The 138,849-nt window shown below is 45.5% G+C and overlaps 3 protein-coding genes across 10 annotated transcripts in view; 1 reads left to right on the plus strand and 2 right to left on the minus strand.

Annotated features, from left to right (window-relative positions):
• LOC111144427 (primase and DNA directed polymerase) overlaps window positions 1-6,276 on the plus strand; it is a 67,198-nt gene extending 60,922 nt beyond the window's left edge. For 5 of the 6 annotated variants that reach the window (XR_002640394.1, XR_002640398.1, XR_002640399.1 and 2 more), the window contains one exon: window positions 5,337-6,276. The gene's annotated coding sequence lies outside the window, so the exon portion shown is untranslated. The remainder of the gene's footprint in view (window positions 1-5,336) is intronic. The other variant, XR_002640397.1, reaches the window with a different exon arrangement.
• LOC111144429 (centromere protein U) lies at window positions 430-35,969 on the minus strand. Of its 2 annotated transcripts, XM_022498726.1 has the most exons (14): window positions 35,929-35,969; window positions 34,756-34,839; window positions 33,032-33,080; window positions 31,208-31,325; window positions 27,439-27,544; window positions 25,262-25,322; window positions 24,566-24,793; window positions 18,349-18,412; window positions 17,153-17,261; window positions 7,664-7,742; window positions 7,394-7,441; window positions 6,294-6,355; window positions 4,029-4,185; window positions 430-2,411 (listed from the first exon to the last, which is right to left on the minus strand). In XM_022498726.1, the coding sequence occupies exons 1-14, from the start codon at window positions 35,967-35,969 to the stop codon at window positions 2,277-2,279; spliced, it is 1,341 nt and encodes a 446-aa protein (XP_022354434.1). In that variant the 3' UTR covers window positions 430-2,276. The 2 variants fall into 2 exon arrangements, with proteins under 2 accessions (XP_022354434.1, XP_022354435.1); XM_022498727.1 differs by lacking the exon at window positions 34,756-34,839.
• Window positions 35,970-50,765: 14,796 nt separating this feature from the next.
• On the minus strand, window positions 50,766-115,907 carry LOC111144564 (acyl-CoA synthetase long chain family member 1). 2 transcript variants are annotated; one of them, XM_022498902.1, is made up of 21 exons: window positions 115,804-115,907; window positions 93,971-94,197; window positions 80,906-81,020; window positions 76,499-76,563; window positions 73,782-73,883; window positions 71,097-71,196; window positions 70,473-70,651; window positions 67,357-67,389; window positions 67,125-67,176; window positions 66,539-66,612; window positions 63,874-63,951; window positions 62,047-62,181; window positions 60,578-60,712; window positions 59,516-59,611; window positions 58,779-58,851; window positions 57,018-57,106; window positions 55,906-56,022; window positions 54,627-54,770; window positions 53,210-53,311; window positions 53,031-53,102; window positions 50,766-52,448 (listed from the first exon to the last, which is right to left on the minus strand). In XM_022498902.1, exons 2-21 carry the CDS (start codon window positions 94,163-94,165, stop codon window positions 52,308-52,310), a joined length of 2,097 nt encoding a protein of 698 aa, XP_022354610.1. In that variant the 5' UTR covers window positions 94,166-94,197; window positions 115,804-115,907; the 3' UTR covers window positions 50,766-52,307. The 2 variants fall into 2 exon arrangements, with proteins under 2 accessions (XP_022354610.1, XP_022354611.1); XM_022498903.1 differs by lacking the exon at window positions 115,804-115,907 and adding an exon at window positions 103,411-103,439.
• Window positions 115,908-138,849: the final 22,942 nt, after the last annotated feature.

Consider the following 138,849-nt stretch of genomic DNA (forward strand, 5'->3'; position numbering starts at 1 on the left):
CTGATTCCATTTCATTACTCATAGTCTATTCAGATTTTCTATTAGTGATTCAGTCTTAGGCTGTATATTTGTATTTATTATCCATATCTATGTATAATGTATCCATTTCTTCTAGGTTGACCATTTTGATAATGTATAACTGTTCACAGTAATCTCATGGTTGTTTGAATTTCTGTGGTGTCAGCCATTTCTGACTTTATTGGTGCCCTTCTTTTTCTTAATGAATCTGGCTAGAGATTTACCAATTTTATCTTTTCAAAGAACCAGCTTTTAGTTTCATGATATTTTCTTTTTTTTTTTTTATTCTCCACTTAATTAATTCCTTCCTTCTGCTAACTTTGGGCTTTGTTCGATCTTCTTTTCCTAGCTCCTTTAGGCATAAAGATTTTTTTATTTGGGACTTTTCTTGCTTCTTGAGGTAAGCCTATGTCACTATGAACTTCCCTCTGAGAACTGTTGTTGCGGTGTCCCCTAGAGTCTGGAAAGTTGTTTCCATTTTCTCTCTCAGTATTTTTCAGTTTCATCTTTGGTTTCTTCATTGACCCATTGGTTGTTCAATAGTGTGCTGCTGCTTTTCCATGTTTGTATTTTTTCCAGTTTGCCTGAATTTGAGACATGTGCTCTTTCTTGGAGAATACTCCATGTGCCCTTGAAATGAATGTATATTCTATAGTTTGGGGATGGAATGGTCTGTATATGTTAAGTCCCTCTGGTTTAATGTGTTGTTTAAGGTCAAGTTTCCCTTATTGATTTTCTGTCTGGATGACGCTGATTTAGTGGGGATATTAAAGTCCCATATTATTATTATATTGTTAATTTCTCCCCTTATGTCTGTTAGTATCTGCTTTGTGTGTAGGTGTTCCTGTGTTGGGTACATAGATACTTACTAATGTTCTATCCTCTTCTTGTATTGACCCCTGACCATAATGTAATGCTCTTCTCTGTCCTTTGTTAGTCTTTGTTTTAAAGTCTAAGCATGGCTACTCCAGCTTTTTTTTCCATCCCATTTGCATGGAGTATCTTTCCCCTTTCTTCACGGTGTCTAGTCTGAAGTCTATCTATGTTGTAGGCAGCATATAGATGCGTCAGTTTTTTAAATCCATTTAGCTACTCTGTCATATGATTGGAGCATATCAAAATGCCATTTTGTTAACCATTTTCTGGTTGCTTTTGTTGTTCTCTGTACCTTTCTTCTCTTGGTCTCTTCCCTTGTGGTTTGATGGGTTTTCTTTAGTGTTTGGGTTCCTTTACTTTGTCTATTTTAGGGTTTTGGTTATCACGAGGTTCATATGTACTGACCTATGTAACAGTCTATTTTAAAATGATAGTCCCTTCTAGTCCTTGGTGGGCTAGCCTGGGCCCCGGCAGTCCCAGAGTCCTCTCTGCTGGAGATGGGGTGCCGGGGCCTGACGGCTGCAGTGAGCCCAGGCCAGAGGGTCCTGGTGTGCTCGGCACCAACACCGCTCTGTGGCATGGCTGGAGCTGGGGTGCACACGGGTTGGGGAGTGGTCAGTGCTGGGGGGACAGCTGGGCCTCTCTCGCCCTGCAGCTGCCATGGCCTAGAGGCCCGGGACTCAAGGGGCCAGGCCTAGAGGAGTGGTTAGGGGGCCCAGACCCTGCTCCAGCCAGGCTCTCAGGCGGAGGGGTAAATGAACAACAGTGCTCCTCAGCCTCTTGAGCCCCAGAGGGTTCCAGCAGTTCCCTACAGCGTGGTGGATGTTCTAAGGTTAGTGCACAGGTTTCCTTCACTTACAAGTCTCTCTGTCCTTCAAACTGATGTTTTGTTTTGGGGGCGGGGGGCTGGCGACTCATGGGCCAGCGCTTCAGGGCTGGGGTTCCCACTGTCACCCCGTGTCCGCCTCTTACCTTTCTCTCTCCACGGGGCCGGGTCGGGCTCCAGGCGTCAGTGAGCAGCGGTTCGTCAGGCCTCGGTGTTGTTCAGGAGGAACTGCTCCGTGGGTGTCTGGACATGCGGTGAGTTCGGGGTCCTTCCATCCAGTCTTGGAACTCCTCCCTCTGCCACTTCCGGCTAGAGCTCTTCTAGGTCAGAGTCTGATTGGCTGGTGTCTGGAATCTGGCCTCTAAAAGCACTTATACACTCAAACTTGCCACTTCACATGGTCATTCAAACCAAATGACTATGGACAAAGTAATCCTAAATTTTGGTGACAAGTCAGCCCGAACAAGTAGACATTTCACTTCTCAAAGAATTTTTATTTACAAAAGTATAGTATCAGAAAGGAACAGGCAAGCGCAGGGGACTAGTCTTTACAGAGTCACATTTCAGTAGATTGGTCACCTTTCTGGTCAAGGAGCTTCTCTAATTGATGGTTGATATTTTGTAGGTGGTTTTCAGCTCCCAGAAGGGTTCTCGCTTTGACTAACAGAGCTGGAAGGCTGGACGAATCATACTGTTGAAGGAAAATTGTATTTTGATTAACATGCCTAAAAAATTTCTTTAACCCTATCTGTTATATAGCTCAATGCTAAATGGAGCTTTTCATAAACTTTCATTTTTTAAATTAGGATCATTTTTAAAAATTGGTTTAATCGTTTTCCTTAGGGCACAATTAAAAAGGTGACAAAGAAACTGCTCTAGAAAGCTTAGGCTTATCTCCTCCCAGATGACCAGTTGGTTCCAAGAACTGTGGCATTTAAATTATTTAAAACAAAATCATTCCTCATACAGATCGAGACTTGGTTTGGGCAAGTCTGCCGACTTCATGCCTATTTTAAACCCAGAAAGCTGTAAGGCAGATTAACTTTTACTGGAAGAACTAATGGAAGGTGAAAACCAGGCCCATCTAAGTTCACGAGGAAAAATGTATGGGGAGGACTAAAGACAAAATTAGAATACAAACCCAACATAAAATAGAAATCAAAACCCAACTCATGACTTTGAAATAACAAAGCCAAGCTTCATGTCATAAACTAGATCCAGGGATGACGGGCTATCTTCCCCCTACAGAATTTGCTCATACTTAGGATAACTGTTTAATTTCATTTTTTCAAGGTGTTTTCTTTAGTAATGAAAAGAACAGCTTTGCGTGGAAAAGGTGTGCAACTGTGACTTCCCATCCACATAATTCTTTCTAGACTATACCCTACCCTAGTACTATGAACTTCAAAGAGATATTTGAGAGCCTACTGTATTCAAGCTGCCATGGGACATGCGCTCTCAGGGAGGCGTGAGGGGTAGGACTAACATTTGGGGTTAGAGTTCTGGTTTAGGAAAGAAGACAGATTCCCAAATGCCTACTTTCCACAAAGGAAGAGAGATACTACAAGAGAGCACAGAAGGCCTGCGGGCATGCGAAGGACACGTTAGAAAGACTAGTGTATTCTGAGCAAAGTCAAGTCCTCAAGTCTCTGTTTCCACCAAAGTTATGTTCAAATTTAAGCAGCGCTATGATCATCTCCAAGTGAGTAACCAAATCCCCAACTCAAGCAAACTGTAGACTAGTGGGTACTGTCACAGAGAACATTAAAAGCATTCTACTTTCAGATCTAATATACAAACTGAAGCCTTTTAAATCAGTGTAAAAACTTAAAATTGAACTTAGAAGTGAAGAATACAAGTATGATCATAAGATATATATTTACATTTTATATAAAATTATATTTGGATTTTTTTCCCTGTAATTTAAATTTCTATTGATCTGAGCTGGTTCTTGTAACAGCAGCAACATCTGCAGCAAAAATCCAGAAGCAACAAGTTTTATAAAAATAACATACGCCTTTCCCTACTCTAGGTCCCTTTCATGTTTCCCGACTTCTAAAATTAGACCTACCATGCATGGGGGATGATGGCTTATGTTCAGCCATTTCTCTTTAATAAAATCAGCATTTCTAGATTGTTCTCTATTCCTCTAGCCTGAAGTAGCCAAAGAGGTGATGATCACAGTGATGCTGTTTGGGTGACTGTAATGCACCCCCATTTCCCTCTCCCCCAAGCTCCTGTAGACGTACTCCACTGTGCAGGTGCCCTGATCTTCTGAATCACAGTGAAAAATAAAAATTGAAGTTACCGTTTCTTTTCCATGAGGTTCTTTTTCTTGAATATCTGAGTAATCTTGATGAAGCTGTCTTAGGTTAGATAAGAAACATGCTGCATTCCTTAGGGAAGATTTTCTCTCCTTGAGTTCGTCATATTTGACTTGTAGTTGTTTCAGCTGTGGTTCTAACCTGCAACGACGACGAAACCGTTTCCCCCAAATGAATGCCTACGGTCAAGTGGAATAGCCAAGGGGGTAGGAGGCTGAGTGCCAGGTCACTGAGGCAGGACCACGCAGGGGAGGGGGGGGAACTAGGTCTTTAAAGAACCTTCAGTTCTGAAATTATGTGTGACAGGGTCTAGGTTTCAATTTAAAATATAGACAAAACCCTGAAATACGATACACAGTGAGTAATTGGAAATGAAAACCACAGAAGAAGATGCCTTGTACATCCCACAACCCATCCGGTCACTTTGAGGGAGCTGTGGTTTACTCCTCCTGGCCTCAGCTAGGGGCTCGGTGCTACAGGGCAACAGCGAAAGCGCAGACCAAAGGCCTTCCCTCTGCCCGTCTGCCAAGGTCCAGTACAACCCGTGGAAAAATTATCCGAGTGCCTGGATGAAAAATGCAAGGGTAAACTACTTTTAACTACTTTCTTTCTGTGTCTTAGTTTCTTACCTGTAAAATAAAAAGGGATGGCTTGAATTTAATGACAAAAAAAGGTATAGGCTACCAATTTTTTATTCTCTTAAAGACAAAAAGCAGCTGTCCTCTAATACAATTTTTAGAAGAGTCCTTTTAACAGTTGTGTCTGTTGAACAAATGCAGCATTATGGAAAGACAAGGGCTGTGGTCACGGGCACAGGGCTGGCATTCAGTCTGCGACAGGAGATCCTGGCCCCCCCACTTCCTCGGGCGGGACTGTGGGTAGGTACTTTTCCCCCAGGCCAGAGCCTTTCCACCTGTCAAGTCAGAATAACCAGACACTGCATTTTTCTTTCTAGGCCTTTTCAAGATATACTTTTCAATGTCTAGAATTATATCTAAAAAAGGAACCAAGAGGCTGGTCTTTAACTAAAATGTCTTTTTCGGGTGCCTGGGTGGCTCAGTGGGTTAAGCCTCTGCCTTCAGCTCAGGTCATGATCTCAGGGTCCTGGGATCGAGTCCCACATCGGGCTCTCTGCTCAGCGGAGAGCCTGCTTCCTCCTCTATCTCTCTCTCTGCCTGCCTCTCTGCCTACTTGTGATCTCTCTCTGTGAAATAAATAAATAAAATCTTTAAAAAAAAATAATAATAAAATAAATAAATAAATAAATAAAATGTCTTTTTCTTATTAAACAGACATCATAACCCATCTCCCAGGATTATGGGGATAACAAGCAAATATCTGAAGCCTTCAGGCCAGTGCCCAGCGCACCCAGGAAGTTTGTTCAAATGTGGTTTTCTTTAGGCCTGAGCCCCTGGAAACTTTTCCCCAGTCTGGCACCAGGCCCAGGCGGGACAGGGGAGCCAATGCGCTGGACCCTCTCCCAAACCTCTCTGGCATTCCTGTCTCAAACTCGGCACTGGAATTACAGGTGTTCTTTTCTGATCATGCCACTCTCTCACCCTGTTTTGCAACACTCTTCGGAGCACAGAGCAGACATGACTGCTGCTGCTGCTTCTGCTCTCGGACCCCTTCAGCCAGTCGTCCTGGCCGCACGGAAGGCCGCCTCAGCCCTGCGTGCAGGCGACCCCACCGCGGGGTCCCAGGGTCCTAGACCCCGCACACGGGGGCATGTTCACATCACACGAGCACCACGCCAACGATCACATTAACGAGAACCGGTAACACACACGGCACCGGCTGAACGGCAGTCACCGCGAAGCACTCTGCATGTTTAGTCATTTAACCCTCCCAGCGCCCTGGGAGGGGTGGGTATCGTGCTCCTTTACTGAAGAGGAACTGAGGCCCTGGGAAGGTCAGCAGCCTGACCCAAGGGGGCACAGCCGGTAAGTAGCTGAGCCTGGGTTTGAACCGGGTATCCAGTCTCAGAGTCTGCACACTAAATCTCTACTTGGGCTGCCTCGTGGGCCGGGGTCAGATCTGACCGCGGAGAGATCCGTGCCGAACTCTCTTTTGCCAAAAGCTCCAGCTCTGCAGCACGACCGCCTTCACTGAGCTTCCAGACACCAAGAACACCTGGGATCGCAGGACAATACAGACCTCAGCGGTGGGGCCCCCCCCACCCCCACTGTACTGTAATCACATCCCTTCAGGTAAGTTCTTCGAGGAGCTTAGATAAGACATTATCTTACCGAAGCAGTTCGTCCTGGAGTTCAAGCAAACGCTGCCTTTTCTTTTCAATATCTGAAATAATCTAAAGCAAGACAATAATTTGTTAAAATAACTCCCTAAATGTTCCAGCACTGCTAGCGACCCCGTACCAGGTGTTGGAGATGGAGTGGGAAAGAGACCACAGGGGCATTTACTCCAGGACAACGCTAAAGGGGAAGCAGGGGCCAGACCTTTCAGACCCCACGAGCCATCCAGTAAGGAGTTGGGATTTTATGTAGATACACCAGGAAAATGCTGATGCAGGAGACTGCCCTAATCCAATCTGTGTTTTAAAGAGATTATTTATATATTACAGATTATTATTTCAGCCGTCCCTTTTAGGGACTGTTCCACGGCTGGACACTCGGACTGTTCCCTTGCAAGCAATGCAGAGCTGAGCAGCAGGACAATGAAACTGAAGGAGAAAAACCCAGCAAAGGTCTAAATCGTGGAAACAAAAATATATGCGTTTCAACTCCATTTCTATTATAAATGTGAAGGGGGAGCCACTCTTCCAATCCTGGATTCATGTAAGCGCAGAGCTCAGAGGTCATCTGGTCCACACATACACCAATGGGCAAGTAAGGCCCGGGGTTCCTTGACTTGTTTCCCCTCACATATCCTCGTGGTACAGAGTTTCTAAGAAGGTGGGACAACACTGAAGTAGAAGAACCAGGACAAGAAATGAGGTCGCTGAACCTTTAACACAGTATTCTTCCCAGGCTGTCCCTTGACTTGAGACTGGAACAGTTCTTTATGCTAAAAGGTTTTATTCTTTGACAGCCACAAAAGCAATAAATATATATTACTTAATAATTAGTTACAGTTAATACCGTGGAAGTCGTTATTTGGGCCTTGATAGCTGCCTTAGGCTGGTTGGGATCCCCATCCCTTTGCATGCATTAATAGTACACAACCACAAGACCAACCAGACAAAAGCCTGACTTAAAAAAAAAAAAAAAAAAAAAAAAACTTCGACAAAGCAAAGGTCCTGAAAGCCAGAGTCAAGGGCTTTACTTAGCTCTGCATGGCTCAGTGGCCCATGTGACTGTCTGCATCTAATCATACACACGTGACTTACCTTCGTGTTCTTCCTTTTCAGAGTTTTTGACATCTGGACTTCTTTAAGCTGCACAAAAGAAAAAAATATTTGTGTGCATTTTCCAAAATTAAAATGTTTATTAACTTACGATCTATTGCATTTAGTTTAAAAACAACCTGTGAAACAGGAACAGTTCTAATGAGCTCTTTACCACGTCACCAGCACATGAGATCTTTTCTAGGATAACCGTCCGCTGCCGCAGGAGGAGCGTACAAATGGAGACTGACAAATTTATGTCAACAAACTTACCGTTTTGATGAGTTCTTCTTTCATATTAGAATGAAATTTTTTGATGGCTTCCTTAAAAATTTTAGATTCTACTTTTTGTCTATAGCAGGGAAAAAAAAAGATCAGACTAGGTATTATATAAAGGACTTTGAAAGGTGTGTTTCATTTTCTTAGCACATCAACAAACCACAATTAGACATACACCATTTTGAAGATCTAAAACGGGATGGCTAGAGATATTTCTCAGGCTTAAAAAAAAAAAACTAAAGGTGTGCCTGGGTGGCTAAGTCGGTTAAGTGTCTGCCTTAGGCTCAGGTCATGATCCTGAGGTCTTTGGATCAAGCCCAGTGGTGGGTTCCCTGCTCAGCATGGAGTATACCACTCCCTCTCCCTCTGCCCCTTCTACACCCCCACCTTCCCAGCTCATGCTGTCTCTCTCAAATAAATAAAATCTTTAAAAAAAAAAAAAAAAAAAAAACCAAAACACTACAAACAGCCTCAACAAAAGAGAAGGAACAGGAAATATTTTTCCCTAAGCCTTCGAGTATGTGGTTAGCTTCACTCCCTGATAACTGGCTATGTCCACAGGTGAAGGCAAGTGACGTAGAAAGGTGTACAGCCAGTCCCCGTCCTTTCCTGGCACTGGATCTAATGAGCGGCAGACTTCAGCCCCTCCCTGCCTGCCAACAACTAGAGGAATAATTGTGTGACACATCTGGACTGCCCAAAAAGTAAGTAGGGAGAAGCCAGCTGTGTCAGGACTGACACAGCTGAACGTCCAGTTCTTCAAAACCATGCAGAGCTAACCCTAACAAACTGGTTCTGGTCCCCGTCGTCAGAGGAGGGCCCAAGGCTCCCAGTCTGGCATGCTCACGGCTGCATGACAGATCCCCACCGTGCAGCAGTGGCAGCCATCTTCCAGGACAGCCGCGAACCCCCTACTCTGCCTCAGCCCTGTAGGGTACAAGAAAGGGTCCTTTGAATCGAAAGTAATAAATATTCTGTATAAATGACAGGTAATTAGAAAATGGTTTCTCTCTTGGGGGAGATCCATGAGAAAGAAAAGATACTCAGGAGAAGGGGGCTAAGCGAAGCATGACACAAGAGAAGGCCTGTACTTACGAATACAGATCTTTGTAAAAGGTCTCATTAAAAAAGAGTGTTAGAAGTGTGTGTCTAGTGACATCAGCAAGATAGTAGAATAGAAAGCCCCAGGCCAGATTCCCCACATAGGGATACCAATTTAACAACTATACACAGCCCAAAAGGCCTTGTGAGAATCCCAGAAACCAATCAAGTTGCAGGCAAGTTCAAAGTCAGGAACAATCCTACTGAAACAGGTAAGAAAAGTGGCTTCATATCAACTTGGACAGCCCACCTCCCAAGCCAGCACAACTTGGTTCGATTGAGAAGCTCCGTGCGTGGTAAAGAAAAGAATGGAATGTAGGTCCAAGGTTCTGGCTTTTCAGGGGGCTGCCCAAGGGCCTCCCTTCCATCATTTCCAATCCAGAATGCTAACGGAAGCAGCATACTTGGGAATGCCTGGCTGCCATGGAGAAGAGAGCTCAGCGGCTGCTGTAGTAAGAGAAGCAGCAATGCCACTCACTGGATAGCAGGACAAAGGGCCCAGCTCACACCTTCTCCCTTGGCAGGGAAAGAGAAGAGAAGAAGGTTATCCAACATTTGGAATGGTTTCTGTGTCACCTGAAGTAGAGCAGCGGTGGGAACTGAAATAGTTTGGATGCCTCTGGTGGGAGAAACCACAAAGGAGCTCAGCACCTTGTTGCAGCATGACAGAACCTACAGTACCACAGAGAGACACCAGAGGGAGCTCTAGTCTTCAGAGATTACAAATCCCTAAAAAAGAAGCAAACCTCTCTAGTTGGAAAATTGCATGCACAAGCCCAAAGAAGACACATCCCCAGAAAGGATTAAGGGACCACCCAGGCTGACTGGCAAAGGCCTTCCCCTGTGCAAATCCAGTATGTAAAGACTGGGAGGGGTGGCTGCTTTTTATATGTACAAAACACTGCAAAAAATAACAAGGCACTAGAAGAAACAAAACATAACCCAATCAAGTGGGGGGAAAATCCTGAGAAATGGACTTTAAATAAAGAAATGGAAACCTATGAATTAGCAAATTCATAACAAATACATAACATTCATAAGCAAATTCATAACTCAAAAATCGTAATCTTAATGAAGCTCAATGTGCTATAAGAAAACATGAATAAAATACATCAGGAAAATGATGCATAAACAAAATGAGAATATCAACAAAGAAAACTTATAAAAAGAATCAAATTCTGGAGCTGAATAATACAATGACAATTGAAAAAGTCACTAGATGGGTTCACAGTAGATTTGATCAAGCAGAGGAAAGAAATGGCATTTGAAAACTATCAAGTCATTTGAAACTATCAAGGCGGAAGAACAAAAAGAAGGATGAAGTGGAGAATTTTTGAGATTTATGGGAACCATTCAATACACCATTATGTGTGTTACAAGTAACCCCGAAAAGGAGGAACAGAAAGGAGCAGAGAACATGTTTGAAGAAATGCTCCAAAATTCCCAAATCTGAGGATGGAAATGGACACCCAAATTCAGAAAGCTCAAAAGACCTCAGCTAAGAGGAACCCAAAGAGGCCCACACTGACACACATGATATGCAAATTGTCAAAATTCAAAGGCAAAAATAGAATCCTGAAGGTAGCAAGAGAAAAGCAAATTGTCATGTACAAAGGAACTCCCATAACATTGTCAGTGGATTTCTCAGCAGAGACATTATAGGACAGAGGATGGGATGATGTGTACAAAGCACTGAAAGAAAAAAGTGCCAACCAAGAATACTATACCTGGCAGAATTATCCTACAGAAATCAAGGAGAAATAAAGACTTTCCCAGATAAGCAAAGGCTGGGTTCATGATCACTAGACCTGCCTTATAAGAATTACTAAAGGGAGTCCTTCAAGTTGAAAAAAAAAAAAGGACAAGAGACAATAACACAAAAGTATATGAAAATATAAAGGTCTCTGGTAAAGGTAAATATACAGATGGATATAGACCCCATAAAACTGTGATAGTGATGCACAGATCACTTTTAATACTGATAGAGAATTTAAAAGATAAAAGCATAAAAAACTATGAAACTGTGTCTAATGGTAAAACAACAAAAAGGTGAAATCTGTGCTATCAATAACAAAGTGTTATTTATCCCCATATAGCGAGGGAGGGAGACATAAAGAGCTTTTGTAGGTGACTGAGGTTATCATTTTGAAGCAGACTGCTATTAAAATCATTTATGTCACCCCCAATGTAAGCACACACATTTATACACAAAATCTACAGAAGCACAAAAGAACAATGAATCAAGACATGTCACTACCAAAAAAAAAAAACCCCCACAAAGGAAGGTGAGGAGGAAAAGAAGAACCAAACAACTATAAGACTTAGAGAAAATAGAATTCAGTAGTAAGTCTGTCATTATCAGGAATTCCCCAAAAGAAATCAAGTGGCTGACTAGATTTTAAAAAGGAAAAAAAAAAAAAGATCCAACTGCATGCTGTCTACAAGAGACTCACTTTTTAGTTAGGTAAGGAAATACACAGGCTAAAGGCAAAAAAGATACTCCATCAAATGGTAACCAAAAGACAGCAGTGGTGACCATACTTACATTGGACAAAATAGACAAAGTCAAAAATAGTCACAAAAGAAGAATATTATGTAATGAAAAAAGGGTCAGTTCACCAGGAAAATATAAAAGTTATATGTGTACCCAACACTGGAACAATTCAACAATTCTGAATTAACAGAACTGAAGGGGGAAATAGGCAGTAACACAGGAATAGTACGTGATTTCAATACTTCACTTTCAACAATACATCAAGCAGATGGAAGATCAATAAACAGGAGATTTGAACAAAACTATAAACCAAATGGATCTAAATCACCTACATAGAACATTCCATCCAATAACAGAATCCACATTCTTCTGACATGCACACAGAACATTCTCCAAGACAGATCATATGTTAGGTGTCAAAATAAGTCTTAACCAATTTAATTCACCTGAAATCATAGTGTCTTATGGGACCACAGTGGAACAAAACCAGAAATCAACAGCAAAAGGAAACCCAGAAAACTCACAAATAGGTGGAAATTAAACAATACATTCTTGAACTACCAATTGTTCAAACAGTAACAAGGTAAATTAGAAAATATCTTGGAACAAATGAGAACAAAAACAATGCACCAACACTTATGGGATGCAGCAAAAGCAGTATGAAGAAGCTGATACCAATAAACACCTACATTAAAAAGAAGAAATACTTCAAATCAACAACCTAACTTTACACCTCAAGGAACTAGAAAAAGATCAAAGTTAGCACTAGCATAATGAAGAACAGTAAAAATTAGAGCAGAAATAAATAAAATGTAAAACAGGAAAAAGAATTAACCTAATAGTTTTTTGAAGAGATCAACAGAACGGACCAATCCTTAGATAGACTAAGAAAAAAAAGACTCAGAAAATGAAAGAGCAGGCATTACAACTGATGCCACAGAAGTAAAAAGCCTCATAAGAGACTGCTGTGAACAATTACAAGCCCACAAACTGGGTAACCTTGAAGAAATGCAGAAATTCTAAGAACATAAAACCTGCTAAGATTGAATCAGGAAGAAATAAAAAATATGTTCAAACATGGCTGGTAAAGGAGACTGGATCACTAATCAAAAACCTCCTATCTAAGACCCCCAAACCAGGTGGCTTCACTAGAGAATTAATTCTACCAAATATCTGAAGAAGAATTAACAATCCCTCTCAAACTCTTACAAGAAATTTAAGTCGGGGAAGGAAACACTTCCAAACTTATTTTATGAGCCTGGCATTACCCTGATACCAAAATCAGACAAAGATACTAAAAGAAAAAATGAAAAACCAATATCCTTATTAATGCAAAACTCCCCAACAAAATACTTGTAAAGGGAATTCAACAACACATTTAAATGATTATACATCATGAAGTGGATTTCTGGAATGCAAGGATAGTTCAACATAATACAATCCAACATACAATAACAGAACAGAAGGACAAAAGCCATATGAGCATCTCAATTGATAGAGAAAAAACACCTGACAAAATCCAACACCCTTTCATAATAAAAACTCTCAACAAACTATGAATAGAAGGAAATTACATCAATATGAAGGCCATACATGAAAAGGCTATAGCTAACATCATACTCAGTGGTGAAAGTTAAAAGCTATTGCCCTCAGACCAGGAACAAAGTGGGGATGCCTCACTTCCCATTACTATTCAACACAGTACTGGGAATATTAGCCAAAGCAATTAGGTAAGAAAAAGAACTAAATGGTATCCAATTGGAAAAGAAGTAAAATTACCTCTGTCACAGAGGACATGATTTTATATGTAGAAAATCCTGAAGATCACATACACACACAAAAACTGTTAGAATAAACAAATTCAGCAAGATTGCAGGATACAAAAATGAACATACAGAAAACAGTTGCATTTCTATATACTAACAATGAACAATCCAAAAAGGTAATTAGGAAAACAATCCCATTTACAATAGCATCAAAAAGAACAAAATACTTAGAAATAAATTTAACCAAGGAGGTAAAATATTTATACACTGAAAACTATAAAAACATTGTTGAAAGAAATTGGGGATACAAATAAAAGGAAAAACATCCCATGTTCATGGACTGGAAGCCTTAATACTATTAAAATGTTCATACTACCCAAAGCAATCTATAGATTCAATATAGTAACTACTAAATTTTCAATGGCTTTTTTGCAGAAACAGAAAATAAAAATTCTAAACTTCATATGGAATCTGAAAGGACACCAAATAGTCAAAACAATCTTGAGAAAGCAAACCAAGTACTTAACACTACTGAATTGTATACTTAAAAATGGTTAAGATGGTAAATTTTATGGTACATAAATGCACATTTAAATAAAAATAAATTTAAAAGTAAAAATTCACAATTAAAAAGTTCATCAGCTCTACCTTTAAAAAAGGTATTTCTAATATAAATATGAAATCATGACTTTAAGATGGTAAAAACATATAAAAAATTAGGAAAACTGGTTAGATCTTTCTGCATATGGCTTACAATGATGATAAATTTAGTAGACTATACCAACTGAAATGGTGGTGGTCTACATATGATAGTCAGACACAACTTTTTCAAATTCTAGTACCTTAAAAATCTGGTCACTTCCCTACAAATAACTAATTGAATCAGTTACAAAATAGCCTATGTTTGTACTGTCTGCATTTCATGGCCTATTTCCCTAATTATATATATACACTGATAAATTGCTTACAATCTGTAAACTTAGCAAATTATTCAGGTGTGAGTTCCAGATATAGGGTATTAAAAACAGTACACCCTCAAATATTTAACTTGATTTTGAATAAAACTTTTCATGTGGTTGAGAATACTTTAGGTTAAGAAAATAAAACAACACCAGTGATTCTACCAGAATCATGCACTATGACAAAAACACAAAGGTATGTGTATAAGACTGATGAATCACGGACCTGTACCCCTGAAACAAATAATACATTATATTTACTCAAGGAAAAAAAAAAAAAAAGTCCATGAAGTGCCTGGCTGGCTCAGTCACTAGTGTATGCAACTCTTGATCTCAGGGTCATGAGTTCAAGTCCCACACTGGGCATGGAGCCTATTTTTTTAAAAAAAGGCTAACAAAAATACTATAGCTCTTCTAAATCACTTCGCACATCAAGAACACTATGCTAAAGGGCAAGATATTGCCATTTTGCTAAAATATCAGAAATCTATAAGTCTTTTCTTCCTTTGAAGAGATTTATGAGTGGGAAAAGAGTGACACAGTCAAGAGATGGTCTTTAGTAAGAGACCTTTACCAATTTTAACCGGACACTGGCTTTAGAGCATACAGTACCAAAGAGAACATACACTACGGAAGAATAAAACAGACAATTCCCACAAAGACGCTAAGTTAGCGTGACAGGCTAGCTCCTTTCCCCAAGACCAACCCCAGAAGAACCAAAGAGGGAAAACTCCCTCAAAATGGGGAAAGCTGTGAAAAACCCTGAGGTGAGAGGAAGAGGTATTTAGAATGGGTGAACCGGTGAGAGGGACAGGGGCTGTGGCCCAGGACCAGAAGGGAGATGTCGAGGTTGGCCTCTGCTTCTTCCCCAGCATGATTCGCACAAGCTGTGCCGAAGAGCCGCAGCCAACGTCTGTCTCTGTCCCTGTGCCTTTGAGAGTAAAACCCGGGCTGCGCCTACGGGGCCTGGAAAGCAACGTGGAGACTACCTGAGAGCGGTTATCTCCTCCCCCTTCCCCTGCCAAACCCCCAGGGCTGTAGAGTGATAATCTAAGGATTATAGCAGCTTCTAATACTACTTATAGCTGGAGGGCCAAGCTTAAGCCTGGACCTGACAGGTTACCAGGTGGGGTAAGTGAGGCTTTCCTCCCTAGGCCTTAGCCAGCCCCCTCCCTGGCACTCCTGGGAATGGACAGGAATCACGGCTTGATCTTCCCTTATATACACTGTCTGTGTGACAGAAAAGCTGACAGACGGAGGTACATAAGCTCACCGGCTAGAGTAACAGAGGAACACAGCTATATTAAAGAGAAAACAAATTATTAGATCAGAAATTCTAAGAGCAGCAGGTATTTCAAAGTAGATGACCCAGTATTTTGAAATTAGCCTAATAAATATTCTACAGATGATAGTAGCAACCTATAACATGACATAAAGGGAACCAAATAGAAATGTTAGACGGAAAGTCATATGGCTACATTACAGGACTGGGTAGATGGGATATATGGCATTTTGGAAATACCAGAGAAATAGCAAGTTAGCAAAGTTCTTGTTTCTAGACTGAGGAAATCTCGAAAAACAAAGCAGAGGACAAGGATATAGCATTAGAGAGAACAAAAATTATTTTTAATTTTGGAGTAAAAAAGAACTACCTTAGACTGGAAAAGTGAGACACAACAGAGTGAAATTAAAGAATATCATACACAAAATATTCTAAAAGCTTAGAGAGAAATAGCAGATCACATATAAACAAGACTGACAGACACCAAATTTTCCAAATCAACACTAGATGCAAAAGAAGACAAAGGAATAGTGACTTGAAAGTATTTAAGGAAATGATTTGGAACCTAGAATACTATATTCAGCTAAACTGTCTTTCAAATTCAATGTCATGACCAAAATAATCTAAAGGGTTTAGAAATTTTACAGCACAAAGAGCCATACTCAAAAGTGTTGGGATAAACACTTAAATAAGAAAAGAGACATTACCAAAGGTTGTCATAAGAAATGTATGAAATAAAGGTGAGCAAATAAATACCTTAATAAGGTTTGCTGCTGTCTTAAAAAAAGAGAAGAGAAAACAATGTATCTTACCCCAGAATTTAAAATCTCTGGGGTAGGGGAATGGGAGAGGTGACCAAGAGTTAAGAGAGCTTGCCAGAGTTCTAATCTTACTAGTGGAGAGTTACAAATTCTATTTTTTTAAAAAAAGTTATAACTAAAAACATCAAAGGAGAACCAAAAAAACTAAAAACAATATATCAACACATTCTTCCAAATATATTGATAATTATATGTAAATGGATTGAAGTCAAGAAAGATGGACACATTGGATTTAAACTTTACAAATTTTTTTTAAGATTCATTTGAGAGAGAGTGCACGCAAGTGCACGTGTGAAAGAGAGAAGGAGCAGTGGGGAAGGGGCAGAGGGAGAGAAGAAGCAGGTTCCCCACTGAGCAGGTAGCCCAATGACCCTGAGATCATGACCTGAGCCAAAAGCAGACGCTTAACTGACTGAGCCACCCAGATACCCCTAAACTTTACTCTTATTAAAAGAAGTTTTAAAGTCAGAAAAAGGCTGGAAATAAAAGGAAGTAAAAAGAATGTAAGTTCTAGAAATCTTAGCAAAAGAAATCTAGTGACACAATACTGGTATCAGATAAAACAGATTTTAAGACCAAAAAAAGCATTTTTAGGAATGGAGAGGGTACTACCGAAGGATAAAATGTTCAGACTACAAGACAGAGCAATTTTAAACGTGATGTCCTAACAGAATAGTCTCTAAATATATTCAGCATAAACTGATAAAAGAATCAGGAAAAACAATACCGATTCGACATAGATCCAATAATTAGATTCCCCACAGATTATGTGCTAGGCCATAAAGCAAGCCTCAAAATTACAAAAAAATATCACCAGTCTCTCAAATTTGATCACATGTTTTAAGACACAAGGTTAATATAAAAATATAAATTAAGAAGTCACATATTTGGACATACCAAAACATACTACTAAATAATTCACAGGAGTAAAGAAAAAATTATAATGGAAATGTAAAAATTCATCAACTAGGTGATGAAAACACATCAGAAGCCATGGGATGAGCTAAGTGATGCTTCAAGGAACGTTCACTGGGCTCGTATATCACATCAGAAGACTTACTCATACTCCAGGATGGTCTTCTCAAAGGCAGACAAAACGACATCAAACTCCGAGATGTCACTGGCTTTCTTTCCTTTCAGACACCAAATAGGTTCAGAGTCGGAACGATCTGGAATATTAAGAGAAGTCCATTTAACATACTGAACATACTGTGGCTCTAGGCCCAGGGTTCTGAAAGCCTACAACAAGAGCTGTCCCACCAAATTGCCAAAAAGAGCTATGGTTGGAGAGGCACGTGGGAAGAGCCGGCTCACTTCCTAAGCCAGTGCAAGCTCAAATACCGCCCCTCCAAGGTCACTCACTGCCCTCTCCTTGGTCCTCCCATTTCTACCAAAAAAGCCTAACGCACTGCTGACTCAGAACTCCCTGCTCTACCTTTACTTGGTCCGCTGCCACCCAACACCACTGGTCACAGAGCTCTTCTTTGTTAATTACAGTTTCGTAATTTTAATCTATAAATAGATCACTTCTGGAACACACAGAGATTCCTCACTGCGCTGATCTGGTTTTAGTAATGTGGGCGAAAGGTCAAGCACCCAGTAAAATTGGGTTGTACGATACTTAATGATAAGATATGATCCCATCTGGGATAAGAATAAGATCCCATCTGGGGTGGGCAGTTGAGGTAAAAGGATTGAAGAGTATACACCAAAAAGCAGGGGGGCTCTTTTTGGATGATGGGATTGTAGGTGATTTTATCTTCCTTTCTACACTTTCCAAATTTTCTAAACATATATGACTTATCTTTTAAAAGAAATGAAGGAGAGAAAATGCTTTATTTTCCTCCCATTTTTCAATAAATTTTTACTTGTATCAATAAAAATGCAGAACAATGCAGATGAATCTCAAAGAAGTTACGCCAAGTGAAAAAAAAAAAAAAGAACCTTATTCAGAAGGGCGAAACCACGTTATGTGTTCAGCATGGTTTCAACACTGTGATGAAAAATTGAGGTGATAAAGCAGGTGTAACAGTAAAATCTAACACTATAAATACATATTGTAAGAGTCCTTCAACTTTGGTGTAGGTTGAAAATTTTCATGACAGATGTTGGAAAAAAATCAGTTACTACAAATACACATGTTTTTAGCTTTTTAAAGTGCAATTTTATATACTTACAATTTACTACTTTAACAAACAAAGTTTTTAAAATAAAATTCTTGCATGCTTGATAAAGGTATAAAACACTACTCTGTACCTGAGTCTCTGGCTTCACTGCTTGATTTCTTCCTTCTGCCACAAAACACCTTTTTCTGAGTTTTCTACAAAAAAAAAAAAAAAAATTGCAAAGATGTTTATTTAAGAAAAGTTTTCCTTCTCTTAAAACGTTAAGTATTCTGAGCACGGTATTATCAAACACTTAATTCTGGCTGTTACTCTCATTTAGTTCTAAATTATTTTTTTATTAACATATAATGTATTATTTGCCCCACGTACAGGTCTGTGAATCGTTAGGCTCACACATTTCACAGCACTTACCGTAGCACATACCCTCCCCAATGTCCATCACCCAGCCACCCAGCCCTCCCATGCAACCCCCCAGCAACCCTCCTCATTTAGTTCTAAATTATTATGTATACAATCTAATACAGAGAGACACTGAAAAATTAAATGGTCTCAAAAAGTAAATAAAGCTTCCAGTTGGCTTTTAACTATGGTTGCCTTGCAGACGCCTGGGTGGCTCAGTTGGTTAGGCGTCTGCCTTGGGCTCAGGTCATGATCCTGGGGTCCTGGGATCCAGTCCTGCATCAGGCTCCCTGCTCAGCAAGGAGTCTGCTTCTCCCTCTGCCTCCCCCCATCCTCTGGTTTGTACTCTCTCAAATAAATAAAAATTTAAAAAAACAAAACAAAACAAAACAAAAAAACTAAAAAGGCTTTTTAGGCAGCACTATAATTCAACAGGATTGAGAAACACTACCCTGAGGGGTGCCTGGGTGGCTCAGTGGGTTAAAGCCTCTGCCTTCGGCTCAGGTCATGATCTCAGGGTCCTGGGATCGAGCCCCGCATCAGGCTCTCTGCTCAACAGGGAGCCTGCTTCCTCCCCTCTCTCTCTGCCTGCCTCTCTGCCTACTTGTGATCTCTCTCTGTCAATTAAATAAATAAAATCTTTAAAAAAAAAAAAAAAGAAAGAAAGAAACACTACCCTGAGTAAGGCCTACCCTAGACCCACCCTAACAAACCCTAAAACCAATCTCAGACCAGATTCACTAGAAAGACAGAGCCTGGAGGTTGTAAACAGAATTCAACAATGACCCCCCCCCAGGGATTTGTAGAACTCCCTCCCCTTATGTGTGGGTGGCTGCTGTGAATAAGATGGGACGCTCGTTCTTTCTCTTAGGTCACCGTATAGAAGACCCCGCTGTAGCTGACTCGAGAGATTCTTTGGCTTTGAAGATGTTAGCTGCCATGTTAGGGCCACGAGACCAAGACCTAACAGTGACCCCCCAGCTTCAACCAGAGAGAACACAAGGACCTCAGGTCTGCAAAGGCAACCAACTAAATTCTACCAACAATCTGAATGATCTGATGTGAGGACCAGGAGTCTCACATGAGATTTCTGTCCTACCCAGCACCTTGATTTCAGACTCATAGAACCCTGAGTGGAGAATCTGGCTAAGGTGGCCTGGACCTGTGACCTACAGAAATTGTGAGTCATAACTGTGTGTTGTTTTAAGTCACAAAGTTTGTGGTAATTTATCATGCAACAATTTATCAAGCAGAGGTTGAGTCGCAGAGAGTTTGAGCTGCTTGGAAAATATGTTAGGCGTTCCACAAATTGACCCTAACAAAAGATAAAACCAAGCTTGTAGAAGTTAAAGATGATCAGCCAATAAACAGGCTACCAATTAGAATAAAAAGTCAACATTCCTAAGACGACAGAATTCAGAGTCTCAACAACCTGTCAACAATATCCAATACACAATCCGAAAGTACTAAATTAAAAATGTTATACAAAAAATGTGACCCACAGTCAAAACAAAACAAAAATACTCAAGAGAAATGAACACCAAGTCAGCCCAGAGCAAAGACATTAAAGCAGATGTCACAGATATGTCCCAAAGAAGTAAAAGGAAATGGTGGTCTAAATGACTACAAAAACCCAGGATACCTTAGCAGAGAAACTATATTTAGAAAACAAAACTAAATGGAAATTCTAGAACCAAAGAGCACAGAACTGAGGAGTCACTGGGTCGTGTTTCAGTTTCCCGTGGCTGCTATAGTTACAACTTGATGGCTTCAAACAGAAACAGAAATTCTCCAACAGTTCTGGGGGGAAGAAGTCTGAAATCAGTTTCAATGGGCCAAAATACAGGTGTTGGCAAGACATGGTTCCCTCCAGGGACTTAGGTCCCTGGGCATATGGTGTGGGATCCCACAGCTCCCACACAGACACCGTTCTCTGTGGCTGGATGCCCCACTGTCGTTGCTGTGGTGGGCAGGGGGACGACACTAAGGCCGTCTCACTCAGCCATTACGCTCTTGCTTCGGTCTTTAAAGCATGTTTCTTGCAGAGCAGCCTATAGTTAGCCAGTCTCTGCCCTGTAGTTGGAATGTTTAGTTCACTTCCTTTTGATGTAACTGTTACTGTGGCTGGGTTTAAGTCGGCCATATTGATCTTTGTCTTCCATTCACCTATTTCATCCCACTCTTGCACACTCTCCAGAAGCCCATTTGCTTTTGATGTAATTTTAAGTATCATTAGGTTCAAGTCTACCATCCTCCTTACTGTTTTCCACTGGCCTTTTGTTTTTTTCCTTCTGTTGCTAATTTTGGATTAACTGAACATATTTTGGTTTTCCATTTTCCTTGCTCAATTGGCTTCTCAACTACGCCTCTGAATTTTTAAAGAATGGTTGCTTCTGGGTGAAAAATGTGCATCCTTCAGTTAACAAAGGCTACTTAGAATCAGTATGTGAGCACATCATGCATTCTGCTTCCTGAGAGTCAACTACTTCCCACCGCATGAATCTCATGACATGACCACATTCTTCCCTTTATCCATCACCCTCTGTGCTGCTCTGGTCACAGGTTTTACTTCTACATTCGTTGTAACCCAACCTTACAGTGTTGACATTTTTGCTTGAAACAACTGTTTCTTAAGGAAATTACGAGAAGAAAAAAAATACGTAGTTTTTCTTACCCACCCACTTTTTTAGAATTTATCTTCAAGTAGGCTCCGAGCCCAACATGGGCTTGAACTCACAATCCTGAGGTCAAGTCTCCTGCTCTGCCCACTGAGCCAGCAGGCACCCCCTCCAAACACTCCACTTTGTAATCCTTTGATTGATTTTTCTTTTCCAGTTGTGTTTTTCTCCTTCCTATAGATCTGCATTTCCTTCTGATACCTTTTTTCTTAGCCTAAAGAACATCCTGTAGCATCCTTTTAACAAAGATCGGCTGGCAACAAATTCTCTAAAATTTTCTTTATCTGAAAGTGTGTTTATTCACCCTTTTTAAAAGGATGTATTCACTGATGTAGAATTCTGGGGTGACTTTTTTTCCCCCTCAGCTCTTTAAGTGGGTCCTTCTGTTGTTTTCTGGCTCTCTTGTTTCTGCGAGCTGGCTGTGAGACTTGTCATTGCTCCCTCTGTATTTATTCTGTCCCTTTTCTCCGGCTGCTGTCAAGGTTTTCTGCCTATCTTTGTTTTTTTGGCATTTTAACTCTGATATGCTTATGTATGGCTTTATCTTGCTTAAGGGTTTACTGAGCTTCTTGGATCTGTAAGTTGGAAAATTCCAGTCATATTTTTAATTTTGCTACCCCATTCTGACTCTTCTTTAGGTACTCTTATTATATATATATTTTAGATCCTTTGGTATTGTCACACAGTTTCCTGTGACTCTGATTTTTCCCCCCAAACTTTTTCTGATTTGCAAATTGGATAAACTTTTATTGCTTTGTTTTCAGTTTCACTGACCAATTTGCCATTTCAAATGTGCAGAGAAGGGGGGGTGTTGCCTGGTGGCTCCACTGGTTAATTCTTGATTTTGGCTCAGGTCACAGTATCAGGGCTGTGAGATGCAGCCCCATATCAGGCTCCATGCTGGGCGTGGACCATGCTTGGGATTCTCTCTCTCCCTCTGCACCAGCCTCCATAAAAAAAGAGAGAGGGAAGGAGGGGGAAAAGGGAAGGAAAGAGGGAGGAAGAAAGGGAGGGGAGAAGGAAGGAAGGAAAGAAGGAAGGAAGGAAGGAAGGAAAAGGATGGGAAAGTGGGGGAGGGAGGGAAGAAGGAAGGAAGAAAGTGAGGGCCGGTCATTTAGTGAAGCCCATATGCAGTGAATGGTGCCCCTTATGTCCATGCCCATGAGAGTCACCACAAGGCCCCTTGGAGAGGCAGAGGGAGACGAGAAACAAAGGAGAAGATGACGTGAAGATGGAAGGCAGATACTGTGTTGATGTGACCACAAGCTGACGAATGCCAGAGCCACCAAAACCGTAAGAAAGAGAAAACAGAGCACGATGAACTGACTGAGCCACCCAGGTGCCCTAAAGTCCTGGTTTTACTCACTGTGCTTTGACGATGTAAAAAGTCGGAATCAGGGGCACCTGGGTGGCTCAGTGGGTTAAAGCCTCTGCCTTCGGCTCAGGTCATGATCCCAGGGTCCTGGGATCGAGCCCCACATCGGGCTCTCTGCTCAGCAGGGAGCCTGCTTCCTCCTCTCTCTCTGCCTGCCTCTCTGCCTACTTGTGATCTCTGTCAAATAAATAAATAAAATCTTTAAAAAAAAAAAAAAAGTCGGAATCAGGGCGCCTGGGGGCTCAGTCGTTAAGCCTCTGCCTTCGGCTCAGGTCATGATCCCGGGGTCCTGGGATCCAGCTGTGCACTGGGCTCCCTGCTCAAGTAGGGAATCTGCTTCTCTCTCTCTCTCTCTCCCTCTTCCCCTCCCCACTGCTCATTCTCTGTCTCTCACATAAATAAGTAAATAAAATCTTTTTAAAAATTATTTTTTTAAAAAAGTAAGAATTAGATGAATTTGGGTAAAAAACACGTGGGAAATTCCTGCACTATTTCTATAACTTTTAAGTCTAAAATTAAGAAAACAACAAAGCTACAAAATTCATGATGCAAAACTCTGGAGAACTAAAGCGAATCCACAAAATTGGGGTATTAAAAACCACCTAGGTGGCTCAGGTGGTTAAGCGTCTGCCTTCAGCTCAGGTCATGATCGCAGGGTCCGGCTCAGTGGCGAGCTTGCTCCCCCTCTTCCTCCATCCCTCCCCTGCTCATTCTCTCTCAAAATCTTAAAAACAAACACCCTGCTTTGTAAAAAGGAGACTATTCCCCCACCATTAAAGGCCTATAAGGGGACATAATATCTGAACGTAGGTCAGTCACCCTGACCTGAGAGCACATTCCCAGAGTACCTTAAACAACTGCAAATTCAAGTTTATATGGGATGTTGACCAAGATAGACCAATCAGAGGCAGAACAACATGTATAATATGCTTCTATTTGTGTAGAAAGAGGAAACTGAAAGAAAATACATCCATATTTGTTTATACGGGCAGAAGGAAACTCTGGAAGAACACATAAGAACCTATATAGAATGTCACCTGCATCTATATTTCCTGGGTGAGGAAGACGGTAAGCGGACCATGATGCAGCAGGAACACATTAAACTTAACATTTTTTTTGAGGGGCGCCTGGGTGGCTCAGTGGGTTAAGCCTCTGCCTTCGGCTCAGGTCATGATCTCAGAGTCCTGGGATGGAGCCCCGCATCGGGCTCTCTGCTCAGCGGGGAGCCTGCTTCCCATCCCCTCTCTCTGCCTGCCTCTCTGCCTACTTGTGATCTCTGTCAAATAAATAAAATCTTTAAAAAAAAAAATTTTTTTTTGAACAGGAGGATGAATTATTCAAAACATTAAAGCAAATGAATAAAAGGACATATTGAGAACTTGACCAAAAGATACTAAATGTCAAGAATTTAAAACAGAGTGATTATGACCCAGACATCTTATCTTAGCCACTTTTTCCTAAGGAAATGATGGAGGGCGTATACTAAGATTTAGCTAGAAAGAAATTCATGAAAGCGCTTAAAATTTTTTTTGAATTGCAACCATTCATTAGTAAGAGATTAACTACGGCACACTCGTGAACGAAACGGCGCGCGCTAAGACCACAGCCTAGAACACAGGTGCCCGGGCTGGTCACCGGGGGTGAGGAAAGTGCAGGAAAGGCGCTAAGGAGCCTGGACCAAGGAGCAGGGTGGCTCCTTTCAGGAGAAGGGATTGTAGCTGATTTTATCTTCCTTTCCACACCTTCTGAATGTTCTCAAATATGTTTTACAACAAAAACACAGAACTTATCTTTTTAAAAAAACAAAGGAAAAGAGAGGAAGTGCTGTTTTCCTCCTAAACATTTTTCCATCAACCCTCCTCTTCCCTCTAGGGCGATGGCAGACAGGCTCTTACCGAATGACGTGGTTCTGTCTCGGGCTCTTTTCCAACAGCGGACTTGGCGCTAAGGGGTCTGATGTTTTTAGGAGTGACCGACTCAGCCGGTTTCTCTGGAAGCTCCGAGGATATATGGGGTGTATCTGGTTGTGTCCTTATTTTCTCTGCTGGTTGAACTTTCCTTCTTATATCCTCTTCTTCAGTGCTTTCAGAGTCATCGCTAATGGGCCTGACTCTCCTTCCTGGCTATGGCGAGAAAGCATTACTGTCTTAGAAAATACAAATGCTTTATCCTCCTTACTGCAATAGTGGACAGCCCTGGTCAAGTCCACATTGCTCATTCACCACCTTCCAGCTCGAACATAATAGGAAGGTGGCAACGGGATTACCGGGTAGTTTGCTGGGGGCAGGGAGGGGTGTGGACAACCCAGACCCAAGAGTCCAAATAAACACTCCCCACAATTCACACGGCCTTTGTGGATCGTGATCTAAACAGATGACATGAACACTATGAAAATCAACTAGGGACAGAGACATTCGAGCCCTCTATAAATAAAACCACCTAAGATATGAAAATATATTCCCTTTTTACAGTAAAAGTATCTTCTGAAATGTAACATTCTGTATGTAAAATGTGGTTATAGCACATTTTCTCTGTTGGCGTCCCATCGAAATAGGAAATCTGCTGCAAAATAAGAGAACACTCCTACATACCTTTTTTGCCCTCATCTCTGTAGACATGTTTTCACCTGCTTCAATTTCGTAAGTGTCTGACCTGTACCAAAGAACAAAACGTTAGTAGTATCTTATACTTTTTTTTTTTTCACATGTCTTGTAGAAGGTGCTCGTCCAATATTAAAACAAGCTCAGTTCCGTGAGGAGATTTCCGCTTGTCCTGGGCGGGTCTGCCACCTTCGGGATTTATGGGTCATCTCCCACACCATCCCACGCCCAGGCCCCGTAAGTTTATTCTTGGTGCGCAAGAAAGCGCCATTACTGCACCACCTTGCGGTCATGCCCCAGAACTGCACTTTCTCCGTGTTCCCACTCCCGGGTAACTGTATGGGCCATCATCTGATGAACTGAAAGCTAAGTCCACAGACACCAGGCCCATCATAGGGGATATAAAAAGGAAGACCTTCTTTTTCCCTTTGAAAAGGAAAACAAAACAAAACAAAACCCTAAATTTCCAAAGAGAGATAAGAGTTCATTTTGTCACTCAACTCAACATTCATTTAATGCCAACTTCCACGCCATGCAGACAGAACATGGGGGCCCCCTGGAGCCAGCAGGCAAACCAGGGAGAGAAGACTGGCAGTTCAGAAAGATGGCACTGGAAGCTGTGGGGCGGGTGGGCTGGAGGGGAGAGAGCAGTTCTGGAGACAAGGGACAGCAGGCAGGGGACGCTGGTGAGAGGAGCCAAGTGCCTAGGCCATGGCTGGGGTATGGAGAGAACAAATAAGACTGGTCAGAGAACAGAGGCTGTCGGGAATGACTCTCAGGTGACAGCAGGACCATTAATCTAGAGAATATCAAAGGATCTTGCTGACACTGGGTGAGAGAGGAAAGGACTGAGCTTGGCTTTGCCTTTGTTGAATCCGAGGTGCCCGTGGGCATCTAGGGACATATGGCCAATCTGCAGGACATGGCAGGCCCCAGAGAAAGGCTGGGCAAGACAGACAGACAGACAAGGAGCGCAGTGGCATCTGGGTAGCTAAAACCAGGAGAGTAACACTGCGGGCGGTGGAGAGGAGAGAGCAGAGAGCAGCCTCACCTGTGCACACGAAGAGGTGAGGGAGAAGGAGATCAAGGAACAAAGACCCAAACGTCCCTGGTGAGGATCTGGGGCCTAGAGGTTGATGCCTCCATGAGTCCTGCTAAACTCTACTCTCTCCCCAGTGCATCTCTGATGGCCTGACTCCCCTTCGTGTCCACATAAATGAATGAAAGACCTAATTGTGAGACCTGAAACCATAGAAAGCCTAGAGGAGAACACAGGTGGTAACCTCTTCGACATCGGCAGTAGCAACTTCTTACTAGCTACTTCTCCTGAGGCGAGGGAAACAAAAGCAAAAATAAACTACTGGCACTTCACCAAGACAAAAAGCTCCTGCACAGCGAAGGAAATAATCAACCAAACTAAAAGACAACCTACTGAATGGGAGAAGATATTTGCAAATGATAAAGGGTTAGTATCCTAAGTACGTAAGGAACCTGCAAGGGGCGCCTGGGTGGCTCAGTGGGTTAAGCGTCTGCCTTTGGCTCAGGTCATGATCCCAGGGTCCTGGGACCGAGCCCCGTATTGGGCTCTCTGCTCAGCAGGGGGCCTGCTTCCTTCTCTCTCTGCCTGCCTCTCTGCCTACTTGTGATCTTTCCCTCTGTCGAATAAATAAATAAAATCTTTAGAAAAAAATTAAAAAAATAAAAATAAATTTGACTTTTAAAATTGAGGTATCGTTGACATATTAGCTTCATGTGTACAACACGATACTTTGCTACTTGTACACACAGCAAAATGTTCTCCTCGGTTAACTCTAGTTAACATCTGTCACCACAGAGAGCTACAAAATTTGTTTTTCTTGTGACGAGAACTGCTAAGATCTACTCTCCCGGCAACTTTCCAATGTACAAGGTATTAGCTGTAGTCCCCCTGCTGTAACTACATCCCCAGGCCTGTTTCCTGTGACCGGAAATACGTGCCTACAGTTAGTTACTACAAGTCATGTTAATTTCTGAGAACAAGTTTTTGTGCACCGGTTCTCTGGAGGAAAAACCCAAGTTGGCTCCAGAGATCTTCGAAAAGCTGTAGTCATGTAAGCGCCTGTCTCAGAGAGCTTCTCGGGGAGATCCCACTGACCACGGCTCCACGAGCACTCGAAACAGAATCGTACCTTTTCTCTGCCTCTTTTCCTTGAGGAGTCGAGGGCACGGAGGACCCGCAGTGCTTGGAGAATTCGTCTTCATCAGCATATATCGCGGTGCTGTGTAGAGGAGGGTCTACAAGAGATTTTTTTTTTTTAAAGCACAACTTTAAAAGTCTGGCAGCTTGAGCAGCGCTTCTCATTGTTCCAAACCTCAGTGTGAGCCGTTCCCACCGCACAAGCGACTGACTCCCCAAAGGTCTTTGAGCTCGCACCTCAACGCGAAGCAATTTAAACCGTTTCATTAGTAAACACGTGGACGTTTATCAGTGTTCACCTGTGTTACTGTATTGACACGCTCTGTGGGAGTTTCTCAATGAGCTGAAAGAAATGTGAGTGGGAAGCCCGGTGTCCTCTGTCCTCACTGGGAGGAGCGTCAGGGCTCTACGTGAGACCCCACGCTGGAAAGGCACAGAAAATGGCTCAGAGTAAAGGAGGACACTCTTCCCTCCTCAGGCAGGGGGAGCTTGGGGGAGGGAGGGAGGCGGCCAGGGGTAGCTACAGGGTGCCCGGTAAGAGCCAAGCGACCACTGCTTCATGCTCAAATCTTAGCTCTTGGTGTAGACTTTAGACAGGTGTCCCACCAAACAGCTGCTTAATCGAGGAACACTATCAATGCATGATTTTAAAGGTAGGGATAGGCTCTGTGCTGCCCTCAGCCAGACAAAGGGATTTGCTGATGCTGCAAATAACAAAGAATAAAAAAGAAATAAACCAATCCTGAATCTCCATATGCAGCCAGTCATCCATGCTGGACTCTCACATACAGAGAAAGAGAACCCAATTTTTTTTTTTTTAAAGATTTTATTTATTTATTTGACAGAGAGAGATCACAAGCAGGCAGAGAGGCAGGCAGAGAGAGAGGAGGAAGCAGGCTCCCCGCCGAGCAGAGAGCCCGATGCGGGGCTCGATCCCAGGACCCTGAGATCATGACCTGAGCCGAAGGCAGCGGCTTAACCCACTGAGCCACCCAGGCGCCCCGAGAACCCAATTTTAATAAGATAAATAATCCAGCTTAAAAATGGATAAATGGGGGCGCCTGGGTGGCTCAGTGGGTTAAGCCTCTGCCTTCCGCTCAGGTCGTGATCCTAGCGTCCCAGGATCGAGCCCCACATCAGGCTCCCTGCTCAGTGGGGAGCCTGCTTCCTCCCCCCACCACCTACTTGTGATCTCTCTGTCAAATAAATAAATAAAATCTTTAAAAACAAAAATAAAAATGGATAAATGATCTGAAGAGACAGCTCTTAAAAGAGACACACCAATGGCCAACAAGCACGTAAAAGGGTGTTCAAGATCATTAGCCACTGGGGAGACACAATTCAAAACCACTGCGAGGGGACCCTTTCATGCCCACCGTCAAAACGAAACCCAAGTGAGGCCGCGGGGAACCGGGACCCTGGCGGACCGCTGCGTTAGTGTGATGTGGATGCTGCAGCCTCCGTGAGGAGGGCAGAGCGAGGCCTCAAAAAAAGTGACCACAGGATCCGGCAACCCTACTTCTGCGTCTACACTCCAAAGAAGTGAAAGCAGGGACTCGAACAGAGGTTTGATTCACAGTCACCACAACATAAAAGCGACCCCAGTGTCCACAGACAGCCGAATGGCGGTACACAGAGGATGGAACAGGATTCGGTTTTCAAAAGGAAATTCAAGGGGCGCCTGGGTGGCTCAGTGGGTTAAGCCTCTGCCTTCAGCTCAGGTCATGATCCCAGGGTCCTGGGATCGAGCCCCACATAGGGCTCTCTGCTCAGCGGGGAGCCTGCTTCCCCTCTCTCTCTGCCTGCCTCTCTGCCTACTTGTGATCTCTGTCAAATAAATAAGTAAAATCTTTAAAAAATATATTTAAAAAAAAAAAAAAAGAAATTCAGACTCATGCTACAACACAGGTGGGCCTTGAAGACACACTGTTAAATGGAGGGATAAAAAAAAAGGAATGAAAGGGAAAATACTGTAGAAATCCTCTCATAGGAAGTATCTAGAGTAGTCAAATTTCTAGAAACGACAAGCTGGGCTGGGAGGTATCGACAGTCAGGAGCTGCTGGTCCAGCGGGCACAGACCCTCAGGGGGAAGTGGGAAGGTTCTGGAGGTGGACGGTGAGGACAGCACTGATGCCACAGAACCATACTCTTAAAAATGGTGAAAACCATCAGTTTTATGGTCTGTATAGGTTACCACAAAAACACAGTGAGACAGCACTGGACAGTCCTGGCCAGAATCGGAAAGTCGGGAGAAAGGGAAACACAGGCCCATGCACAAGCTTGCGCATGAATGTTCACGGCAGGATAACTCGTGGCCCCACAGGGGAAACAAGCCAGGTGTACAGTGACGAACGGAGAACAAAGTGAGGAGTATTGAAGCAATGGATTATTGAACGAAAATGTTTTTAAAAGGAACAAAGTATTGATTCTTACTACAGGACATATGGACCCTGAAAATACTAGGCAGAATGAAGGAAGCCAGTCACAAATGAAGAGAGTATAACCCTGTTTACAGGAGGAGGCACACCCACAGCCAGGAAGGAGGTGGAGGGTTGCCAGGGGCTGGGGGAAGGAGGGGTGGGGAGGGACTGCGAATGGGTACAGTTTCCTGCTGGGGTGATTAAAGGTTCTGGAATACACAGGGGCAACGGTTGTACAATTCTGTAACTACACCAAGAATCCCACTGAATTGTACTTGAAAATGGGGAATTTGGGTAAGTGAATTACATCTCAATTTTAAAAATTCTGTGAGGGTGCCCCAGGGGGCTTAGTCAGTTAAGCATCTGGCTTGTGATTTTTGCTCAGGTCAAAATCTCAGGGTGGTGAGATCAAGCTCCGTGCTGGGCTGGAGCCTGCTTAAGATTCTCTCTCTCCTTCTCCCTCTGCCCTTTCCCCACGTCCCCCTCTCTAAAAAATAATAAAAATGAAAAATAAAAAAATTATGTGGTTTCTTTTGGATTCAGATATTTTACATTTCAATTTCCTTAATTAAAACACTTCAAGCCATAACAAAAGATGTATTCTGACAATGCTTATAAAACGTACACTATTCTTTTATTAACAAAAAAACAGACTAGAAGATATGAGAGACCAACTGAAAAATATGTCAGAGTACAGGTTTTCAAAATGCCCTTAAGATTTTTTCCAGCAACAATGTCTGATCACTGCTGATCTCAGTGTGGGGGCACCTGGCACTTTCTGCCATGTTTTGGCCTGTGGAGCGGCCACAGAGGGTACAGCCAGAAGCAGTCCCAGCTGGACAACTCACGTACTCCTGGTCAACCCAGTACAGCCCTGTTTTCCTCACACTCCAGGGAACACAGGCAAAGTTCTCCCCTCGCTCTCCTGAAGGAAACTTCTGCCTCGGTGTATCAAGGAAAAGGGAAAATTACCCCTCTTCTCCTCCCTAAATTTAGGCCCCTTACTGAATGACTCTGTTGGTGGTATGGAGTAAGAAGCACAGTTCACATTCTCCTCGTTACAGAATGCTATGATGGGTGTCCCGATAGAACTGGCTTGACGAATGCTACCAGAAGAGTTCCATTCTGATAAATGTTTAACAGAGTTCGTAGTCCCAACGTACCTAGAAGTGAGGAAAACTAACTCAAATTATCAAGTACTCCCCTCAACACTACAGTCATAGGCAGACAGCTGATTTTTATATCTGAAGATATTCCCATGTTTTTACCAGTAACTGGCCTAAAGGTTTGAGGATAAACTACTTCATAAAACTTTAGGATAAAAGACTTAAAATACTGACCAAAGATTTCGTAAGGTTCTTCATCTTTCTCATTTTCACCCAGCCTGTCAATGCTGGAAATAACAGAATTATCGGGGAAATCAAACACATCAATGGGCTTCTGCGTTGGGCCGGCTTTCTAAAAGTAGACAAAGCAAAGTCATTGAATGGGCTCTAACAGGACCATTTCGAGCTGATTTATCTAGCGAGGATAATTCTGAATTATCCGAATGAAGAGATCCTTAACACCTGTTGCAGGGAGACACACCAGACCCCTTTGACAAACCGGGGCAAGGGCTGGCAAACTTTTCTGTAAGGGACCAGACGGTAAATATATTAGGCTCTGCACCTGTTGCAACGACTCAGCCCTGCTGCTGTGGTCTGAAAGCAGACAGCAACGACACAGAGAGAATAAACAGGGCTGTGTTGCAGTAACTTTATTTATGAATATGGAAATTTGAATTTCACGTCATTTTCCCCTATCATGAGATGTTCTTCTTCTGATTTTATTTCAACCATTTAAAAATATAAAGATCATTCTCAGCTCACAGAGCTGTCCAAAAAACAGGGAGCAGGCAAGATTTGGCCCATGGGCCACAGTTTGCCGACTCTGGATCTCGGTAGAGCTCCGGGCCCCCGCTCCAGAAATATGCCCATATACCTGAGAGTTCACAAGGACCCACAGGGCTGGAAACTGCCAACCAAAGGAGAGAGACAAGGGTTTATGGTTCAATATACTAACAAGCCCCACAAAATTTGCTATCCCAAATCCTCATGAATGGATCAAAACATACAGAAAATGAGAAAAACTTCCATTTCAACTCTGGAAAATGTGGAAGGTGCCATTAACAGATGAGAAAGCATAAGAAAATTCTGGAAGATAGAAAGAAGATGGAATAAACTGACCAAACAACAACAACAACAACAACAAACACAACGTTCCCACTTACAGACCTTCCCTCCTCCCTGCAGCAAATTGGCCTCCGGCACATAGCTGTCTTCAGGGAAGACAGAGGTCAGACAAGAGCCACCCCCTGAAGGCTGGGGCGAGGGCAGCAGGTGGAGAGAGAGCTAAAAAGACAGGGGCACCTGGATGGCTCAGTGGGTTAAAGCCTCTGCCTTCGGCTCAGGTCATGATCTCAGGGTCCTGGGATCGAGCCCCGCATGGGGCTCTCCGCTTAGCGGGGAGCCTGCTTCCCCCCCTCTCTCTGACTACTTGTGATCTCTCTCTCTCTGTGTCAAATAAATAAATAAAATCTTAAAAAAAAAAAAAAAAAAAAAGACAGGAGAGCAGGACAGAGAGCAGACAGCCCCCAACTCCCTACACCCTGAAAGCAGCCACTCTCAATGTCGTTGATGTGGGTTTCCACTGCCAAGTAGATGAGCCATTGGAAAATAATATAAAATGAGCTTTGCAGAGTGCTGAAGAAACGTACCCGCTTTTAACATAGATTTATTTTAAGACCCTAAAGAGAAACTATAATATGAACTAAATCAACAGCATGAAATCACAAACAATTGTGGGAAACAAATGCAGAAGTGATTGAGTGAAAAAAGCAAAATACAGACAGTTGAACACATTTTTGTAGGATATTAATTAACCAAATTGGAAAAAAAAAAAACAAAAACAAAAAAAACAAGGCTCAGAAAAAAAGATTCAAAATGTTAACAGTGGTTATTTCTTCCAGTATACTGGTAAAGGTGGGAGGAAAAGGAATATGCTTTTTATCACAATAAAAATGAGTTTACCCAGTGAAATCTAGAAGATTCAAAGCTTCCCTCGAAACACGTTATTTCGTATCATCGATTACAAGAGAATCACATTAAAATACGAAGATAACTTACATCTTTTGCAGAATGCGTTCTTCCTACAGTGTTCTTTGAAGATCTCACACTATTAAACAGCAAAAACACAAATAGGAAATAGTTAAAATAACTGGGAAGCACACTAACTTGCAATCCTCTCTAAGCATTTTTTCTCCCCAAATTACATTTCTCGCTAGTTGCGCAAATAGTGCATACCCAGTGAAAGTCAGGTTATGGCCAAATCCTTCCAGAAAACAGAACCCGTATCTCACAGGTACTTTTTTACAGGTCAAATCCTATCACTGGTATAGAAAGTCGCACACCTGTCTGCCTCAGGGACACAGACATTCTCCATCCTGCGGCTATCCTTGCCCCTGAGGACAAGTCAATAGCAGGGACTGACCGTTTCTGGAGAACTAAAAAGGGAGGTCCAGCGGCATTTATGAAGCACCTGACACCCGTTCCACCCCTCATCTGGCTCTTGGGTGTATATTTTCTCATTTGGCTCTAACAGTCCTATAAAGCAGAAGTGAATCCTATATTGCAGATGTAGATTCGCCCAAAGCAGCACAGGACCAAGGAGGAGAAGCCGGCATTAAAACGTGCATCGGTTCAAATTCAGCTTCCCTCTTCCCACTGCCTCAGGCCCCTCCACTGGGCCTTAGCATAAAAGGATAAAGCTGTAGATCTTCAAGCTTAAACAAGATGGAAAAACAGGCACTAAAATACGAACTGGAAATAAGAGCCATGGGAAATACCGCCGCCAGTGAATGGGTATCGAGTATCCTTTGCACACCAAGCACTGTAGTAGGGCACCGGGGATGCTCTGGAAAATTCCGTACCCAGTCTCTTACTTTACAACATGCCACGCAGACACCCGTCTGTGGGTCACAAAATCAGTTTAGTGTGTCTGAATCCGTATTTGAGTACTGTTGTATGTGATATAATTTCGAACTTACAGAAAAATCTCAAGTATAAGAACATTCCTGTCCTTCACCCAGGTTCACCAATGGTTTACATTCTGTCTCCTATGCTTTCTGTGTGTGTATATGTCAACTAGAGACACCATGCACCTTTACCCCCAAATAATTCAGTGTGTCTCTAAGAAAGTGTTCTATTGCATCCCCACAGTACAATTTCCAAATTTAGAAAAGAAACACTGATATGATTATATAATCTACAGTCTATCCAAATTTCATCCATTGCCCCATCATGTCCTTCAAAATTTTTTTCTGCGTTTTCAAAAAGGAAATAAAAAAATATAAAATATAAGATTACATTGGGGATTGTATTTTCATAAACTCTGTTGTTCTGCATGTGTGGAGAGCACATTTATGTACAGTGATGTAAAATATCATGACTGAATCACAAACGAAAGGGCTGAACTCCTTAGAGCCGTGGTTCTCAAACTTCCCAGCATCAGAATCACCTGGAGGGCTTCGAACAGACTGCTTGGCCCCAGCCCCAGAGTTTCCGATTCCGCAAGCCCGGGATGGGATCTGAGAGTCTGCACTTCTAACAAATGCAAGGAACCACACTTTAAGAACCTCTACTTTATTGGATTTTCAGCTCCCAAGAAGAAGGTAGAACAGGTATTCATTTTATGGCATCAATGATTCTAGGATTCAGAAAAGTGACTTATCAATGCTCATACAACCAAGTAACAGAAATAGGACTAAAACCCAGATCGCCTAACTTCTTACCTCCTCTCCGCTGGCTCCTGCCTCCTCGGTGCTTCAGAAAAAGTCAGGTTTCCTCCTTACCTTAGGGTAGGAGCAAGGTGAGGTTTCCCAAAGACGGAAACGTCTGTGATACCATATGTAAGATTTTTGGTGGATTTCAGGAGTCTCTCTCTCTCTCTCTCTCTCTCTCACACACACACATACACACACACAGAGAGAGAGAGAGAGAGAGAGAGAGAGAGAGAGAGAGAGAGGAAGGGTGGGGGAGAAAAACAAAAACTACCTGGCCTATCAGAATGAGTTTAACTTTCCTCAGGTGATGTTAAGGCCCATATTCTTTCCCGATCCTCCCCTCTACTGGGAGAGTCTTCTGTTCTTCCCCAGCTGCAGGAATTTAATCCCAGTTTATGCCACCTGCCTGCTGTCCAGCTCCAGCCTTTCCCCCTATGCTCTGCTCTGCTCACCTTAAACAGTCGGCTGGCGTCTACAAACGCCACCTTCTCCAGGCAGTCCTCCCACCACCCAGGACCTCCTGCCCGTATGTAGGACCTTGTGTACCCACTGCAGCAAGCCGAGACCCCTTTAGCCAGGGACACTCCGGGCCTTTGGATGCTCTCAAGACACAGCCAGCCAGACAGTTGTCAAAGCATCCACTAAAAAATAATATTTTGGAGAGTGGTTTGGCAGCCTGTATTTAAATGCACGCCCTTTTTGAGAAACAAACAAAAACCAACTGCTTGACCCATTTTGCAGTGCCCTTTTTAAAATAACAAGCAGCAGCTTGGTCCCCCAGCTGGAGATGATGTTCAGCTTTTAAGGTCTCTTATAAAACCACCAGGGTCTTGAAAATAAGATACTGACTTACTGACCAGCCACAGTGCAAACGTTTCTAGAATGTAAATTCTGGCAAGCAGTTGGCACTCGGCGAGCTGTTGTTGTTATCTTGTTTCAAAATATTTTGAGTCTACTTTAGACTACACCCACCCACGCAAAGATAACATTAGCAAACGTCCTTTTGCACCCTCCAGGCACAGTGTTCAGCGGTTAACTCCTCTGTCTTGCGGCAACCCAGCGTAGTCGGGATTATCATTCCCATTTTACAGGTGGAAACCGAGGCCTGAGGGAGTGCCGCGGCGGCAGAGCCAGGGAGCCTCGCAAAGCAGCACGAACAGCTCCGAGAGGCACAAACGCCGCCGCAGAGGAAAGAGATAAAGCCTGTCCCGGGTCCGGGTCTTCACGGGCCGCACAACTCACCCGCCCCGCCCGGGGTACCGCATCCGCCGCGACGGGGCCATCCTAGTCTACCGAGCTCCCGGCAGACGCGGCCCGTAAAGCTCCCGCCAAACCCCGCGCCGCTCCGAGCAGCCAATCGCAGCCGAGCACACTCGCCCGCCCCACGCCCCTCCCCGAGCCGGGTACGAGAGCGGGCTCCGGCGGGGGCTCCTCCCCGTCCTGGAGCGCGAGGGAAAACCCGGTATGGAATTCTGGGAAAGCTGGAGTCTGCGCCTTACAACCCTTTGCTGATGGTCTCTAAGACGACACCAATTTGCCGGGCTTTTCCTCCCACCCGTGCGCCGCGCCAGTTTTCCAAAGCCCCGCATTTCCTGAGCCTCGTGGGCCCTCCCCTGGGGCGGGGAAGGGGAGGAGCCAGGGCGGAAAAGAGGTGGTGCGCGCGCCCTGGGTACCAGATCCAAATTCCGGAAGGAGCTCCTGGTTCGGGCTCCTGGGAATTTAGAGCGCTGCATTGCCTGAAAGGCAGGATTTGACCCCGTTGCTGCCCTCAACCAGCTGTATGAATCCGCGTATTATTTTACTTCTTTTTCAGTTTCCTCAGTGCAAATGGGAAGGGCCCTTCTGGAGCTAATATTCTCTCTTCTTTTCTTCGTTTAAAAATGTATTATCCTGCAAACGAACGTTGGGCCCTTACCACACCGTAAATAAAAATGAACTTAAAATGGATCAAAGACCTAAACTTGAAAACTATACACCTCTTAGAAGAAAGCACAGCAAAAACTTCATGACATAGAATTGGGCACTGATTTCTCGGATACGTGCCAGAAACACAGTTGGGATGATGAACAAATTCTGCAGACGGAGAGTGGTCGTTGGTTGCCTAACCTGAATGTACTTAACTGGGGCTAAAGTGTGGAGTTAAAAATGATTAAAATGCTGAGTTTCATGTTATGTATATTTTATCACAATAAAAAGTTATAACATATTTCATGCACACAAAAGAATAAATATACGTAATGTAAGGCTAAAAAAGAACACCCATAGGGCGCCTGGGTGGCTTAGTTTGGTTCAACATCCCACTGGTGATTTCAGGCTCTGGTCATGATCTCAGGTCATAAGATCCTATCCTTCCCCGCCCCCCCCCCCCCCCCACTAACATGGGCTCTGTGCTGGGCGTGCTCTTAAGGTTCTCTCTCTCCTGGATGCCTGGATGGCTCAGTTGGTTGGGTGTCTGCCTTTGACTGGGGTCGTGATTCCAGAGTCTTGGGATAGAGTCCCACATGGAGCTCCCTGCTTGGTGTGGGGCTTAGCAAGGAGGCTGCTTCTCTCTCTGCCCTTCCCCCTGCTCATGCCATCTTACTCTTTCTCGCAAATAAACAAATAAATAAATAATCTTAAAAAAAAAAAATTCTTTCTGTCCCTCCCTCCTCACTCTCTCTCAAAAACAAAAACAAAAACAAACCACTCATGTACTCACCGCTGGATTAGAAAATAAACCATTATCTCCCCCACCCCAACAATAAACACTCATCAGACTTGTGTCAGGCCCACAAGCACAAGACTTATAATGCTTTTCCCAGAAAATGAAGCAACCTTGATAAATCCCTAGATAATGTATGAATTACTGTATGGTTCTAAACTTTCTGTAAATGATATTTGGTATGTATTCTGCAAGTGCTCTTAACCAAAGCTGTGATTTTTAGATTTAACCACATCAATGCATGCAGCTGTAATTCATTCTTTTTAATTGTCTTTGTAATGCTTTAAGTAAATATTCCACATCTTATTTCTCCACTCCCCAGGTGTATGGATACATCAGTTGTTTTCAGTCTTTTTGCTCTTACCAACAATGCAGTGCTAAATATTCTTGTGTCTCACACGACATCTGTCTGAGAGTCTAATGATAGACTCAGTAGTAATATTCTCATCTCACAGGATAAGGACGTTTTCAGCTCTACATGATAATGTCCATTTTTATACCTTTGTTTGGTAGACTACAATTTAAAACCCCATATCAGCAGTATGTAAAAGTCCCCTTGGCTCCATATATTTTTCAGCGCTTAGAGCTTTTGAGACTTTTACATTTTTACCTAACTAGTGAGCTGAAATGCTATCCTATTATGTTTTTGATTTGCATTTTCCTTAAGTCCTTCATCTTTCCATCGTTGATAGGCCCTTCCTGACTCCTCCTTAGTGAAATCACCCCACCTAGGAATTATTTGTGCAATTGCCATTGGAGAGTAAATCACCTCTGAGGAATTGAAGGTACCTCCCTGCTGATGGGTAGAAACAGGGTTCCTGGAGCCACAGAAATCTCAGGATTTCCTATCACCCTAACGAGAATAGATAGGTAGCTCCATTTTCTGGGAAAAGGGTGGGTCTCATGCTTATGGGTCTGAAACAAAACAAAACAAAACTGCCCAACTGACAGGACAGGAAATTGTTGAGCACTCTGGATGAAATAAAAACTCAACCCAAGTAAAAATACAAGGAATTTATGAGCTTGTGTCCAGAGGTAGGTTGCCTGTCAAGCTCAGTTTGACCTGGAGATCTGACAAGCCATCAGGGCTCTGAATCCATTTTCTCGCTCTCTTGATGTATCAGTTTTTTCCTTGGGCTGGGTATATCATCATCACCATCACCACCATCATCATCGCTTGGATTTATTGAGCATTTACTATGACCCAGGCATTGTTCTAAGTGTTTAGTACTTATTAAAACCTCACAATAACCCTATGTGGTAAATACTATAATCCCACCTTACATATAAGGAAAGGAAGGAGCAGCCCCACAGGTGGTAACTGGTGGTGCCTGCATTAGGTCTTGGGATTTGGGTCCAGAGCCGGCACATGGCAGCTGTTCCAAGTCCACCATTCAAAGAAAGAGAGTGGCTATACCCAGCATTCCCAGAAAAAGGCCTCAGTTTTACTCTAATTGGTCCAGCTTTGGTGACATACCTACCTGGGTGAGTCAGAGTTCTCCAGGGAAACAGAACCAATAGGAAGTACACACACACACACACACACACACACACACACACACATCTCCTATAAATGTGTGTATGTATATTTATACAGATAAAATAAATCTCTCTTTCATGTGTATGTATATAAAAAAAGAAAATACCCAAATGTTAAGACAGAAAGAAGTTCAGCACTCTGGATGGTATATTTATACACATCTACACAACAGAGAGATTTATTTTAAGGAATTATCTCACATATTCAATTGTGGAGGCTGGCGAGTCGGCAATGAGAAGGTAGGCCAGAGGCCTAAAAATTCAGGTTAAGAGTTGAGGTTGCAGCCTTAAGTCTGAATTCTGCAGGGCAGCAGGCCGGAAACTCAGGCAGAATTTCTAGGCCACAATCTTGCGGCAGAATATTTTTTTATCATGGGCAAAATCCCAGTCTTTGCTCTTAAGGACTTCAACTGATTGGGCAAGGCCCACCCCCGCTCTGCTCTGCTCAAAGCGGAACGGCGAGTAATTTGCCCTACTCAAAGTCTACTAATTTAAAGACCAATTACATCTAAAAGACGCCTTCACAGCAACATCTAGACTGCTGTTTGGCCAAACACATGACCCCTGAACCAATTCCTGCAGGCAAAGAACTGGAATCCACTCACTAGCGTCCAGGAAGCTCATGGATTCCTGCTAGAACAGCGGTGGTTGACAGGGGTTGGAAATTGAGAACGTGGAAAATGGATGGTGTGGACACAGACAACTGAAATCCTCTGCAGAAACCTGCCCAGAACAGCAGAGCCAGTCATAGGGAAGGCAGGCTTCCAACCTGGTTGTTCTGAAGCCAAACGCACATGCTGCCTTCCCAGTTACTGTTAGCTTAGAGCAGTGATTCTCAAAGTGCGTGAGGGAAGGAGAGAGGAAAGGGGGCAGTTCCCGGATCTCCCAGGTGTGCGTAGCATGATAAGGCAGTAACACCATAACATGAAGAAGACTCTCAGTTGTTCTGGTCAAAGGGTGGGTGGGAGGGACGGCAGGGTGGCTCAGCCGGTGAAGCATGTGCCTTGCGCTCAGGTCACGATCTCAGGGTCCTGGAATCGAATCTTCTTCGAGCTCCCTGCTCAGGGGGGAGCCTGCTTCTCCCTCTGCCTGCCACTCTCCCTGCTTGTGTGCATACTCTATCTGACAAATAAATAAATAAAATCTCAAAAAAAAAAAAAAAAAGAGGGTGGGTGGGAGCCGTGCCTAAGACTTTAGTGTCCAATGACAATTTCAAAGCCTCCATGGTTATTTGTGCTGCTGGGGCAAAGATCAGAACTTGCAGGAGTGTCTGAACAGAGAAAGCCAAGTGCGGAGCCCAGTCTGGGGGCAGGAGGCAAACACCGAGGCTCATAAGAAAGTAAGTGAAACATGGGGGCGGGGGACTGGAGGTTGGCCGCTGGAGTAGGGAGAAGGGTCTGTCAAGGGAAGAGGAGAAGCCCAGCACATCAGAGAAGCTGAGCCAAGGACAGATCGGGATCCTGGGAAACGCTTTGTGAAGACAATGGCTGATTACTTTTCAAGGAAGCCACAGCCCATATTTTCTGTTTTCAGATGGTCCCTGATGGATGCTCTCCCCCAACACCGTTAACCTTTTGTGCATGTTTGTTAAACGCAACAACCTTGTCTCCGTGTACCTATGGAGGTTGTGAAGGATTAGGGCCAGGGGCCAAGATGGGGTGAGTTGGAAGGGGGCCGAACAAGCAGGAGTGGAGAGAGCAGGGCCCTCACCCCTGCAGGTAGCCTGGGGCAGTGTGAGCAACCAGAGGAGGAAAAGTGATGGTGGAGAAGCCGGAGGACATCCTCATGGGTGGGTGGGCAGGTGGGTGGGGGCCCTTGGTTATAGAACATAGTTGCATGTTTGGAAAATGAAAAAAAAACACACAAAAACCTGCAAGTATTGCTTTTATAATATACATGCAGAACATGAAGACGTATAAAACATCTTGGACCCTGGGATGAATGGAGTGGCTGGGCTTGAACACTCCCCTGTGGAAGTCAATATATCTTCCCTGTGGATGTGGTGATACATATTAGCTTTATGTTTTGGGATATATTAGTTTAATGTTTTAGAATTATTAGTTTGATTTCTAAATAAGAATATAAATGGGAATATTATTATTTATCTTACAGGTTTGTCATAAAGATAACAAGTAAAGAATAAAGTCTGTATATATACATACATATACATATATATGTGTATATATATATACACACATATATATATATAAAATAGCCATGTGTAATGGATTTTGTAATTTGTTTTGAAGAATACAAATTTTCACCAGGAGTTTAAGGAATTGTTCCAACATTGCTTTGGTTCTTTGTTTTTCTTTTTTAATTTAAATTCAAGTTAGTTAATATATAGCGATTGCATTACTAGGTATTTACCCAAAGGATACAAAGATACTGATTTGAAGGGGTCCATGCACCCCAATGTTCATAACAGCAATATCCACGATATGAAAAGAGCCTGGATGTCCATCAACAGATGAATGGATAAAGATGATGTAGTATATAGAACAATGGAATATTACTTGTCCATCTAAAGGAATGAAATCTTGCCATTTGCAATGATGTGGGTGGAACTAGAGTGTATTATACTAAGTGAAATAAGTCAGAGAAAGACAGATACCATATGATTTCACTCACATGTGGAATTTAAGAAACAAAACAGATGAACATAGAGGAAGGGAAGAAAAAATAAAACAAGACAAATTCAGAGAGGGAGACAAACGATAAGAGACTCTTAATCTCAGGAAACAAACTGAGGGCTGCTGGAGGGGAGGGGGTTCGGGGATGGGGGATGGAGTAACTGGGTGATCGGCACTGAGGAGGGCACTTGATGGAATGAGCACTGGGTGTTTTATGCAACTGACAAATCATCGAAATCTACCAGGAACCTAATAATGTTCCAGGTAGATTTCCAGGAATGCTTCCAGGTATGGTAACTAAGCTGAATTTAAATTAAAAATACAAAAACCAAAGCAATGTTGGAGCAATTCCTAAAACTTCTGGCAAAAATCTGGATTCTTACAAAACAAATTACAAATGGATATTCCACTTCTGGAATAAAAAACAAAAACAAAAAAACCCCAACTTACCCTTTCTTATAGGGCCTCTGCTCTTTTTTCAAGTTAGCTTTTCTGTCAAACTTCGCGTACAGAGATGTGGCCACAGGAGGGCAGACAAAAACTGGGCCGGGAGGTTTGAAAATGTGATTAGAGACCGGAGCTCGCGCGTATTCAGATGTTGTAAGAAACAAAATAGATAAACACAGGGGACGGAAGGAAAAATAGAATAAGATAAAAACAGAGAGGGAGACAAACTATAAGAGACTCTTCTTCTTCTTCTTCTTTTTTTTTTTTTAAGATTTTATTTATTTATCTGACACAGAGAGAGAGAGAGCAAGAGAGGGAACACAAGCAGGGGGAGTGGGAGAGGCAGAAGCAGGCTTCCGGCAGAGCAAGGAGCCTGATACTGGGCTCGATCCCAGGACCCCAGGATCATGCAGGATCATGTAGGATCATGACCTAAGCCAAAGGCAGGCGCTTAACAACTGAGCCACCCAGGCGCCCCACTGAAAGAGACTCTTAAGTTTAGGGAACAAACTGAGGGTTGCTGGAGGGGAGGTGGGGGATGGGGTAACTGGGGGATGGGCATTAAGGAGGGCACATGATGGAATGAGCATATAACACCCAATTGGGTGTTAGATGCCCGATGCTCATTCCATCACATGCTTATATGCAACTGATGAATCACTAAATTCTACCCCTGAAACTAATAATACACTGTATTTTAACTAGATTGAATTTAAATTTTAAAAATTTTAAAAATTAAAAATAAGTCTGTTCAAGATTAGTGAGAAGACTACATACCTTTTTTCTTCTTTTTCTTTCTTTCTTTCTTTTTTTTTTTTTTTTTTTGAGACAGACAGAGAAAGTGAGCAAGCACGAGTCTGGGAGAGGGGAAGAAGGATTCGATCCCAGGACCCTGGGATCATGACCTGAACCAATGACAGATGCTCAACCAGCTGAGCCACCCAGGCACCCCAAGACCACACATCTTTACTACTTGTTGCTCAACTCATTTTTTCCTTGCCCCACTGTCACTCCCGTAAGTTTCCCTAGAGGCAAAGGGTGTGATTTTCTATTATGGAAAAGGAAACACAGAAAATAATTTCTTTCTCAAATTTTCCTTCTGTGCTTTTTAACTTCCTATGAATTACTGGGTGCACAGATTAACCCACTACACTTGGCCATTTTCTTCAGGAAGAAACTCAAGTCGTTATCTGTTTTAAACAGACCAACTGCTCCACATCTGTGACTAGGATGCTGGGAACTAACCGAAAACGTCCCAGGAGGGCAAGGCTGGGGCAAGGATGGGGGGACCTCTGCTTAGATATTCCCTTTCAGAAAAAGAGGAAATAAAACTCAGAGAGGAAGTTTTATTCAGTGTATTTTAAAGTTGGAAGGCAGAAAGATTTTCCGTTGTGGCAAACTGCAATGACGTTAGATCCCTCTGTACAATGACATTGTACATTTCAAAATGTACGATGTCACAAGCTCTCTGGCATTTCCCTGGCTCTGATCCCACTGCTGAACTTACTTGCTCTGCCACCAACGTCCTACTTTTTCCAGACCTAACTGGCACCACTCCTAGCCCAGCTGAGATCACATGGCTAGTAGGTCTGACCCCTGCATCAGGACCTGCCACGTCACATGTTTCGGATTCCATTCCCGGCTCCCTGCAGGCTTGGGTCTGGAGCAGGAGCATTCTGGCAAAATCCAGGGTTTCTCCAGCCCAGCGATCACTGATTCCGACCTGCAGAGGAATTCATTTTATAACTCAGACTTGTAAGAGGCACCCATGAGCACCTAAGCAGAGAAAGAGAAAAAAAGAACACCTGCCAGGAAGAGATTTTTGTAAGAAAATAAGAGACATAAAATTTCTACAGTAGAAATTTGTCTCCATGATTCGCTTTCAAGCTGTGGTCCAAAAAAAAAAAAAAAAAGTTTCTAAAAACAGTTTTCATCCTTGTAATGACCTTGCTCACTCTGCCACGACTTTTGAGCGGCCTGACAGCACTCAGAGTTGTGTAGCTGACTTTGTCCCCGGAGGTCAAGGAGGCAGCTGGTGCCCTTACCTTGGGGATCCTTTTCTGCTCAGCTGAGAACAAAATAGCAAAAGAATCAAGGTGCCATCAGCCAGACCACCTCCGGTCAGGCCGACAGGCTTCCCTCTCAAGCCCCCAGGTGACACAAAAACCTTCTTTTTGGAACCTTTTGTAGGAGTAAACAGCTCCCCCCCAGCACACTCCCTCTGGCTGCTGCCCTATGTCTCACAAGCCAGCTTATTCACCTCTTTATTTAACCTTGTCATTTAGCATAAAGAAAATCATTACCAGCTACCCTACCCCTCCACCTCACACCACTGCCAGGACACAGACATGCCTGACTCTTTATTTCCTGGGCTTGGAGAATAGGAGAAGACTTCCTAGAGGAAGCGGCACTGACATTCTAATTGGAATAAAGGTATAGGAGTCTATGAGGCCAGGATAAGAGAGTGCTCTAGGGAGAGGGCATGTGCAAAGGCCCAGTGGTGAGCAAGAGTGGGATGCATTCTGGGAGTTAGAATACATTCAGTGTGGCTGGCACAGAGTTGGGGAGGTGGCAAAAGATGAAGCTAGAGATCCAAGCAGGCGTCCCCCAGTTCTTTGCTCTTCAAGGTGTCGTGCACAGATCAACAGCATTGGCATCCCCCAAGAAACCTATTCAAAATGTACAATTTCAGGTCCAATGCCAGATGTATTGAATCCAAATCCAGATCAACATTTTAAGCTCCCCAGGGGGATCTGATGCACAACTGAGAAGCGCTCCTCTAAGCGTAGGAAGCTGTGCAGACTTGGGAGCAAGTGGAGCTTTTGGAAGGTGAACACAGGGGAACCACGTGATGGGCTGGGGGTTTAGAAACGTCATCCTGGCTGCAAAGTGGAGGAACAGAGGGTGAGTCAGTAGAGACCCACAGAGAGATAGGGAGGCCAGTTCAGAGGCTGGTGCCAGTTGTCCCAGCAGGAGACGGCTGCCACCCTGACCAGGCAGGAGGGACAGGGGATGGGGGCGTGGACGCCGCTGAGAGGCAGTGGAAGAACACAACCAAAGACGGCGTGGTGGGCGGAATTCCCGCCGGGTGCAGGGCCCACTGCCCGCCAGCCCGGCTGGGTGTGGCGGGGGAGCTGGCCCGAGCTCAGCAGGGTGGGGCCCATATCAGTGGGTGTGGGAAAGCACAGGGCTCTTAAGGGAGAGTCCCTCTGCATCTGCCCTGTTGCTTAATGCAGAATGTGAGCAAACCGGTTTCACGCATGCTTCACACGTGTCCCATGCAGTGCCTGGTGCTTAGGTCCCCCTGTGGCAGCCCTCCCACCCCACTGCCCCACACCCCTGCCAACTGTCACTCTCATGACTCACCCTCCCATTTTAACATGCAAAGCAGGAAGTCTGCCTAGAGTTCCTGGTGGGGCTGGGGGGTGCCGGTGGTGGGAATCCAGTAGCCTCAGTATTTAGCAAGGACAATTTCTATAAGGGAAATCTGACAGTCAAAACCATTCTCCATCCCCTCATTAAAAATCTCAGCAAAAGTGAGTGGCTAAGAACTTACATTCAGTGCGTGTTTTTGAAAAACCCCTGCTTCGGGCTAAGATCGGTCCATTTCTGTGCCTTTGGAAACAAGTAGAATTCATCCAGCAAGACTTCTACCATTTGAGCAAGTCAACAGGGCAAAGGAATTAAAAGTCAAAAAGGGAAAATGTGGCTTTCCTTTTGGGCCAAAAATATGGCTAAAAATTCCGGAGTCCACGGCATTTACCCACCTCCACCTTGTGACATGACATCGCTGCAAACGGGTGCATTTACAGTGGAGAGATTGGGGGCACCTGGGGACTGGCTAATGAAGGAAACTTGTCCGACACGGTGATGGACATCACACTGTGGAGGGGAAGGGACAACGAAAAAGGTGACCCAGGCACCAGAAGTCATGCAGCGGCAAAATTCAGGACTAGTTCGCTCATCTTCCTGACTTTCCAGGAGCCCATGCCCACACTCGCTCCCAACAGGCTTCTGTCCTCGCTGCTCTGCTGGAACACTTCTGTCCAGGGTTGTCACCATGGCAGAATCCAGTGGATGGTCCTCTGTCCCCACCATACTGTACCTTTCAACAGCATGTGACGTAACTGATCCCCTCCTTCCCCGGAACTTTTCTCTCTTGGCTTCCGGGACACCACGTGCTTGGTTTCCCACCTTCCTCCGTGGCAGGTAATTCTCAGTCCCCGTGGCTGGCTCCTTAATGCCCTTTCAGATATGCAAGGCTGGTTCTGTCTTGGGAACTCCTCTATTTCCCATCCAGATTTTCTGGTTCCCCCAGGGTTACCTGGCGAAGTCTCTGACACCTTCTTTTTGCTGCTGACTTGCCAGTATGTTATCTCCACCCCGCTGGTCTTCTGAGTCCACGAGACCCATCCGTCTTCACCGGCTTGTCTTGTAGGCACCTCAATAGAAACTGTCCATATTCAACCTCCGGATTCCCTCCCCCAAAGCCCATCAAGTCTTCCCAGTTCAAAGTGAGTGCAGATGCGCGTCTCCCCAACTGTGCTCACACCCCGACATCCAACCCCTTTCCTATCTCTGCGGCCACCAACCTGGCTCAAGCGCCATCATGCCCCACGCCGCCCTTGGGTGGTCTCTCTGCTTCTTCTCTGATCCCTCTGTGGCAGCCAGGAGCAGCCTTTGAAAAGGGTAATTCAGGGAATGTTACTCCTTGCCTTGAAACCCCTCAGTGGTCTCCTCCTGAACCCAGAGTCACTTCCAGATTCCTTTCTGGTAACCTGGCCCGCCTTCTGTAACTGTTTCCAATGCTACACTTGCCCTCACTTATGATGCTCTGGCCTCCCTCACTTTCTTTCAGATCCTAGAATACATCCCATGCTTTCTCACTTTTGCTTTCTCACGAGTCTGCTTTGGGCACTCTTTCCCCAAACCCTGCAAGGGCAGTTCCCCTTCCTCATTCTTCATGTCGTCACCATAAGTGTCACCTTCTCAAAGGGACCTTCTTTGACCCCAACACTTAAACCAGGCCCTGTGGTCCCCTCCCCAGTACACTCTCAGTTCTTCTCTGAGCGCCCATCACAATCTGAACTCATTCGATTGCTTTTTTGTGGATGGTCCATCCCTCTCTCTGTGTTACAAGGTGAGCCTGTTCCAGGCAAGGGTCTAGTCTGCTGCTCTCGCTGCTGTGATCCCACTGCACAGAACCATGCCTGGTGCGCAGCTGATGGTAATTGTGGACTCACCCCTAACGGGTCCCTAGAGTCCTGTATGGAGACATAAGTTAGGAACGAAACAGCATCGTACAGGAGTGTAGCACACGGTACTTCCTAGTACGACCCGCAGCTGCTATGACCCCATCAGTGAGGATTTCTAGAACTTCTAAGGGATCTCATGGATCAGCTATATGCCTGCAACACAGCCTCACACACATTCTCCTCTAAAACAGAGCACTGGTTCTACCAGATTTTGAGTCCTTGACAGATCTGGGGTTACCAACGTCAAAAAGAGCAACCAGATTTAATTTTGGATTAGCCATAGAACCAGAAGAAAACTCCGGGGAGTGGTATCAGGCCCTGCTATGACAAAGAGCGATGGTAGGATAGGAATCAAAGCCATTCGTACTGACGCTTGCACGCAGAACGGGCAGGGCCGAGAAATCACCTACTGACGTGTTTGGTCAGAAGTTCATGGCCGAAGGTGGACAAGAAGAAACATCCACAGCGTGAGGTTGGAAGCTCAGCTCTAGCTTCCATTCTGCTTGGTGTGTGACAATGATCACGTCCCCTGTGTGCCTAGATTTCCCCGTTGTAAAACGGGGACAGCGGCAGCATTTGGCTCCAAGGGTTGTAACGTAAAGTGGGTCATCTGGGTAAAATGCTAAGAATAGCGTCTGGCATGTGGGAACATCGGACACATTTTAGTTTTTTCTTTTTCCAAGGAATCGAAGAAATGGGAGGCAAAAATATTTACCAAATGCTAAATATACTTGACAACAAACAGCCTTTCTGAGTTTAGATCTAGAATGGGGGTGTGTCACCGGGGTGGGGGAGCGCTGCAGGGAGGGGCAGGAGGTGCTCTGAGGGCAGAGAGACCCCTGGGGTTTTAGCGATACCCTGCTCACGCCTCCTCGTCCCTTGTCAGTGGGGAGACACCTGCTCCCTGGCTGTCCCTAAGCCAAGCTTAACACACAGGAGGTCTGGACAGAAGAGAGGATTGTCTCATTCCAAGGCAGCCATTGTCTTCTGTTCTAGCTGGGTTTGAGACACAGACCACTGGGCTCTGATTAGTGGGAAGAGTGCCACTGTATTGCTGTTGAACAGGGCTCGGACCCCAGACAGTGCACCACGGAAGTTAAGAATTGAAAGACAGTGTTTGGGGATTAGTATCCAGAATATATAAAGAACTCCTAGAGCTCCATGAAATGCACAATCAACCCAATTTGTAAAAATAGGCAAAGGGCTTGAAGAGACACTTCTCTAAAGAAGATATACAGATGACCAGTAAGGCCAGGAAAGGATGTTCGCCCTTACTAATCATTACAGAAATGCCAAGCAAAACCACCCTGAGATAACACTTCACGCCCATTAGGATTTGTATTATCACAAACACAGAAACCAACCAGAGAGGACATTTATAAACAGGATGTGGAGGAATCGGAACCCTGGTACTGTGCTCGTGAGGATGTCGAGTGGTGCAGTCACTGGGGCCAACAGGATGGCAATTCCTCAACAAATAAAGCATAGAATTACCATATATATGACCCAGCAATTCCATTTCCTGGTACACACCCAAAGAATTGAAAGCAGGGACTAAAAGAGGTATCTGTACACCCATGCTCAGTTATTCTCAATAGCTATTATTAATCTCAATAGTATTAATAGTAATTACTATTAATAGTATTATTATTAATTAGTAATTAGTCTTTATTAGTATTATTAGTAATTAGTGATTACTAATAGTGTTAATTAACAGTACTAATAGTATTAATCTCAATAGCATTATTCTCAATAGCTAAAGGGTATGAACCACTCGAATGCCCATCACCAAAGGAAGAGATACAGAGAATGTGGGCTGTGCCTACCACGGACTACTACTGAGCCTTAAAAAGGAAGGAAACCGGGTGATGGACATGACGGAGGACAGGTAATGTGATGAGCACTGGGTGTTACATGCAACTAATGAATCATTGAACACTACCTCAAACACTAACGATGTACTGCACAGTGGCTAACTGAACGTAATAAAAGATCAAAGGGAATTAGTAAGAGTGTAACAAAGAGTATCTATGGTCGTCCTTCAAAGAGGCCAGAGGTTACTGCTTTGAATTTGTCATGAAGGAAATATGCTCTTGGCACAATAAATTGCCCTGGCACTAAATAAAAGTTACTATCATAATAAAAAATAAACAAAAGTGAAATAAAATAAAAAGGAAGGAAATTCTGACCCGTGCTAAACCATGGATGGACACGGAGGGTAGTACGATAAGGGAGTTAACCAGTCCCAAAGACAGACACGCTGTAGGATTTACCTGCAGGGGAATGCACAGAGACAGGGAGGATAACAGTGGTTGCCAGGGGCTGGGGGGGCAGGGAATGGAAGTTAGTGGTTAATGAGCAGAGTTTCCCATTTACAGGATAAAGTGTTCTGTGGACAGAAGGGGCTGATGGTTGGACATCAACATGCATGCACTTAATGCCTCCAAACTGGGTTCTTAAAAAATAATTAAGATGAGGGGCGCCTGGGTGGTTCCGTCAATTAAGCATCTGCCTTTGGCTTGGGTCATGATATCAGGGTCCTGCGATCGGGTCCCGCGTCGGGCTCCCTGCTCAGTGGGGAGTCTGCTTCTTCCTCTCCGTCTGCCCCCCGCCCCTCACTCATGCTCTCTCTCTCAAATCAACAAATAAAATCTTTAAAAAAGTAACTAAGATGATACATGTTATGTGTGTTTTACCACTTTTTTTAAAAAAAAGGATAAAACCCAGCATGAACCTCAACCTCCTCCCAGGGGAAGCTTTGTTCAAAATTGCAAGCATTTGTTCACAGGAGATTAAATGAACGCCTACTGGTTTGCAGGCTGTGTTGGGCGCTAAGGGAGGGAAAAGAAAGGTTGTGCCCAGTGGGAAGACGTCACACTTCCCTCAGCTCAGGGGAAGAGGGAGAGAAAGGGGAGATAGCGACTGACTCAAATGAAAGGCAGAATGGCTCACCAGAGATATGTGAACAGGCCTTAAGTTTTAGAGGAAAAAAAACGAACATCTCCACTCCAAACAGGAGATTTAGGGGAGGGAGGCAGATTTCAACACCTCAGACTACCTAAGGAACCGGGGCTGACTGGCGAACACCTACAGAAGAGGAAATCTTGACGATGATAGCGTAGCGTGGACACCAGAGGAAAAGGAAAGAGAACAGGTTGGCTGCTGCAATTGAGACCTCTTCTAGAACAGTGCTTAGTAAGAGAACTACTAAAATACACAGAATTAAATCCCCCACAGAACCACCAACTACAGCCAATGTCTCCGGAAACAGAGCTTCCCAGCAAAGATTTTGCATTTCCAAGAATATCCGTATTATGCACACCATGGTTTTCTTCTGTGCAACGTAGCAGGGCAGTTGCCAGAGAACCCTGAGGTCCCCGGTCACCCTATGGGGGAGTCAGGGAAGCCGCGGGAGGACGGGTCTGTGGCCCAGGGTCCTTTCCGCTCGGTGCCTGCGCGCACCCAAGCCCGAGCCCTGACAGGAAAAGAGAAGCTTTCACTTGCTTGAAATGCAGAAATATTTATTTTGGTTTCCTTCATTGTTTTTTGGAAATTCTGTTTTGGTTTATAAAACATAGAAATAGCCAACACTTAAAGCAAACATTCAAAACCCCAAGGTGACAAATTATTGACTTTTTGTGCAATTAAGAACACACGGATGAAGCCAGGCTACCCAATAGTGTTACTACGGTGACAGTCCTTCAGTGCCAACCCTGTCGTGCGTGGGTAATACACAGACTCTCACAAACCCCACACCAGCTGCTTTCAGTGTGAACATGACAACTTCATTCGGTCACACGTGGCAAAGACTTGCAGTAAAGTAAAATGCGGCTAACTTCCAAATTAACTTTAAAAAGAACAAAACAAAACAAAAAAATCCCTTGAGAAGTGAATCCCAGAAAATGAGTTTTCCAGATTTCTACACCCTAGAATTTTGGCTTGTGGAACACATTTCATAAAAATCAGGTAGCACTGTAAGACCATTCGTTCTCACTGTCCACTTCGCTAAGTGCCCAAGCGTACCTACTCCCTTAATAGGCTTAAAGACATGCCCTGCCTGAGAATTGATCTGGGGGTGGGAAAAAGCCACTTAATCACAACACAATCTTTTGATATGAAAACCACATTAAAAATCCGTCAGCCATCACAAAGAATGACTGTTTCGCCGGAGATAAAGGGGGACAGTTCACTAGGCGTCACAGTTGAGCATGGTCGATCCAGGTAATTATTTCCTTCTTGAAATGCTTGTCTTCACTGCAGAGTCTAAGGCAGATTTTTTAATAACCCCTGGGAAGGGATCGGTGAGGGGGAGGGAATTGGGTCTGGAGAAGAGGATCTGAGAACATTCTGCTCTGTGGGCAACGGAAGCCGTTCGCTCAGGTGAGCAGCCGTTCATCTGAGACCCGGCATCTGTGCTGGTCTGAGTGGGATCTGTTCTCTTCTTTGCCGGGAACCTTCTTCTCCTCCAGGACAAGAGGGACCGTGGAGAAGCCCGGCTGCTCTGAGACCCGGTCGGAGTGCATGTGAGGCGGGGAAGGGGAGGAGGCAGGGATTAAGAAAGAATCTCTGGTCCACTTGTGACATCCTCCAGCTGGGACAGTCCTTGCTTTTAAGGGACAGCTTCCCTCCAGTGCACTGTACTTTGCAGAGCAGCAGAACACCTGCAGGATTTGCAGCAAGTAGCAGACATCTCGGAAATAGCAAAGTCCTAACCCCTTAGTTAGAAAAACAGGGAGACAGAAGTTTTCACCCTTTTTTTTTTTTTTTTTAATACCGAGGAAGCTTCAAATAACTTAGCCCATGGATAGTTTCCCCTTGACAATTTTAAGGCTCATTTAGGAAATTGTGTATCACCATAAACACGGTCTGCAACAGGAGGTGACTGTAAGGCAGTGTTCCGTTTCCTCTAATGTTCCTATGACGAGAACCCCGAATGCACAAGTCAAACATGGGTGCTCCCTTTCCTATGTGCGCACTAGTCAAGATTACCGCCGCGAAGGCCAGCAGCTCCAGGAGACGGCGGAGGTGCGCAGCTTCGTCCTCGCATTAAACTTTGATGGTGGAATAAAGTTCATCTATCTGTGACCTAAAATAATTCCGAAGCTCAGGCCGTTTCGCCTTCATTGTTGGGGTCAGGAGGCCGTTGTCGATGGAAAATAATTCAGGGTGAAGACTAATGCCTTTGACCTGCAAATAAATGAGGCCATTAAAGCAAAACCTAGGGCCGAGGGAACCCGGGCCTTAAAGCCCGTTGGTCGGAAGGGATGGAGACCTTATGGCCATCCAGTCCCTCCTGGGTCTCAGGCCAGTGGCTCACTCAAACACAGGGCAGGAGCTGCTCCCAGGACAGGCCCCGGGCTTGGATCCTGACCTCCAGGAAAAGAGCATGCCTGCCCTCGGTTATAGAAATCCCTCCCCAGGCCAAAGCTCGCCCTTTGTCATTCCTCGTGGGTTTCTTTAGGTCCTCTTTTTTTTTTTTTTTTTTTAAAGATTTTATTTATTTATTTTGACAGAGAGAAATCACAAGTAGGCAGAGAGGCAGGCAGAGAGAGAGGAGGAAGCAGGCTCCCCGCTGAGCAGAGAGCCCGATGCAGGGCTCGATCCCAGGACCCTGGGATCATGACCCGAGCTGAAGGCAGAGGCTTTAACCCACTGAGCCACCCAGGCGCCCCTCTTTAGGGTCCTCTTGAGCTCCATACCTATTCATACAAAATCCTCAGGTCAGACATGGGTTTTGTAGGGGTGCAGGCTCCGTGACGCCAATCTTACCTGTTCAAATGGCTTCAGGCCGGAATCCTTCCCAAGCCTCACCATGTCCTCCAGGATGGCTTTTTTGACGTCCTAGGAAGGTGAGAAAACGACAGATTTGCTGTGTTGGTGGTCTCTGAAGGCACGCCCTGTGCCAAGCCAAGGTCCGAGGAGGCCGACCACACACTCCCGAGCCTTACCTTGTTCCTGCACAGTTCTTCAAAAGAACCTTCGAATCCTTTCTTTCGGGCCCAGGGACATAATGTCTCAACATCTGGTACCACAATTGCTATGAGAAATGCCTTTAACACAGACAAGTGAGTTATTAGGTGGCTTGATCCAGATGTTCTGAAATAGCGATTCTTTGTCATTTTGCATGAGATCTGGAAGAATCTGACAGAAGTTACAGACCCTCCCTTCAGAACATATTATCAGCCCCAGGAGTCTACTGTGCCCAGGTTAAGCGCTCCCAGCTCTAAAATACAGATGGCATCAGGAATTTTTCAATTAAATATCTTAAAAAGGACCCCTGGGAATCAAAATCTAATGAAACCCTAATTTTTTACTTTTGTGCGCATGCACGTGCGCGCGTGTGTGTGCATGTATACAGTTTAATAAAACAGGGTCAAATAAGCAGTGAGACCACAGACATCAAGTAACTGCTTTAAAAAGGAGAGAAAAAAATTTAAACAGATTCATTTTTTTAGGTCTCCAATGCCGCATTTTTTACAATTTAGTAACAATAAAACTACATAAAAGTCGACGGTATTTAAGATTATAGGTTAAAGGGAGATGCCTGGATGGCTCAGTTGGTTAAGCGTCTGCCTTCGGCTCAGGTCATGGTCCCAGGGTCCTAGGATCGAGTCTTGCATCGGGCTCCCTGCTCAGTGGGGAATCTGCTTCTCCCTCTCCCTCTGCCTGCTGCTCCCCCTTCTTGCACTCTCTCTCTCTCTCTCTCTCTGTCAAATGAATAAAATCTTAAAAAAAAAAGATTCTAGGTCAAAGAAAAACAGGTATACTCTCAAAGAAAAACAGGCGCCTTCCTTATAAGATAATATTCTTCAACAAGTATTTAAAAGTCTCAAGATTTGTAAAAAGATTCGCTTTCAGGGGACCAGGCCCTTTTCTCTTCCCTGACACCACCTACTTGACGTTTTGGCAATGAGACGCTCCGGTCTCTGACCTTGGTTTCCAACTGTACGTATTTACCGGCATTTACCGGCTCACAACCCGCACTGCTCACACACACGACTTTGGAGACACAGCACAAATACGATGGGTTTAATATATTGAAAATTCTAAACTTCCTTATAATCAACCCATCAATATCTCCTTTCATAGTTTAAATTTAGAAGCATATTTTACCCACCCCCTAGTATCCTTATCCTGCCCTTGGTATGCCAGAACACTCTAGGTGAAATAAAAATACGGGATTTAAAGAGAAAAATTTTTCTGGATGCGAAAGGCCAAGCAGCAAACCCCGATAATGTTCCAGCACGTCACACGAGAAAGGCAATTCAGTCCTCACTGCAGACCTTCCATTGCCCTGCAAAAGCCCGGAGTTTGAGGCCCCGGCCACGCCCATGCGACTCAGCTCACAACCCCAAACGTGCGTACCCGCAAGCTTTCTCCATGGACAAACACCTGAGCGACAGGCTCACTCCGCACGTAGACGTTCTCGATCTTCTCAGGTGCTATGTATTCTCCTTGTGCCAGTTTGAATATGTGCTTTTTCCTGTCGATGATCTTCAAGGTACCATTCTGTGTATGAAAGGGTGGGGAGGGGAGGTGCTGTGAGAGGGTGGGTGGGAGGGGCACGGGGGGCTCACTCCTGGGCCCTGGGGCAGGTCCATCAGGCCCACACTGGGACTGTGGGAAGGATACAACCCCTGCACCAGACGTGCCAAATGCCACCGTGTCCCCTCTGGTGGTCAAAACCCACCCCCAGGGGCCTTCCTGTGGTTCCAAAAGTCGGCTGCAGGGAAGTTTCTCTGGTTCTGGCATATTGGTCCTGCACCACGTCCCCAAGAAGCAGACTGAGGTCAAGGCGATGATGAAAAGTGTTCATCAGAGCCCAAGCCCGAACTGGACTGACACTTAATCCCTCTTGAACTTGAAAGAAGGGACTTAATGTATTTTGGAACACCTTGGTATTCTGAAGTCTGAATTAGCTGGGTGGGGAGGGGAAGCATTTTTCAAATCCGTAAAAATTGCCGGGAGTCTCATGCACCTTAAATCTACAAGAATGGGACAATGCAATGATAAAATCATGCAATGATAAAACTGGCCTAAGCCATTTCAGTAATAGCAGTTCAACACGGGGACAACTTAGAAGAAGCAAGTCCGAATTGGTCCCGGCCAGCCAAACTGGTCAAACCCACGGTTGTGGTTTCTTTTAGGCTCTTTTCCCTCTTCTGATGGACCCCGGCATTTGTCTACAGTAATAATTCTGAGACTACATTCAAAGGCGTTGGCCTAACCCGTGGGACACTTACCTATTTTTAAGGGGAGGGCAAGCCTAAGAAACACATACACTCGCAACTTCTTGCCCACCACACCTCCTTCCTGGCCGTCGACCACAACGTACCCTGTACCTTCTGGAACTAAGGCCTTCACGTGGAGGCCCAGCACTGATACAGAAAAAGCCATACACCGTTCTCTCTGGATTTTGAATGGGAAGCAGCCATCAGAATTGATGTCACACATCAAAACCAAACATACTCGCTACATTTCAAGTGAAAACCCTACCCAGGCACCCTATGAGTATAAAGCTGTTCCCTGGAGGAGATGGAAGAGCCTCCCACTACCCGCCTCTGCAGGGAAGGGGAAAGTGAGGTCGCACAACAGCAACGGGCAGAAGAAAAGTATCTGCGAACGGGGGGAAGGGAGAGCTTACGGGAAGCCACTTTCCAATGTCCCCCGTGTGTAACCAGCCGTCTTTGTCCAGAACTTCTGCTGTTTTTGCTGGGTCCTTCAAGTAGCCTTTAAATACATTTGGCCCTTTCACACACACCTGAAGAGAGAAAGATCAGGAGCGGGGGTGGTTGGGGGGAATTGGAGGGTGGGGGCCGAAAGTTCCAGTTAGGACTCAGGTAGGCATCGGAGACTGAATGTACAGCCCAGTGACCTCCGCCCACACAGACTTGTGACTGTATTTCATAGCTAAGAGATGAGATCTTCAGAGTTCTCAACATAAGACCAAAAATCTTTTTTTTTTGTTTGTTTGTTTTTTTTTTTGTTTTGTTTTCCTTGTATCTCTGTGAGATGATGGAATATGAAGGAGACTTATTGTGGGGAGTAATCACTCCACCATAGATGGATGTCAAATCATTATGCCGTTTCCTTTCAACGCATACAGCGTGTATGTCAATGACATCTTGATAGAACTGTGGGGGACAAAGGTGATCTGTAAAGAGCATTTACAGGGGCGGGGGGGATTCTATGGAGAAAATGTGTGTGTGTGTGTATGTGTGTGTGTGTGTGTTGCGTATCTCAACCTTTAGTGGGAAGCCCTGAACTCCACGATCCAGAGGGAGCTAGCAGGGAACCACACTGGGACCCTGGAGGTTCATCCAATGCCTCTGGTCCCCTTACCCTAACGACATCAGTCACAGTCAAGCTATAGGGCTGATGACTGCCTGAGGTTCCGGCTCAAAGCCCCAAAGAGGAGGAAATCACTCTGAAGTCATCAGCTTTCCTTCCACTAGCCAGTGGCTCACTAATAGGTCTCCAGGGCCATGAGTTGTCAGGAACTATGCTCCAGGCCTTCAGGCATAGGAGCCTTTGCACGGTCTCAAGCCCAAGTCCCTGTGGTGTCTGGCTGAAGAGACGTGCATGGTCCCCTCCCACATAAGGGTACCTTCAAAGAGAAGCCTGTTTGATCCAGGATCGCCAAGAACATCAAGCTCGGTGGCTTTACGTGACGCTGCCGGCAAGCGGCCAAACTATCAGGGGGAATGGCAGTGTGGGTGAACGACTTGCGAGGGGTGGGAGGGAGGTGCCACTCACCTCGCCCTCGCCCTTGGAAGCCAAGTAGTTCATCTCTTCCACGTCCACAAGTTTTATAAGGTTGCAAGGCATTGGAGCGCCAACATGGCCTGCGTGGAAAATAAAATAATGATCATTCCCAGGAGGACTCCTACTTCCCTTAAGCCAAATGACTTTTATGGCCAACAGGCCCACTCAGGAGGAGAACAGCTGGTGTAAATTTCTGTCTGCAGCGACGACAGCCCGTCTCCCCTGGTAAGTGAGCACAGACAGTGTATTTCCAGAATAGAGACAAACATTCCAAAGTCTCTTAGGACCTTTCCCCAGTTTGAGGCCCCAAATTATTTTTTCAGAGTATAAGTACTCGGGCTGTGGACTGAGGGTTTCTACAAATTCCCGGAAGCAAGCATTCCAAAACCTTTACCAGGTTCCTATGATCTGATGGCCTGTGCTCACTGTTTGCCCCATCTCCCTCACTCAGACTTCTCTACTCCCTACTTCCTCTAAGAAGAGAAAACACACAGCTTTGGCAACTGGATTACTCTCTCGACGTCAGCTGGTTCTGACCAAGATGGTCTTCACTTCCTTAAGTATAGGGGAACACGTTTTAGATTTAAGTTTATTAAGATAGGATGGTGGGGAGGGGGTTGGGGGGCTCAGTCGGTTGGGCGTCTGCCTTCGGCTCAGGCCATGATCCTGGGGTCCTGGGATGGAGCCCCACATCTGGCTCCCTGCTCCTCCCTCTCCTCCTCGCTCATGCTCTCTCTCACTATCTCTTTCTCTCTCTCTCAAATAAATAAGTAAAACCTTAAAAAAAAAAATCTCATTCTCACAGTTAACTCAACTATCCTGCCAGAAGTTGCTAGGATTGGGTTGTCTTTTTCCAAACAAACAATAGAAATGAGATAGGTTTTAAGAGCAACACAAATAATTCCTTCTATGTTTTAATAATGTCTGTGTAAAGAGATCACTGTTCGAGATTCTCTAGTCTGGTAAGGAATCAGTGGTTAAGAATTAAACCACGAAGAAGGTTCAGAGACCATCAGTACAAGTCCCAGCAGAATTGTGCTCCTACAGTCTGGACATGAGAATCCAAGTTCCCAGACGGTGCTCACATTTATGCTACAGCAAATATGTCAGTGGCGTTTGCCTACCAGAGCGTAGAATGTACCACTGGTCAGACCTGGGGTGGGATTCTGGCTAGGTAAGTTCCTATACACTGTTTATGTGCTTTTCCACCAACAATCACTTCCTGTCAGAGGGAGCAGGACTTGGGCCCCAAGGACGCTCCTGGGATGAAACCACCGACATGCTCAAGGACAACTGCTCCACTGGGTAATTTCTGTTTCTGCCTCTCCTTATGCCTTTCGGGAGAAATGCCATCTTTCTTTCTCTCTGTGGGCTCAACTCCCAGCCCAGCACCCAGTGTAAACTTGAGTCAAATTTACCAGCAAATAATTTGACCCAAATCTATTCCCGGAAAGCTCTGTGAGGACAAATGTTCTGAACCCGGTGCAAAGGGCTTTCATCCCTCAGCTGTCAGCTTCAGATTCTAGGTGAATCTCTACCACCACCCGCCTTCCGGCTGGTCCTCCAAGCAAAGGCGCTCTGCCACAGCAGCCCTTTTCCATGAGGATCCCTGATTTACAAGGCCATTTGCCCCAAGGCTTGATCACCTGAGACACAGAACTTCCGTTGTTCAAAGGACCAAGGACAAACCCAATTCTAAGAATTCCCATCGGAATAACGAGATTCCCATAAGGAGTGTCCCACGGCTCGTACCTGCTGTCCAGTCCCCAGGCACAGTCAGGCAGCAGCCGGCGGTGCACTCGGTCTGTCCGTAGCCTTCATAAAACTGGACCACCAAGAGACGAAACGTTAGTAAAGAGAACAGTCACACTGTTCTGCGAGGGCACAAATCAGGACGTTCTTCTCATTCCTGAGCGATGGCTAACCGTGGCAACATGTCTCTTTTTAAAATCTGTTCAGAACTACTACGACGGCACCCAAAGATCTCCCCCCGAACCTGAAACCCTGGCCGCTGTCCACAGTCATCTTCTACTTGCCCTCCTACAGACAGGCGAGGGGGACACTGACATGGCCTGACAGGTCACACTGCACATGACCTGCCCAGGAAGGCACTCGCTCTGTCTGCTCATGGCTGTGCCCCACACCTATCCTGTTAGTCACCCGGTCCCTGCTGCCTCCCCGCGCCCTTCAAGGCAGGTTCTCCCCAGGGTTTGCAGGTTAGCTCCTCACTTGCAACCCATCCCCATCCCCTCAGGCCTGATGAAAGGCTAGTTTCCTGGCTAGTACTTCCCCCAGTCTGTGGTGGCCACAGACACATTACCTCCTGCCCAGGGGACAAGACAGACACACTCCTGTCTCCAAGCAACCTGGGAATAACGTGCTCTTCCAAAACAAAATAAGACACCTGCTTATAAGAATGCCTTTGTGGAGAGGAGAGACCTGGGCTGGCAAAAGCCGGAGACAAGGAGCAGAAGGGACGCCCACCTCACCTGACAGCCGAGCGCTGCTCTCAGAAACGTCAGCACAGTGGCGGACACGGGTGCGGCTCCTGTGATCATCAGCCTGACTTTTCCTCCCAGGCTCGACTTGCAAGGCAAGGAGAGGGGAGACAGTGAGGGGCCAATAGCTGCACGTGGGTGGGTTCCTCAAAGACCCCTTCTGGAAACCCAGTCCCCAGATCCACCAGCTCCTTCTCTGCAGGCCGCACAGAGAACTCTCAGGTGTTTGAAAGAGGAAGGCCTGGCCGTAGCTGGTTGCCCGCTGAGGCTACCCCCTTCTCTCTCAACACTAGCCAACCCCTCTACCTGCGGGTATTCTGAAGGAATTAGAACAAGACTGTGGTGGGCTTGGAGGCAACCACCACATCTGGGGCATTTTGCAGGACACAGTATCATTATTCCATATTCTCAATCACACGTGCCTATAAAATGACGACAATCATAACATACTTGTTGCAGAAAAGGAAAGCAAAATAAAAAATTAGAAAGGCTCAGGGCATCTAGGTGGTTCAGCCAGTTAAGCGCCTAACTCTTGATTTCGGCTCAGGTCATGAGCTCGGGGTTGTGAGATGGAGCCCCACGTCAGGCTCTGTGCTCAGCAGAGAGTCTGCTTGAGATTCTCCCTCTCCCTCTCCCTCTGCCCCTGCACTCCTTCTCTCTTTCTCTCAAATAAAGAAATCTTTTTTTTTTTTAATTACACCGATAAATCACTGAACACTACATCTAAAACTAATGATATACTCTATATTGGCTAATTGACTTTTAGTTAAAAAAAAAAAAATAAAAAATAAAAAATAAAAAATAAAATAAACTAGAAAGGCTCCAATGCCCAGATTTCTTTTCTGCCTCTTCATGTTACCATGTTGTTCAGGTTTGCATGGGATACTGAGGTTTAAGTACTGGCTTTGTCCTTAATTTTTAGAAACGTGTCTGGTTTACTAAAAACGTGCCCTTCTCTCTCAGCTTCATACTGCGCTTTAAGAAAGAGCCCTCACAGACACTCCAAAGGCCACGTGCGTTTCCCCAGGCAGACAAGAGCTGTGAATGTGTCACCTGTATCTTGTGGAAGATCAGTCTGTCCCACAAGCTGTTGTTTCTAATGATGCCGCTGCGGAGCTCTGCTTCTTTCCTCTTGGAGGCGAAGTCCAGCAGCCACCGTTTCAGCGTGGTGTTTGCCTGCCCAAAAATCTGACGGGTCAAGGAAAAAGAGAGTTACAAAATGATGGGGATGGCTAGAATCGAAAAGTCAGATAATAACAAGTGTTGGTGAAGATGTGGGGAAACTGGAGCCCTCAGCCTCTGCTGGGGGGCAGGGAATGTAATACGGCTTGGTTGCTCTGGAGAATAGACCAGTAGTTCCTTAAATAGTTAAACCCAGAAGTACCATGGGACCCAGCAATTCTGCTCCTAGGTAAGTGCCCAAGAGAAATGAAAATGTTCATTGCATCATTATACATAATGGCCAAAAAGTGACAACAACCCACATGCCCACTGATGCGTGACAGGAGAAATAAAATGTGTTGTAGCCACACGGTGGGATATTACTTGGCCATTAAAAGGGATGAAGTAGAGTCACAAGCCACCATATAGATGAACCTCATGAAAGAAACCCATCACGGAAGAACACATTACGTGATTCCATTCATATGAAAGTCTGGAATAGAGAAATCTATAGATTCAAAAATCAGATGCATTTGCCTGGGAGTGGAAGGGGGTAGAGGTCAGCTACAGGACAGATGCAGGGTTTCTTTCTGAGGTGATAAAAACGGGCTATGGTGATGGTTGCAGAACTCTGTGGATATACCCAAAACCTTTGAATTTTATACTTTAAATGGGTGAATTATATGGAATGTGAATTATGTATCTCAGTCAAGCTGTTTTTAAAGGACCATTAAGAAAAAACACCAAAGGTTCTCATAGATCACAGAAGCCCTGCCTTACAATAAAGAACATGAAAACTATGCCATCCAAATTGACCTTTAAGACTGCTCATGCCACACACTGGTCTCACCCAGGATGGGTGGTCCGTGCCACAGTGACCTCCCTGCCCCAAGGGGCTGGCCGTCTCTCCATCCCTGGCTTGGCTTGTCACTTCTTTCTGTGTGGCTAAATAAGTAATGTTATGTGCTTATGAATGTTACAATTTCTAGAACCATTTCATAGTTATAGTTCTCATGTGATGCAACTGGCAACTTTATGAGCTAGACAGCAGGGGGAGGAGGTAACAGTCCATCGTGCAGATGAGAAAATAGAAGCTCTAAAGTGTGTATGGTACAAATAATATGATCTCCCACCTTCCGCCTGTATTGGGCCTTCCGGTTTACAAAGTATATACATGTGTTTTCTCTTCTAATCCTCACCAATGGTTCTATGATATAAATGCATTCTGGTTTTACTGATGGATAAGCCACACTTCTGCGAGACCAAGTGTACAGAAGGTATCCGGCTGGCCCAATTCGAACCAGAGTCTCGGACTCCCTGTCCAGTGCTCTGTCCCCACTCTGCTGCTCCTTGGAACTTACTCGGTCAAACATCCGGTTCAGCAGTCTGGGGACCACAGGAAAGACTGTGGGTTGAAGTGCCTTGAGGTCATCCATAAGCAGCCTGATATCTCCTTGGAAAAATCCTATTTTAGCTCCATGACACAGCATTACACACTAGAGCAGGAAACAAAAGTAATGCCCATGTCTTCATCAAAGCAGGGACCACACAACATACACACAGACACACAAGGCTTCTGTTTTAGCGTTTCGGACCAGTGTCCAGAAACTACGAAGTTCCTACATGTTGGTCACTTTTCAAAAAACATTCTTGACTTCCCTGGTCATTACACAACATCAGAGTGTGGTCTTTCTCTTGATCACCCTGAAAATAAAGGAGCTGGTAAGAGACCAGACTACGTTGTTTTTAGTGATGATCATGGAGTTTCTGCTATTTCAGCTCTAGGATAAACAGCTGGTGAGTGAATGACAGGGTGTTAAGTAATCCCAGTATTTCACTTGCCTAGAAAATTTAGGCCTAATTTGTTCTCCAAATAACAGAGCAACTTGCAAACTTGGCTACTTGCCAAGCGTATTAAAGTCTCATTTTTAAAAATCTGAATCTCGCCAAAAAATGTCTGAAAAGCCACTGACTATGTTGCAGCTGAGACACTAGGGTGTCAAAGAGCAGAGTGGCTTAACGTTCAGCTCTGATCTACTCCATGCGTATGTTCCCACCCGATGCAAATCGCACCGGCAAGCCGTATGCACTTGACCCACAGTTTGGTTGTTTTAAATTTTAAAGAGAGAGAGAGATTCAAAAGATGACACCACGGAAGTACAAATGGTCTCAGGCTTGAAAGCAGAAACCACTAGAAAGGTACGCCCAGCCTGGTTCATGGTTTAAAAATTCAAGCTGGGCGAGGAAGGCTTTTGTCCTCGATGGCCTGCCTCCCAGGCACACATCCCAAACTGCAATTAGGTACATATGGGCCATTATCAACCCGTGTGAGATCGCTTTGGAAACTCACAAGATCTCCTGAGGTGCGCAGGAGGAGAGGTAACAGACCCAAGATGGGATCTCATGACCCTTGGTCCTTTAGGGTTAGTGCACCCTAAGGGCCAGCAGCCGATCAAAGGGCCACTCGCCTTAGTCACCTCTCGATTAGTCTCAGTCACTGACACTCAGCACAGTGCCTGGCATACAGCCAGAGCTCAATAAATATTTGTTAAATGAATGGATGGTGCCCACTGTTTTTTTCCTAAAGTACAGGATCCAAAATTGTTGGAGAAGTTAGAGATGGTTGTCGTCACACAGTCATACAAAGGGAGGCAAGGCTAAGGTCAGCTAAAGATCATCCTACTTTTCCAAGGGCACTTGGAATATTGGTGAAAAAAATGAATCTGAAGCTGACTTGCACATTATGAACAACCCCAAGGAAAACCAACAGCTTTTTAATAGAGGCAGAGGCTTCGTGAAGCTTTGCAGGATGGCATTCATAAAAATTCTACTTTGACAGTTCATCTTTCTGGAATCGTGCCCAGGTGCATCTCCTGCAGAAGCCTGAGCTTCTAATTTTAAAATGAATGATTAAAGTTCACGTACTCAGACTGTCCCCCCCCAACATTTATATTCTTTTAAGTAATTAGCACCATTTCTAAAAGGGGACCGTGCAAACAATTCTCTCTGGGGATGACACTCTGCCCTGAAAACTTACCTTTATCAGTTGCTCATACATGTGTGCAAGTGGTAAAAATGAAATGTGTATGTCACTGGCATTCAAGGCAAGTACTTTCTGGAAAACACAACAACTTAGCAGAACACAAACAAACAAGCAAGTGCACGCAGAACAACAAAAGAAGGCCTACCTCTACAACTCTTTCAAACATGTGGGCAAGAGGCAAGAAAGATATCAAAGTATCATCTGGGGAAGGATTGACTGCATTCTGTAAGCAAAGACACCGGCAAGCAGAGAAGCGTTAAGATTCCCAGTAATTTCCCGTTTTTATTTCAGAGCACATGATACCTCAACGCTAAAGAGAAAGCAGCTTTCACTTACAATCTGCCATTAATTCTCACAGAAGGATGAAAATGAAAAGGCAATGCTTTAATAACTTCATTTTCAATATGAGTGGAGGTCATTCCTCATGGTAAAGGAAACCCACTCAGGATTTTAGCCCAAACAGGGAAAATTTTGCCCAAATTGGGATATCAAGGGATGACGTGCTTTAATCATTTAGTATTCCAAAGTTACTGTACCCCACCACCCAGCAAACTCAATTCCACCATAAGTAAGACATAAAAGGTCCATTCCAACATAACATAGCATATTATGTTGTGGGAATAGATGATCTACTCCAACATAAAATAGCATTTTATGTTATAAAGGGATAGGAGAAGGGATGATAAGAGAAACTGATTTCCAAGCTCTTTTAATTTATAGTATAAATGCATTTTGAGTATTTTAGTTTGATCAAGATCTTTACCCGAGTGGCCTGCTTTACACCCCATGAACACTATATCGATTTGCTTTTAGTGCAAGAGCTCTCCTCTGGCCCCGTCTCCTATAAAATGCTGATTTGTGATAGAGGTCTGCATCGAGGCTAAGCTGGACATCTGGTTTCCATCGCAGGGCTAAGAATGGTCTTTACTTAGGACCAGGCATAGTGAGGGTTTTACGGGGAATATTCATGTTATTCATGTGTAAGGAATTCTGGCCAAAGTAAGAAAGGACCTCCGGCAGCCGCCACCATGCCAGTCAGGTGCCTATGCATCCGCTCCCAGGCCGTGCCCAACCCCCACCAGTGTGGAGCAAACCCAGTAGCCTGATCCTGCCACAATCTTAGATTAATTTTATTCCAGTGTGGTCTGCATCCCAACTAGTTCATCTCAGGAGGTAACTGCTTGTATAATGAGAAGTCAGATTCTATAATTTTTATACTTTTCAATTTTTTTTTTAAAGATCTTATTTAATTTGACAGAGAGAGAGATCAGAAGTAGGCAGAGCAGCAGGCAGAGAGAGAAGGGGAAGCAGGCTCCCCGCTGAGCAGAGAGCCCGACGTGGGGCTTGATCCCAGGCCCCTGAGATGATGACCTGAGCCGAAGGCAGAGGCTTAACCCACTGAGCCACCCAGGCGCCCCATACTTTTCAATTTTTGATTTGGTACTCAAAAGAAAATGTGCATTAGCAAGATTAGAAGTTTTACAAAGTTGAGAATGCCCTTGATCGTATCATTAATTTTAAACTAAGTTTGTAATCATTTGCCTCAGTAAGCCAAGAGTGTATCTTAAGTTTTCTTCAAAGGCTAGTTAGGAAATTAAAATTCTACTTAGGTGAGGTGCTAAATGTTGAATTCTGTTTATGAAATATATGCCCCCAAAATAGGTATTTGGGACTAAGAAAGTGTGGGTGTAGGCAGGAGGGAGCTAGGCCTTCCGTAGCCACCAAAGACATGTATTCCCCAAAACCATTAAGCATGGGGGCTCCGGTCATGAAAATTAGGGCTCACAGAAGAACCCTCCCAGACACTGTTATGAGGGAAAGGCATTATATTGTTTGAGAAGGACTTTTAAAACTCAAGTTTGAAATATATCCTTGGTGCTTGGACCGAATTGTATCATCCCCTCTGCCCAAATTTATGTTAAAGTCCTAATCCCCCATGTGATTGGATTTGGGGATGGAGCCCTTGGGGAGGTAATTCAGGTGAAATGAGGTCATGGGGTGGGGGACCTTATCCAACAGGGTGGGTGTCCTTGCAAGCAGAGGAAGAAACAGCAGAAACCTCTCCCTCATTCTCCATGTGTGCACAGAGGAAAGGGCAGGTGAGGACACAATTCTGGAGGTGGCTACCTACAGGCCAGGAAGAGAGCCCTCACCAGCAACCGAATTTGCTGATACTTTGATCATGGATTTCCAGCCTCCTGCACTGTGAGAAAATAAATATCTGTCGTTTAAGGCCCTCAGCCTGTGGGATTTTGTTATGGCCACACAGAGAACTAGGACACACCGGGGCGGGGGGGGGGGGTGTACGGGCAAACTTTAAGATGACAGGAAACCAACTAAAGGTCAAGGCTTTAATCTTTCTCATAAAATGGAAGTGAAGTCAATTGCAATAAGGAACAATAATTCAAAAACCTTCTGCATCCCATTAAGATTTCATTTGTCTACTTAAATTATTTTCCCCGCACTGGAATAGTAGGTGGACAAGGGCACAAGAGAGTCATTTCTTCTTGGTTCTGTCCTGGAAACAGTTATAGGGCAGTATCCAAATAAAGTTGTACCCTATAAAAGTTGTAATAACTTCTGTCTGTCAACTTAGCTTTACGGTCACACACAGGACTTGGGGGATGAGGTCCACAATGAAAATGATTTGAGGGCGGGTGACCTTAGACTATAATAGCGCTCAGCTCTTAACTATGCCTCCAGCACTGCAGGGGCCTAACAAAGTGGGGCTGCCTTTCCCGCTCTCATTCTTGAGGCCTCATGCCAACCAAGGAACATGAAGGAAGATGATGATACCCCCCAAAGTTTACCTCGGTGACTTTCACAAAAGCTGAACAATTGCTCACTATATTTCCATGAGTGATCAGTGCTCCCTTGGGGTTGCCTGAGGAACACACAGGAGCAAAACAAAGTTAAAGAAAGTCCATCCAAAAGTGAACGAAATTAAGGAAGCCCAGAACCCTATGTAACTGGGTTATGCCTCTAGCATTAGGTGCACCCAGGAGAGCCAAATGCAGAATGACCTTACATTCTGGAAAAATCTGCCATCCTTTATGTGAAACTTCTTATCATGAACAACCTTTACTAACACGGGTGACTTTTAGAGGGCATGTAAGAAAATGCAGGTATTTTATTTCTGGAAATCAAATGTTGGTTTGTCCCAGGAAATAGGGGAATCTACCGTCCGCTCCCATAAACATCTGAGGAAGTGCACAGCACACTCAGATTCCAAGGTCAGATACAGTGACGGGGAAGAGTGCTCGAACCCCTATGTCGTCTGCTTTCAGACCATCTGTAGCTCAACTAAGTCCCACATCACCCGCCATCCAAGTAAGGGGGGGTATGGGGGACACACCTCCAGACACCACTCAGAAGCGACTGCATTTCAAAACTTACCTGTAGTTCCACTGGTGAAACAAATGACTGCAAGATCTTCAGGTGCTGGAGGCTACAGGATATTTAAAAACAAAAACAAAAAACAAAAAGAAACCACACACAACCAAGGTGGTGTAAGTCAGAACCGAAAAGATAACTATAAGCCATAAGCTAACCCCCAAGATCTGTACTAGTCTCAGAGACAACTAGGTATTGGAAGAGCTGAAGCAGAGGGCTGACAGGATGAACTTACCTTGGGCCTCTGTCTGTTGGCTCTTCCCAGGTCCTAAATGAGAAGAGAAAAAAAAATCCTAAATGGGAACATTTTCTAAAAGTAAAGAAGAAGGTGACATCCAATCACTTCAAGCCAACCTCACTGTGGAATTCACTTATCACTGGCCCAAAGACAGTAGACATTTCAAATGAAAGAAATGGGCAATTTTAACCAACCTAAAGCGATATATTTAGGCATTGTCTTCAGACGCCATTTTCCAGTTGTCTTCACTCATATATAAAACCGTATAAATGATATGAGGACTAGTCTTTGAAACATGATTTACTCAAAAGACAGGAATCAGAGTCTTTAACGGTGGATTTCTTGCCCCCACTTCCATTCCCCTTTATGGTCTTTAGCAAAGCCTGGCTCTTAACCAACATCAAACCATAATCTTAACCCAAGAACTGAAGATGTTCTGTACCCTCCCGCGGTCACCCAATTCTGGGTAACTGGCATCTTCTTCAGTCTAGAGAGAATAATCCATCTCTCGTAGAAGAAATGCTAGAGGCTCAAATAGCTGTACTCCCCACATGGAGTGGATTAAAAAAAAAAGATTTTGGAACCTCCAATTACAAAACAGTCCTCTCGAATGGTCACAAAGAGTGGCAGGTTCATTTCCGAGGGGCACATTTCCCAGCGGCTAGCTCCCATCACTACCAGGGGTCATTTGGACGTTGAACTGAACAGTTCACTGCACACAGCATCTCGGTGGCCACTTTAATTAGTTATTAATTTCTCTAATGAACCATTTATATTCTTTTCCTATTAAAACTGAATGGCCTGAATGAGCATATGGAGTGAGCATGCCTAGAATTAAGTGGAAATCTGATGAGTGCACTCAGGTTTCAGGGAGTTTCTGCCCGGCGTATGGTTTTAAACTGTTTTTAATCTTAATTACGTTTTAAATTATATCAGAGACAGAACACTGATTCAAAACAGGAACAGTAAAGTCAACCAAGAGCTAGAGCAATGGTAATTTCATTTTTTTCCCCAAAGGAATCTTCATCAGACACAAATCTCCATTCATCTGTTCAAAATTCTTACATAACTTCAACAGTTACATGCGATTTGGCTTTTAATTTATCAGGAATAAACGTTATCCAAATGACTGCCCTATGGGACAAGAAAGCCCAGAGCCTCAAACCTGTCTAAGGACATTATGTAGAAGAGAGTACGGCAACCATAAAAATGAAAGAGTTGTTGCCATCTTTAGGCTCCAAATGCCAAAAACAAAAAACAAAAAAACTTATACCAGAAGAAAATCCAAATTCCAGTTAATGATTAGCATGCTAAAGTATTTAGGGGTGATAAAAACTTGTGACTTAAAGAAAATGCAGGGGCGCCTGGGTGGCTCAGTGGTTTAAGCCTCTGCCTTCGGCTCAGGTCATGATCCCGGGGTCCTGGGATCGAGCCCCACATCGGGCTCTCTGCTCAGCAGGGAGCCTGCTTCCCTTCCTCTCTCTCTGCCTGCTCTCTGCCTACTTGTGTTCTCTCTCTGTCAAATAAATAAATAAATAAATCTTTTTAAAAAAAGCATTAAAAAAATAGATTCAGGAATGAATGGAGGAACGGAGTAATGGATATGTAGGGGATGAAGCAAATATATTAAAACACTAGCTGTGGGATGCTTGGGGCCTGTGCAGTAGTCTACTGACCAATTCTTCCAACTTGTTTGCATGTTTGAAAATTTTCATAATGAAGTATCAAAAAAAGCAAAAATTCCAAATACCAATATTTCTCTTTTTGATCCTATAAAACTATCTGTTAATATAAACTTGATCACAGGACCAGCCATAAAGCCAGTTTTACATCCACTTCTTGGAAATTAACCTTTGGCTTACCAAATTTTTAAAGACCGAGTATGAATTACATTACACAGGGAAGTATAGAACGCCTTTTATAAAATGAAGCCTTTAATATAAACTTTATATTACAATCTTCATTTACCTAAATTTTTTCATCTTAAAATTACTACATCGTAGAGGCATCGAAAAACACCCCAAATTCCTGTGTGTACACGTGTGTGTGTGTGTGTGTGCATGTTTGTGTGGTGGGGTCACGGAGAAAGAGGAAAGATGGGGGAAACGATGGCATTATTGTGAGCGGCAGTCACAAGTGCAGAAGCAAACGTGCAAGAACGCTCGGTAAAAAGCCAGCTTGTCCCATTGAACAGTATGGCATATGCGTTCTTACAGACTCAGCTTCTCTGCTACTGTGTGTGTGTACGCGTGTGTGTAAGTATGTACACGTAAAAGGACTCTGTTAGAACAAATTACAGTTTCCCTATGAAGGCTAAGTTCCTCCAGAAAGGTATGACACAGATCCTTGTTTGTAGCCTCCAAGGAGAACCGTAAGTAAAATAAAACCCTATTTACAACAGTTCCAGGGAAATATTTATAACATTTTCGGAAGGAGAACAACTTACTACTGCATGTAGCCTACAATATGTCCCTGCAATATGTCCCTGACAAGATCCTCCTCTTACCAGCTCCTTGGGATTAAACTCTAATCCAAATCCTACTGGAGAATCAGCTTTTTACACGATGCGATGTCAAACAACTGATTTAAATATGGGCCCTGTTCATTTTCCTAGCATGGTTACCTTGAAAGTTTTGATTAACATGAATCTTAAGAAATTCAATATAAAAATAAACCAAATCCGACATCTATGCTGGGAATTCACCAGGATGCTACAAAAGCAACTTGGGAAAAAAAATAACGAGGTGGATTGCCATGGCTGGCTCTGTTTTAGAAACAAAGCAGTGAGTAAATGGCATGGAAGCCTTAAAAGGACATCCAACAACTTAAATCTCTGCCTGAACTGAAAATCCGCATTTCTCCCAAATACCGTGTGGCCTGTCAGTAGTCTAGAATAAATGTGTGGGCACTGCAACTTGTTTTACAAGAGCACTTTCTGTGTGATGGATTCACAGTGGGACACACGTAGAATTCTTCTTTCCAGTTAAGGAGACAGGAATTTCCACTCTGGGTCTTTTATGGTTGTTGAGATGACCAAGCAGAGCTAGGATTTCCACATTTGAACCAAAATGGCCCCAGGGACACCTGTCAGAGGAATAGGCAGGATGACTCACCTCCAACGCCTTCATACTGATGATTTCCACGCCACATCTTTTGCCTCGTTCCAACAGATCGATGCCATAGGAGTCCATGAGGACGATGGTTTTAATGCCTGGTGTTAACTTATTTTCTACACTGTCTAATAAGAGGTGGGCCTTCTCTGGCTTGTCAACAAAAACCAGAGAGAGTTCAGCTAGGAAGGAAGAGATACAATAAAGAATGAGCTCTGAGATATTAAAAGCCTGACTCTATCATATCTGATACCAGGTTATTTTAAGGACTACAGTCTTTAAATAGGAAGAATTGTGTGCATTTAAACAAAATCCTGGGGATGCCTGGGTGGCTCAGTCAGTGAAGCGTCTGCCTTCGGCTCAGGTCACGATCCAGAGGTCCTGGGATCGAGCCCGATGGTGGCTCCCGCTCAGAGAGGAGTCGGCTTCTCCCTCTCCCTCTGCCCCTCCCCCCATTCTTGTGTTCTCTCTCTCTCTCTCTCTTCCCCTCTTTCTCTCAAATGAATAAGCAAATTCTTAAAAAAACAAAAAACATAAAATCCCTATCAAATCAAATATAACCCAACATAAAGCCACCAAAGCGAGCTGATAACCAGGCCAACGTCCACCCGAGGACCACAGACCTACCTTTGTTGACTATGTGGGTGATTGCTTCCGTTCCAAGGGTATCATAGAGGGGAACGACCACCATAGAGTAAGCAAAGCATCCTTGTTCAATGATCACCCACTAGATGACCAGTAAAGGTTGGGGAGAGAAAAACGAGATGTCATCATGGAACTAATTCAAGGAGAACAACACTCTGGAGAGATTCAAAGTGGAAACACTAGACGTGGCAAAATTCACATTTGTGTGTCTGCTACTATGTGCCAGGCACCCTGAGGGACTCATCATGCGAACAAAACACCTGCTCCCTTCTAAGAAGGAAAGAGCAATTTGCTGGGAGAACTGATGCAAATATACAAAAAGATAATTAACAATACAAGAGAGTGACCGACTCGGAAATGAGGGAGCCCATGGTAGGACCCAACCCTTTGCTGGGGCAGCACAGTTTGGATGGAGAGAAAAGCAAGGAGACTCCAGTAGTGGGGATCGCATGATCGAGAGCAGGGAGGAGGTGGGCGAGCATCCTGGCCGGCATGGGTGGCCCAGCAGGCAAGGCTGCGGTGCGACTCGGGAGGGGACTGGTTCCATTCCCCAGGGAACGCACAGCCACGGAGGTCTCCTCAGCATAACAGAGGCCCTGGGGTCTGCAGATCAGCCAGGCGGCTGTGTGTAGTAGGATCTGGGAACTGAGGAAGGAGGGACACATGCTTGTGTAACAGGAAAAATGTTCTGGCGACATCTCCCCGGAGAAGTGATACAGGAAAGACATGATAAGGTAACTGGTCACCTTGCCTCTAAACTCATCGGCCATGTGGCAACTACTCTGCCTTCCGGACTGACACAGTGAGGTCAGCCTTTCACTTAAAATCCTTGCCCGCCCCATCACCTCCAGCTGGAATCCTCGAATCCCCTGCGGCCCGCCAATACACGGCACAGATACAGACAGAGCTGCTGTGGGAAAGGAGCATGGCACACTTAAGTTTGCTTGGCCCCGAACTACTTTTCCCCCTTTTCTTTCCCAGCACCAGTTCCAAGCTACAGATGTGGAGGTCAGGTCCGAGCTTCTCAGCAGGGTCGTGTGGTACATGTGCTCCTGTCTTTCCTGCCCCTCCAAGCTCTACCATAAGAAAATGCCTCTTTCCCCAACACAGACATGCTGCTTGATGCAAACATGTGGTTGTTCCTGACATTCCCTTGGCTCCCCCACCCTCAGATACTTCAACACTCCACTGGGAGGCCACCTCCAGGAAGTCCTCCTTGACTGAGCTCCCATAATCCTTTTTCCCCTGTGTCCACCCTTACCATGCTACAGAGAAAGCAGGAGCTTATGGGCCGGTCTTCCAAGTCACTGTTGTGCTTTGGTGCCTCGCAATGCCTGGCATATAGTAGGTGCTCAGTAAACATTTATTAAACTAGCTGATACATACAGGAAGGGGCTTACTCTGTGAAGTAAGGAATACCTGTCCTCGTGATCGACTCATTATAAAATTCCACTCACGCAAAAATCTGGGTTGTGTTCCCTTGAATGAGTTTTACTTGAAATGAAAGAAACTAAATTTCACGAGCCTGGTCACCGTCCAGCTGTGGAAAATGCTGTTTTTCCCTTACCAATACATAAAACTGTAGGAAACCATCCTCATTTATACAACGGTCGGTAGCACAGGGATGGAGCCCACACGTCTTTTGGACACAGGAACCAATCCAACTTCTTCAAGCTCAGTGCCTGAATTTTTCCCAGCCAAGTTATGCCATTAATCTGTTCACAAATGCCATAAGCAACAGCTCCAAAAGGGCTTCTCATTTAAACTGACCTTTAATGCAAGGGTCTGCAGAAGCACCAGACAGTGCCCTTGACAGCCAGACAGACAGACAGACCGCACACCCACACTAAGGCTGACTCATGGTCAAGGCATGCCCATGGTATTTTTCCCCGCTGCCCATGGTAGTTTCAACTTTGTAATCTGATCAGAGGGCAAGCTCCTACCTTTCAGAGAGCAAAGAGGAGAGTCTGCAATTGACACATGCTATTCTTCTAATCACACATATAAGCCTTAAGGTAAGAAGATTCTTTGTGAGCTACTTGTTCTAGCAACTTCTCTGTTAAGTTTTTGTTTGGAACCTGGTTTTAAAAAAACAAAAACCAATAATCCAAAAAGTGATTTTCTTTTCCCCTGGACTTAAGGTCAAGGACATCCTGGCTCGGGTTTTTGTATGCGGCACTTTTTAAAAAAATTTTTATATATTTTTATTTAAATTCAATTAACACATAATGTTTGTTAATATAACATATAATAATTGCTAATAACGTTAATGTTTCAGAGGTAGAAGTCAGTGATGCATCAGTCTTATATAACATCCACTACTCATTACGTCACATGCCCTCCTTAATGTCCATCAGCCAGTTACTCCTTCCCCTCACTATTCTCCCCTCCAGCAACTCTCAGTGTGTTTCCTATGGTTCAGAGTCTCCTATGGTTTGTCTCCCTCTCTGATTTCATCCCCTATGATCCTCTGTCTTGTTTCTTGAATTCCACATATGAGTGAGATCATAAGATAACTGTGTCACTTTCTAAGGAATAACACAGAGACATATTCTCGGTAGAGATCAGAGCACAAAATCAGGTCCTGAGCAAAAGCAGGTATGAATTCCCAATGGCTCTTCCATCCAAAACTCTCAACAACACTCAGAATTGTCTCATGGTCAATACCTCGGGTCTGTTCTGAGCGAAGATGCCAATGAACTGATCCGGGGAAGACTTGAAGCCCTTCTGGAGGAGCGCTGAGCCCACACACTCGGCTATCTCGGCAACCTAGAATGGGGAGGACAGACATCAGGAGCCGGGTCAGGCCCAGCACAAGGAACAGAGCTCACCGGGTGATGGCCGAGCCTGACACCTTGGCCAGCGAGCAGGAGCACACGATGAGGAGAGCCGGAGCAAACAGGCATTCCCTTAGCTCTACATGTTTGTAAAACCAAGGCATGATTCGCCAGATCTCACTCTTAAGGGAATTGATCAGAGGGCCTCCTCCTAGAAAGCAGACAAATTGGATCCTGACAGCTGTGGGCCACAGATCGCTGGATGTTAGGCCTTCTGAGACATTTCTATTTCACACTTTACTTTCATAAAATTATAAAACTATAATTTCATAAAATTATAAATAATACAAGGACACAGAATTATTATTATTATTATTATTATTGTGACCATCTGGAGTTATAAAGAGCAGCAAAGCAGCCCAAACTTGTCACTCTCTATAAAAACAGAAATAATAAGGTTGGGGGACACCCTCCTTCAAAAAACTTATAAAAATTTTACATAAAATAAATAGATAAGAAAATAAATACTCTTATTGCAAGTAAAACTAGGTAGATTCATAAAAATTAGGTAGGACTCTAAACCTGCCCCCATCCTCTCCCTATTCCTATCCCAAAGTAACTAAAAAAAATTGGTTTTAATCTTCAAATTTGGATTATTTTCCTGATTCTCAGTTGGTGGCTTCTCAAGAGCACTTGGAAATCACACCCACGCCCGTGGGATAAAGCCACACCTATTCTGGCCCAGAACTCTGTTTGTCCTGGCACATGGTGCCACCGCGCTCTGCCTATGGGGACGAAAGCTGACACAGGTGAGGTGACAGCAAGAATGATATGAATATGCTTATTGTTTTCGTACCCACAGCCTGTTTCACAACCTCTGCTCGCATGTCAGGGACGGGAGCCCGTGAAACGCCGCCGTGGTTGGCAGAGAGTATCAGGATAAACCGCAGGCATTTCTAGCTCTAGACAGAGGCTCTGTACGTTTGTTTGGGAAACCTCAAAGGGACTCCTAGCCCCACAAAGGTAAGAGTCACTAGGCTAATGAAAAGGCTTGAAGGTACAAATCCAGAGTTGGCTTCTCCGGGTCTAGTTTTAGGTCTTCACCAGCCTCTGGCTGAAATGTACCAAACACAGATGAATGTCTTCAGAAACCGCAGTGATTTTTCAATCTGCCTCGAAAAAATCCAATCGGCGGAAGACTTGCCTTCTCTGCCTTCCAGCTGGCATACAACAGAAGGGATCAGACAGCACTGGGGGGATCTGTGAGGCCTGAGGCCCACCATGCAACACTGTGTGTCCAACGCAATCAACTGTTTACACACCACGTGGGAAAATGAAGAAGCTCAGCAACTGCTTTATCTGGGCTCTGGTAAAGCAAAAGGAAAGCCGCGAATTCCCTCTGGCCACCAGGGCTACACAGCGCATCGCTCCTTCCACAAGGAAGGTACGCGGAGCTGTTCTGCCGCTCTGCTCTCTGTCAAGAGCTACGCAAGCAAAGCCTTTTGCATTTCACTCATCCTCAAAAGAGGGAAGGGGAAGAAAACACGGTGTGTGTCTCCGTGTGGGCAGGGCTGGTGAGCACGAGACCCAGGCCGGCTTCGGGGTGCCTCATGACCATCCCCGGTCACATACACTCCAGCGTGTGCCAGCTGTCGGGGCGCCCTTCCCACGGAACGTGGAAGGAGGAAGCTCATTTGTAGTCATGAATGCCACAGGATGACCTGTCCCTACAGCAGGGAGCCATTTCCTGGACAGCCGTGCTGGAAACACAAGGCAGCAGACTGGACACTTCCCAGGGGCTCCTGTACACTCTTGGGGTCCTACTGCCACGGGGGAGAGAAGCAGGGGCTTCGAGATGTCCTGTTATCATGATACAAATAAAAAGCAAAATCTTCCTGCTCTGCTTTCTGCCGTCAGCAACTATCTAAACAGCAGCAGCTGTGAATCAACGGGGCCTGCAGAGGGACAAGAATAAATCCACCGCGATCCCAGCTTCCTTTGTGCTGATACAGTAATGCAGGTGTCACCTCTGAACATCTGTACCACTCACTACGGCTGCCCTGGGGTTCCATGTCACGCCAGTCTCCAGTGGGTCAGGTTACCTAGACCAGAAGATGTGGATCTCACTTCCGGTCCCATTTTTGCCACTGACCAACTGTGACCTTGGGCGAGTCCCATCCTTTCCTAGAGGCTGTTTTGTCATCTTTAAAATGAGAGAGTTGCTCTATATTGGGGCTTCTAAACGTCTCTAGCACCCCGTAAGGCAGAGGAGAGCTTCTATCCCCTCACGGGCTTTGGGAGAGTGTCACCTGCTTCGAGCACATTTCTAGAATATTATCTTGGAATTATATTCTGCTCTACGGTGCGCCCACTTAAGTTCTACAAGAAAGTGCTTTTGAACCACCAATGAAGTGACTTAACCATTTTTTCCCAAATCTTTGTGTAAAACTTCTCCCTTCGGAGGCTGCATATTAACCCCAGAGCTCTGGACTAGCCCAGTGCACAGATCCTGGAGTAAGCTTTTAGTCCTCACAGTCAGTAGCTCCAAGAACAGACAGATTTCAGCCCCACAGTGTACGTGAGGACCCAAAGAGCCAGAAAACTCACCTGTTTGTATGAAAGCCATTCATAGGGCTGGTCTGGCTTCCGAGAGCCTAAACAAGGGCCGTTATCTAAAAAAAGAAAAAAAGAATGAAAAAACAAAAAATAGGTTTAACATGCATAAATATTCTAACTGGTACCCGACTTTATTCTATAAAGTATCTGCAGACTTTGGTCCCCAGATTGGAAATAAGAAGGAGTTCAGATTAGAAATGTGTTCTCCCAGGGTTCTGGTGTGATTTTTTGTTTGTTTGTTTCTATTTTGTTCCTTAAACGGGGCAGGAGAAGAGGAAAAGTAAGAGGATATGAGGCAGGGGTGCCAGGTGGCTCAGTCAGTCAAGTATCTGCCTTTGGCTCAGGGGTCCTGGAATCCAGCCCTGCTCACCGGGGATCCAGCCCTGCTTCTCCCTCTGCCCCTGCCCCTGCCCCTGCCACTCCCCCTGCCTGTGTTTCGTCTCTCGCTCACTCTCTCTCAAATAAATAAATAAAATATATATATTTTTTAAAAGATATGAGGCAAATACAGTTTTTAAGGATACTCAATTTGTGAATTCTTCATATCCTATTGGTTTAGAAAGAAGTCAACAGCTGCATGGTTAAAAAAAAAAAAAAATCCTAGTGTAGGTTTCAGAAGAATCCCTCAAAATTTCAAAAGTGTAAAGCATTCTAACTCAGAATGTAAAAAGGAAAATGTGACTCTTAAATGCCCAAATTCTGATGACCTGGAATGTACTTACATGGGTGAAGCCTTACTGGCAGAGAAACAAAATGAGGAAAAGATACAAAATAAAGAGAAAATAAAGTGGGGTATTTGCAAAAGCAAAAAATTAAGAAATATCAGGATGTGTCCTGATTCTAACTTGGGTACTGAATAGGCAGAGAGCAAGAAAACTCATATTACGTATTCCTGCTAAGGGCTAGTACAGTAAAAAGTACCACTGAGATCATTTATATTTGGAATCATGGGAGTTTCCTTCTACAGATCTACCCCAAGCTCACTTTACGCTCAGTTTGTTGAAGACAAAGCAATGTCCAGCTAAAGGGAAAAAAAAAAAAAAAAGAAAGAAAAGAGAAAAAGCTGCCATGTTCAGATGATGAGAGCTGACCACAGAACTAACTAGAAACACAGGCTCTGTGTTAAGCTGGGCCTCATAGCTCCTTCTACAGGGCATTTTTTTTTTTTTTGGTCATCTCCCCTCTGGAACAGGGGACCTGCATTTCTGTTTTGAGACTACAATGTATACGGCTGCCCCATTCTGGGTTTGAGTGTCAGCTGAGGTGTCCCGATTTGGTTTGAGGGCCTGGAGGATGGCAGGAAGACTGAGCCTGGCCCCATCGGCAGCCCTGATGAGGCCAGGCCCACGAGGCAGAGTCACGCCCTGGAGCGGGGGAGTGGGATGCGTGACAGGTCAATCCTGAGGACAGGAAGGACCCAGGCTGGACCGAGTCACTGCTTCACGTTGATTTCTGGCTGTCTCTACTGCAGCCTTAAGGAACACAGAAAAGAGCACTAGGGGCCTCCTTCTCAGACCCTCTGCCATTCACAGGGGCTGTGATAAAGGCCAGGCCGGACATCACAAGTTCAACCAGAAGTTGTTTTCAGACACACACCATATGAAATAATGTTATGTTATTCTCCCAGAACAGGGATTGGCGGTGTATGTAAGCAGTGGCCAAATCAAGCCTGCCACCTGTTTTTGTGGAGACAGTCTTACTGGAGCACAGCCTCACTGGCTCATTTACATATTATCTAAGACCTTCAGCAGAGCAGGCTTGACAGAGACCACGTGATCCCAAGAGCCTACATATTTACTATCTGGCCCTTTCTAGAAAAGGTTTACAGACCCCAGCTCCAGGACAGTGGGAACTTAAAAAAATACCATACCCGGGCCCTACTGACAACAACAAAAAATTTTAATTCTTTTTAAAAAAAATTTTAAACTCAGTTAATTAACATGTAATGTATGATTTGTTTCAGGGGTAGAGGTCTGTGATTCACCAGTCTTTTTCTTTCTTTTTTTTTTAAGACTTTATTTATTTAATTTTTCTTTGTTTTAGATTTTATTTATTTATTTGACAGACAGAGATCACAAGTAGGCAGAGAGGAAGGCAGAGAGAGAGGAAGAAGCAGGCTCTCTGCTGAGCAGAGAGCCCGATGTGGGGCTCGATCCCAGGACTCTGGGATCATGACCTGAGCCGAAGGCAGAGGCTTTAACCCATTGAGCCACCCAGGCGCCCCTCATCGGTCTTATATAATGCCCAGTACTCATTATAACACATACCCTCCCCAATGTCCATCACCCAGCCCAATTTTTTATATAATTGGACCGGGGATGGGGCCTGGGCAATACTGCTGTGCAGCCAGAGACGAGAATCCACAGGTTCGCAGACAGAGCCCTCCTCTTACAAGCGGCTCCCTGTGTACAGTCTGAAAAGACAAGCTTTTAAAAACTCCATGCCGGTTTCTCCTTTCATTCAATAAACTCCCAACTCCCTTATCTGGATGCTGGTGTTTACTCTCCTAATAAAGCCTTCGTCGTATGGTAGTCTAGGAAAATTAGAGCTTAGAATAAGGACGCCTGGGTGGCTCAGATGGTTAAGCGTCTGCCTTCGGCTCAGGCAGGGTCATGGGATCAAGCCCCATGTCAGGCTCTCTGCTTAGCAGGGAGTCTGCTTCTCCCTCTCCCTCTGCCTGCTGCTCCCCCTCCCTCAAATAAATAAATAAAATCTTAAAAAAAAAATACTTAAAAAAAAAAAGGCTTAGAATAAAAAAGCTTCCCTGGCGGGGGTTAGAAGGCAAAAGTGACCTGCAAAACAGCTTCCTTCAATCAGTATAGATTAAGAAGAGTGAACTTTGTTTTCTTCAACTTCTCTGTAACAGTCACATAAGATTTTCATTTTCTAAGTAGAGAAAGTGACCAAAAAATTCTTGAAAAGTTACTGTCTAGAGGTCAGAGGAGCGTCAGAAGGATAATGTAAGTCTCCGGACTACCAGGATGAATTCATTCTCTGCTCACACTGAGAAAAACGTGAAAACATTTCTACATGTGACTTTGTGGTAGTGGTAAAGATTCTATATACATATGTACACATCTATAAATATACAAATATTTAATATACAAATATTTTGAAGTGGCTGTATGGAATGACCCACCCTGACCCTGACACTATATTTGAACAAGTTCAAAATATAGAAGTAAGTTGGCTTTCCCTTTAGAGTGGGGCTTAATGAATCTTCTACAGGAACGCTGGGTCAAAAACGCATTAGAGCCATCCATCCAGCGTTACCAGAAGCCAGTAAAAAACAGGGCACTTCTGAGCGCGTACTACCTGCAACACATTGTGGGGCCAGAGACGGCAACAGCACGCAGTCCCTCACTGTCAGCCGACTCCAGTCTAGCTAATTGTGGCAAAAATAAAAGCTAGCCATCAAAAGATTTAAACGACAAACCATGAATCCTGGAGACCATTTCTACAGAGTAACCCGGAACAAGCCAAAACGAAGAGGTGAAAACACAAAGAGGGATGCGGGCAGCTGAGGAGACATTAATGGAGCACCTACTGTTTGCCAGAGCATGTGCCAGTGTCGCGAGAAGAGACAGCTGCCCTGCTCAAGGAGCACCGGTGAGTGGGACAGAACAGCAGGCGAGTGCCTCGGCTCCCTGGAGGGGCGATTACAGAAATAGGTACAAGATGCTGGGGGGGGGGAAACACCTCACCTCGAGGCAGGAGATGAAAAGGAAAGACGAGGGCAGTGGCACAGAAAAGGGAGAAATGGAACAGGCGCTGTAGAGGGCCAGTAAACAAGAGACAAGCGCACGAAGGTGTGGGGTTATGAGAAAGGGGAGAGGGGTGCTGGTTTTGCAAGAGGTTTGGTGTAAACTTGAGGAGACTCTATCTGGAGCCCGGCAGGGAGAGAGGCCAGAAAGGCAGGCAGGAGCCGAGGAGCGCGGGCTGGGTTTCTCCGGCCACCGTTAGTGTGGGAGCGTGTCCCGTGTGTCACACTTGCAAAGGCTCTCCTAGAACACTACTTCCTTGGGATGTCAGTGTTTATTTCTCAAAATACGGGTCTCGTGGTCAAGTAAGTTTGAAAATGTTGGATCGGGCCCCATTAAACCTTTTGACCTCAGGAAATGTCCGCGCCCAATAATGAGCTAATCTCTGTGAGACTCTGCATAAAATCCAGGACACGCCGAAAACCTATTTGACCATGAGACCCTCTCTGCCCCAGGAGCAGCCAGAGGGGCTCGTGTGCTTTGGGGTTCACTCTTGAGACGGTATGGGAGGAGGCAGGGGACTTCAACAGGTGGAAGGAGATAGAACATGAGAGCAAATACGACTTCCTCAAGAGAGACCGCTTGTTCTCAGTGAAAATCACTGAACATTAGTCACACAAGTGCAGCAAATGCTTACTTGAAACCTGGATGCCTCTCTGGAAGCCTTCGTACAAAGTTCTGACATCTTCGTAGAAATACACCAAGGGCTCATCGCTATCCAGCAGCGGGGATCTCCGAGCGCCATCGCTACCCTGTGCAAAGAGACACAGACGCAGGAGCACGTTAGGGGAAAACATTAAAAATAAAAAGCCTAACGTGAGTGCCCACCAGGCCCTCCAAGGGACCCCTGTGGGGTCGCTGCTCAGTATTTGTGGAACGAATGGAAGTGCAGGATTTGCTAAGAGAACTCATTTGCCTGGGGTAAAGTACAGCAGGCTTCAGAGAATCAAGGCTAAGACCAAACGGCCATCAGAGGTGCCCATCTCTGGGCAGGGGTCTGGCCGGATAAGGGGAAGAGAACAGAACTGGAAATGTGCCACCACCACCACACAAGCCTCTACTATCAACCGCACGGGGGACGGAGCTTGCATCAGCTCTCATGGAAATGACAGGCTGTTTGCTTTTACTTCCATCCTGTGTATTCCTTTTGAGATGATTTCCACTGTTTGATCACCGTGTCCACAGCAGTATAACCTGGGAGGAACTTCTGATTTTCCAGGGAAATCAGACGAAGACAAAGGAACTTCTGGTACTATAGGAAAGGACCATTCACAAGTGGGAGAGACTGTTTCTAGCGTGAGGTCTGAAGAAAGCAGAGAGGAAAGCCTTCACGAGAAAGGAGCAAAGGGCTGGGTCTCAGATAGCACAGTTGCTGATGGAGACACCAGAAGCATTCCAGGGGAAGAACCAACATGGAGAGCCTTCGTAGGTCATGACCTCCAGACAGACTTTGGTGGATCCTTTTTTTTCTTCTTCTTTTGGGTTTTTTTTTTTTTTTAGGATTTCGGTAGGATTCTTCATATCTCCTGTAAGCTCTCCCCGCAACCAATTTATCATATATGTACTTCAAAAAAAAAAAAGAACAGTACAAAAGTATATTAAGAAAAAAAAAATGACTAGCCCCTATTATCAGTTCAATGAGTTCTTTCCAGACTTTTTTCTTTGCTTTACATAAGTTTATATAAACTCTTTTATTGTCTACTAGGTACTAAATATGTGTTTGACACTTGACCTAATGCAGCAAATCGTTTTCTGGGATAAATATCACCCGATGATACATTTGACTCATCAGCACACTCTATCTTGGCAGACGCCTGCTAACACCTGTGGCCATGATTCCAAACGTGATTATTAATTATAACACACTACTTAATAAAGCAGAGAAGTTATTTTCTGTGTGTACTATGGTGGGAAAATCTCTGCTCTGTAGAATCATGCGTCATGACGACCTAATCTCTGAGTCTGTTTGCTTGTCTGCAAAACGGGGATCCCATGTGTCCGTGTCCAGGGTTACCTTCAGCTAAACAAAATTGGTCCTATAAAAGAGGGGTGTGTAGAATATGACTCAGACACCCTATAACAAGCCTTAACTACGAATGCCAGTCCTGCTTAGCCTGTATCTTTTCTCCAACAAATACTCTGATTAAAATTCAGAAGTAATTTTGTGGCTTTACAGTACGCATTGGAAGCCTTTTCAACCCAGGAAGGCGCCCACCAAAAAGAGCCAGGGTACCACGGCTATGGTAGGAGAAAAAGGAGCAAGGGATGGAGTGACAGAAAAAGGGAAGAACAGAGGTATGCCTGGTGGAGAGGAGCAAAGAGCCACATATAACCACCTCCTGGCCACTGGCCCGGCCTGGCCCACTGCGCCTATCAAGCATGGCCAGGAGGCACAGGCAGCTTGGTGGCCCAGGTCCTCATGACCTCAGCTTAGGACAGGGCCTCCTACGCCTCCCATCCTGCCATGAATTCATGCGTGGTATCACTCGGGGGTCTCTCTGCAAAAGCAATCCTGCCCTCCCCCAGCATTCCACTGAGAACTCTCACAGCTGTCAGTGGGGCAGAGGGGCATCAGGGGAATAAGACACAGAGCTTTCTCCGAAGGACCCCTGCGTCTTATCCTTACATCCCCAGAAGGGCTCCACGGAGCACTGGCTGGGCAAAGAGCGTGCAGGAGGTCAGGATGAATGGACAGGAGTAGCCTGGAATCTTCAGATTCCTCGAGCCAAGGTCCCGCAAAGGATGGTCTGGGGAACACCAGACCCTTCTAAGGAAAGCAAATTAGCTCACCCTTCCCTAGATCTACTGAATCAGAAACTCTGATCCAGCAGAGTGTGATCCAGCAGCTGTAGCAAGCCCTCCGGGGGATTCTGGTGCATGCTGGTGAGAACCACTCACTGGACGCATTAAGGTACGCAGGGGAGTAGTGAAAATTGGAACAATGCTTCAGAAAGAAAGCTACAAGAAGTGAGGCAGCAGCACGAAGAATGGGATGGAGGGCAAGGGACCAGAGAAAAATGTACTCATGTGGGCCTGGGTGAGGGCAGCGGCAAGTGGGAATGGGGAGAAGGGTGACACCAGAAGTAGGAAGGGTTAATGAATGGGATCTGCCCAGTCCCTGGGGTCTAAAGGAGGAGGTCTAAAAATAGCAGTTCCATTTAATCAAAAATAGAAGACTGGGCATGGGGGCCAGGTTTGAGAAGAGAGTCCGTTTAGCTTTGGATATAGGGAGACCATATCCCTTTCAAGATAGTAGGTCAACCTCCCAATTCTTATTTTGAGAATCACTGGTCTGGAGGATAATTTGATGACAAACTTTTGGTTAAATACTTCTTTGGTTAAGGTTAATTTTTTGGTGGTACATAATCCTCAAAACTTTGAGAAACATGGAAGTAACAGAGCCAAATCCCAGTTAAAGAAGTTAATTGAAGACAAGATATATATTCTTCTTCTTCTAATTAGCAATCAGAATACTTAGCAAAGGTTTGAAGATGAAGCAATAAATGAGCTCTAGGCCCCAAAGGCACACCACTTAAGGCATAGGTGAAACTAGGTAAAAAGTCACACTGTCACTTACTCGTAATATACTCTGTAATTTCAAAATTTCTGAGTGAAGGGGGGGGCACTGAGCAAGATCTGTGCTTTGCAATGTGTTGCTCTATGAAATGATCACACGTTCCCCTGAGGAATCACCATTTGTGAACAAAAATGCTATTTGTAAACACTGGGTGTTGGCAACCTTAATTATACCTACAAAGGGGAAAGGACTGCACTCGGGGTGTTGGGAATCAGGGCTGAAACTGAGCTCAAATGTCTATATGTGCTACAAACTCAAGCCATTTCAAAAGGAGGGCATTCCATTACTGGGTCATGGAAGGACATGTCGCTATTTCTAGGAACATTTACTTAGATGAAAAAAAAAAAAAAAACTTCTGGACTTCTGATATAACCTACAGATGGAGGGTAGAGGCTGGGGTTTCAATTATTTCCAAGAAACAGGGAGAGCAGGGGTTCCTAGGTGGCTCAGTTGGTTGGGCATATGCCTTGTGCTCAGTAGTGATCCCAGGGTCCTGGGACTGAGCCCCGTGTCGGGCTCCCTGCTCAATGGGGGCCTGCTTCTCTCTCCCTCTCTCCCCAGCTTGTGTTTTCTTTCTCTCTCAAATACATAAATAATTAATAAATAAAAGGAAGGAAGGAATAAACAGGGAGAGATAAGCAGACAACCCCAACTAAACGTACAGGAAATCAGTCAGTAAGATTGAGTATCAAGGAGGATTATGCTATATACTTCTTTAATGTGGTTTTAGAGTCTTCTAATTTAAAAAAAATAGAGAAGGTCATGAGTCAAATACACTACGGTCACATCAGTGGTCCTGAGTCCATTTGGCAACATCTCTATAAGCTAAAGTTCCTCTTGAGGTCAGTCTCCCCATGTGGGCTGAATTAGGAAATGAAAGTTCAAGTCCCACTTGGGGCCAGTAAGGGCAGGACCACAGTGGATGTCTGCATATCCGTGGTTCCCAAGACCAGAACCTTTGCTTATATGGGCCCTTGCTCCCACTTTCTGAAAGTTCACTTTATGAAACTTGACTTTTATGAAAGACCCACACGAGTACTACCTGTTTTCACCACCTGGACAAAATCCGAAGAGGAGTTTCACATTTATGCAAAAAGGAGTTTTGCGTTTACATAGATCTTTTTGTAAAAGTGAAGTGGCATAACTGGAACTTCTGGAAAGTGGGGGACACTCTTGCTTTAGGCCCTTTAGGCTTACAAACGCTTTCACAGGGGCACTCTACTTTTGGATACCAGGGGAAACCTGTATTTGATGAAAAGGACTGAAGATGGTGAGAGTCATTTTGTGCACGCTCATATTTAAATGCAAAAATGGAATTACAGGGGCACCTGGGTGGCTCAGTGGGTTAAAGCCTCTGCCTTTGGCTCAGGTCATGATCCCAGCGTCCTGGGATCGAGCCCCGTATCAGGCTCTCTGCTCAGCGGGGAGCCTGCTTCCCTTCCTCTCTCTCTGCCTGCCCCTCTGCCTACTTGTGATCTCTATCTGTCAAATAAATAAAATCTTTTTTTAAAAAAATGGAATTACATTCTTGTGGATTTCTGGGGGATAGAAAGATCCAGGCTTTGTAAACTGGTGTTGTTCATCTCAGTCTAGAAAATGGGTATCTGCAGGCCACGACAGTCAAGTTCCCTCTGTGTTACTATTGTTTACTCCTGCTGGGGGTGGGGGCAGACAGAAAGAGGGAGGGAGACAAGGGAGGGAAGGAGAACTACGTAACTTGTAAGGAAACTGTGGAAGACGTGGCTGGATTTTAATGTTAAATCCACCTCCAGGGGAAAAAACAGCAGAATCACAGCCCTAGGGGCACGGTGTTTTTCTGGGTTGCTGTTGGATTTTTGTTTATTCATTTATTTATTATTTTCTATTGCCAATATCCTCCATGTGAAACTTTCTTCCCAGCACTTATATTTTTACATGCCTCTTACCCTGCCCAGAGCATCACTGTCTTGCTTCGCAGGCACAAAAACCACTCTTACATCCAGTGACCTCTTAGAGAGACTCCCTGGCCATCAATTCTCAATCCCACCAACACTAGATCTTTGCTGTATGAACCAGGGCCTTTAAAGGCCAGCTGGACGGTGACCTTCCCACTCAATTCCTGAACGCTAACAGACAGGACACCTAAAACACACCTAAACACCCCGTGATATGCTGAGCTGTCTACATCCCAGCATAGCGGGGAACCACCAGGCTCACTGTTCATGCTCACCATTGAACAAACTGACTTCCCCAGATCCTTTACGCCCAGGGAGGAAAGAAAAGGACAGAACCATCACGTCACCATCAGTGCTGGGGTTTGACATGTGAGTGCAGGAACAACGGAAGCTAAGTGACTATTTCCTGAGCGCCTGCTACATGCCAGCCGCTCTGCAGGTGAGAAAGCAGCCCAAGGGCAAGGCTTTGGCCGGAAATGTCTTGGACCCAGCTCCATGGACATCTGGCATGGTAAGAAGATTCTGTGGGTCCCGAGCAGGTTCAAACTCACCCCCACACCACTCATCTCCATCTTCAAGGAGCCAGGCCCAGATCACTGGTGGCCGACTCAGTTTTTTGGATCTTCAACACTTTCCCCTCATCCCAGAAGGGCTTCCATTACACACCCCCCACCCAGTTTCCTACTTCCTGAGCCCCCACTTTCCCAAGCGAAGGATGTGCTTCCAGGGGGGTGGGGGATCTGGCACAGCACTTGGAAACGATAGTTCTGTGCCCCAAGGCACATTTCAATGTCATCACAAGGGGACATCAGCCAACCACAGAAGGGAAAATAGCACCCTCCCACCTCCGTGAGAGGGAAGAAAGTCTGGAGCCACCAAACCCCGAACCCACAAACACACATTGTTCCAGCAGGACAAAACTGCCTGTAGCATCTCTACGTGCCCGCCATTTTAGACATGCCAACCATTCCGCTCCGCTGTGGACGAATCGACAGGGAACCAGCGTCTACTTCTCATCCATGGCTGGCCTTCTAGACATGAAGTGTGAGAAGGAGGGAGTTTTGTCGAGAGGCTCGGAAAGTTTTCAGTTGTCATTTTTCATTTGGCACAAGTTGCCCCGGCTATTTTTAAACTCAAATAAATATTCCAGCACACTCTTCTGTCATTTATGAATACACACGTTCCCTGCTCAAGGAAGCCTGTGAGAGGCGGCATCCTTTGCACAAAATCAAAGCACGTTGTCAGACCTGCTTGACCATACTCCTATTTAGTGAACAGTAGTAAGCGTTTACTGCCTGGTTAAATGGAACCAAGAAATAAATTTTTCTAAAACAATCATCTTTCTTTCTTTGAATTCCTAAAGGCAGCTACTTAATAACCTCTGGGGCCTGGTCTTGGCATGGAGTCAGAAACTCTGCCTTCAGTTCTCTGTCATGCCTGCCCTTGTCCGCAGCCCACTCGTCCGCCCACCGCAGCCCCATGACCAGCACCTCTTCATTCAAATGACCAGTCACTTTCAATTAGCGGATGAGCCCAAAAACCTAGAGAAGCTCGGTGAAATGTCCTACGATGTAAGTCTAGCCAAAAAAAAAGTAACTAGCAAGGTTTTTCATACTTTGTTATTAAGAAGGCGTGGAGTCTTAGAAGACGTGCTAAAGTTACGGCAAGGTATGAAAATGCTGATGTTTGCATACCCCCAGGATGCTAGGCCTAAACAAACACATCCCTTCCATCCACTCCCACTGCCCCAACGGCTAGGACCGCTTGCTAAAAATGCCCTCCAATGCCATAACGCTTTAGAAAAACGTGTTTGAAAACTCTCTGAGCACCAGAGCAGCCAAGTTGCTAGGGATAAGATTAAAAAGCCAAATCTTTAAAAAAAAGAAAAGCAAATCTTTGCATACGTCTTTAACCACATGCACAACGATTTTGCAGTCGGACCAGGGAAGCACAGGCAGTGGGGGAATGCTGACCGGATACCTGCAATTACAAATGGCAGGTGAATGAAGGTTGGCGCCCCCAAACAGGAATTCCCACAAGTACTACTGACCGGTATGATGCCAGCGCATCAAACCAGGAGATCCTCTGGGAGCCCCACCCGGACTTCTAGTCGACCATTCCAAGTCTCCTCCGGGATGAGAATTCTGTTTCTATTGAGGTTTCTAGTTACAAGTGACTGCAGAAACAGCTAGACTGTTGCTGATATTTCTCCCTTCCTCTTCATGCTCCCCTGCCACCTGCCACCGGGTTCGAATTCGTGAGTCTGACACCCCCTGTTGCGGGTGCTCGGCCAAGGCCTCCAGGCAGGCGGCCATGGGTGTACCGTGTGAACACACCCGCCCTTCCCACCGCTCTTCCTGCTCTGGCCCGGCAGTGACCCCGCGGACCCTTCCTGCAGCTCTGCCTCCTGGCTGTGTTTGCCCCCTGCCCCACTGGACAACAGCGCCCCACTGGGGACCAGCCCCAGCCATTCACGTCCCGTGCGTTGCCATTCTTTGCCTTTTGTTTTTTCCAGCTTTACTGAGGTGTCCTCGATAAACCCGTGAGGCCCCTAGAGTGTACCGAGAGAGAGGCCTGCACTGTGAAGATTCTCGCAATGGAGTCATTAACATCTCGTCACCTCGCAGATGTATATTTTGTTTTCTTTTTCGGTGAAAACACTTGAGTCCTACTCTCTTAGCGACTCTCAGTTGTCCGGTGCAGTGTTCTCAGCCACGGTCGCCATGTTCTAGGCGAGCGCCTCAGACCTTGCTCATCGGGCAGCTGGAAGTTTGGGCCCTTTTCTCCCTATACTCCCACCTCAGGCCCCGGGGAAACCACCCTTTCCTCCTCACTGCTTCTCTGAGTCAACTTCTTTGGGTCATTTTCACTCTCTGGATTGCCAATGTCATTCCCTCAGAGACAGGCAGTGTGTCTGTGGAGGTCCCATGTGAGTCTTTGTCAAAACTTAAACCCACGCTATCTGCTGAGCGTGGGCTCCACAGGTCAGATGTGTTCCCTTTGGTGCGCTCCTTTCAGAGTTCTGACGAACCAGAGCTCTGGCTTGAGGGCACAAGAACAAGCTTCTCATATTACTCTTGGCTTAAGGACGCTCCTTGCCCTCTGCCAGGGAGAGAAGAGGTCCTTGGCTGTTCTGCCCTCTATCCTGTAAGCTATGTGAGGCCAACAACCTCTTCTTCCTAGGGATGGTGCGCCACATCGCTCGGCCGACGTTCAAGTGCTTCTGAATGGATGCCCGTCAGATAATGTCTCTGTGACTCACGGCAGACTAAATCCAGAGTGTCCCCTCCTCCGTAGGAGACCTTCTGGAGCACAGGACTAACACGCTAAGGCAAGCTGCTCACCGTATATAGCCCACCATGTGGACGGGCCGATCTCAAGCTTTCCTGCCAAAGGGGGGAGCCAGCCAGCATGCGCCCGAATGTCAGGAGATCATCTGGTGTGAAAGTCATCCAACTCAGACAAGAAGAGTGACACCCAAAGAACCGGTTCTATATTGTGAAAGATACGGAGCCACCCTGGCACCAAGGGGCCACGGCTAACAAGTTTAAACAGTGAATCTGTTACAGATTAATTGGTTTAGCTGCCAGAGATGAATCTGAAACGAAGTCCCGATATTTTTAAAATGTCTCAAAAAGCCTGGACCTGCGGGTATAAAAAAGTTTTGGGGGGCTGTCTGGGGTGGCTCAATTGGTTAAGTGTCTGCCTTCAGCTCGGGTCATGATCTCCGGATCCTGGGATCCAGACCAGCATCAGCTCCTTGCTCAGCATACAGTCTGCTTCTCCCTCCCCCTGTACCCTTTCCCTGCTGTGCACTCACTCGCATAAATAAATAAAATCTTTAAAAAAAAAAAAAAGTTTTTTGCATCCTACAATTTACTCCCTTCTTTAATATTTAAAAACAAAGCATATCACTTGGGTTTTCATTTTCATTTAAGTATACCCTAATCTAGCAGTAGTCACTCAAAATCTTTCCATGTGAATTTGGTAAGTAAGCTATCTCAAGGCCTATAGGACGTCTCTCACCAGTTAAAAGGAATTCTCATCTTCTTTCTTCTACCTCCTTCAGGAATTACAATGATTCCCTTTTATGCTTTGGGATGGTTTGTTGCCTCGATCCCTTAAACTCTGGTAGGTGGGCTTACGACCCAATCAGCACCAAGTTTTGCTCTGACCCCATCTATGTCCAACCTGGTGCAGGGGAAGAGGAGGAGGGGAGGCAGAAGCTCACCAGAAATCCACTTTTGCTGCTGGCCCAGGCTCTGACAGCTCCATGCTCTCGGCCCCAAACTTCCCTCCCACCCCATCCTTGACAGTGTCTGATCCCACCGCCAGCCTGTGCGGGACATTCAGACTCCATTCTTCTATTACCCATTCCTTTCCTTCCTTTCATTCCATCACTACTCGCAGACTCATCTGCCTGCAATACCCATTTTCAGAAGAGGCTGCTCCTGGATCCAAAGGTCTAGCCACTGGCTCTTCAAATTAATCTAGACAGGGACACCTGGGTGGCTCAGTCGGTGAAGCATCTGCCTTTGGCTCAGGTCATGATCCTGGGGGTACTGGGATCAAACCCCAAATCAGGCTCCCTGCTCTGTGGGGAGCCTGCTTCTCCCTCTCCCGCTGCCTGCCACTCCCCCGGCCTATGCTCTCTTTCTCTCTGTCAAATAAATAAAATCCTTAAAAAATTAATCTAGACAGACCCCAGCTTGCCTTATTATCCTTATTTTCCTCCTCCCCCGCCCCTGAAAAACCCTAGCTATAATCCATAACTTTCAAGTACTGTAATGAAAGCAGCATAACAGAGCTCTTGATAGCCCACTAACGGTAGGTACAATTTTGCCTCTTTGGATTCAGCTGTTTTCTTATATATAAAACATGATGGTTACGAGGAGGCCTTTACAGAAGAAGAAAACTAACACTGACCGAACACTTAGCATGGACGAGCGGACACTCTACAAATAAGCTAAGCAGCGCTCTTAATGCCCACCAGGGAGGGCAGATACTGTCACTCCTGTTTTCTAGAAGGCTGAAGGTCGGGAAAGTCAGGGGAACTTGCCCAAAGCTGCCCGATCTAAGCCGAGGAGCCAGGCCCAGCCTCTGCCACATCTGCAGCCTCCCTGGTCCTTTCCAGCGCCATCATGCTCTCCTCTGTCCCACCAAGGCCTGGGCCCTAACAGGTCCCAAGGGGTCCCTAGTCACTGTGGTGAAGGTCATCTTCACCAGGGGACGTGGGGATCTCAGCCGACAGGAAGAGGCAAGATGAAACCTGGAAATGTGCACGTCACCTGTGAACATGATTAAAGGCCGTAGAGACACAGAAAACCTCGATTCCCTCCACAGCTCAGAGTCATGGAGCAGCAACAGAAAAATTCTGTGGCAGATGAAGTTCCTCCCCAACATGCAGGGAGAGGCAGCCCTTGGGGTCCCGCTGCTGTAGGCAGAGTCAGCTGCCACCACGGATGCCGGGGCACGGCCCTCTAAACACAGCCCAGATCAAACCACGCTTCAAAGTTAAAAAAGGCTTGTTGGATTCTGTTCCAAACTCCAGCTTCTCTGTCCCGTTCTGCAGCCTATGTCCTCACTGCCTTTCATACATGGGGCTAGGGCTCAATGCTAACATCCCCTGTATCACCGTGACTTTTTAAAAATTGTATTTATTCACTTGAGAAAGTGAGAGAGAGGAGGAGAGAGAGAGAGAGCACAAGTTGGGGGTGCAGAGGGAGAGGGAGAAGCAGGCTCCCCATTAAGCAGGAAGCATGACATAGGACTCAATGCCAGGAATCTGGGATCATGATCTGAGCCAAAGGCAGACACTTAACCAACTGAGCCACCCAGGTGCCCCTCCACCCTGACTTTTATTTTATTTTATTTTTTTTTTTTTAAAGATTTTATTTATTTATTTGACAGAGAGATCACAAGCAGGCAGAGAGGCAGGCAGAGAGAGAGGAGGAAGCAGGCTCCCTGCCGAGCAGAGAGCCCGATGCGGGGCTCGATCCCAGGACTCTGAGATCATGACCTGAGCCGAAGGCAGCGGCTTAACCCACTGAGCCACCCAGGCGCCCCTCCACCCTGACTTTTAAAAGGAAATGTCAGAAGCAGTAACTTAGCAAGAACCTCTGTGCCGCTGCTTTAGGAAGGTGTAGCTTGGAATCACACGGTGTGGGTAGTCATGAGATGCAGCAAAACCAAAAAGTGCAGATTCCTCTCATTTTAATATCCAGGTAAGGTTTATGGGAAGCGGGAGAGGGTAAAAATCTTGATGAGAGATGGAGGCAGGGGGTGGGGGGATCAGGATGTGGACTGGCAAATGGCGCTTACTTGTTTTCAAAGTAGGAACCAAACAACAATATTTTATTCTGGCAATCAGTTCCTCTGACCGTGCCATATAAGCAGGCTTTTCATGAATATGTAATGAAATGAATTTAAGGGCTTCTTTCTGCCATAAGCAGTCCATACGGCCATGCTAGCTATATAAACGCATCTATAACTACCAAGCTCTCTTGAATTCGATATTTTAAGGTCTTTTTTTAGAAATGCAAAGCAATAAGACCTACAAGTTCTGAAAACCAGAACTAAGTCCATTTCTATAAGCCAAGAGAAAAATCAGGAAGCCTCTCTACCAGGGAGTGGAATTATAGATTTTAATTTTCTTTCCGCTTCTCAGTAATTTTTAAACTATTCCACAGAGGACAAACATGCTTATTTTCCCAAGTCTCAGAATGACTTTATGCGAAGCTGGAGCTTAAAGAGCATACTGTAAGTGCTTCCACAATTTTTCATACAATACGAATTAGGCATTTACAGTTACTGCTAAATTATAAATATCTTAAATCTGCGCTTGGCAAATATTCTTTTCACAGCAATGGCAATGCTACTGTGAGACACCAAGTCCTCCTCCAGAAGAAAAGTAATCTCAAAAACCTCACACACTTCTATTAGAAAAACTGAATTCTCCTCCTTCACGGTTAGTGATTAGCTGAGGTAAAATATTAAGCCATATTTACCTTCTAAATAAGGCATAAAACCAACTTTTCTTGGCAATAATTCAGTCATTCTATTTTTACATTTTGGCATGTATTAGACTGACATATCTACTATATATTTAAAAAGCTTCAAATGAATGAATCCAAGCAATTGTCTAAAGGAAAGCAAAGAACTAAAACTATAAATAACAAAAAGGTACTCATCAGGCCAAGGTTCATTTGAAAGGGCACCTCTCCTGCTCATGGCCATCAGCCTGGGGAGCAGGGCAGGATGGAAAAGAAGAAATATTCTTTATATGTGCTGAAAGTTAGAAATACTGAAAACTGATTCTGCCCTGGGTAGGGGAAAGTGAGAGACTACAACACAGAGAGTAGCCCAGGAGTCCCAGCACCCAAGACACCCCAGCTGCTTCATCTTCTCAACCCCTCACGTTTTATACTAAAGAGATTCAGAACGGAAGGAGGGCAGAGCCGAAGCACTAAAATCTTTCTAAAAAGGGTCCTTAACTTTCCCCATGCCATCACAACCATTCAGCCCTAATGAGGGAAATACGTTGCATTTCACTTTCATGACGACAAGAACATGGCTGACGGTGTGCCCAAGTTCTACACCACTGTGGCACTCAACCTCTGATACCACCTGAATGCTCTTGGCTTGTTCTTGGCCTACCCAAAACTCTGTGGCCATGTTATTCTGGCAAGTTCCTAGCCTCGCCTTTTCCTAGGTGAAATCTCAGAGTCTCTTTCCAAAGCTAGGGAGGTGTTCTAAGTATCAGGTATACCACAGAGGAAATCCTTCCTTACGGAATGTTTGTTCGACAACTCTCTTCTCTGCTGGAACATAAGCCCCTTGGGAGCAGGGACTCTATGCCTCTCCTTTCCCGCTCACAGAATCCTCTGGGCTGACTGTAGGGCCTAGCACTGGGTCAAAACTCAGTAGGATTCCTGCAGTGAGCCTCTGGGTGACTAGAGGGAGACACCCCACCAACACCACCCACTTTGTGCTTCTGCTCTGTATTTTGGCCCTTACCCCCATCTATTACCCCACTGGCCAACTTTGTGTGTTGAGCACATTTTGGCTTACAAAGTGCCCTTGCAAGCAAGTATCGGCCAATGACTGATGTTGACCAACATAGCACTCGATGGGGAACCTAGAGAAATACAGAGAAAATGCACACGGCAGGCAGGCCAGCCCCTCCACTTACCGGCACCTCCACAGACTGCATGGAGAGGTCGCATGGAGGCTTCAGGGCTTTGGGCCTCGTGGCGTACCAGAAGGTGGTGAGGGCGGCAAAAGCTCCAAAGCCCATGAGCGTGTTGGTCGTCAGCGTGCGAACGTACTGTCGGAAGTCAGCCAGCTCTGGCATTCGAAAATACCGGAACAGCTCGTGGGCTTGCATCGTCCCGAGATGGTCGCTCCCTAAGCTGAATTCTGTCAATAGAGAAGAATGTCACATTCCTTCCAGAAAGGCAAGACCTGTGTCCCAAACTCCTAAAGGCCAACCATCCAACTTGATTCCTGACTGGTCAAGGCACTGAACCCACAGTCTAACGGTCCGGCTCTTTCCTTGGCTGTCAAGTTTCACGTCTCTAAAAACCCTTTAGAAATTCATTGTACGTTTGTACGTGTAGGGGCGCCTGGGTGGCTCCGTGGGTTAAAGCCTCTGCCTTCGGCTCGGGTCATGGTCTCAGCGTCCCGGGATCGAGCCCCGTGTCGGGCTCTCTGCTCAGTGGCGAGCCTCCTTCCTCCTGCCTACCTCTCTGCCTACTTGTGGTCTCTGTCTGTCAAATAAAAAAATCAAAAATCTTAAAAAAAAAAAAAAAAAAAGAAGAAGTTCATTGTATGTGTATCAGTTTGTGTCAAGCTTCCATTCCCCATGTTAAAAGGTTTCGTTCAGGAAGAATTCTTGCCACAACATGCTCCAGTGGCGTAAGTCACCATCTCCTTCCCTGATACCGTCTCTGTTTCCTTCCACCCTATCAAATATACTCAGCTCTCATTATCATGGCTAATGAGAAGAAAGGGGAAGAAGCACAAATAAGCCCACACCACCTAACGGCCATCCGCTCCCGCTTCTGCCCACGCATCTCAGAACGAGCTCCCAATGGATACAGCACACCAACCTAAATTTCAACATGCCTCTTGCCTTCCCCATACTCTGTACCACAAAAACAGCAACACAAATGCCAGGGAACCAGAGTTCACTATTCGGATCGAATAATTTCTTTTATATTCCTTGATTATATTATAATGCTAAAAGGGTGTACATGAAGTTCAAACCAACCACCAAACATCTAGAGAGAGATTGTAGCGTAGTAGCTGAGAAGAAGTGTAAGAAGGGTATTTAAGATCCCAGATTCAAGAGCCAAATCCTGTCTTTCCAGCTTATTAGCTAGAGGACTGGGGACACATTACTTCACCTCCCCGAGTCTCGTAGCCCTAAGAATAAACGGAGGCTGAAAACAGGAGTGATCTCGTGGGGTTTTTATAAGGACTAAATGCACGGGGCATCAGAACTGACTCAATACGTTCCAGGCACTATCATTATTTCACCTACCAAGACTCTGTGATTGTCCTGTGTGTAGAACAGGAAGGGACAGAGTTAATTAAAAACAAGGCTAGACCACAAAGAGTTCACCAACAAAATTAAGAGGCCAAAAACGCACAGAAGAAAACTAGACAAAAAGCCTCACGCTGGAGGTTACAGACAACTCATACATATACCAATATAAAAAGTGTGCGGTACAGATAATAAGTAAGAGTAATTCTAAGGAGAAAACTATTGATGAAAAGGTGCTCTACAGCACGTGTGGCAGTAAAGGGGAGGACACTGTGGTAAATGCTGACAGCTTTTCTTGAACACCGCCTGCCGATTCACAGAGTAGGAACATTTTAGCTATCATTCAGGAGGTATCTATGAGCCACTTACAGTGTGTTCTTTTAAAGAGCTAGGTCACAAAGCTGAAGATAATTTTTTTTCAAATACAGACATGTTTACGTTTCCAATCTATACTACTGTAATTATTTTTTTTTTATGGAGTGGCAGGGGGCCCATTGTTTTCACCGGCCACCAGTCCTGTAGTATATCTGGTCAGCTTGGGCAGACATGTGCTACAACAGCTCTGTGTAGGTGTGTGTACACACACACACACACACACACACACACACACACAGGAAATTTCCAGGTTTTACATAACAATTGAGAAGGAACAGATAAGCAAGATCTCTTTGGGTCACAATGGTGGAGAGAGAGAGAGCTCTAGGACTTACAAAACCACTCACCATCTGTGCCACCCAGGGCTGACTGCTAGGTGACAAGCCACCACAGAGCAGAAGAAGTGGCGAGGGCTGGGGGTGGGAGGGGGCTGGAGGAGCTCAGCCGCCGCTTACCCAACCTGCCAAGGTCTCTCAGGGCATCAGTCACATGCTGACTCGCGCACTGCTGCCCACTGGGCTAAAGGTAACTAGCAGACAAAATTCATACTTGACTTCCCAGGAGGAGAGAGGGTGGAAGATGGGCCAATGAGCAGCTGGGAGCAGAGTCACCCCACTGCTCCACCCATGGGCAGGGACGGGCATCAGTGTCACTGCCAGTGCCAGATCTGAAGACAGACACTGTTTTCTTTCTGCTCAGCTTCCCCATGAGAAGAGACAATGGACATATTAAAAAAAAAAAACAAACAGCAAAATACACGATCAGATGTTGGGTGGTTATGTCGAACCAACATGAGACAGACCAAGAAAGAAACAGATTGTCTGTAGGACACTCCCAGCAGATTTATTCTAGATGAATGCATAGGAACTGAGTTACTCTGGTTGGTGCCCATCACGGAGCATCCGGCGTATGCCAGGCCCGGTGCCCGTAGTGGGGAGGACGGTGCTGGTGACCCGGTGCAGGTTCTCCATGGGCTCACCAGCTGGTGGGGAAGGTGCAAAATTAAGCCAGCAATGTCTGCAAAGTGTGAGAAGCGTTCCCGTGGGTGAAGCTGGAGACGAGGCAAGGACTCTGTGAGGAAGAGACCGTGAGGATAAGCAAATCAAGTCTGGCCCCTGTGGTCAGGTTGCAAAAACAGCAGTGCTACCCTACAGACGCAAAGCAACCAGACGTGTACAATGTGCAGACGTGCCTTTCCCTGCAATCGTTCCACCTTCCAGCCATCTTCATACCCACGGCGCCCCAGATCTGAACAGGACTTTCCCACCCACCCCCCACACACCCCTCTGCCCTTGTCTCTTCTCTCCCATAGGTCCCTAAGATGATTTCCATAAAACCTAGACTGCGTGAATTCGCAGGGGCTGTTCAACAGAATCCCATCCCTGTGTGAGAATAAAAAATAATTCCCCCGTGAACAAATGCTGTTATAAGCTGGTGATTTTTTTTTTTTTTTCTATTTTAAGCATCAGCAGTAGCCAAGCTGTAGACAGCATTAGACTAAGAAAGGGGAAAAAAAGTCTCTTTCTAGAGATAAGAAATAAATTAAGATACTAAAAAAACTAAGAAAGAACTTGAAAAAAACAAAAACTTCAGAAAATTACTGATTTAGGGGCACCTGGGTGACTCAGTGGGTTGGGCCTCTGCCTTCGGCTCAGGTCATGATCTCAGGGTCCTGGGATTGAGGCCAGCATCGGGCTCTCTGCTCAGCGGGGAGCCTGTTTCCATTCCTCTCTCTCTGCCTGCCTCTCTGCCTACTTGTGATCTCTGTCAAATAAATAAAATAAAAATCTTTAAAAAAAATAAAGAAAATTACTGATTTAGTAGCACCCGGGCTAGACCATTTAATCAGATGAGTCTGTAACTCTAAGGGTTTAAATCCAGCTGCATTCTTATCTTTAACGGGTAATGAGGAGGTTTAGCAGTTTAATTCATGCCTCTCAGAGGAAAGCCAGGCGACAAGCTACAAACCAGCTTCACTGAACCCACTGGCTAATGCTGTACATAGGAAAACTATAGTCTTTCCAGTAAAAAACCAAAGCAAATCCTTGTTTTAGATCCACATGAAGAACAACTCCTGTAAAGCATTATAAATCTCCCTTCTACGGAACTGCTATGAAGGAAAAGGTACTTGGGGTGTTTAAAAATGAAGGCAGACCCACATCCAAAGAAAAGCGGCCACAATAAATAGCCTTTTAATGCTGCAGGTGAATATAAACACCACGCTTTAAGACAGTCCTCCAACAGGTCTTGAGGAAGAAGAATCAAGACTCGTCCTTGTCAACAAATGATTAAAAACCAGACAGATTTTATTCTTATTCCAATGGTGTTCCAGCTGGAATATTTTTAAAATTCTTTCAAAAGCAAATTTCCACATCATCCTCTCCATACGTTTGCAGGCCTGGCAAATAACAATGCTGCTGTTTGCGAAGAATAATGATTCAATTAGCTTAAAGGCTTTCGCAGTCAGTGTTTCTCCATCAAGAACGCACAAGCCTACAGGCAAGCGAGCTTCTCCTTCCCCGGCAATGCTCTTGCGGCTCCTTCCTCCCCACGCCTACGAAAGGGGGTTTGCTCACTCGGGTCCTGGAGTCTAAAACCACAGGAATGGGGGCACCTGGGTGGCTCAGTCAGTTAAATGTCTGCCTTCAGCTCACGTCATGATCTCGGGGTCCTGGGATCGAGCCCTGCATCGGGTACTCTGCTCAGCAGGGAGCCTGCTTCCCTCCCCCCACCCCCCCACCCCCCACCGACCTGCCTGCCTCTCTGCCTACTTGTGATCTCTGTCTGTCAAATAAATAAAATCTTAAAAACAAACAAACAAACAAACCACAGAATGGACAGTGAACGTAAGAACAGTGGAAGTGAAGCTTTCACACTCTGTATCGCACTGTCTCGCAATACAAAATGATTATAAGGAAGCTGAGGCTGGAGATTTATGGGGCTTCCCCAAGACACCGACCTAGCTCTCAAATAGTGCTTTTTCCTGGACGTGAACCATTCCTACCCTCTGCCCCTGGTTCTCAGCAGCGGGAACATGCGCGTAGCCCTCTGCGCGGGGCGGGGGGGGGGCGGTGTGCAACTTGCAAGTCTCCTGCCACCCACCCCGGCTCAGGAACCGTGAGGGCAGGTGCTCTCTAAAGGTCCTTCTGGCACTCGCTTTCCACAACAGGAGCAGAGCCTAGCATCTGAACTCCATGTGAACGCTCCACGTCTTACATAACCGCCCGCATTTGCCCCATCATCCTGCACTCTGAACATAAGGGCCCAAGGCCACCTGGACACAAAGTCTCACCTCTTACCATTTTGTTTACACCAGGAAAAAGGGATATGGGGCAAAGGTGACTCACAAGGGCATCATTCTCTAAGGACACAGGGGCACACACGTATGCGTACGCACACGCACGCACGCACACACAGCTCCTATGATTGTGTAAATGTATACTTACATCAGCATTTTATTTTCTTCCTGTCATTTGCAAACCAAAAAAAAAAAAACGGTGATCTGGACGTGTCTCCCCTTCTAAAGTTCCTCAAGCTTTCATTCAGCTGAATAATCACAGTCTGATGGAATACTTCGCTAGGAATGCAGCCTTCAAGCAAACCCACAGAAATAAATTGCACCCTTGCCCTGGCAGCAGCCGATGAAGAAATCCTGACATCTCTCCTTAAAAGCAGCAAGCCAAGTTTGCAAGATGCTGCCATTCCTTGCCCCACTTCCTCCCCTGGTACAATAGGCTATTTACAGAAGGCTCAAACTCCCCCTTTGTCCTGCGCTGGCTTGGGCAGAGCTCGACCTCAGGGAGGAACAAGAAGGCGGCAGCCAGACCGTGCGCTGTTCTTTCAGTGTGCCACTCCAAAACTGTCGGATTTGCGCTCCTTAACCCTGGCTGGCAAATGACCTAAAGCTAGATTTGCTTAAGCCATCCCCTCTTGAACCAAAAGAGTGGCCGGGCTCTCCCTGAAGAGGGTTGTACGGGAGCTCCACAAGGACGCCGGGGTCCACCAGTTTGGGAGGAAAAGCAGAAGTCGCTGTCCAAACCCCATTCTGTACAGGAGCTCCCGACCACGGACACTGCCCCGGGACCATCGTTCTGTTCTGAGCCTGAGTAGGGCAAAGACCGACCATCCGGGTAACTTCGGGATCCCATACAACAGCGGGCAAGTCGTTCCACAGGGAATTAATTACTCCCTTCTACTGCCTTGGAGCGGTTCTTCCCAACTAAGTATAATAAACCTTAAGCAGCACACTTGATTTCTATGAAAGTGAGGCTCTAGATCACCAATTCAATTTCCAACAAGATTGTAAAAGGAGCAATAAAGCAGAGACACTCTGCTTTTAGAAACCTGACTTACGGAAATATTCAGTCAAGTTGAAAAGTCTCTACCAACCCTGCCCATATCCCCAAAGTTAGAAAGAGGAGGACATAAAGCATTTAAAGCATCAAGCTCGACTAATTTGTAACCAGTGAGATCAGGGTGATGCCTCACCTGTTCATACTGGCCACCAAGCCACAACTTCCGGATGTGCCCCCAAAAGCAGTGAGATTCCAAATATCATGTGTCCAACTTGAACAGATCAACTTTTAGGGATAGAGGACATGGTCCAACTTCTACTTATAACAGTTTCTTTTTTTGTTTTTTAAAGATTTTATTTATTTATTTGACAGAGAGAGATCACAAGTAGAGAGGCAGGCAGAGAGAGAGGAGGAAGCAGGCTCCCCGCTGAGCAGAGAGAACCCGATGCGGGGCTCGATCCCAGGACCCTGAGACCATGACCTGAGCCGAAGGCAGAGGCTTTAACCCACTGAGCCACCCAGGTGCCCCTACTTATAACAGTTTCTGTAAGCTACGTATATACTTAGGCCACATGACAAAACAAATTACTTGAGAAGTGTGTGCTTATTCCCTATTTACACTTCACTGGTATTTTATTAGAATTCTTTGAGCATGCTTCTTCAAACAGGATCTTTAAACGTGCTTCTTCAAATAGGATTTTGTGCGGTCACACTGGTTGCAACCACTGAACAAATTCTCCCACGTCACAGGAACACACCTGCACAATGTTAGGACAGTTTAAAAAATGTGCCCAATGGGTCCATATTATATAACTCAACCTCATACCTGATTGCTTGTTAAACTGACTTTTAAAAGCTTTTGACAGTAATATCCATTATTTGCCTTTGTAAGGTCAAACCTCCAGAAATAACAACCTAGCGAGTGTTACATTTCTTTGCCTTAGAAAAATGTGAAGTCAGTGAGGTGGGCTCTGTGAGGACCCAAGACTAGGACTGGCAGAGGGGGCTTCAGGAAAGGGGCCTTTTCTACCTGATGGGTGTTCAAACTGAGGTGACTGACAGGACCCCCCACAAATGAGAGCCTGGGTAAGAGAGAGGCACCTCGCAAAATGAGGGAACCTGGGTGACATGAGGACTAATAGAGTTTGGGGGAAACCCTCACCCTCTCTCAGGGCATCTACGTTATTTACTCTTCACGTGTGGACCCCATTCATGAGGCTTGGAAGTAAGAGACGTAACACAAATATACACACAACATCGAGAGAAACAAGGTGGCAGTCAGGGCCAAAGAAATGAGAGAGGTCGCACACCCTCAAGGAGGAGCCGTGTGCAGAAGCCACAAAGAAGGCTGGCCCTCAAGGGATCAGTGTGGCCTCTGACCGTCAGCTCTGCTTCAGGGTATGGGGACCAAACAGGACGGCTAGAACCAACTCCCCAGATCAACGCTAGGACTTGAGCAAATTAATCCGGAATGAATGAAAGGATGAAACTGGGTTCAGGAGAAGGGAAGGAAGACATTCAGGGAAATCAGTGTGAAATGATTTCTTTAAGAGCCACTGTGCTAAGCAATTACAAACATGACTAAGCACAATTCTCACAACAGCCCCCGCGCAGGGAGATGTTATTAGCTTCAGCTCAAAGATAGGAGCCGAATATATGTCTACATGTCTGCTAAGGGGAAGTCCAATGTCGTGCCCCAGCTCCACGCGAGAACGGGACTAGACACCAGGTCTGAAGGCAAAGCCTGGGGATGCTGAAAGGCACAGGCTGCCACCAAGGCATGCGGTGATTCAAATCTAGACAAAGGTGGGAGGCAATGCACTGGATGAGAAAAGAACCATGACATGGGGCTTTGAAAAGCGGGGATCTGAACCCCAAAGCTCATCGATAGATGGAGGGACACCCAAATGTGGAACCTGCAGACAATGGAGTATCATTCAGCCTTTAGAACAGAAGAAAATTCCGACACGCACCATAACGTGGATGAACCTTGAAACTATGATACGTGTTCCAGGGACTTTGAATGCAGCAAATTCGTAGAGACAGAAATAGAGGCTATAGGAGTGGAAGGTGGGAGGGGCAGGGAAAGTCACTGCCTCACAGGTACAGAGTCCGTGTTTGGGATGATGAAAAATTCTGGAACTCCACGGCACTAACGGTTACACAATATTGAGAAAGTGCTTAATGACAATGAACTGTATGCTCAAAAACGGGTTAAAGGGTAAATTTTACATTATGCCTATTTCACAGTAAGAGGCTTTTAATGACTTAAAAAACAAAACATATTTTGGTATGTGGATATAAAGGGGGAAAAGGAGGAACTGGAGGGTTGGGTTTTCGAGCCTGGAGAATAAACCATAGAATGCGGAAGAAAAATGGGGAGGGGAGGCTGGAAGGTGATTTGAGCGCTCCCAGCCAGCTTTCCAAGGTCCTGAAATCTGCCCTCCATGTATGAGGAGAAGGGTCCGTCCTCTCCCCATGCGTCTCTGGGTGAGCTCCCCTCCTGGCGCCTCACCTCAGCAGGGCTAGGAAGGCAAGTGTCCCAGGGCCAGCTGCCTCCACTCCTCCACTGAGCTCCTGACCTTCCCTGGAACCCACCAGAAAGTCTTCCCTATGCCTCCATGCCCACTCTGTATCCCCCTCCTTTGCTGTCTCCTTCACCTACAGCCCTTTCCCTGGCCCTGTTTTCAGATGTCCAGCCCACCCAAACAGGCCACTTTCTCTCGTCAATTTGTAAGTACATGACCTCCTCAGTCAGAAGCAGTCAGCGCCCCCCTGAATCCTTGGAGGATGCTCCCCGCAGCCCACGTGCAACCCTTCGCGCCTCCTACTTCGCACTTGTGGCGAGTGTATGCATCTCTCTCTTTCGGGCCGAGGGCCTCTTCCCATCTGTCTTTTTATGCCCTGATGCCTTGTCCAGAACAGGTGCTTTATTGACCGTCACTTAATTGTGAATGACCCTCTGGGATTCTGACCAGTTCTCTACTACGGGCCCTGGGGAGGGTATATTTATAGAACAATGATTCTCCAAAGGGAAAGGAGGTATTCCAACTATTTCTAAACTTTAGCATTCTCCCTCTAAACCCCACATTGCGGCAGCAGTGGCAGCTGCTGGGAGCCCGTGTGCAAGAAGGAAGCAAGCACCCCCACCTAGTGATGCCGAGGGGGGAGAAAAGGTGGGAGACCATTGAATTAAAGCTATTTTTAAAAAATACTCTCCTGCCCATCTTCCCATGATGTTCTCCAATGCCCAGTCTGTTGCACTTCTGTATAATGTCACCTCAAGGTCATCAAAGGACAAGGGTCCTCTCCTCTCCTTAGCAGACATGTAGACATATATTCAGACAGGAGACTGTGGATCGCTTTTGAAAGATCAGGGTTGCCCATAAGGAAGGGAAGAGAGCAGACAAATACCTTTCTTAAGTAGAACTGCAAATGTCAGAAGAAACGCTTGAGTCCTGACACCAGGCTGGCACCCAGCTTCTGGAAGAGAGTCTCCTAGGGCAGAGAAGAGAAGCCTCGAATCCAGAGAAACCTCCCAGGAGCTGCTGGGAGCAACGGCGGGACTGCAGGGAGGAGAGCCCATGGCAACGCCCATGGCCGCGGGTGGGCGGCCATCTGAGATGTAAGGAATGCCACAAGCAGGACCTGCCCAGCATTCTCTGGAAGGCAGAGGAAAGAAAGCCGAAGAGTTCTCCTTCCATCACCCTTCAACATAGATATGAAGATCTGTCACGTACAGCCACTTGGGAGAATGGTGACTGCAGTTTGCACATGCCCAGCGAAGACTTCCAGGTGACGTGAGGTGGCTCGGATTTAAGAGGAGACATTTCCATTAAAAAAAAAAAAAAAAAAAAATTCCTAAGGGAAGCAAGATTTTTCCACTGGTCTTCAAACATTGATTTAATTTTGTTAAGTGAGTCCTCAGAAGCCAAGACAAGGCAGGGCCATTTCCTGCTGCGAGTTAGAGAAAGGGGCAGGGTGGGCGGAATGGGCCTCGGTTAGTCGCCTCACTTGAGCTGATGGACATAAGACCCGCCGGCTAGGCCAACCCAACCCTTCTGCAGGAACGGAGACAGAAGGGGCTTCAGTAGGTCCGGCTTCTCACTCACCCACTGGATCCAACAAGGCACGTGACCTCAGCTGCCATCTGGCACAGGAGCCCAAATTATGTCTGGAGGACCACATGTTAAGAACATGACACCACGGTCTGGGGAACAGGGCAACACAAGGAGAGCCTATTCTGACAAGAGCTAGGGAAGGAGATACAATTCAGAACGGACTCTCCACCTTCCTGGCCTGCGATGAACCACAAAGCAAGCTCTGGGACAGGAGGCTTCACCTCCTGGGAGGGAAAGAACTTACTAGGAAAGAGGACAAACGTCTTTTGATGATAGCCATGGCTGGACCCCGCGAGGCAGGAACTCCTCTCCACTCAGGGCTCCAGGACAGGAAGGGGGGCCCATTTGTTTGAGAAACTGCACACAGAGAAAGTACGTAAAAGTCCCAGGTTCCCCTCAGATGTTGTGTCCAAGAAAACAGAGGTCTCAGAGGCAAAAACCTCATTGCTCTAGGTACTGGCTGTGCCCGCTGAGCTGCTGCCTGTGTGGGCCTCAGAGGGGATCCAGAAAGGGTGGGAACAGAGGAAATGTGAGCCTCCTTCTGTCACCAACACCAGGGAGCATCTCCAAGGCGATGCTAGAGAGAGCAGAAGATGGCCGCACAGCCTTGTCTTGAGTCAGGGACTTGATAACAGATTCCACCCCCACCCAGAAACTCCAGATGACAGTATGACACGGAAAGACAACAAGCAACATTACATTAAAAACTGTCACTTCTATGCTACACCACCTAGGTATTTGTTTTGTGATTTTATTAGTCTATGTACTTTGCTGTGTTATTACTTTTTTTTTTATTTCTCGAGATGAAAAAGATATCACTAGGCGAAGTCAGTTCATTTCTTCTCATACATACATATTTCCCACCTCTCCAGAAAATGGCCTAGGGCCTTCTAGAAGAGTGACAGATGGGGCAGAAGCCCCCTCACCGTCCACCCGGCGTGGGACACTGGTGCAGCCACTGACCAGCTATGTGGCAACTTCCACCTAAGGGTCCCTTTGAGAAAGGTCCCACCGCGAATGAACAAAATCGCAGGGAAAAAAACCACTCTCCCTCCTCCCTGGCCGACAGAAGGCCAACAGCACGAGGACACAGTGCTCATGGGCTTCCTCTGCCTCTGAAGAGTTTAGGGTATCGGTGAAAACAAACACTCCTGCAGGAAAGATTTAATCCGACTATCCAGACAGAAACTGAAGAAGTGAGTGGTAGAGGACTTCGGGAGGGAGAAAGCACTACAGATGGGCTGGTGTGGAGGCAGGGCCTTCCAGAAGGCGGAGGGGAGCAGGCAGAGACCAGTGGGGGTGGGGCAACAGCCTGAGAGCCAGCCCAGGCTGGCGGGCGGGGGCAGGGGCGGCTGGCTGGTCAGGAACCGTGGTGCCACAAACCAGGGTCACGGTCATGCCACCAGTTCACGCTGAGCCCTGGCTGGCTGCAGAAGCTCGTCCCCCTGCAGTGGGACATCATCTGCCAAGCATCCCGTGTCCCCAGCAGGATGAGGCCTGATGCGGATGACAGAGAAAAACGAGGCCCAGTCCTTGCTGCTCACAGAGGTCACGATGATCAAATAGCAATGACCTGGCTAAGAAAGCTGAAGGGACACAAGGTTGGGTCGAGTTACTTACACCTCTGAAAATAGGCCGGGGCTGCAGGGGGGGGCGGATAAACTAGACGAGGGGCTTAGCCGTGCGGGTAAGTGGGAGACAGAACACGGGCGGACCTCCACCCACACAGAGGAAGGCCAGCCACCCAGGGACGGGGACGCTTTCCAGTGTCTACGGATTTCAGCACAGAAATTAACTGTTTAATTGTCTGTGTTCCTAAACAGCAGCGATGAAGGGAACCTCCCATTATTCTTACGCGGTGGGCTTCCTCAAGACCAAACGGAGCCTTGGAAGAGCGTGGGGCCCTGATGCGACCTCTCCGTGTGGTCAGCTCTGGGGGAGACCTCGGTGGTGGTGGAGGAAGTGACACATGAGACATAGACAGGGTTGAAGGATTAAGCTCATTGTATGAGGAGGGAAGGGTGGGGGCCTGGTGACAACCAGGGACAAGGGCTAGAATAACAGCCAGAGTTCAGGTAACTACCAGAGAAGGCGGCGGGCCGCAGGGAAGCTGCAAACAAAACACACCCAGCAAGTTGCGAGGACTGCTGAAAAATGACACCATGTTCCAAAGGGGAGGAAGAAGAGATGGTCTCACCGGCTGTTACCTACTTGCAAAGTGACACGAATCTGGGGTCTCTATTTTCCCCTTGTGTTTTTTTAAATTTTATTAGGAAAATGTCCACATGGATTCAAAGGTAATTAGAATAGTTTAAGAAGGCACGATGTGCCCCTGATCTCAGCTTGAGCTTTATTCGGGATCAATGTTTTACGACTATTGTCTCATTTTACACCCATTAAAACAAAAGACATGATTTCCAAGAAATCCCACACATCATCTCATTCAGGTGACACTTCGGAGGTCCATCCAGCATGATGCTCGGGCAGCTCTGTGAACGGATCTGCGGGGTGTCACGCTGACTGACCCATCCCTGCGTCCTGCCGTCTGACTACAGGTCTCAACAAAGAAAGCCAACCTAAATATTGACTTAAGTGCCATGTGCAGCGTGATTTTTAATTGTCACCCAAGGGAAGGTCCATATGTTCAACTGAGAATATTCCTGTGTATGTACTCTACATCAAACATTGCTCCAGCCTCCGGGGAGGGACACAGCATAAAATAAAAAATAAAACACAAAATAAAACCTTTGTCCTAGGGACGCCTGGGGGGCTCAGTCAGTTAAGCGTCCGCCTCTGGCTCAGGTCATGGTCTCAGGGACCTGGGATCAAGTCCAACATCAGGCTCCCTGCTCAGTGGGGAGCCTGCTTCTTCCTCTCCCTCTGCCCCTCCCCCTCCTCATGCTCTCTCTCTCTCAAAGAAATAAATAAAATCTTTAAGAAATAAAAAAATAAAAAAAAATCTTTTTCCTAATGAGGCTTCTACATTGTTAAGCTTTGGTCCAAAGTCAAAATATACTCTGGATTTAACATGACTCTTCAGACATACAAGGCCAAATTAACATGAGTCACAACCTAGTTTTTTTTTTTTCCTAAAGATTTTATTTATTTGACAGAGAGAGATCACAGGTAGAGAGAGAGAGAGAGAGAGGATGAAGCAGGCTCCCTGCCTAGCAGAGAGCCTGATGTGGGACTTGATCCCAGGACCCTGAGATCATTACCTGAGCTGAAGGCAGAGGCTTAACCCACTGAGCCACCCAGGCAGCCCACAACCTAGTTTTGCAAAGCAGTTTTGATCCCCCTTAACTGACAAACTGAGTTCTCTCTCTATTTTTTAATGGCATTTATAGGTATCCTGCCATGCTGATGTACAAAAAAGGAGTTATTTTCTGGTTCTCTCAACTTTTTAAAATGCATCCAGAATAATAAAGAAATGGGTACTTAATACAGCCATCTATGAACTCTAGACATCCGCAAATATTTTCTGAACATTGCAAAATATATATATATGAATTTAACCTAAAAAGTAAGTAGCTGCAGAAGTTCTAATGCCTCCACTCTGCACCCTGGGTGGTCTTCCCACTTCGGGGCGCGGGGCACGTGTGCTCCATTCTAGAGACTATCACAGAGCAGTACCCGCAAATTCTGCGGGCACCTGCCTGGCCAGAGTCTCTGTCAGTTCTTGAGTATGGGAGACAAACAAATAAAAGTGCTAACTGGAGCCCCCTGAAAAGTGTGCCACAACTAGGGGGCAGCGTTACCAGTTGGGGCGAAAGCCTACACACAGACTTCCCACCCAAGAGGGAGACAAAGACACTCAACATTGCCCATGAGGGCAAGAAGTGTTCTGGAGAGGACAGGCTTTGCCAGGGATGTCGCCGGGGCAAGCATGAGAGCCCAAATGGACTGGGCCAGCTAGTCTAGAGGAAGGAGAATCAGTGCCTCAGAGCCACGGCCGACTAAGAGGCTGGCCTCCTCTGAGGCCTCTCCTGGGGAGCCCCAGGCTTCAGCCCCTGCCTCAAGGGCCAAGGATCTTCAGCCAGCCTACCCTCTAGAGAGGTGCTGGGATCCATGGCGCTTATCTCTGAACCCTATCAGGAAAACACACGCTGGCTCTGGCTTCCAAGTCGAGCCTGTCTCTGGGCCCGCAGCCACACCTCTCTAGACCACGGTTCTGGCCTCTGGGAGGTGGCTGGTTGGACTGCTTGACAGGCAAGTTCCCTGCCAGCTCCCCGTTCTGGGGTACCTCAGAAGCCTGCGGGAGGCACAATGTGGGTAATTGTCCCTAGAGAAGGAACAAACAGCTATTTGACCATTTTACTAGTGGCACAGAGACAAGGTATGGTTTTAAGTAGAAATACCAGGTAAATGAAGACTACAGTACAGTTATGTAAGATTATCTAGAACTTGACACTGATCTGCCTTCTTCCCACTACAAAGCCTATAGCCACCTGCTGTGTGAAAATCTCCGGAAGTGCCCTGCAAACGATACCTCAGACATTAAGTTCAACCCAATGAAAGTTCAGGCTTTGGTCTAGTGATTTTTGATGCCTTGATCTTACCTACAAGATCGAAGCTTTGCCCAGAACCATAATACACAAACCTGGGACATCTAAAAGTATATTCTTGTCAGCCAGTGACTCCCTTCTATACCTGACCATCGGAACGTCTCCTGGTCTCAACCAACCATCAGACGGTATTAAGTGCTCACTCGCAGTAAGGTCCCACGTTAAATGCTGAAAACTCACAGATAACAATGACTAGGTCTGTTAAATGCCCAGAGCCTAGAACGGAGCTGGGGAGCCTATGTGAGGGAACAAGGTATGTTCACATGAAAGACAAATGAAGGAGGGAGGGAGGGGAGTTATTCCAAACAATGAATAACCAGTACAGCCAGGCGTCAACCAACTGGGAACGAAGTAAGCCACTGGCCCACAACAGGCTCAGGAGATCCCCGGATGAACCAGGCTTGAACTCTTCCGAATCAGAATTAGGGGTGGGGGCCCTTAGGAGGCAGCTATTTCTACTCAGTATGGGAGTGTTTCCACATCTGAACCATCATCGTGGCTGCTGGCACACCGCAGCTCGCTGACTGTCAGCCCGGGGTTCCAGTGAGTGATCGGGAGTCTCTAAGGAGCAAGGCTCTGAGGAAGGCGGGTGCGATAAGGACTCGCAGACAGGTCATGCTAAATGCACAGGGTCCCTGGGGTCCTTCCAGGACATAGGAAAGCCAGTCAGGCAGAGGAGAGAGCTCATGGAAACGTTCTTGGAAGGCAGAGATCTTGATGCAACCCTGTGCTTCCAGAGTCCGCCTTTCCAGAAGTCCCAGGATGTGGTAGCTGGGGAGAGACAAGGGAAACAGCAAGCTGGAAGCAAACTCTAGAAGCTCGTGAGAGCCAGGCTGAAGACTTGGGGCTTTCTAAAGGGAGTCCTGGAAGCCTTCTGGGCAGAAGGGAGGGATTCAATCAGAGTTCTGCATTAGGAAAAGTAATCACCCTCCCTCTCTCTCGCTCTTTTTTTTTTTAAGATTTTATTTATTTATTTGACAGAGAGAGATCACAAGTAGGCAGAGAGGCAGGCAGAGAGAGAGTGGGGAAAAGCAGGCTCCCTGCTGAGCAGAGAGCCCGATGCGGGGCTCAATCCCAGGACCCTGAGATCATGACCCGAGCTGAAGGCAGAGGCTTTAACCCACTGAGCCACCCAGGCGCCCCTCTCTTTTTTTTTTTTTTTTTTTTTTTAAAACAGAGGGTCTCTGCTGTCTAAACCAGAGGTGATGGGGCTATGGATTGGGCGGTGACGCCCAGGAGGAAATGGAAGAATGGCTTTGTGTTGTGCAACCCTGTAGAGAGAGTAAATTAAAAAAAGCCGATTGCAGGGCACAAATCAGAGAGTACATCGAGATCTGGTCATTCCCTGAACAGGCCCGGGAACAAACTCCTCTGTGTGTCATAGCCAGAGGGGAACACAGGTTGTGTAACCTGGGCTCAGTCACCCATCTCCTAAACACCAGGTTTGCCAAGGGAGCAAATTAGGCTATTTCAGTGTTGTGCGGGCCTGGGGTCACTGGGAAGTCCCTCAGACCAGGGTGACTGACGAAGCAATGTGCCTACGCTGGGGTCCCTACCCTTGCCCCCTTCGACCATGGCAGCCCTGCTTTTATTTGCTATCTTGGGGTTCTGCCTAAAACTGTACTAGAAAAAAGGCAGCCCTCCCCACTAGAGGATACCACTGGGCCTTAAAACCCTGAAAATGCACAATTCTGTTCTCTTGTCTAAAACATGCTGAGAAAGCCTGTTTCTGGTAAAAAGTACCCTAAGATATGCACAGAAAGCAAATCTATGTGCCACGGTGAGGCTGAGCACTTCCCTCAGTGAGTGAGGCTTGAGCAGCTCTGCTAAGCCTGGGTCCCTGGCCCCAGCCATGCAGCTCTTCCTTCCACACACCTGATGCATTAAGCATGCGCCTCGACGGTTCACCAGTCTTAGGAGACCAACTTCCAGAGCAGGCACAGCCTTTTACTCTTTAATTCTCTAGAAAGTCAAGCTGCTTAGCCAGTGATCCTGCTACTCACTAAACTGAGTTGAACCAAAATTTGTTGTCCTTTTCAGCACTCTGGTGGTCTGAGACCGAGTGTAAAAATGAGACAGGGAAATAGCAAGGGGCAGTGACATGGAGACTGTTCTCAGTCTCTCACCACTAGCTGGGTAACCTGGAACTTTCCAGACACTCCCTGGACCAAGAACGTTTCAAGGTCTTCAGAGGCTGCGGAGCCAATTAATTAGGAGCTCTGACCCTGAAGCCTGACTACCCGTGCACTTTCAAATCCCAGTGTGGGCGACTTAATCCCTGCACCTATTTCTATATCCTTTGTAAAACAGGGATAATAGCAGGACTTACTTTGCAGGGCTGTTGGGAGGCTTAACCGAGTCAGCACCTGAGAAGCACTGAGGACAGGGCCTGGCGAGGTTGGCTGTTATCACCACCTCTCCTGTCCTGAGCCTGCCCCTGCCCGGGCTGGGGCCACAAGGTTAGTCATCTGACACTGCCCTGCTTTGTAGGTGACAGCTGAGCCTTGAGGCAGAAACTAGTCTCTGTAGCAACTTTCTTTTTACTCTAGTTGTTAAAAGAATAAACGGTATTTGAGGTATTTGGGCCTTAGCTCTACAGACATTTCTCTCATAACAAACCTGAGGGGGAAAGTACCCATTTCTTTTGCAGCCAAAACTGTGCATATGGACAGATAATACATTTATCGGAAGGCCTTCCAGAATGAGGAAATGGTATAAACAGCAATCCACATTTCCTCCTCTGATGCCCTATTTTTTCCATTTCTCTTTCCAGACCATGAAATCCTTATTTCGACAGCTTCTGACTAGAACACATGAACCCCAAAGTCCGTTAAAACCATTCACGAACAAAAATAATTTTCAAATCACTGTCCATTCCAACAGTTTTAGAGAACATGCCCTCATTTCTTAAAAAGATACATTTAAATATATGAGAAGCTTGGCAAACTGTCCTAAAATAGTTATTCTTAAATATTCAACAATAGGGGCCCCTGGGTGGCTCAGGCAATTCAGCATCCAACTCTTGATTTCAGCTCAGGTCATGATCTCGAGGCCCTGGGATCAAGTCCCATGTTGGGTTTGGTACTCAGCAGGGAGTCTAATTAAGGATTCTCTCCCTCCCGTTCTGTCCTTTCTGCCTCACCCCCACACACATGTGCCCTCTCTCTCTCTCTCTCTAAAATAAATAAATATTTTTTAAAAATATATCCAACGATAGGAAAAGGGTAAATGAATTGGGACATATCCCATATACCACATTATGCAGTCATCCTCAAAGGTGATTTTTTGAGGAGCAGGCAACAACATGGAAAAATGTTCACAATATAACTTACGTGATTAAAATTAAGTTAACAAAATTTTTATATTTGGGGTGCCTCGGTGACTCAGTCATTAAGTGTCTGTCTGTGGCTCAGGTCATGATCCCAGAGTCCTGGGATCGAGCCCTGCATCGGGCTCCCAGCTCAGCAGGGAGCCTGCTTCCTCCTCTCTCTCGCTTCCCCTCCTTGTGTTCCCTCTCTCTCTGTCAAGTAAATAAATAAAATCTTGAAAAAAAATTTTTATCTTCAATTAAAACTATATGCTCAAAGTAAAAAAAGCAATTGTTTAGAAAAACACAAAAAGGAAATGCACAAAAATGTGAACAGCATTTATTCTCTTGAAGACTATTTTTTAAGAGCTCCCAAATTTTCTATAAGCATAGATTCCTATTATAATATAAAAAACATATAATATATATTCCTATTTTAATATAATTCTGTAACAAAAGCATACATTTCTACTATACTTTCATATTTACATACTATATACACTTTTTAAAATTATAATTTTATATTTTATATTCATATACACACACACATACATATATAGGTTTTCTAAGGTATATCATTTGACTTAGGTATTAGTTTTCAAGTAAAACTTGAAGACTGGCAACTAACTCATGAAGAGAATTAGGCCAGGTACCTACACAGAGCTACCAGTTTTGAAATCTTAGATTTTGCAAACAAGACATTTCCCTCCAGCCACAGGCATTCTCCCAAGCAGGCAGCACAGGGCAACAGAGCGCTCACCTCCACTTCGGCTTTTGTCCAAAGAATGTGCCCTCTATCCAAGCCAGCCATGTTTCAAGCAAGGCTCGTTCCATATTTCGTTGTCCCCTCTTGATTCCACAAAGGTTACAACTCAGTCAAGAACTTCTGAATGTGAGGATGTAAAAAAGGCAGAAAAAGTAACCTAACACAGACTACACAATAGTTTTCTCTTATCCTTGTGGTCTGGTCAATTTTTTCACAATTCTGTATCACTTTGGGCTTCCACAAACTAGAAATTCCTATGAGCTGTCTGTCATTCCCCATTTTAGTTAAGGAACTGGGGATAAAATGATCATTTCTGAGTTGCAGCCAGAAACACTGGTAAAACTGCTTCTATTCTAGTTCGTAAGCTTTACAAACTTGGGTTTCTTTAAAAGCTCTCAGAGAGGGGCACCTGGGTGGCTCAGTCAGTTAAGCGTCTGCCTAGGGCTCAGGTCATGATCCCAGGGTCCTGGAATCCAGCCCCAGATCCCTAGGTCCCCAGGTGTCCAGGTGGGGGCTCCCTGCTCAGTGGGGAGTCCACTTCTTCCCAGCCACTCTCCCTACTCATGCTCTCTATCTCTCTCTTTCAAATAAATAAATAAAATCTTTAAAAAAAAAAAAAAAAAGCTCTCAGAGCCCCTTTAAGTACGACAATATTTAAAACTAAACTCAACCCCTGGCAGCTTCAGATCAGCTCTGTTCAGAGATGCAACCTCTAGGCATGAATGTCAAAGAAAAGTGACCCTAAGATGTTTGTCTGCCCACCGCTGTGACAACCTACAGTAAAAACCTCTGGCACCTTCAGCCTACCTCCTCTGACTGACCTGCCCGTGAGAGAGCAAGGCTTGAAGACCACGGTTTCCAGTTAGGCCATAAGATACCAACAGCTTGGAGCTGCCTTAAAGGAAGTTCTTCTGTATTTTTGAACACAAGAGTCTAACCCATTGCATCATCCAAACAATACTGTTCATAAAACATTGTTAATGGATCCTAACTCAACAGAATTTGGATATAAGAGAGAGTAAGTGCCAAAGAATAATGGACAGATGCTTTATGGGGCAAGTTGCGCAATAAATTCAGCAGCTGACCTTAAAAATTATATATTCATCTCAGGTTCCTGAGTGTCAACATCCAGAAATTACGAGTATTTTGCAGTCTTGCTCTTTCCAGAAAAGTGAAACTTGAAGAGAGAGAGGAGAAATCCCCAGCTGTAACAAAACAGTCTGATCTTTCCCCAGCCCCTCCTCTGAACAGGTCCATTTTCCACAACATGCTACCTCAAAAACAAAAGATGTGGTAAAGCCTGGACATGAGACATGACACTGTGGCATGCTAGGACACTTTGAGTTCTTTCAAACTCCATTCAGAAGAGAGAGAGCCATGAAAACTCTGCCTCTCTGATACAAACAGAAACCAGTCCCTACCTGCATTTGTCCCAAGTAGCTTTCTCTCAAATGTCCCAAATCAAAAAGCCCAGAGATCTCTTTCTAGTCAGGCTGCCAGCAATAATAATAAAATTACTGTCAAAATATGCATAACATAGACAGGAAGGAAATAGGTCAAAATGCTTATAATTGCGAGGGAAGGGTGATTAAAAAAAAAAAAGGCTTCTCTGTTTACAGTAAATGCAAAAAACAGAGGTGTATAATATATGGCCTATGATATGTTTACATCATTTAAGTGAGGAAGGTAGGTATGAGGTTTGCTTTTAAGGATTGTCTTTTTCCAGTCATAGAATCTTAGCTCATGAAAGGCTTCAAGCCTAATGCCGTCCTTTCACAAGTAAGGAGTCAAGTTTCAGACTGGGAAGGGATTCTCCCAGTTGAGTAAGGACTAGAAAGAACGCCTCCAAACACCCACTCCACCATGTTGGCAAGCAAAATTTCCTCTAAAGAGTTCGACCTCCTCAACCCCACTCATCCGCCAATCTAAGCTGCCATCTCCACTTGAAAGTGCAGAATCAACCAGAAATTTTTGTTTGTGTTAAGCAAATAACTGTTTACACTGAGGTAATCACAGGGGAAATTTGTGTCAGAAATTGTGAGATTTCATGTTTTTCTCATGCTAAGCAATGACAAAAATAAATAAATAAGTAAATAAAAGGAAGGATATTGACTGTTGGGGGGCACTTCGGATACTCCTGCACCAAGAAGATGCTTAAAAGTGTTAACTTTAAAAGACAAAGACAATTAAGACTTATAATGGTCTTAATTAAGCTCCATAACCTTGAAGGTAGGCGGATCGGGAAAGGGGTCTGAAATTCTAACACACACACTGATCAGTGTCTTCTCTCTAGGTCCGACCACGTGTCCATTCAAGCCATTTACCACCACTCTCTGTTTACGCCGCAAGGAGATAAGGCATCATTTCTGCTTCCTAATTTCAAAACATCAGGCTTCGTACATCAATGACTCCCACACCGCTGTGTGCAGCGGCTATGGGCACTCTGGAGACACCGCGAGAATTTCTACACTTGGCAAATTGGATGCTTTTGGATGCTGCCTTTGACCTTTCCGCAAGCGCTCCGCGCAGGGGCCACTGTCACGCCGCGGTAGCAGGACCGTCCGGCGCCGTGCTTCCAGGCGCGGTCCGAGAGCGCCTCAAAAACCCTGCCACGGGGCCAGGAAGGACACCCGTGGCCGAGAGACCACCGGTCCCAGCCCCGCGAGATCATCCCTGGTATGTGAAGCTCGGGGTCCGCCTTCCGGGCCGGGCCGGTCCCCGCCGCCACACAAACGAGAGGCCGGTCCCGCGCGGCGCGCGTCACCCGGACCCCGCCGCGCACCAGCCCCGCTCCCGCGCAGCCCGGGCATCCCCGGCTCAGGCACAGGAAGCGGCCCGAAGGCCTCTGCCACCGCGGAAAGAGGAGCCGAGGGCAGAGGCCGGAAAAGCAGAACGGCCCCGGGAGCCGAGGGGAGGCTCACGCGTCTCCGCGGCGGCCGCCGCCTCCCGGGCTTGGGGCGGCGGGGCAGCCTGAGCCCCCGCGCCTCCACCGAGACCATCGGCGCCGCAGCCGGAAAGGACGCGGCTCCCCTCGGCAAGAGCACTCACCTCCTCGGCTGGCCGGCCGCTATGCCGCCAGCTGTCACTACAGCCCACTGCCTGTTCAGCGCCCGCTCGGATGCTATTTAAGGGCGCCGCCGTAGAGCCGCGGCTCCCTGGCTGCGCCCCAGCCTCCTCCGCCGCCGAGCCAAGCCGCTCGCCGGTGCGCCAGCAGCGCCCGCCCAGCCCCGCCCTGCCCCGCCCCGCCCCGCCCCGCCCCGTCCTCAAGCCCCGCCTCCGCCAGCAAGTCCCGCCTCCGACGTGCGCCTGCCTGCCTCCCCGCGGGAGGAGCCCAAACCTGGCTGCGTGCGGGCGGGTGCAGGGAGGCGACGAGCAAATTCAGCAGGAGTCGCTTCGCCTGCCTTCCATTTCATAGCGAACCTGTGGAAGGGCGAAGGGTGTATCACAGAGTCTCAGCATAGAAGCCCGGCCAGCTCTGGGGTCCCGTTGCCATGGGGACCGGAAGACGCCCTTTTGCGTCCTCCCCTCCCAGTTGCCTGCCTTGCTGACTTTTGGCGATCGGGGTTTCTCTATAGGCAGAGACCCGGGGCGGGGTGGGGAGCTTCCCTGGCCTATTTTCTTTTTTTTGACACTCACTTGCGGAGCCCCTTTGTACCCGATTTCACCACGGTCCCCACATGGGATTTTGCCACAGTCCCTGGCAGGAAAGACTCGTCTGGACTTTGCAATGTCTTGGTCGTGAAGCAACTCCGGACCTATCATACTGGTCTAGTTACAGCAGAATACAGATCCAATGTTACTCAAGGACAATATCCACCTGCCAAGTTCTTGAGGCCTCTATCTCCTATTCAGCCCTGGCTGGGGTTTTGAGGGGTTCTGCATCTGTGCAATGCCCATTTGACATGAACTTCTTCAGGTCCTATCCCAAATGTTATTTTTCCTCCCAGCACCTGAGGTCTGCCAGTGTCCTTAACCTCTAATAACAGTGGTTCGGGTTACAGGGGTGCTTGCGCCTGGTATTGGGAGGAGAGCTGCTATCTAGTACTTCTTTAAATTTGCAGCATGAAAGGCATTATTGTGATGATAAACCCCTCTGAAAACAACAGCTACAGTGTACTGAAACAGTTCACACACGTTATCTCCTTGAATCTTCATCATAACCCTATGAGGTGGATGCTGACATGATTCTCCTTTCACAGATGAGGGAGAAACTGAGGCACAGAGGTTGAATGCTACTGCAGGCAAAACCGCACTTGGAACTCATGCAGTCTGCTTCCAGAGCACGCCCATAATAACCACTGGACCACACTTTGTCCTTACGTTTTTGCGAGCCGTGCTCGCTGGAGGTGGTCTCAAGCATATCAAGTTGACTCGAGCAAGTAATATCCCGGGGACCTTCCTCCCAAAGTGTGCCAGGCACTATAGGACAGTGATGGCGAGGGCAACCCACGCTCCAGTGGCCTCTGCAGCAGCACAGGACTCCAAGACCTCCCTCTACGCACAGACTCTCTAAGATTAAAAATGGGCTCCACTTTCCTTTCTGTTGGTTTCCACTTGGCTAATCCTTGGTTTCTCTAATCAGATCTCTTCCTCCTCACCTGTGATTTCATCACTCATAGCCTCTTCTTTTTTCTCTTGCTTCTCCAACCAGTCCTTCAGCCCCTCCTTATGCCCTTCAAAGTTCTCTGCTGTAGTGGTTTGTCAGAGCTGCCATTACAACTATCACAAACCAGGTAGCTTACACAACATAAATTTATTGACTCAGAGTCCCAGAGGCTGGAATTTCAAAATGAAGGTGTGGGCTAGGGTTGGTTCCTTCTGAGGGCAGCAAGGGAAGAATCTGCTTCAGGCATCTCTCTTTGGCTTGGAGAAAGCTGTCTTTTCCCTGGTCTCCTCACCCGGTTTTTCCACATGTCTTCTTATGAGGACATCAGTCATATTGGATCAGAGTTCACAGTAAGGGCATTAATTTGATGACCTCTGTGAAGGCCCTATCTACTTGGGAGTTAAGACTTCAACAAATAAATCTGGGGAGAGGAGGGGATGCAATTCAACCCACAACGTATGACAGCTGTCACTGACTAACTTCCCTATCACTTCCTCCTCCAAGACCCTTTTTTCCTCGTCGGTTGGCTCTTCCTTGGTTTCTAGCCCTAATGCAGGTAACTGATCCCTGAGAATGAGAAAGGCACACAATCAGGAATTATATCTCAATTCCTACTCTCTCTGGTAAAGTCACTGTATGACATAGGGAAGGAAGCAAGTTCAGGTTTCTCCTCTGGAAAAAGGGGACTAGACTAAATAATTCCTCAGGTCTCTTTCATAGCTAACACTTAAAAACAAAACAAAAACAAAAAATTTATCTCCTTAATCATTTCAAAAAGTTTCACAACGTATGGGGTTGTTCCATGACCATGAAATAAAGACATTGAAGGCAGGCAGAACTGCACAGTGGTTAAAAACATTGGCTAAGCCCCCTCTCTTCCTCTGTAAGACAGGAATAATGGCACCCACCTTAGGAGGGTGTCAGCCCATCACCTTAGTTTTCTCATTAAATGAACATTCCAAGCTCCATGGTTGGGGGCTCCATTTTGTGACTTGGAAAGATGTAGGAACACAGACGTAAGTCCCTTTTCCATCTTCTTTTTTAACCAAACATTTCTGTAGCCACCCGAACAAAAGCCAATTGGGTGTCGCAACGGAGCAAATCTAATGGAAATTTAAGTCTCTGATTAGTTGTTCTCAGTCCCATATTGGCTTGATTAAAATGCTGTGGCTAACTCTGGCTAGATCCTGGCTAACTCTGGCTAACTCTGGCTAGATTTTGTGTGTGTGTGTGTGTGTGTGTGTGTGTGTGGCAAAGATTGTAAGTCACTAATGTTGTTTTACTTGTAATATGAACTGTAACATCAGAAATATGTCACGGCTGCAGTTTTCAGGTACCAAATAATTCAACCTACAGTAGCATTCATGAGTCAGAAACCATCCCCAAAATCATATGGTAGGTAAGAAGTTGATCCACACCTTGACCCTGAGAAAAACTGGGTAAAGTCCTCAAACTTTCTGTGTATAGGGATCATACCAAATGATTAACAATTTTGAGTGTTCTTACGGCAGAGTAGCATGAGTCGAAGCAGTGTTCTGAGAACAATGACTCCTTCTGGAAGAATGTGTAAAGGGTAAACTAACTGTTACTTCCTGTTTTGGTATTTAATTCTTTCATAGCTGGTCCTTATTTTACCCAGAAGGCAAAACTTAATATTCTTGGAATAAAAGTTTTTCTGTAAAAGAGAACAGGTATAGATATTTGCCTAACTTCGGCTATCGAACACCAATTGATCCATCTTCTGGAGAAGCTAAACAGAGTCAAGGTCCTTTTGGGGACAAGCTGAGGGACAGGTTGACAATGATCTTGTCTCCACAGCTCCCACTTGTGATTGCCAGCAGCAGAATTGTCACTATTATTGATCTTCTGTATCTACCGATTTTGAACATGGTCATCTTCAGGATAGCCACATCCATTAATAGTGGTCAATGTGCTTTTAATTCCAGGATGGCTAAAGAAAGAGTTGGCATCAGTGGCTGGGTGCTTCTCACTCAGTCTCTTTTGAGGCTACATCTGCGTTAGGCATATATCCCTCTCCCCCATGAAACTGTTAGTGTCTAGAAAGCGGGACTGTATGCCATTAATCTCAGATTTGCTGGGCTTCCAGCAATAGGGAAAAAGGATGTTTCCACCAAACTGACACTGTTCTATAACTACTGGTGATTATCACATAGTCTCCAGTGGCCCTCATTGAAGCCATAGTCCTCCCTTCTCCCACGCCCCTTTTATTGCTGCCATGCACTTGATCCTCTGACTTCATTAACTTTATGAGGAGAGTTAGTCTACAGCTCTCTAGCCAGTAACCTCCACGGGTGTACCCCTCTTCCCACTGGGAGGCTCCCAAGGGCTCTCTGAGGCTCCTGTCCTGCTGGGTGGAAATACTTGCAGATTAAGAGCAAAGCCTTAGAGTCAGACTGCTTGGATTCAAATTCCACAACTTACTGGTCCCAGACCTTGGGTAAAAAAACCTCTAATCCCTAGCTTTTCTCTTTCTTTCTTTCTTTCTTTCTTTCTTTCTTTCTTTCTTTCTTTTTTTTTTTTTTAACGATTTTTATTTATTTATTAGAGAGAGAGAATGAGCAGGGGGAGGGGTCGAAGGAAGATGGGGGAAGCAGACTCCCCACCAAGCAAGAAGCCTGACACCTGTCTCCATGCGGGGCTCCATGGCAGGACCCAGAGATCATGACCTGAGCTGAAGGCAGACGCTTAAACTACTGAACCATCCAGGCACTGTTAATCCCTAGCATTCTTATCTGCCGAGTGAGTGTGATATCCTAGGGCAACCGATGTAAATCATAATCCTTTGTAAGTTGCACCATTATCCATTATCATATCTATCTCTGAGAAGGAAAAAAAAAATGTTCCACATTATATTTGCAACATCACAGTTGAGAGATGAACCCTATACTGCTTGGCTTTTACTGCGTAACAAATCACCTTAAACCTTAGCGGCTAAATGTCTGTCTTCCGCTTGGTCATGATCCCAAGGTCCTGGAATCAAGCACCTGCATCGGGCTCCGTGCTCAGTGGGGTGTCTGCTTCTCCCTGTCTTCCCCCCACTCTCCACTGCTTGTGCTCTCCTCTCGTTCTCTCTTTCTCTCACAAATAAATAAATAAATAAATTTTTAAAAAAGAAAAAAAAAACTTAGTGGCTTAACATAACGACCATTTATTAGCTCACAGTTCTGTGGCTGGGCACATGGGCTGGGTTCAACCAGGTAGTTCCTCTGCTGGTCTCTCCTGAGCTCGCTCTCTCTCTTGCCACCAATCAGCCAGTAGTTAGATGAGCTGGATGGTTCGAGAATGGCCTCAGTCACTTGGTCGTCAGGCTGTTTGCTGGGGTCCCTTAGTTCTCTTCCAGGTGCCCACTCCAGGGAGCTAGTTCATGTGTGCTAAAATGGTGGGCTCAGGGCTCCAAGCTCAGCAAAGGGGACAAGCCCTGATGTGCAACTGCTTTTCAGATGCCCTGTTTGCCGCCATTCCATTGGCCCAAGAAAGCCACATGACCAAGTCAAGTATCCATGTGGGAAAGGATTACCCAAGGACATCAATTCAGAGGGGAACTACGGTGACCATGTTGCAAAAAATCTGGAAAAAAAATATGCATATAAGAATACACAAAATATAGTAGTAGCGATGGATGTTAAAGATTTATTAGGGTGATCATATCATAATATACATATATCGAATCATTACACTGTACACCTGAAACTAATATATGTTATATGTCAATCATTACACTGTACACCTGAAACTAATATGTTATATGTCAATCGATCTCAATTTAAGAAAGTAGAGAAGAAACATATTAGCTGAAGTGAACATAGAGTTTAAGAATATTTACTTTGTAGCTTTGTTGGTGGAGGGACCCCCCCCCTCCCCCAATGCTTAAGGAGATGAGAGGCAAATGTTTTGGAAAGCAGAAGTCATTAGCTTCTAGCAGAGGAAAGACCTTTCTCTGGGACTGGAGGGAAAGTTCAAGTTGGTATGGATAAAGTTTGAAAATAGTAGAGTTCAGGGGCGCCTGGGTGGCTCAGTGGGTTAAGCCTCTGCCTTCGGCTCAGGTCATGATCCCCGGGTCCTGGGATCAAGCCCCACGTTGGGCTCTCTGCTCAGCAGGGAGCCTGCTTCCCCCTCTCTCTCTCTGCCTGCCTCTCTGCCTACTTGTGATCTCTGTCTGTCAAATAAATAAATAAAATCTTAAAAAAAAAATAAAGAAAGAAAATAGTAGAGTTCAAAGAGGAAGGAATCAGGCCCTCCACTCTTTTGACCAAAGTAAATAAAATATTCTTCATTCTAAAGAATATAGAGTCGTGATGCCTTTTCTCCCTCCCCATTCCTCCAGAGATTGCAGTCCTGTGCTCCCTCTGTTTTCACAGAAGAAATAGGGTTTTTACAGGAAAAACCAGGCTTTTGTGAGTTTAGCCTTGATCAATTTTAAAACATGTATGACTATCCAGTTCAATGGATAGTGCTGGTATATACTGTTTCCCTAAGAGTTTCTACCTTTGAGCATTCCTGGCGGGTCTAGCCTTCCTTAAACTTCAGTAAGCCAGCACCGTTTATCAAACTAAAGTTCCCAATTCATAGCCACTGATGCTCTGATTAAAATAAGCATTTCTGCTTTAAAACCTGGAGTGTCCCTTTAAACAGTTTAGAGTGACAAGATGAAATATATCACCAAGAGAGCTCCTTTCAGAGTACTTAAATATTAATCACGCCCCTGCCTTCCAAACATTGCGTTCTCTCTTTGTTCAATAATCCCTCCACTGACCTAATAGAGGAATACAGAAGCCAACACTGCTGAGAGTATGTTTTCTGCTTATTAGAAGAAAATTTAAAAAAAAAAAAAAGAAGAAGAAGAAGAAGAAGGGGAAAACCATAATTTCTTAAGAAAATAAAATCCCAGGGCGCCTGGGTGGCTCAGTAGTTAAGTGTCTGCCTTCGGTGCAGATCCTGATCCCAGAGTCCTGGGATCAAGCCCTGCATCGGGCTCCCTGCTTGGCAGGAAGCCTGCTTCACTCCCTCCCACTCCCCCTGCTTGAGTTCCCTCTCTTGCTGGTCTCTGCCAAATAAATAAATAAAATCTTTAAAAAAAAAATTAAATACAATCCTTTGTCTGATTCCTGAATAGACACTGGGATAGATCTGGACAGACAGGCAGATGATAGATAGATAGATAGATAGATAGATAGATAGAGATAGACAGAGGGATAGATATAATTGGAGTATGCTGGGCCTTTTGGGGACCAAGGGTCATCTTGGATCCAAGAAAGGATTTTGTTTAAGAAAAAAAGCAGGGCCAGGGTGGTGAGTTGCCCTGTGAGATAATGTCTGCGAAGCACTCAGTACCTAGTACGGAGCTCGATAAATACTATTGCTTTTGCTTCTCTTCGGAAAGCCTTTGTAGCTTATGCTTCTTTCTACCTGCAACCCTGTAAAGTCTTATTTATCATCCAAAACCTAATTCAGGCGTCCCTTTCTTCAGGACACACACACGGACACACACACACACACACACACACACAATGTGTTGTCCACAGAGCTGTGCTAGCCTGCACATAGGATGTGTGACCTGTTGTAACTAACAGATTGTCCCTTCTGTGCTTTGAGGCCCATGGGCCTGGCTTTGAGCTCCCTGACAGCAGACATTCTGTGTCTAGCCATCTCCTACCCTCCTGTCAATGCAACACTGGACACTCGATACCCATTTATTCAACGGAACAGCTCTGCCACCTCCAATAGAACAGCTTCTCATTCCCCAAGTGTAATTGTTCTTTCCTCTGGAGGTGCTCCCATGGCTCTTTGCAATGTTTCCATCGTAGGACTTGTCACATTCTGTTGTGATTACCTGTTTGTGTAACACGCACATGGACAGAATGTGCGTGATTCTCCCTGATTTCACACAGATTCCCCCCTTCCTATGCCTGATAGTAGCCGGAGTACTCTGCAGATTCCTGTAAATGAATAAAAACTGTTTCAAATGCCCATTCTAGTTATACTCAGGAAGGCCTGTGGCCTAGAGGTCCGGAGGAAAATTAGATTTAGTATGTAATTCATCAGTTGTTATCTCTAGTCCTTCCCTCTCCTCTCAGGTCGCAATGCTGTTCCCTTACCACATGCTTGGGAGAGTGGTCAGTGGAGGCCCAGCCCTGGTCCCTGGGGCCTCTCCCACCCTCCTACCGCCCCCCCCAGCCCCCTACCCCCACCTGCCACCACCAACAAGGAAATATTATGTGGCAGGCCCACAACACCCAGCAGTATTTTAAGTTTCTCTCAGTGAATAGAATGTGGCTGAAAATACCACGGGGAGTGCAGGGGACTTGGACCAGATCGTTGCTCACCCCAGTTCCTGGGGAAAGGACACTGGTAACCCCCCCTAGGGTTGGCACATCAGCTCTGAGAGGTGTTGAAACTGGGTGAATGAAGCAACACGCAGCCTCCCTTCGATCCGCTGGGGCTTCTCCTTCATCCCCACTGCACCAGCCCTGCCACTGAACGCTGCCCCAAGCCCACGCCTCCGCCTTCTGGAGGCTGCCACGGCCCACCCTGAGAATCTGATGAACGCTATGGATCTTCACTTCCTAAGTGTTTATCATACGCTGTCTGTTTATCATATGCTGTCTGTGGGTGTCCGAGGATCCCTAGGTTAAGAGCCTCAGATGGAATAGAAAAAGTATTCAAAGGGGGATTATAAAGATCTAAGTTCAAGGCTGGTCTCTGCCCCTTAGCAATTTAAAAAAAAATGGTTCAAGAAGACAATTTAAGTGATATTGATGAGGGAGCGGAAAGCCAAGTGAGGGCAAAGCACAGGCTGACACCCCACAACACCCCCGGGCAACAGGTGGGATCTATGGGATCTGTGTGACATTCCTCGGTCACTCCCAGCTGCCCTGAAACTCAGGAAAGGAGAAAATAAATGGTTAACTAACAGCGATCACAGTCCTGCAAGACCCGAGTCTCTATCAGTGATTTAGAAGAAAAAACCATTCTTACAGGTCTCTGGAAGTTGGGTTGATAGACCCCCAAGATTCAATTTCCTGGAGCCCTACCATCAGCCTCCCATCCAAAGTACTGCGGGAAACAAAGGTAGAAGGAAATGTAAATCAAGTAAAACTTCCTTACAATTTGCAGCCCATTGACCAACACTAGAGGCTGGCAGAATAGAACCTTCCTCCAGGAAACTGGCAACGGTCCGAATGTGAATGAATGCTTGGCTGGAGGGAAAAACCACCTCAGCTTGACAATAGCCAGGCCCCCAGGATCCTCCGAGGCTTCTTTAGCATATCAAAGTCCTTTTGGATGCCTCCCTTTCTCCTCACCTCCCCCACCTCCCAAATACAGAATGACCCACCCCTCACAAGCCCGGCGCAGCCGCTCTTCCTGCCCCCGGTCCCGTCCCTACGCTTCAATAAAATCATCTTTTTCTGCACCAAAGACGTCTCAAGAATTCTTTTCTGGGCCTTCAGCTCCAGACCTCACCTACATTCCCAAACTATATCAATAGGAACAAATTATTGAACACTTCATGGAGCCGATAGCTCCCATTCAAGAACCATACAGCAGGGAGGAAGGCAGGAAGCACTTTTAAGATAAATAATAAGGAACAGGGAAGAGAAAAACAGAAAATCTCTAATTGGCTGGGGCTACCCAGTTAACCTTGACTGCAGTGAGAGGGAACGAAGAAATACTATAGAGCCTGAGCTGGCTTGGCATTTGGGGATTGGTGGACTCAAAATATTGCGTTTCTGGGCAAGGGGAGCATTTATAGGGACACGAAAGTTATCTGAATTTTGGTTTCCTGATGGTACACCATGGGCAGGACCAGATCCGTCATGGGCTTAGAAATTTGTTTTAAGGCTGGTTATGTGAATCAGCTCTGAGCCTCTACAGGTTGTAAGCGGCTTGCCACCTAACAGGCTCTTGGTTCTAGGTTCCCCAGTGCAAGCTTTCAGATATGCTGTAACCGTTTTTAAGTCCGAGGTGCTATCAGTTTGGCACAAGTAGGCAACGAACGATTGATGGTTTACTCGAAGTTCAGCTCTGCATTCCTTCACTTAAAAGCATTTGCTGGATGCATTGACTAGATGATCTCCAGGAGCCCGGGACTGGAGAGGGCAGGTAAGCGCGGGACCACATGTGTGTACACCTGCTCGTGAAAGGTGTACAGAGCGGACTAATACACGGGACCGCAGCTCACAGTATGATGGCCTCGTGCCTCTCTATCCCTAGAATAGATTCCCTCTCAAAAATTTCAGCACAAAATATTTTACCTAACTCACACCTCAAAATATTTTACCTAATTCACGCCCTAAAAGGACCCGTGGTATGGGTCCCTCCAGCCTTGTGGCCAGGTGATCGAAGTCTGACCCTTGTTTGGCGCCCCCTTTAGAACATTCTCTTCCTTGACCCTATTCAAGTCAAAGCCAAGAGTCTCCATCAGGAATATTCTTATATAGTCAGCACTGAGGGAGACGTCTTTGGCTTAAATATGCAGAACACATGGCTTTTTGAAATTAGTTCTGTTTGGTAAATAACCAATGTTCTCACTGACTGAATAAAATTGATTATAATATTCGCTCTGCCCAGCTAAAGGCTACTAAAATGTGTTTTGCAAAGGACTGGTTTTGCATCACTGTTAAAAATCCTTACACTTTTTTTTTTTAATAGCTGCCAAGATATTCTTCAATTTAAAATGCAGGCAGCTCACATACATATGGGCTTCTGGTCATTTAGACTCACTAAACGTTTAGGGAAGACTGGGTGGCTCAGTGGTTGGGCGGCTGCCTTCAGCTCAGGTCATGATCCCAGGGTCCTAGGATAGAGTCCCACACCGGCAATCCTTGCTCAGCAGGGAGCCTGCTTCTCCCTGTTTGCCACTCCCCCTGCTTGTGCTCTCTCCCACTCTCTCTCTCTGACAAATACATACATACATAAATACAAAAAAATTTAGACTCCTCTACTCTCATGGGGTCTTCTTCAGGTCAGTCGATTTGCCAAAATTTACAAAGCTCCCACTTTGCTAAGCACTGGGCTTTTTGATAATAATCTGGAGAGGTCACCTAAGGCATAAATAATTGTAATTTTCTGAACTCTTTCTCCTGGTGTTGTTCCTACTGAGGTACCCCATGCTATTTAGTTTCTATAACTTTCATGTTAGATGGAGGAAAAAAATAGCACTGTGGTCCAGTCTAAACATTGCATTCATAGGTCTGCTTTAATGGGTCTTCTTTTCAGGTTTATTGAAAAACCGCCTCTACCATCCATTCACATTGACGGAGCAAGCACCATCTGGGGCTAGAACTGTTGGGGGTATAAGACATGATTTCTGTTTGCAAAGGTTTTTAAATTAAATTGGGAACTGTGATAAAATAAGGAATATATTTAGTCTTTATCCTTGATTCCTGGCACAGAGTCCCTAAAACCCTTGGAATTTCCCAAGTCGTAAGTCTCTTTTATTACTCAAAGTGAGTCCCTTTAGCTTGAGTTTATGCTGATGAGGCTATGTGGGTCTCAGGATAGGATTGGTCTTCCAACTTCACTCATTGACTTCCAGGAAGGGGCGGGGGTCTGGAGATTAAGTTTTATAAAACTTCTGAAAAGAAGAAATTGGATGAGCTTCTGGGTGAGTGGATGCAGTCACCTGCCCAGAGGGAGGGTGCCATAGCCCCACGCCACAGAGAGAGACACTCCTGAACTCAGGACCCCCCCCTGGACCTTACCCTATGTACCTCTTCATCTGGCTGTTTATTCTTATCCATCATAATTTCCTTTAGAGTAAACCAACAAATGTAAATGTTTCCCTGAGTTTTATCAGTTGTTCTAGCCAATTATGGAACCTGAGAAGTGGGTCACGGGAACCCCCGATTTTTAGCCAAATCGGACACAAGTGTGGGGTGTCACTACTTGTAACTGGCATTGGAAGCTTGGGGGGCAGTCTTTCGGGACTGAGCCCTTAACCTGTAGGGGTCTGTGCTGACTCTACATTAGGCACGGAACTGAATTGTGGACATCAGCAGAAAATTGGCTGTTGGTGTTGGAAATTGATTTAAAGATAAATAAGAATGCCAAATAGCACTTGAAAAATGTGAGTGGTGTCTCCGTGAGCTTATGCTAGGTCTTGCTACAGTAATATGACCTCTGAAATGTCGGTGGCTGATAACAACACAAGTTGATTTTTCATTCTCATGACAGCTGAGCTAGAGATCAGCAATGGACGCCACAGATCTTCATCTTTCTAGGACCCAAGATGGTGGGACAGCCTCCCTCTAAGGAGACGTCCCTCAGGGCAGAGAAGAAAGTGCAAGGGGGGGGGACCACGAGATCTCTCAAAGCTGTGCTTGGACGGGGCACATGTCACTTCCGTTCACATTTTATTACCCTCATCAAGTTATGAGAGTATTGTGATAATAATCCTTTCATAGGAAGGGGCTTCGGATAACAGGGCCCAAGAATCTCGTCTATCACGAATAGTGTAGAGAAGGAGCGTTCTGAGAACGAAGATGGGGGAAGATCTTGGGGAACCGTAGCCATGACAGGCCCCTCAGTTGGAGCCACTGAAGGGGTCTTGAAGGAGGGTTAGGATTCAGACAGATGGAGTGGTGCTGGGCCCTTTAGATGCCACGGCAAAGTGCCCAAAGTGACATATTCAGATGTCAAGAAACAAGACAATTCAGAAAGAATAGGGTTGGAGTTGGTAGGTTGTTTAGGAGAAAGGCTGAACTACTTGAATCACTATATATGGAAACGTGAAGTAACTGCTACTATTTATTGAACTTTGCCCTAGGAGTTGAGATAAATATACTCTTCTTTAAATCTACCATAGATTTCTCCCCATTTTAGAGAAATTGCGGCTTTAGAGGTCGAGGTCCTGGCCTGAAGCCACAAAGCTGATGCGTGCAGAAGTCAGGATTCAAACCGTGACAGTCTGCTGCAGAAACAGTCCTCGGTCGACCACGGCTGGGAGAGCCTGGGGGGATTAATACACTTGCCCTGTACCCTACGTCAAACAGCCGGCTTCTTAGCTGCAAGCAACAGAAGCCCACTATGACTGATGTGGATAGATCTAGAACACTGGGAAGAACTCACAGGACGTTCAGGACGTTCAGGACATTCGCCTGGCATCTAAGCCAGGAAGCAGGTAGAAGCCTACCAATCTCTTAGCAAGATGAGTCTTGTTAGAATGCCAGCAGCACAGCCGCGGTAACTGCCACAGGTAGACGCCAACCCTCCCTTTGTGTCTGTTACCCTCACTCGAGAGTCCAAATTGTAGGATGAGCTTTGGCTGCCAGCTTCTGGCCCTGTGCCTGAGCCCTGGCTGCCAGGGGTAGAGAGAGAAAGAGGGAGGATCTCTCTGCTTTGTCATCTGGAGTTGCCGGCAAGGTAGCATGACCCCCCAGATAGGAGGAGTGTTGAACATTGCAGAGCAAACTGCAATGTCAAGCATATGACATATGTCCACCATATTCTGTAAACCCATGGAGGGGTGCAATTCGGTTATTGATATCATATATCTCATATGCATCTATATGCAAAACATATGCATATATAACATATGCAACGGGAGAGGCAGGTACTAGGATTGGAATTGATATAGACAAGGTGAGTTAATTATCTCTCAGACACTTGGGGTGATGGAATAACGGTAGGCCTCAGGGTGGAGTAGCCCCTCAAAGTTTTGAAGGAGAAATGCATAAGGATCATCAAGCTGACGATAACAAGCCCAGGTACCCATGAGCATGTAGGGAGGTACAGATGTGTGAAACAGTACCGACCGTGAAGTACCGGGAGTAGAAGAGGGACATGGGGCTGCCATGACAGCTGCTCTCAGCCAGCCCAGCTGATTGCACTGGGTGATGGAGAGGTACTCAACAGTTTCAAAGAGAGGTGGCTCACGCTTGATTTTATTCATTTATTTATTTATTTTAAAATTTTATTTACTTATTGGGCAGAGATCACAAGCAGGCAGAGAGGCAGACAGAGCAAGAGAGACGGGGAAGCAGGCTCCCTGCCGAACAGAGAGCCCGATGCAGGACTCGATCTCAGGACCCTGGGATCATGACCTGAGCTGAAGGCAGGGGCTTAACTCATTGAGCCACCCAGGCGCTCCACATGCTTGCATTTTTAAAAGCTCGCTCTGATCCGTGATGGAGGGTGGACAGCAGGAATGGGTGTGGATTGGGGTTAAGCCTGGCAGGCCACAGGAGATCAAGTTTCTATTTCGGCTCTTTCACTAATTAACTGTGTGATTTGGCCTCCAACTTAGGCTTTGCGTGTTTAGGTCTCATTATTCTCATCTTTAAGAAGATTTAGATGGATAAGATCTATTTTTTTTAAGATCTTTTGTTTACTTTAGATGGAGGGCGGAGAGAGAGAAGCTCAAGCAGACTCCCTGCTGAGGGTAGAGCCTGAGGCGGTGTTCCATCTCATGACCCTGAATGAGATCAGGATGGGAACAGAAATCAGGAGTCCCACGCCTCAGCTGAGCCACCCAGGTGCCCTGGATGGATAAGATAATCTGGACGTGGTCCAGTTCCCTTTAGAAGTTCTAGGTTTAGTCACCCCAAAAGCAGATTGGAGTACAAATATAAAAGGACATCAATTCCAGGGTAAGGTATTTGAACTACTTACTGATTTATTCAACGAACATTTATTGCATTTTCTACGTCCAGCACTGTTCTAGGGATGTAGCAGAGGAGCAGAAAATTCTCCAACGCTATGTGACCTTTTTGGAATAAGAGCTTACATCCTAACAGGGTGGGAAGTCAACAGTAAAGAGACAATGGTCTAATAATATCTAGTGGCAATATGTGCTATCAAGAAAAATAAAGCAAAACAAAAATAAAAGTTGGGGGGATTGAGAGTGACAGGAGAGAGGCACCCCCTACATGTGCTGGCAAGGAAGGCTTCTCAAGGAAGCAAAAAAGATTTTGAGAAGATATTTAAATGAAGGAGGGATCAAGAGCCTTGAAGACAGGTGGGAAGAATTTTCCCAGCAGAGTGAGCAAATAAATGGCGACTGCATTCTTAACAACGTGGATGGAGCTAGAGAGTACTGTGCTAAACGAAGTAAATCAGAGAAAGACAAACCCCATATGATTTTGCTCCTATGTGGAATTTAAGAAACAAAACAGATGAGCATAGGGGAAGGGAAGGAAAAATAAAATAAGATTAAAAACAGAGAGGAAGGCAAGCCATAAGACACTCTAAACTCTGGGTAATAAACAGGGTTGTTGGAAGGGAGGTGGGTAGGGGGATGGAGTAACTGGGTGGTGGGCATTAAGGAAGGCACGTGACATAATGAGTACTGGGTGTCATTTGCAACTGATGAGTTGCTAAATTCTATCTCCGAAACTTAAAAAAAAAATACATGGCAACAGCAAAGGTGTTAGACAGGTACATTTAAGGGAGAGCAGGAAGGTCAATGAGGCAGAGCAGGGTAAGGAAAGTTTCAGGTAAAGGGAAGAGCCAAGACAAAGGCTCTGAGTCATGTGTCAGGAAGGACAGGGCGATCAATATGGTGGAATGGAGCAAGCCAGGAAAAGGCTTGCAGTAGATGAAGTGGCAATGGGCCAACCTTACTCCATGACTTGATTTTTATTCCATTATTTCAGTGTGGTAGGCATGGGGTTAAGCTAGCTCTGGGAACACACCCATCAACAGGCCATGCCTTCAAGGAGCTTAAAATGCTTCTAGTGCACTCATAGGTTGTCAAACACATTTTTAGTCATCGACCATATTTTCCAGCACTACATATCTTGCCAACTCAGTCAAGCTCTTCTAATCCATCAGGCTGTTGCTTAACATGTCTACTTTGCCTGGCTTTGCCCTTATTACCGACCCACCTATCTAAAGCTTCTTTGTCTTTAGGGTAAGCTCAAATACCAGTTACTTCAGGAAATTTCTATTATCCTAGGTTGGAAGAAATCAGATGCATCCATTAATCTGTCCATCCACCCATCTGTCCATCCATCCATCCATCCATCCATCCTATTCTTTGATTCTTTTCCTTTCTAGCAGGTCTGTCCTGCACATTGTTGATGCAGCAGTGAACAAAACAATCCTGCTTTCAATTATGTCAGAATGTAATGGCAAAGTTTGACAAGAATATCAACCATTGAAACACAGGAAACATTACAATCAATGGTTTTTTAATCAGGCACTTCCTATTTGCCCAATGCCAACATTAAACACAATGAGTAATAATAAAAAGTGAAGTATCAAATCCTAACTTCAAGTATATCTCCTGTTTTACAAATAGAATCTGTAAACAATTTTTCAGTGTAGAGAAAAGATATTAAATATCTGCTAATTAAAGTCTTCATATAAAATTCAAATAATAGAAATTCAATTGGATAATTTAGTAGGATGACAAAAATAAGTACATTTGACTGTTGAACAATGGAGGGGGCTAGGGGTGCTAACCCTCCCACACACAGTTGAAAATTTTCGTACAGCTTCTGACTCCCAAAAAAGTCAACTACTAATAGCCTACTGTTGACCAGAAGGCTTACCAATAAAGTAAACAGTTGATTAAACCACATTTTGTATCTCATACATATTATATACTATATTCTTACAATAAAGCAAGCTAGAGAAAAGAAACTGTTAAGAAAATCATAAAGAACAGAAAACATAGTTACAGAACTGTACTGTATTTATCAATACTATAACTTTGCATCACGTTTACAAAATGAATCATCAGTACCTCCCTCAATATCATCTTATAGGATACAAAACACTGTAGATGTTAATACATGTTAATAACACTAGACATCAACAAATGAAGATACAATGTAAAAAAATTCACATTTATTTATAGGTCTAATAATTCATGCACTCACAATGAAAAAGCAGCAAATGATCGATTTATGGTAGCCTAGTGTATCCTGTATGATTGCTTCATAGGAGCCTAGCGTATACATTAGTGAATGAATTGCTATAAAATTTTTATGGCACACAGCATTATAGTCATATTCATAACGCAGTAACACAGTACTGAAAACACAGTTGCATTGTTTAAAACCACTTACCCATGATTGGCCAATATGTAATTTCTCCACTTACGAGAGAGAGATGCATACTGTACAGTGATGTAATTCTTTGAAAGCAAAGTTATAAAAGGATTAAAAAAGAACATATCACTAATTTTGTATTAAATACCACTCACGTTATGCCTACATAAGGATAGTCCATGCCTTTCCATAAAAGTCTTGCTCACGGTGTTCTATGCAGTGAATTCTTAGTCCACAGCAAGGATGATGACATGGGAACGTCTCATATGGGTCTTGCCCTACCGATGTTAGATTTCACAGATCATTCTTAATGGAATGGCTTGATGATGATATACTATTCATTAAGTGGAAATGGATCATCATAAAGTTCTTGATTCCCATCGTCTTCACAGTGAGTAGGCTAAGCAGGGGGACAAGAAGGCATTGGTCTTGATGTCTCAGGGCGGGCAGAGGAGGAAGAGATAGAGGAAGTAGAAAGAGAGGTAGGAGAGGCAGGCACACTGGGTGTAAATTTATAGAAATATATTGTAATTTCTGCCTTACTTTTTTGCTTTTTTCATGTCTCTAAAAATGTTTCTATATGGTACCAATCTTTCTTCCACTGTTTCAACGTCCGTATTGTAGAAGGGTCCATGTCATTTAAAAAAAGTCAAAAGCAGTCTTGAATAATCAGGTTGATTTCTGCCAGATTGTCCAATGATCATTTTTTGGGCACTGTTTCTTCTATATCTTCTCTCTCACCATTGGGCATCAGTCTGGAAGCATTCATCTCCATCAGGCCACCTCCTAATTCCTCTGGTGTGGTATCCATTAGCTCTTGAATTTCTCTAAGACCCATATCTCGAAACCCTTCCTCCCCCACATTTTTTCTGCCATATCCATAATCTCTAACCTCATTTCCTTTTGGTTCTGTCGTAACTTATGTTAAGTCATGCCCAGCTCTGAACAGCTTTCTCCAGCAGGAATCCATTGCTTCAGGCTTGATGGCTTTCATGGCTTTTTCTTTAACAATGATGGCATCTCCAATGGTGTAATTCTTCCAGATCTTTTTGATTTCTCCTTCCCAGGGTTCTTTCCTATAGCTTTGGGAATCCTTTCCATAGAGTAATGTGTGTAATGAGTCTTAAAAGTCCTTATGACCCCCAATCTAGAGGCTGAATTAGAGATGTTGTGTTTGGGGGCAAGTAGACCACTCCGACGCCTTTGGTGTTGAACTCATGGGGTTATGGGGGGGCCGGGGCACTGTCCACTATCAAAGGAACTTTATTTAAAAAAAAATTTTTTTTCAGACGAACTTTAAAAGGCAGTCACTTATTACTAAGGTACTTCCTGACTTCAGGGACAAAGTATTGATGGAACTAAGCCAGAAAAAAAAGGGTTCTTCTTGTACAACCAAAAGACCGACACAGCTGGTGTTTATCTTTTCCCTTCAAGGCTAGGGGTCCACAGCTTCATAGATGAGGGCAGTCCTCATAATAAACCCAACTACATTTGCACAAAACAGGAACATTAGCCTATCCCTTCCTGCCTTAAATTCCGGTCCTTGATCAAGCCCCGCATCAGGCCCTCTGCTCAGCAGGGAGTCTGCTTCCTCCTCTCTCTCCCTGCCTGCCTCTCTGCCTACTTGTGATCTCTGTCTGTCAAATAAATTAAAAAAAAAAAAAAATCTTTAAAAAAAAATTCTTCAGCTTTGGGGCGCCTGGGGTGGCTCAGCTGGTTAAGCGACTGCCTTCGGCTCAGGTCATGATCTCAGAGTCCCCGGATAGAGTCCCAGGATTGAGTCTCGAATCGGGCTCCCAGCTCCATGGGGAATCTACTTCTCCCTCTGACCGTCTCAGACCTCGTGCTCTCTCTCACACAAATAAATAAAATCTTTAAAAATATATATATTCAAAAAAATTCTTTAGCTTTGGATCACTTGCCTTCCTTTTGCTTCAAGTTGTCGTAGTAGGACTCGATTTATCTTAAATGAAGTTAGAGGTGGTCGGTATGCCTTTTTTTTCTTTTTTAAGATTTTATTTATTTGTTTGACACAGAAAGAGAGATCACAAGTAGGCAGAGAGAGAGGGAGGGAAGCAGGCTCCCTGCTGAGCGGGCAGCCCGATGAGGGGCTTGATCCCAGGACCCTGAGATCATGACTTGAGCCGAAGGCAGAGGCTTAACCCACTGAGCCACTTGGGCACCCTCGGTATGCCTTTCTTACAACAATCCTGCACCTGCATTCTTGGGGGGCCTAGGAGTTGAAGTCTGTTAAGAGTCTGACTCTTGATTTCAGCTCAGGTCATGATCTCAGGGGCATGGGATCAAGTCTCAGCGTGGACCCTGCTTGAGCTTCTCCCTCTCCTTCTACCCCTCCCCCTCCCTACTCCCCCTCAACTCACCACGCAGTTTGCGCATTCTCAATAGGAGAGAAAAGATATTTAGCAAGGAGTGCAAGGTTTTCATGCCTGCTGGCGTAGCTGTGGCAATAGCGTCACAAGTTTTTTTTTTTAACCATGGTCCTTTGCTGGGTTCGCTTACTTGAAACCACTCGCAACTGTAGATCTAAAGATCACAATCTCCAGGACGTATCAAGCAATTCAACTTTTTTCTTGTAAGGTCAGGACCTCTCTCTGTTTCTTGGGAGCACTTCCCACATCGCCAGTGGTCCTTCCTACAGATTCCATGATGTTATCTAAAGTATTGCCCTAAACATGATGAAAAACACGCAAGACCTGTGAGTGATCGCTTTTTACTGCAACACACGGTTTCCTGGCGAGATGAACTGCCCACATGGAGATAACTGGCATTATAGGACCTTTTCAGAGGATACTTGCGACACTTGAGCTCCCTGCAAGAGCAGCAGGAGAAGGCTACAAAATTATCAGTGTGATGTAATATGCCCTACAGTTAGTTTCAAGCAGTTATGATTTAATACTACCTCTCTGTGTAGTATGAAACTGTGTGAAGGTGGAACTCCCATTGGGGGAACTAATGACAGCGAAGGCGCATTTGAGAGATGGTGAAGTATGAGAAATCCTAGGGAAGAGTATGGAGCTCCTTCGGACGGAGGGACTTAGCGCTACTCATCATCATCCCCAGATATGGCCTGACAGAAACATACATTGGATGGATGAATTTTTAAAAAAGGACTGAATGAACCATAGGAGCTACTTCAAATTCTTATTCAGGAAAATGACTTAAAGAAAATGGTGCTTCTAGAACATTCGCCTGGCACAGCAGAGTAGGAGAGAGTGAAGAGAGGGCCCCCCTTAGGAAGTGTGGCGTCACATGGAAAAGCCCGAAATCACCCCCAGAAAGGGCCAAAGATGATGCCAGGGACCAGAGGGATGGCGGGGTGTTTGTGAGGGAGGAGGGTGTTTGAGGACGGTTGTCCTAGGAGAAGGTGAAATTCTGGGGTGGGGGAAGGGAGGGCATAAGGATGTAGAGGCAGTCCCCAGCCCAATCACAGAAAAGTGCATCAAAGCTGCCTGCTCTCCTGTGTGGAAGACGGTAGGCAGAATCCCGTGTGAAATGTTCCCACTCAGCTTGCCGTCCTCTTTTAAGCTAATTTCCCCTGCAATTCTGTAGCAATACTAACTCTTTAAACAACCAAATCAGCAAAGCGTGCCCGTGACTTATTTCCGTGTCTGATGTCTCCTTCATCTTCTCTGTGATCCAGCTGATGAAAGCTATTATTTTATGTTTTGTGTGTGTTAAGGGGGCAAGGGTGTACCTTGCTTGCTTCTGAGCTGGGGGGATGACACTATTGATGAGGTCCCCAAAAGGCAGCAGGAAGCTGTGCTAGGAGGGGGAGTGATGCTTGCTCTGAGATTGTACCCCCCCCCCCCGCCGGGAAAGGCTGGGGTGATACAGCCAATAAATGAAGGGGTTAAACCCTCTGTTGGCCTGTCTCTGGATCGCCCATCTATGGAGAGTTTTAGAAATAGAGCAGATTTTAACCTCAAGACCTGTCCGAAGGCTGGTGTATATTCAGATGACTGCCCACCTGTATCCAGCCTGTGGTTTGTGTGCTCTGTTGAAACACGGCTGTTACATACAAATAAAAGTCATATTAGCATAGAGTTTGTGGGGCATCCAACTCTCTTTGTCAGAAGGATAATAAGGGTTCACAGAATTTCTGAGGGCAGCAGCATGTGGACCAATTGGGAACATCCAGGCCAGTGACGGATGATGGTGGTTTCTACCAACATGGCAGCCTGGATGATGGAGAAATCTGGGCATTTCTGTAACATATTTTGCAGTAGAACCAATAAATCTTATTTCTTGGTTGGATGGGATTGGGCAGTGGTATTAACAGGGCAAACAGAAAACTCCAGAATGACTAGTTTTTGTTTTGTTTTGTTTTTTGCCCTGAAAGACTGGTAGATGAGGGTGCCATTGACTGAGATGAGAATGACTGGGGCAGGAACCACTTTGGGAAGAATATAAATAATTCTGCTCTGGAGATGTTAGGTTTGAGATGTCTGTTACTGACCTCAGAGAAGTTTCGGAGCAGGCAACCAGACATACACTCAGGGGAGTTCAGGGCTAGAGACTCAAATTTCGGAGATGAAGTTTTGCAAATCTCCTGGCTCTTCCTCAGACGTTAGAAGGGGCAAGAGGGGGTAGAAATGCTTCTTGCTTCAGAGAAATGAGTAACTGGGGTGCCTGGGTGGCTCAGACAGGTAAGCGTCTGCCTTTGACTCAGGTCATGATCCCAGTGTCCTGGGATCACCCTGAGTCGGGCTCCCTGCTCGGCAGGGAGTCTGCTTTTCCCTCTCCTTCTACTGCTCCCCCTGCTTGAGCTCTTTAGCTCTCTGTCAAATAAATAAGTAAAATCTTTAAAAGAGAGAGAGAGAAAGGAAGAACTGAAGTCCGTTTGCTCATTCACATTGTCATTCATTCCTCAAATTAATTATTCAGTTCTTTTCAGTGCTAGATAATGTTAAAGTCTGTGAGTAGTGTGATCCGATGAGCACAGAGGCAATCCTCACCCTCATTGAGTCTGACACTTAGACGGCACTGTGAATGTAATCTGAGCCTCCGACGTAAGTTTAAATTTTCTAATAGCCACGTTAAAAAAGCAAAAAGAAATAGATGAAGTTGGGGTGCCTGGGTGGCTCAGTGGGTTAAGCCTCTGCCTTTGGCTCAGGTCATGATCCCAGGGTCCTGGGATAGAGCCCCGCATCGAGCCCCGCATCGAGCCCTGCATCTGGCTCTCTGCTCGGCAGGGGGCCTGCTTCCTCCTCTCTCTCTGCCTGCTTCTCTGCCTACTTGTCATCTCTGTCAAAATAAATAAATAAAATCTTTAAAAAAAAATAGATGAAGTCCATTTTAAGAATGTATGTTACTTAACTCAAGATGTCCCAAATAATGTCATTTCAACATGTAATCAATATAAAAATGATTAATAAAATATCATATTCTTTTTTTTTTAAATTTGGTTTTCAAAATCCATCGCATATTTTATACCTAGAGCACGTACCAATTAAGAGGGCCCCCACTCTCCGAGGACTCAGTAGCCACTTACAGCCCAGATCTAGAAGGTGCTGTGCAACTTTGCTCCTTGATGTCTAAAGCCCTCCCTTCTGCCTACTGGCCATCTCGGGATGACAGGGACCATATGAAGCTCCAGGATGCCATCAAATAGTGACGCTGAAACTGTGGGGATCACAATACCAGAGCGCGTCCCCCAAAGGGCCAGCAATGACAGCCTGATGGTACAGGTACCATCGAGACACAGATCAGTATCCAGCGAACTCCAGCCACACCTGGATTAATTGTTGACGCACTGGAGGATAATTGCTGTGTGCTTTTAAAATGAGACCATCGCCACCAGGGTAAATACGTGTAATAGCTGGGTTAAAAAAAAAAAAGAAGAGCTGATTTTCAGTAAAAGTAAATCAAGCTGTCTAAATCCCAGGGTCTCCCCAGACAGCCCCCTTTGTCTTGTTTTCCTGCCATGTGGTAGTGACTCTACTAGGCAGGCTGGGACAGTCTGGGGTCCCTGAGAAGCAGCAGCCAAAGATTTGCTCCGGGAGCTGGAGAAGGGTGGGATTGCCATCAGACAGCCCTGCAAGTGTGACCTTGAGTGAAGGTGGGGAGGGATGGTGGACTGGACACTTCCTCGGTTTCCATGCACTCAGGAAAGTTGAGCAAGGCCCAAGGGCATCCTGAGACAAAGTCACCAGTCAGATGAGTCCCCCGGCTCCCAGAGCCTCATTGTGGCCACATGGTCATTGGTGGGGTGCAGTCTGTCAGAAGGGTGGCCTCAGCAAGGCAGAGATGGATTGCAGAGCAGAGCACAGCCAGCAGGTGCCCTGGGCCAGTCATGCCCCCGAGTAGCCGGAGGTCTGCATCCTCAGGGCCCCTGTAGGCCCACATCCAGGCTCTCTCTTGAATGAGCGGTGCAGGCCCAGCTTGGCTCATACGCAGGGCAAGTCCATGTGACATGGTGGAATGTGCTCGAGAACTGGCATTTCGGTTCTGGGC

The sequence above is a fragment of the Enhydra lutris genome, unplaced genomic scaffold (assembly GCF_002288905.1).
Source record: "Enhydra lutris kenyoni isolate GAN:26980312 unplaced genomic scaffold, ASM228890v2 scaffoldscaffold11, whole genome shotgun sequence".
NCBI classification, from domain to species: Eukaryota; Metazoa; Chordata; class Mammalia; order Carnivora; family Mustelidae; genus Enhydra; species Enhydra lutris.

What these genes read in the sequence shown, in the direction of transcription:
- LOC111144429 (XM_022498726.1), bottom strand. Translation starts at nt 35,969, where the DNA reads ATGGCCCCGTCGCGGCGGATGCGGTACCCCGGGCGGGGCGG. An exon ending in CAGAGATGAGGGCAAAAAAG is followed by an intron (nt 24,794 to 25,261) that starts GTATGTAGGAGT and finishes TTCTCGCCATAG; the next exon opens with CCAGGAAGGAGAGTCAGGCC. An exon ending in AAGACCATCCTGGAGTATGA is followed by an intron (nt 7,743 to 17,152) that starts GTAAGTCTTCTG and finishes TCCCTGCTATAG; the next exon opens with ACAAAAAGTAGAATCTAAAA.
- LOC111144564 (XM_022498902.1), bottom strand. Translation starts at nt 94,165, where the DNA reads ATGCAAGCCCACGAGCTGTTCCGGTATTTTCGAATGCCAGAGCTGGCT. An exon ending in TCAGTATGAAGGCGTTGGAG is followed by an intron (nt 67,390 to 70,472) that starts GTGAGTCATCCT and finishes CTTCTCATTTAG; the next exon opens with GACCTGGGAAGAGCCAACAG. An exon ending in ACATTGGAAAGTGGCTTCCC is followed by an intron (nt 54,771 to 55,905) that starts GTAAGCTCTCCC and finishes TTTCATACACAG; the next exon opens with AATGGTACCTTGAAGATCAT.